This window comes from Heterodontus francisci, chromosome 25 (genome assembly GCF_036365525.1).
Source record: "Heterodontus francisci isolate sHetFra1 chromosome 25, sHetFra1.hap1, whole genome shotgun sequence".
In the NCBI taxonomy this organism is placed as follows: Eukaryota; Metazoa; Chordata; class Chondrichthyes; order Heterodontiformes; family Heterodontidae; genus Heterodontus; species Heterodontus francisci.
This window is the reverse complement of record NC_090395.1, coordinates 64,343,624-64,487,802: the sequence shown is the minus strand read 5'-3', so window position 1 is coordinate 64,487,802 and position 144,179 is coordinate 64,343,624. Positions and strand designations below refer to the sequence as shown.

At 41.4% G+C, this 144,179-nt stretch overlaps 3 protein-coding genes across 5 annotated transcripts in view; all 3 read right to left on the bottom strand.

The window, feature by feature from the left end:
* nucks1a (nuclear casein kinase and cyclin-dependent kinase substrate 1a) overlaps positions 1-36,243 on the bottom strand; it is a 37,155-nt gene extending 912 nt beyond the window's left edge. The window contains exons 1-8 of the mRNA XM_068057362.1: positions 35,859-36,243; positions 34,318-34,361; positions 24,937-25,042; positions 24,311-24,393; positions 22,660-22,803; positions 12,490-12,645; positions 8,642-8,797; positions 1-1,061 (exon numbers count right to left, since the gene is read on the bottom strand). The exon at positions 1-1,061 is cut by the window's left edge and continues 912 nt beyond it. Of these exons, the coding sequence (XP_067913463.1) occupies positions 835-1,061; positions 8,642-8,797; positions 12,490-12,645; positions 22,660-22,803; positions 24,311-24,393; positions 24,937-25,042; positions 34,318-34,361; positions 35,859-35,875 (933 nt within the window). The 5' untranslated portion in view covers positions 35,876-36,243 and the 3' untranslated portion in view covers positions 1-834. The remainder of the gene's footprint in view (positions 1,062-8,641; positions 8,798-12,489; positions 12,646-22,659; positions 22,804-24,310; positions 24,394-24,936; positions 25,043-34,317; positions 34,362-35,858) is intronic.
* A 16,617-nt stretch (positions 36,244-52,860) lies between these two features.
* LOC137384118 (ras-related protein Rab-7L1-like) lies at positions 52,861-65,414 on the bottom strand. Its single transcript, XM_068057731.1, has 5 exons — positions 65,052-65,414; positions 60,178-60,249; positions 58,478-58,659; positions 55,636-55,757; positions 52,861-55,398 (listed from the first exon to the last, which is right to left on the bottom strand). The coding sequence occupies exons 1-5, from the start codon at positions 65,230-65,232 to the stop codon at positions 55,275-55,277; spliced, it is 681 nt and encodes a 226-aa protein (XP_067913832.1). The 5' UTR covers positions 65,233-65,414; the 3' UTR covers positions 52,861-55,274.
* Positions 65,415-78,154: 12,740 nt separating this feature from the next.
* On the bottom strand, positions 78,155-140,339 carry LOC137383939 (solute carrier family 41 member 1-like). Of its 3 annotated transcripts, none has more exons than XM_068057360.1 (11): positions 140,239-140,339; positions 138,774-139,588; positions 109,269-109,376; positions 103,116-103,187; positions 101,252-101,396; positions 99,147-99,293; positions 97,417-97,564; positions 95,170-95,249; positions 93,275-93,409; positions 83,167-83,315; positions 78,155-81,910 (listed from the first exon to the last, which is right to left on the bottom strand). In XM_068057360.1, exons 2-11 carry the CDS (start codon positions 139,269-139,271, stop codon positions 81,725-81,727), a joined length of 1,668 nt encoding a protein of 555 aa, XP_067913461.1. In that variant the 5' UTR covers positions 139,272-139,588; positions 140,239-140,339; the 3' UTR covers positions 78,155-81,724. The 3 variants fall into 3 exon arrangements, with proteins under 3 accessions (XP_067913461.1, XP_067913459.1, XP_067913460.1); XM_068057358.1 differs by lacking the exon at positions 140,239-140,339 and adding an exon at positions 139,908-140,211; XM_068057359.1 differs by lacking the exon at positions 140,239-140,339 and adding an exon at positions 140,070-140,211.
* Between the last annotated feature and the right edge of the window lie 3,840 nt (positions 140,340-144,179).

The window sequence follows — 144,179 nt, the reverse complement described above, 5'->3', positions numbered from 1 at the left end:
TGCTTTTCCTTAAAACACCAGAAACAGTTATTTACTCTGTTACGGTTACTATTCAAAATGGTGGTAAGCAAAATCTACACCTATTTTTTGAAATGAAGCTACATCTAAACTTATAGGTCATTTGGCTACATGTATGTACAGCACCTAAATTTTACAAGGCTGAGATATTTAAGCTGATGTTATATTTACAGGAGTTTTTGATCTTGCCCTGTTTTAAAAAAAAACTTTGTTGTCAAAGATTTCAGACAAAGGAATCCAAGAGGGACAGATAATACAATGGAGACTAAGAAACTGGTCTGCAGTTATATTTTGCTGGTATGCAAAAAATGAATGAAATGCTTGCTATATAAACTGCACTTGTTCATTACAAGTTTGCATCTGGTTTATCCTTTTTGCACACATTTAGATGCTGTCAATGAGAAGATGGTAAAGTTAGTCTCCTAAAACGATGAGATCAAATAGGCTGAAGGGTTTGCCTTCATCCGAACATACCGTGGGAATATTTTTGCTGCTAAACTACTTTTGCAGTGCTGGCCAGATTTTTCATAACTTCACTTGATATTGCCATTACAAAAAAAAAATGAATAGACAAAAATACTAGCAATCCATGCTAGGTTTGCAGCTCCTAATCTTGAAAGGATCAAAGCAACTCCCATAAAATGCCAAGCCAAATTTAAATGATTTGATTTTGTTAGTCGCATCTACAGGACACAAAAAGGGACAGTCTCTTTAAAAAAAAACCACACAAGTCCTGTGTCTAAACCTTGTGAACCAAGCTGTCAGTGAAGTCATATTCTATCCCTACTTATATAAAAAAATATCCCCTTGTATTGTTCAGTCATCACCAGAATTAACTTCTTCCTCCTCTTCCTCCTCCTCCTCCTCTTCCTCCTCCTCATCTTCTGGCTCTTCCTCATTTGTTTCTGGCGGAGGACTCTTCTCCTTCTTTGACTCTTTAGCAGGGCTTTCAGGTGGTTGCCCTTTAGAAGGTGGCGATGCCTTCGTGGCAGCAACCCGTCCCTTTCCTTTGCCTTTCACCGGACTAGGAGTTGCAGGGGTGACTTAAAAAGAAAAATACACAAAAATAGGTAATTATATTAAACATACCTCAGAATTGCACTATGACAAATCTTTTATGATACAGAGAGGACCATTTCAAAACAAGTCAAGATTCGAATACAGTATGAAAACTCAAGTTAATCTTACAAGTACTATTAAAAAGTCAAAAGGCATGAAATATTACAGTATAACTGTAAAAGTTTAGAACATTACATAAAAACAGCACTAGAAATCAAATGTTTTTGAATTTATAAGAAAGCAACTGATAGGTGCAATTACATTGCTCAGTGTAGGCTATAGGCCACCAACTGGTGGTAAGGATGAAGAGGAATATGAAATTAGTGTAGGATTAGTATAAATGGGTGGTTGATGGTCGGCACAGACTCGGTGGGCCGAAGGGCCTGTTTCAGTGCTGTATCTCTAAACTAGGAACAAATTTGCAAGGAAATTACAAAGGTGTGCAAGAATTACAGGGTAGTTATAATGGGGGACTTTAGTTATCTGAATATAGACTGGGATAGTAGTAGTGTAAAGGGCAGAGAGGGGCAAGAGTTCCTAGAGTGTGTCCAGGAAAATGTTCTATAGCAGTATGTTTCCAGGCCAACACGAGAAGCACTGCTGGACCCAGTTCTTGGGAATGGGGTGGGCCAAGTGAATCAAATATCAGAACAACATTTAGAAGACAGTGATCATTGTATCATAAGGTTTAGATTGGCTATGGAAAAGAACAAGGAATCCAGAGTAAGAATAATTTTTAACTGGGGGAAAGCCATCTTTAATGGGGCAAGAATGGATCTGGGCCAAATAAATTGGTATCAGAGATTGGCAGGAAAAACGATAGCAGAACAATGGGCTACCTTCAAAGAAAAGATAGTTTGGGCACAGCCAAGGTATATTTCCCTAGAAAGGGAAAGGTAAAGCTTGCAAATCCAGTGCTCAATGGATGACAAAATACATAGAGATGAAGATGAAGAAGAAAAAGTGCTCTTATGACAGATGCCAAGTAGATAATACAATGGAGAACCAGGCTGAATATAGAAGGCATCACCACCTTCTAAGGGGCAACCACCTGAAAGTCCTGCTAAAGAGTCAAAGAAGGAGAAAAGAGTCCTCTGCCAGAAACAAATGAGTAAGAGCCAGAAGATGAGGAGGAAGACTGGAAAGTTATGGCCAGTGCTTTCACAATTTCCACTCTTATTTCCCTCAGTATCCTTGGATGCATCTCATCCGACCTGGTGCGTTACCAACTTTAAGTATAGACAGCCTATCTAATACCTCCTCTTTATCAATTTTAAATCCTAGTATATTAATTACCTCCTTTTTCACCGTGGCCTGGGCAACATCTTCTTCCTTAATAAATACAGACGCAAGTATTCATTGAATACCATGTGTAATTCCCATTTTTTTGTTCCTAATCGGCCCTACTCCTCTATTCACCACCTTTCTATTTATATGCCTATAGAAGACTTTGGGATTCCCTTTTAAGTTAGCTGCCAGTCTGTTACACTCCCTCTTTGCTTCCCTTATTTGCTTTTTCATTTTCCCACTGAACCTTCTACAACCAGGGGTGGTGCCAGTGGACTGGAGAATTGCAAATTCACCTGTGTTCAAAAAAGGGTGTAAAGAGAAGCCCAGCAATTACAGGCCAGTCAGGTTAAAGTCAGTGGTGGGGAAACTTCGAGAAACAATAATTTGGGACAAATAGTCACATGGACAAATGCAGGTTAATTAAGGAAAGCCAGCATGGGTCTGTCAAGGGAAAATAGTGTTTAACTAACTTGGAGTTTTTTGATGAGGTAACAGAGAGGATTGATGAGGGCAATGCTGTTGGTGGTGTACGTGGACTTCCAGAAGACATTTGATACAGTGCCGCACAACAGAGTTGTGTGCAAAGTTATAGCTCATGGAATAAAAGGGACAATAGCAACTCAAATATGAAATTGGCTGCGTGACAGGAAATAGAGTAGTGGTTAATGGATGTTCTTCAGGTTGGAGGAAAGTTCGTGGTCCCCAGGGGTAAGTTTTGGGACCCTTGCTCTTCCTGAGATATATTAATGACCTCGGCCTTGGTGTACAGGGCAGAATTTCAAAATTTTCAGATAAGATGAAACTTGGAAGCATTGTGAACTGTAAGGAGGATAGTGTAGAAGTTCAAAAGACAGACAGGTTGGTAGAATGGCAGATGAAGTTCAATGCAGAGAAATGTGAAGTGAACCATTTTGGTTTAAAGGGGCGCAAGAACAGAGGGACCTGGGTGCATATGTGCATAAGTCATTGAAAGAGGCAGAATGGGTTGAGAGAGCGGTCAATAAAGCATCCAAGGCTTTATTAATAGTGGCATAGAGTACAAGAGGGTTGTGTTGAACTTGTAAAAGACATTAGTTAGGCCTCAGCTGGAGAATTGCGTCCAGTTCAGGGTGCCGCACATTTGGAAAGATGTGAAAGCTTTGGAAAGAGTGCAGAAAAGATTCACGAGAATGGTTCCATGGATGAGGAACTTCATTAATGAAGACAGATTGAAGAAGGTGGGACTGTTTTCTTGGGAGAAGAGAAGGCCGAGAGGTGATTTACATAGAAACATAGAAAATAGCAGCAGGAGTAGGCCATTCGGCCTTTCGAGCTTGTTCCGCCATTCATTACGATCATGGCTGATCATCCAACTCAGTAACCTGTTCCCGCTTTCGCCCCATATCCTTTGATCCCTTTAAACCCAAGAGCTATATCTAACTCCTTCTTGAAAATATACAATGTTTTGGCCTCAACTGCTGCCAGTGGTAGAGAATTCCACAGGCACACCACTCGCTGGGTGAAGAAATTTCTCCTCATCTCAGTCCTGAATGGTTTACCCCGTATCCTTAGACTATGACCCCTGGTTCTGGACAGCACCACCACCATCAGGAACATCCTTCCTGCATCTACCCTGTCAAGTCCTGTTAGAATTTTATAGATTTCTAGGAGATCCCCCCTCACTCTTCTGAACTCCAGCGAATATAATCCTAACCGACTCAATTGCTCCTCATATGTCAGTCCCACCTTCCCAGGAATCAGTCTGGTAAACCTTCGCTGCACTATCTCTATACCAAGAACATCCTTCCTCAGATAAGGAGACCAAAGCTGCACACACTATTCCAGGTGTGGCCTCCACAAGGCCCTGTATAATTGCAGAAAGACATCCCTGCTCCTGTACTCGAATCCTCTCGCTATGAAGGCCAACATACCATTTGCCTTTTTTACCGCCCGTTGGACCTGCATGCTTACCTTCAGCAACTGGTGTACGAGAACACCCAGGTCTTGTTGCATATTCTCCTCTCTCAGTTTATAGCCGTTCAGCTAATAATCTGCCTTCCTGTTTTTGCTACCAAAGTGGATAACCTCACATTTATCCGCATTATACTGCATCTGCCATGTATTTGCCCACTCACTCAACTTGTACAAAACACCCTGAAGCCTCTCTGCATCCTCCTCACAACTCATCCTCCCATCCAGTTTTGGGTCACCTGCAAATTTGGAAATATTACATTTAGTTCCCTCATCTAAATCATTAATGTATATTGTGAATAGCTAGAGCCCTAGCACCGATCTCTGCGGTACCCCACTAGTAACGGCCTATTTGGAAAAAGACCCACTTATCCCTACTCTTTGTTTCCTGCCTGCCAACCAATTTTCTATCCATTGCAATACACTACCCCCAATCCTATGCGCTTTAATTTTACATGCTAATCTCTTACGTGGGACTTTGTCGAAAGCCTTCTGAAAGCCCAAATAAACCCCATCCACTGGCTCCCCCTCATCAACTCTACTAGTTACATCCTTGAAGAATTCTAGTAGATTTGTCAAGCATGATTTCCCTTTTGTAAATCCATGCTGACTCTGTCAGATTCTACCACTGTTCTCCAAGTGCGCTGCTATAAAATCTTTGATAATGGATTCTAGAATTTTCCCCACTACCGACGTCAGGCTGACTGGTCTATAATTCCTTGCTTTTACTCTACCTCCCTTTTTAGATAGTGGAGTTACGTTAGCTACCCTCCAATCTGTAGGAACTGTTCCAGAGTCTATAGAATCTTGGATGACCACCAATGCATCCACTATTTCTAAGGTCACTTCCTTAAGTACTCTGGGATGCAGACCATCAGGCCCTGGGGATTTATCGGCCTACAATCCCATCAATTTCCCAACACCATTTCTCTACTCATATTGATTTCCTTCAGTTCCTTTCTCTCACTAAACCCTGTGTTCCCCAACATTTCTGGTATGATATTTGTGTCCTCCTTTGTGAAGACAGAACCAAAGTATGCATTTAGTTGGTCAGCCATTTCTTTGTTCCCCATAATAAATTCCCATTTCTGACTGTAAGGGACCTACATTTGTCTTCACTAATCTTTTTCTCTTCACATACCTGTAGAAACTTTGAGTCAGTTTTTATGTTCCCCGCAAGCTTGCCCTCGTACTCTATTTTCCACTTCTTAATCAATCCCTTGGTCCTCCTTTGCTGAATTCTAAACTGCTTCCAATCCTTAGGTCTGTTGTTTTTCCTGGCAAATTTATATCCTCTTCCTTGGATCTATTGCTATCTCTAATTTCCCTTGTAAGCCATGGTTTGGCTACCTTTCCCGTTTTATTTTTGCGCCAGACAGGAACAAACAACTGCTGCAGTTCATCCACGCGCTCTTTGAATGTTTGCCATTGCCTTTCCACCGTCATCCCTTTAAGCAACATTTCCCAATCCATCAGAGCCAACCCGCGCCTCATACCTTCGTAGTTTCCTTTACTAAAATTCAGGACCCTAGTCTCAAAATCAACTACTTCCTTCTTGATGAAGAATTCGATCATATTATGGTCGCTCATCCCCAAGGGGTCTCGCACCACTAGATTGTCAATTATTCCTCTCTCATTACACAATACCCAGACTAGGATGGCCTGTTCTCTAGTTGGTTCCTCAACATATTGGCCCAGAAAACCATCCCATATACATTCCAAGAATTCTTCCTCTACGGTATTGTGACTAATTTGATTTGCCCAATCTATATGCAGATTAAAGTCACCCATAATTACAGATGTTCCTTTATCGCATGCATCTCTAGGTAGGATAGAGTTTTTCAAAATAATAAGAGGTTTGGACAGATAGGCAGATAAGCGACTCTTGTAAGGATCGAAAACGAGAGGGTACAGATTCAAAGTAATTGGCAAAAGAAGCAAAAGCGACAAGAGGAAAAACTTTTTTCACGCAGCGAGTGGTTAAGGTCTGGAATACACTGCCTAAGAGTGCAGTGGAGGCAAGTTCAAATTAACGCATTCAAAAGGGAATTAGACTGTTATCTAAAAAGGAAGAATATGCAGGGTTCCGGGAAGAAGGCGGGGGAATGACACTAGGTAAATAGCTCATTTGGAGAGCCGGTGCAGATACGATGGGCCGAATTGCCTCCTTCTATGCTGTAATGATTCTGTGAGGCGAGATATAGTCAGCAGCATACTGGACACTGAAAGATCATAAAATCAGCACCTGAGCCTTCCTTGACTTGGAAAACATTAGAAATTAAAACATCTACATATGACTCAATAAGTAGTCAAATGAAGGTAACAGTTGGGGGAAAATAACTGGCATTAAATTGCTGATATATGTCACCATGTTGCAGCAGAGACCAAAATACACTGAACAGGAAGCTTCATTTGTGCTAGGTCAGATAGAAGCACGAAGCAGAGACGGAGATTTATACTTGAATGTTGAACTACATTCAAGGAAGCATAATCCTAATTACAGTAAATGATGTATAAAAAAATCTTGCCCATTTGTTAAACCAAATGGAGAAGAACTATGGAAAAACATAACAGAAGTATGAAGTTCGATGATACAAGACTGCTTAGAGCATGGCAATACAAAGGCTTGATCCATCAAATGTCCAGCTGTAGCTATAGAGAAGCACAAAATTCTGAACAAAATGGTACTTCCTCTCTGGAAGGACGAAGTATTTACTTGAAATAACGATAGCATCAGACTCCCCAAGACATTAAGCTCAAACTTTTCAATATAAACTTTATAAGTCGAGCAATTTTAACCCCAACCCAAATATTGGGCACACAAACCCAATGCTTTAATGGCCTGCAGCCTACAAAAGAGCTACGTGACGACTACTTAACATGAATAGACTTTTCTTGCTTTGTTAAAGGAGGACCACAAGGTTTTGTGATAACTTAAAGAAACAGAGTCCTTGACACTTTCCAACCAACTTGATTGGCAGCTGCCAAATTATTTGTATTTGGAAGCTGAAAATGGGAAAGGAAAAGCCAAGAGCATACAATCATTTTTCAAAAACCTGTATGTAAAAATACAGCTAAAATTTGATGCTTGTTGACTTCTTTAATACTGTAGAAATATACAGAGCTGAGTAATATAGCTCGTCAATGTTGAAAGGAACCAAGAATTAGGTCAAGAGAACTTTGCTCAAATTTGGCAAAAGTTCATTAGAAGTGATTCAAAAATCACAATGACAATGTCTCAAATGCTGAGGCGTTACATCAATTCTTGGCAACAGCACAGTTGGACATTACTGGGCACAACTATTTTTCCATAGACTTAAATTCTGTGGCAATCTGGAGAAGTATTACCAAGAAAGACGTTAGTTATTAGTGGATAGACAGACTACTGCAAATCCAACCAAATTTCAATCCAGCAGAATTGAGGAAAGAGAAAAGAAAAAGGCTTCTTGCACGTTAGAACTGTGTTTATTTTGAAGCCGACAAGAATTCGTAATTCATAAAAACTTAGAATCATTAAACACGCTTGAGCACAAACCTCTATAATATACAATATTAGAGATTGTCTCAGAATTCTTTCTACCCCAAATTTAGTTTTTGCAGCTTCACTGCCCCTTCTGAAATATTAAAAAGGATGTTTGAGTAAGTGTTTCTAAAGCTTGGCACTGTAAACTGATGAAAAGTCATAAGAACCAGAAGTAGATTCGGCCCCTCAAGTCTGCTCTGCCATTTAACAAGATCATGGCTGACCTTCCACCTCAACTCCACTTTCTTACCCTAACCCCATATCCCTTGATTCCCTTCGTACCCAAAATGACAAAAATGGTCATAAATGCAAGGAAGACCAGTAAACCACTATTCCAACAAGAAGCAAGTATGGCAAGGAGTAGTTTTAAATCATGAGAATATTTCAATAGTAACCATTCACAATGAGCACCAATGCCCCAGTGCATCTGAATTAACTTCCAACCGCCATATCAGTTGCAAACTTCCTTTTCCATCTCTCGCTGATCAATTTCGCTGAAACTACGGTCATTCAATGCTCTTTTTAGATTACTCCAAGCTCCAAAAATACACCATCTTATATACGTAGAATTGAAAACTCATCTCAGTTCCTGCCTCACCAGTGATTCCTTCTTTCTGGAGCTGTCATTCTTTTTAAAGCTAAGCTTAGAATTACTCAAGTATTTGATTTATCTGCTTTCTTTTTTACAACCATGATGGTGAACTACACTATGGTTCTTTGCCTTTAACCTTGCTTTATCAAAGGAACTTGAAATAATCCTCAGTATGGTAACTTTTCCATCAATACTAGCATGGCACTTACCTGTAGCACTAAGCCTGGGTTTGGGCGTCTTCTTTTCTTTTTTTTCAGGTACTGTTTTAGTCTTCCTTCCCTTTTTGCTTTTCTTCAAAGAGCTCTCGTAGTCGCTGTCATCATCATCTTCCACATAAAAATCCGCATCACTTCCAGAATCCCCTTCTATAATAATATTGAACAATTGTGAAATTCAGCCATACAACCATTACTCATTTCCATGTTGGCCCCACTAAACACTATTCAAGACTTTAACAAAAACATCAAGTTTAGGATTTTAAAAACATTTTGTCCTCTTTCATACACACCAACATGAGATCTGTGCTGATGCTTATTAAGCACGTGCACACACACATGCAAAGGCAAGATATATTACAAGATGGTATAGCAGTTATTAGGGACAGGAAACCTACAGATTGTGAATTCAAGGGCCACCATGACAAGTTGTGAAACTGAATTCCAGTAGCTTACTGACATTACTGGATTCCAGCTCAAATTATCTGGTTGGCTGTTAATGCCATCAAGGCAAGTAGCAACGGGCAACAAATGCAGGCATGCCAATATCACCCTCATCATAAGAACAAATAAAGAAGGTGCCTCAGCTGAGGAGCCTCTACTGATGAAAACTTAATTTAAAAGGTTATTTAACATTTGGATACAAAATGTAGCTAAAGATATCCTACTATTCGCCATTAAATCTGTGAACCGATTGCCCATAACATTTGAAATCAAAAAGGACCATTGGATCACTTCCAACATCAGAGACACAAGTCCTAGGGTATCCTGTTCTTTTATACCTCTACAAAATTCAAATCCCATCACCTTCTCAAGGGCGATTAGGGATGGGCAACAAATGTTGGCCTTGCCAGTGATGCCCACATCCCAAGAATAAAACCCTCCCAACAAACTTCAAGGGGTAGGTATTCACTCATCCAACCAAACAAGTTTGTCAGCCAAAGCCTCGAGAATTGGAAGAGAGGAAGTAGGTTTCCTCGGGTAAAGAGTCTCCTCCCCTGAAAGCTCTTCGGATAAGGGCAAACTCATTACTGATGCTCTGGTTACCAAATCAGCAGGGATCTCTAATCTAGCATAAAAATGCCTCATGTTTAGTCCAGCGCTTGCTGTCATCAAAAGTATGGAGTGAAAGCTGAAGGTTGAGATGAGAATCAGAGCAAGTAGACATTTCTGCATCCTTGTAAATTGGTATAGATTGTTACTAGTGCTTTTATTGAAGAACAATCCTGTGAACAGCTTTACTGATTCTATCTGATTCAGAGTTTTACACAGAGGAATGGATTAAGTAAGCTTCGCTAATGTACATCCCACATGGATGGTAAAACGGTTATCAATGTGATCATATAGGTTTTGTATCCATAGTTAGGGGCAAAATCCTCAAATCAGCACCAAGCCTCTTAAGCTCTTGTTCCATCAATATTTTAATAAAATTGGAAGTTACAATAACCGAACATGCACCTCCCACAACCATACCGAACAAAAATGCCCAATGGAGCCTCCCTCAAAATGCTTTTGATGCAATCACGCATGTCGCTTGATAAATGCCTCAGTGAGACTGAATTGCGACGCAAATCATTTTATGATTCAACCTCTTCCATTAGAAACATTTTTTGGGGGGATTTTAAGCAGTGGTACAACACAGAAACTAGGCCAAATGGCCCACTGAGGCTGTAATAATACTTTTCTTTGAGCCACCTACTCTAATCCTTTCCAGCTTGCTCTCTACTGCCTTCACTTTTCCAGTGCTTCAACAACACTTTTTGGTGGAAAATTTCAATTCTAACTCTTTCAATTCTTTGTGATTATTTCACATCTTTACCCTCCCATTAGTGTCTCTCTGACCTAGTGAAAACAACCTTCATAAGTCTTCATAAATTTGAAGACTTCCATCAGATTACCCCCTTAACATTCTCAAGCGGCACTTCATAACTATAACCTCACATCCTAGTAAATCTATTGTGCAACCTATTCCTTTTATATCTTTCCTATTACAGGGTTCCCAAAACATACTTAACTAAAATAGTCTTCCATGCAGTTCAGACAGAACAAGTAAATTGAGTGATCAGATTCCAAAAAGGTCATGTGCTTCCAACCAGATGCAGTACTTTCAAATAGGAATGCCGTTGCCAGTGAACAAATTGAAGATTTTAGGAATTTAAGTAACAAATAAGCTAAAAGTTAACTTTCCATGAGTGCTTGTAAACAATAAGCTGGCCATTTTTTTGCCTTTGGGAAATTTCCTGAACTTTTGCTTTCAAAGATCAACAGAGTCCAGGTCAAGAATATTCAGCTAACATATATGGCTCTGAAATATTAACCAGCCAGATTCATAAAGAAAGGATAAACCACCACATTTATTTTAGCCACCTCTAACTGTACCCCCAGAACTACTTAAACTGCACAAACGAAGCTATATGGACTTCAGGTAAAAAGTGTTTTCAAATGCTTGTTCTCCAGTATCCAGCAACAAATCTGTACTCTTCCTTACAATCAGGTCCTTTAACCATATAACGGACACAGAAACAAAAATAAATTAATACTTGAAATTATCCTCTGTTCACTTTTCATGATGACCAAGTTTAAAACAAAAATTGTCTCAAGTCAGCTTACATTGACAAACAAGACATATTTAAAACACATGGTTTGATGAACATCTTAAGACTGAAAAAAGATAATCGACATAACACTATGCTCACAGAAAAGCAGCTAAAATTACTGAGCACTTAGACAACAGTTAACACAAATAAGCACACGTTATACCATCCAATTAAACAAGCAACTATTTACCTCACCAGCAGCAAACTGCTGCATATAAAGGCTTAGAAACCCACTACAATAGGTTTGTCATGCAAGTTTTCCCTGGCTGGCTTGTGATACCTTAATCCAATCATTGGGGAATATATAGAAGCAGAAAATAGTGTGCAATATTTCTATTCTCCAGGTACCATGGAAACCACTTCATGTGCAGGACTGGCGGCATAACATTGGGACTCTGGCAGTATCTTGGAACTATTTATTGACTTTGTTTTGCAACATAACTACACAGCATTACTTACATCCAGAATGATTGAGAGTTTCCAAAACAGAATATAGGATTACATACAAATAAAACAGGATTCATTTCTAGTAAAATGGCTCCAACTTAATTTCATATCAAGTAATTTAGACTCTAATTTCCCAACATATTACATAAACACCAGCCTACAATTACATGAACTATTCAGGATTTTGTTCCCACCTCAAAAACATAAAATTACTGTGCTATTGCATTTGACTTCATTCGATTTACCATATCTATGCTGTACAATTTATTAAATGCAACCTTGCCTTCAAAAGAAATATTAATCGTAGTTCTAAATTATAATCCGAATATATGATAGCGAGATATATTCATTTCAATGATGACGCTTAACATTGTAATACATAAGTAAGCCAGAGGGTCAGGTAATTTAATGAAATTTGTTTTCCCTGCTGCTCCCAGTCATCTTCCCTTCTATTGCCTGTTTCAGTCCCACAGGAGTACTCTCTCATCCAAGCATCCATTCTTCATAAGACTAGAAGATCAATAACATTTTTAAACCTATGGAAGGACCAACGGCTAAGCTCAGTCCTACTTTCACACTGACTAATTTTTCCTCCAAGCACCTGACGGCCAATGATCGGCTAACTCAGAGACAAGGGAGTTCCTGGTCTGAGATGCATAGCATCACCCCTCAGATATTATAATAATCACTAGAGGGCAATATTACACTCTTTCCATTCAACTAGCAGGCACAATTACAATCTTACCATGCACAGAAATGCGCTTGAAGCCTTCTAAAGGCACAGATCAAATCACTCACTTTCCTGAATAGCCTCTTCATCTTCTTCATGCTCTTCTTCACTCCCTCCATCATCCAGCAGGATTTCTCTCTGTTTGCTTGCAGCTTTAGACGCAGCTTGCCTTTTCTGACGACCATCTTTGTGGCCCTTTTCATCTTCACTCTCATCATCCCCTGCTAAATGATGCAAAGAGACACTGGATTTAATTTTAAAATCACTTAAATCCACAGTGCTAATACTGGCAGACATTACAGACACTTGTAACGCTTAGTGTATTGACACCTTTCTGAAGTAGTGATGGTAACCTCACTCAAATGCCATAGGGATGGTTGGAGGACATGGAAACAAAAATTACACCAATTCAACTGGGAGCACTACACCGAAGTTGGGTCATATAAGTAAGGCAGAGTAAAAGGACCTTTCCTCTGCAGTTAGCTATGTTCTACATGACCTGATGTTGGCACGGCTGACAACCATCTCTCAGACAGGCAAACTGCGTGTTTTTGCATCATGGTACACACCATGTAGTGATTTCTGCACACCCTATATTTTCTAACAGGTTATGAAGGTCATGCCGCAAGGTTGTGGCGATCAATTGCAGCACATCTACCACCACAGGTAAAGACCAGAAGCATCAGGCAGCTTATATCTTGTGGCTGTTAGGCACATGATTGAAGCACATCACCATAATCCTTTAGTGGCATTGACCATTTGAAGTCATAAATTTCAGCATCATTGGCACTGTAATATAAAGATGTCATCAGCAGTGTAGTTATGGAGAAATGAAACTGGTCGAAATGCAAACAACAAATTTACAAATCTGATACCGTCAGTTTCTCAAGTGGCTGTATCCATCAGATAGCATATTGTATGCGCCAGTGCAAACACTCGTGGGCCAATTGCAAACAAAAATTGATTTTAAATGAGCATGCTGTTTCTGTGGCCAGAATAAATTTTAAAAATTGATTGGAACAAATGAATCACATTTACAGGATTGTTATAATTTGTGATATTGATAGACCTTCATCCCATTTGTCAATCATGGTAATGTTCTGAACTTGGCTATCACAAAAAAGGCAGGCATTGAAAACAGAGGGTCTGTGGGACATTAGGACAATAACATTTAATGCCTAGAGTACTGACATTTAAAAAAATACTTCAAACCATCCACTACAATGTTCTCTTGTACAGCTTTTCCAGACAACTCAACAAGAATCGTTAAAAGAAACCAATGCATCAAGTTGTTCTAGGCTCCACAAAGTCTCCATTCTTGATCATCTCTCAATACATTCTCAGGCACATTATTTACTCATGTGTTCCACCATTTAGTTTCCAAAAGAGTAAAAATCAAACGCAGCATTAAAGGCAGATTTTACAACTGTTTTAAGAAAGTGAGGCATATTTTTCCAGAGATAAATGGGTTTTGATAACTTCTACTTTACAGAGCACTCTTCAAAAGTAGCATCTAGATCTTAGCACCAGCTCCCTCATATCTTTGTACGTTTGCTCAGTTTCAATTTTGAGTTTATCCTCTGCTCAAATCATTTTCCAGAGATAAGCGCTTTGTCACCAGGTGGTTTCACATTGATCGGTCGAGGGAATCTATGAACTCTGTTGAATTAAACCAATTGAGATCTTAAATCCCACAAAAGTTTACTGGTTAAAAGGTTTGAGTTCAGGAAAGAAAACCACACATCTGGTCCTAGCTTCCCAAGTGGTTTAGAAAGGCATGGCAAACACAGGAAATTACCAGACTACAAAATGCTGATTGCTGGAAACCAGATAAAATAAAACTTCAGGATAAAGCTGCCTCATCAGTAAAGGCCACTTAAGTCAGATAATCAAAAGCAAGGAGGGAAAATATCTAGGCAAAGAAGCATTAGGTTTCATGCAGAAACATCAAAGATGGAGAGAGCCAGCCATCACAGTGAACATTAAAAAAAATTACTTGTTGAAATAATCACTAATGCGTCTCACGTGCCACTGAGATAGTTTGAGATATGGAGCATAATCACCATGTTTAGTTGGTGAGGTGGAGCGGTGTTCAACTCAACTTGTCCCTTTAACGCCAGTGCATAGAGGAGCTCTAAACAAGCAGATAATGTGGTAAATTAAAGGCTATTTGCGGAATTAGCTTTAAATTGGCAGCTCTCTTCAATCCCCTTCCCCCCACCCCTTGCACAACCACGCCCAACACCTCCCCGGGGTGGAAACCAGGTCATGGATGTCACGCTGCAATTCCATTGCAACTCTTTGAAACAGACAGACTGAAAACTTGTGTATTTATAAAATCACTGAGATCCTCTAATTAGTAATGTGCGTTAGCAATTGGGACTTATAGATTACATATTGGAAGCAAAAAGAGAAGAAATATCCTAAAAATGGTAAGATTTTAAATAAAGCACAAGTACCTTGGTATACACATATACAGGTCATTTAAAAAAGGTAACAGCGCAAGTAAATAAGGCCATAAAAAGGCAATTATGATATGGCTTTTGCTTGTCAAAAGTGTAAATAGAGGGCACACATTTAAAATAAATCAAAAATATTGAGGCGTTCAAACAACTTTCATTAAACAGAGGATGGTCTGATTGTGGAATTCTTCTTCTTAAACCAGCACTGAAGCTGAATATGCAAATTCTCTATAAAGGAAACTGAAATATTTACTGAACAAGAGGAATATTAAAACTTACAGGGACCAAGCAGCACAGGGGGATTGGACTGGCACGCTCACAATTGGGAAAATATCATCGCAAACACGAAGGATGAAGTTTGTGCTGTTAAAATTGTCAGAAGATAATACACAATCCAAAGTAGTAACAGAAATATCCCCAAAAAAGGCTTTATGCAAATAAAACAAATCAACTGAAAACATTCCCCATACAGGTGAACTTACTGGCCAACAGAAGCAGCAGTGCAGAGACAAGAGTGTGTGCAAAAGCATAAATGATTCTATTCCATTCTGAAAATGAAACCCATTAATATCCTTCAAATCTTCAGCATATTTTGTTCCGGCTGCCAGTCACTTCAATTTCCGACAGAACTGAAGTGCACACGAGTGTGGAAGAAAATGAGAGAACTTACATTTATATAGCACTTTTAATGTAATAAAATGTCACAAGTCGATTTACAGCACACTAGAATAAAATATGACACAGCCACTTAAGGAGATATTAGAGCAGATGGCCAGAGTTAGGATTTAAGGAATGTTTTAAAGGAGGAAATGAGGTAGAGAAATGGAGAGGTGTAAAGAGGGAATTCCAGAGCTGAGGGCCGACACAGCTGAAGGCATAGCCACCAGTGATGGAGTGATTAAAATTGGGGATGCTCAAGAAGCCAGAATTAGTACAGATACCTCAGCGGGCTGTGGGGCTGGAGGAGAATACAGGGATAGTGAGAGGCGAGGCCATGGAGAGTTTTGAAATCAAGATGTGGCTTGACAGGGAGCCAATGTAGATCAGCGACACAGGGGTGATAGGTGAGCAGGATATGGTGCAAGTTTTGACACAGGCAGCAGAGTTTTGAATGGTCTCAAGTTTATGGAAGGTAGAATGTGAGAGACCAGCCAGGAGTGCATGGAATAGTCAAGTCCAGAGGTAACAAAGGCATGTTTCAGGGTTTTAGCAGGGGCAAAATGTTATGGAGATGGAAAAAGGCAATCAGTGACGGCATGAATGTGGTTGGAAACTCATCTCGGCGTCAAATATGACACAAAGGTTGAGAACAGTCTGGTTTAGTGTGTCTCAGATTCCAGGGCAAGGGATGGAGTCGTAGTTAGGGAATGGAGTTTGGCTTCCCAATAGGTAATAGGAGGAAATTTCTGCTCATCTAGTACTAGATGTTGGATAAGCAGTCTGATAATTTAACAACAGTGAAGGAGTCGACAGAGATGGTGGGAAGGTAGAGTTATGTGTCAGCAGCATGCATGTGAAAACAAACACTGTGCTTTTGGATGATGTCACCGAGCAGTAGCATGTATTAAGAAATAGCAGGGGACAAGGCTAGATCCTTGTGTGACAACAGAGTTAACAGTGTGGGAGCAGATAGTGAAGCCACTGCAAGTGATACTCCGACTATGATTAGATAAATAAGAATGGAATTTGTCAAGTGCAGTCCCACCCAGTTGGACGACAGTAGAGAGGCGTTGGAGGAGGATGGTGTGATCAATCCTGTCAAAGGCTGCAGACAAGCCAAGTAAGACGAAGATATCGTTTACCTTTTAACCGTCACATAGGATGTAATTTGTGACTCTGACAAGAGCTATTCTGGTATTGCGGTAGGGGTGGAAACCATATTGGAGAGATTCAAAAAGAGGAGTTATAGAAAAGATGGGCACAGATTTAAGAGACAACACGTTCTAGGACTTTGGATAGGAAAGGTAGATTGAAGATGGAGCAGTAGTTTGCTAGGGCAGTGGAGTGAAAGATGGTTTTTTTGAAAGGGGTGAAGATGGCAGATTTAAAGGAGAGAGGGAAAACACCTTTAGAGAGAGACCGTTAACAGTATCGGTTAACATAGGGAGCCAGAGATGGGTCTTATGGTCAAGATGAGCTTGGAGACGGCATGAGAGAGATACTGGTTAGAGACCCAACCTGCCCCACCATAATTAGAAAGACCAGTGGCCGAAATATGTTTCAAGGAAGCAGCACTTAAGGGGTCAGATGACAACAAATTGTATCAGGCTTGCTCAGTCAATAGCACCACACAACTACTTGACATGTTATTACTTTGTACCATGTTTATAATGAACAAAAATCACCATCGCTGCTGGCCGAAAAATGTCTCCATGCCGTTACACAATTTATCTAAAACTAGGCAGAAGAGCAAGGTGCATGATTTAGCAAAATTAATTCTTAAGAAAACCAGTTTGTGAATAAGTGAAATTATATACACAATTGTCAACAAGGTAAAGAGAATGGATGGGAGAAGCATTTTTAATAAAGGATATATGAAATACATCCATGTGGAGGATATTTGTATTGTTTCACTTTCTTTTCTCTGTAATAAGATCATTTCTAGTCTCCAACCTCTAGAGCCACTCAACCATCAAGTATGGAACCATCAGTGATTTCCTCTTCTTCAGATAATGTACAAGGAATCTCTCTGGTTCTTGATGCTAAGCATCTAAACTCAAAAAAGGTGGGCTTAACATCGAACTTATAAATGGGCCCCACAAATCAAGCATTTACCACCTGCTCCCCAACACTGTTCGCAAGAACGCTTTATATGATTTACTTCCTGGGGTGATAAATAGCAACACACTCTTATACCAGAGGGAGCACAGAGGTTCAATCCTGAATGTTTAAATCATGTTGGAATGCTCCTGTACACCTGCTTTTGTTTTACATCAGCATTTGTGGAAGCTAGGAATGGGTCACCCATCTACCTCTCAGTCACAGATTACCATGAAGAATAGCAACCAACATTTTTCTTATAAACTGTAGCCAGAACAGGAGTAAGAGCACAGCAGCACAACCCCTGGGTTAGGGAAGGAAAAATTTGTCAGGCCCCTGATCCTTAACTTTCTATGTCAATTCCTACTGGAAGAAACCAGGGCAATGCAGGTGAGGGCAACACTAGGCACAGCAGCAATGTCCTCACAGCCAAGTATCCTGCTGCCATTCATTAAGACTCATGCATGAATAAAAGACCACTTGTGTATGACTGACACCTAGTGAGGAAATTAATTCAGCATGACAAATAAAATTGGAGGAAAAAAAAAAGTGAGCAATCCAGATCAGAATTTATTCCCAGTCTGTGCTGAGTTAGCTCATCTCATCTGGGGCAAGATTAGAATGCGACAAGAGGCACTGATACCCAGGATAAGAAGGGTATACAAGATCAGGGTCCCCAAACACTAGCCAGTGATCCCTGCTGGAAGTATGCATCTGGGCATTGGCTAAGGACAGGAAGAGAGACATGAATGAGTGGAGCTATAACCTGGTACAAATGCCAATGCTTTCAGAAGGGGAGAAATGAAAAAGTAATTAGCAGAAATTGGGGTCAGGAGGAAAAAAGAGGTACAAGTGGCTGAAGTGAAAATACAAGCTTTTTTTTTAAATTGCCATTTCTAAAGCTAACAGTGTTCACAGTATATCCCTAATGAAAAGTAAATATTAAAAAAATCACAAGGTAAATAGGAATGAGAAAGTTCATTCTAGCTCATTTGTCCAGAAAGCAGCAAGTCTCCCTCCAATCACACCATCTGTTTCTTAAATACCTGTTTTTATCTCCACCATCTACCCATAAGTCCATTCTAGAGAGAGAGATAGTCATACAGCACTGAAACAGACCCTTCAGCCCACCAAGTCTGTGCCGACCAACAACCACCCATTTATATTAATCCTATATTCCCTACCACATCCCCACCATTCTCCTACCACCTACCTACAACAGGGGCAATTTACAATGGCCAATTTACCTATCAACCTGCAAGTCTTTGGCTGTGGGAGGAAACCGGAGGACCCGGTGGAAACCCACGCAGTCACAGGGAGAACTTGCAAACTCCGCACAGGCAGTACCCAGAACCGAACCCAGATCGCTGGAGCTGTGAGGCTGCGGTGCTAACCACTCCGCCACTCTAAGTGTTGGCAACTATGTGTCAGCAATTGCCTGATGTTAGTCCTAAATTACCCATTCGCTAGATTGAACCCATGGTCTTAGCATTTAATTTAAGTAGTGTTCCAAGTTTACATGTTCCACACCCTACACTGTCATATAAAACCCTGAAGAGTTGTCACCTCCTTTGAAGGTGGAAAATCCCAAGTTTTTCTGGTCTTTCCTCTTAACACAGTTTCCTGCCACAAACAATCAGTCTGGCTGTTCTTCTCACTGACTCCAGGGCCTGAATGACTCTCCTGCGTCTTGATGACTAGAACTAGGCACAACATTGAAAATCTGACCAGAGAACTGTACAGTTTAAACAAGCTCATCTCCTGTGGCATTGCTCAGGCACAAAATCAGAAAGTAGTGTATTTACTTTATTTTATGTATTGTACAATATTCCTACTGTTCGTTGATCATGTGCCGATTTCTAAATTCTATGAAGAATATTGAACAATTCCCTAATTTATATTGATAGTGCAGTGAAGGTTAACAATATATTGTTGCCCAATACCACAGAAATCACAGAGCTTCCTAGGGACCAGAGAGTAGTGATTGTTCAAAGTTGCATTCTCAGCAGTCATAATTACTACTGGCCAATGCTAGTTAGCATTAACATTTAAAACAACATGACGACCACTAGCCAAGAGAGATTGCTCAAAACAGAACACGAATCATTGGAAAAAAAATTTAACAAAGGCTTCTGGATTCACGCCATCAGCAACTCAAAAACCACAAGAGAATTTGCAGCACATTTGCGATGTTTGCCACCATTTTGCCCCAAGCGTTAAAAGAAGCTTCCAAAAAAATCCCTTTGCTTGTTGAGAGCATTTAATTAAAAAGCAGGATCACAAGCATTAAGCTTGTAAGCAGCAGTGTGCTGTACTAGGACATAGGAGTAGTGAGAGATTCCTACAGACTAGCCAAATGAAAACTCAAATTGAAACATTTAGAAAAAAAACTCCACATATGTATATATAAATATAAAAATGGAAGTAGTGCTAGGATCTAGTTACTGGATGATAAATACCACCCCGATGATGTCCCAGGTATACATTTTTAAAAAAAAAACATTTCACAGAAATAAAAACAATTAAAACTCAGTTCTGAAGTGCTCCTTCACACGATGCGTGGGAAGAAAAGCAGATACTATAGCTTAACCACCTCTGCTTCCTAGCACTGGGTCGATTTTCACACACAGTCAACCAAAACGAGTCTTTCTGCAGCTTTTAACATTTATTATAACTGCTTATAATCAAATCTGAACAAATGGAGCCCAGTGCTAGAGTGTGAATGCACTTCTGGAAGGGTGCACTTCTGGAATATTCCAGATTTGATCCTTTGTTTGCGGTGAGTTAATTAATCTCAATCAATAGGAGCATAATAGATTTTGGTGCCAATGGGTTAGGAAGATTGGGATTGAGGGCAAAAAATGAAATCAGAGAGAAACTCCTGTTCAAATCACTATCCATTAACCATTACTAGAGAATGCACACATGGGCACTGGCTGATGACAGCATCAGGCTTCATTGTAATGTCCTTAAATGATCAGTCTGCAACACTCAGTATATGAGCAAATGATTCCTCAGCTAACGTATCGGTACCAGTGGAACCGTACCCAGCACAAGTCATCATCTGCAGAATGGGAGGGCAAGAAAGGACATAAAGTTGAGGGTGTGGTGAGGGGGGAGTGGGGGGAAATGGAGGAAAGAGAAGAACACTGTAAAATTGGAAGATACATACCTGGGACACATCTACAGGTAAGTACTTACCATTCAGGAGTACTTACTATAATTACCTTCTTTAAAATAGAAGCTGTTTGGAGACTGGAGTTATCCTTTAAGCAGCAATTCCAGGAACCCAGAAAGAAGAAAAAAATGCCGCATTGCCAAAAATTATTATACACACACAAAAGTTATGAGTATGAATGATTTTTGTCTTTTGACTAACTTTTTTTGAAAACATTCTATTTAAATACAATTATACTAGGACACCTGTCCTAAAGGACACCCACATGGCCAGCTTCTAATCACCACCTGCAGAAAGTTGATATTCCCACCCAACAGTCACAAAACATTGTCTGAACCAGCAATGTAAAATAAGACCGATAATACAATATAACTCTGGTAAGGTTTTTTCATAAACCAATGAACAGTAAGCTGAATTGACAGCCTGGGACCTGCCCCCAATTACAGCCAACTGTTCCTCTGCATGTTTTCATTACTGTTCAATCACTATGGACTATTACAATTTTGAATAGGAGCTCTGTGCAGCAGTGCAAAGCACAGTAGCACCAGTGTGCACAATTCCAAAACACACAGGATCCCTGCTGAATTATCAAGCCTATATTATATTTTTTATTATATTATATCAAGCCTAGCACTTAAAAGCGTGTGCGCGGGTAAACAAGAAAAAAGTGTTCTTTTGGTTGTTGTCAAGCAGCCCTCTCTAGCAGCTAAAAGTGGCACCGACAAAAACCATGGGAGCTCCACCCTTGCTGTCACTGGTTGATGACCAGGAAATGAAAAGAAAAAGAACTGGACAACACATCAAATTACAGAAACATAATTTTTTTTTTTAAAGTAGCGATCCGTTTTGTTAGTCCTTATGACAGCTTAATGTAGATAACTTTACAGAGTGGAACTGATCTTTCTCCACCACCACCGCTCCCCCCTCCCCCACCAAATTGATAACTCTAGATTTATCTTAAGTTGTTAGAGTGAACCAGAGATAAGAAGGTCCCAGATATTGGATGCGCTGAGGGACAGCTGACAAAAGTTTCACACTCCTAATGAATGCCCAGTGATTCCTGTTATAACTGCACGAGTATGGATGGAGGGCAATGAAAATGTTAAGCTTTGTTGTGGTGAATCCGTGCAGGCTTTTGACCCATGCATGTAGAAGGGAATGGCTAACTAGGCAAAGGTTAAGAGGAACACAAAATTGAACAGTGAAATTGTAGTTCTGATATCAAGTTTTTAAACTGATCCTGATTTTCAGGGTTAAATGTACTGCACCATTGAGTCTTACAGACCACATAGATCCCTTAATTTGTGTGGAGTTTGATGATTTTGGCTAGCATCCTAGGATTAGGTACAGGAATAAAAAGATAAATCAGTGAGGGTTTCTGCTCTTAATAGCTACACGTTAAGCCCCTACTAGAAGGTTCATGTCAAGTGATGGCAAGATTAGGGTTAAAGTCATTCAGGGTAGAGCTTTTGCAATAAACAAATCTGAACCAAGCCTTCAACTAACTAACCTTGCTCTACATACAAGGTTGTATTTTTGTATAATAACCTGTTGCCTGCACAATATAAATAAATTGTACCACAAATCCAGACATTATGGAAAGTGCCTTGTCTTCCACCAAAAGCCTTTGCACACTTTCTTAGCCCAATCTGAACTTCACAAGGACCACAGCACAACCCACCTATGGCCCTTTCCCCAGATTTTTGAGATGTTCTTTTTTGGGCTTTAGTTCCTCCCTCCTGTTGTATTTTCTGGGGAGTTCTCAGTCATCAGCAGCAATACCAATCTCTTTGTTAATACCTATTTCTTGTTCATCTTAAACACAAGATGCAACTTACCTTCAGATACTTTCCTGGGCTTTTTGGGTGTCCTTTTCTCTTTCTTCTCTGCTTTAGTCTTCTTTCCTTTTTTGCCCTTTTTCTTCGAAGCCTCATAATCACTGTCACCATGGTCCAAATCTTCCTCACTCCCCATGTCCTCATCTGAAAGTAAATTACAGAACATTCGTACTAAAGCAAACTGGACTGCTGATCATTTTAGGAACTGCATCTGCAGATGTTTCATGCCAGCCAAGCAGAGAATACTAAATCAGGTAATCTAGCACTGAAACTGAGACAATGTCTTAGCCTTGCTGCTAAATGAGCACAGATTAACGGCGATTATTATTTTTAACAGAAGGTAAAGGAACAGTAAAATTGAAAGCACACTCTCTTCTACATCAATGCTCCGGTCAAAGTTCATAGGCCAGAACAATCCACTACTAGCTGAGCACAATGGCAGGAACAAATCACTTCTAAACTAATCGATCCTAAACTGACAATCCGGCCTGCATCTGTACATCAGCCAATATTCTGTTTCCCCTTGGGCTCTAGGAGGTGCAATACCACTCCCCAATGATACTGCCATTCCAAACCCACCCTTGCTGCAGCCTCTGTCCTATGATGCTAATCTGGAATCAAGGAGGTAGGGAAATTAAAACCCTGCATCTGTTTACCAAGCATTAGTTCATTCCAAGATGTACCACTGTCATTTGTTATTTCAAAATCAGGTTAAGTCATTCAGTACTGTTCGTAATCTGCAAGACCCACGAGGCTTGTAAAATGGTATGAGAAACACACAAAAGGAAAAAAGAACAAATGTGCACCGGCCCACCAATCGTCCACAAAGATAAACTGAAAGACATACAAATATGCACAAAAAATAAAAAGACCGAATGAGGAAAAACATGGAACTTGCATAGAAAACTGCTACTGTAGTGTCCCATTTTGTGACCTTTAACAGTTATAATTCACTTCCATGATTTGCCACTGATCTTAAAACAAAAATAATTGCAGAAACGTGCTGTAAGTTTTACAGTGTTTGAATTTCAAGTTGAGAGGGATGAGAGTTCAGATCTGTAGGTACAAGAAAGCAGTCACCTAGCATAAACTTACCACTAAGTTTTGGCATAGAACGTATTTTGGAAAAAAAGTTATATTCTCTCAATTTCAGATGAAAGTTTTTTTCCCCATTGCTAAATTGTTACAAACTAAAAATTACTACCCACTAGAATTTTGTATTGATGAGGTAAAGCACCCGACAGGAATCATAAAACTGCATTCAGCAATTCGAGTATCAGATGAAAAAGTCGCACTTAATTTTCTCTCTCCTATTGCAAGCTTCTTTAATTTTATTTTTCATTATTTTTCTTCAAATTTCTTCAGTTTTGCTGTTATGAATTATCAGCTAAGGATGACAGACTATCCTAGTTTGGCAATGTTTTTCCGTTGATTGAACACACCTATGTCCCACGATCCAAAGACTTTCTTTCCCCTACAAAAACCCCCATTATCAGCTGATAAAATTCATAACAATGTGTAGGCATATTTGCCTCCAGGAATAATCAAAACCTAGAAATGCAGAGCGATGAGACATACAACTACACTTACATTAGGTTGCTTCCTTCGGTCTGACCTTTAACCTGTACCATACAGTTTAATGTAAACCCACCAGGTGAATGGGATGTCTCCTTCTTGGACAGTGCAATGGCAGCCTTCAGGTCCTTCTCATACAGCTTGTCATCTGATTCCTCACTGTCAAATAAATGAGAGTACACGTCAACATAAAAGATTTATATACACACACTGCACTGATAAATATCAATAGCTGCAACTTTTTCCCAACTTTGACAATGATGCATTGTGCCAACAAAACTGATCTTCAGTTCTGGTAATGAACCCATGATGAATTGGGTTTCTAATTGCCAACACTCAATTAATACTTGTTCATGAAATCCACCAATTCAACTTGAGACAATCTCTTTTGTGGCCATTAAGGTCAAGGATGGACAGCCAACAAGTCAGCCAAGATACTGATACTTTTCATCTGGATTGCTGGAGTCAAATATAAAATGTGCCTCAGAGCACAATCAACATGTTTACCAACAACACTGCTGCCCAATACCAAGAAACCACAAACCAAAGCATACCACTTTCTACTCTTGAAAAGAAATTAAACACAGTCTTCTACACAAAGTCATGCACCCACACAACACAATCCTTCAGAAATGTAACAATTTACGAGATAATCCTTTAAAACCAAAACATGAACACTGAAGGAGTTCCCTTATAGGTTACCTTTCATCGCGTGCATTTTTTGCAGACTTTCGTTTGTTTTTTCCTTCCCTGGGAGATGCTCGTGCTCTCTTAGCTGGAGGGGGTGAATCTCTTCCATAAGCTTCATCTGCAAGTAGAGATTCTAGTTAATTTTGCTATTTTTCCAATTCCTTACATTCACTATAACAGAATGACAGAGTTTACCAAGTTGGGAGAGGAGAAAATCCTATTGATCAAGACATGAAACTGGTAGCCAGTACATTGTAAGCAAGGTCCAGATTCAATTAGTTCCTACCCAAAACGTTATATGACTATGCCATAGAAGCAACCAAATATGGTAATGATATAAAAACAAGAAATGCTGGAAATACTCAGCAGGTCTGGCAGCATCTGTAGAGAGAGAAGCAGAGTTAACATTTCAGGTTAGTGACCCTTCTTCAGAACTGAAGAAGAGTTCTGAAGAAGGGTCACTGACCTGAAACGTTAACTCTGCTTCTCTCTCCAGAGATGCAGCCAGACCTGCTGAGTATTTCCAGCATTTCTTGTTTTTATTTCAGATTTCCAGCATCCACAGTATTTTGCTTTTATTATAATGGTAAAGATGATTGTTGCATTTCTATGCATGTTTCAGAAAGCAGGCTGTGATAACAAACTGCCATTATGAGGCTGCTGGTTGCTTCACTTGCTATCGCAACAACATCCTGGTGTTTAATATTTTTAAAAATAAATGTCTAATGGAGCATGGAGGTGGGAACTGCTACAGATCAGTGTTAGCAGCTGAATTTTATAGAAACTGCTGGTTACACAGAGTTTCAGAAAACACTTCAGAATTATCAGAAAAACAAATAACGGGACTAAGAATGAGAGGTCAGATATGAAGATAAATTAATTTGATGCAGGAGAGAAACAAATGAGAAGAGACAGCGACTGGTACAGAGTTGCAGTCAGTTGCCAGATTAAAGAAGATGAATTGAATCAAACATATGATTCATTTATAGTAATTCATACATGTGAACAAGTTAAACCACAATGAATAGAATCCCAAGATCACTCCAAGGATTATTTTTTTGTGACTGTGCTGCCATTTAATAGAACAGTTTGCAAGCAAGGATTAACAATTACATGCAAATTAGTACATTGTCCCCACACCCTGATCTATTTTCACACTTCAAACCATTCTTCCCTTGATGGCATTGACCCCTGGTTCCACAGGGAGCAAAGCCCTTTGTAACCTCAACAAGTGTTTACACTGGATGTACTAGTCAGGACAGCAAGTACTGGCAGATTATTCAACCACAAGTTATCATAACCATACATGATCCTGTCCTTACAGGACCCACATGCATACACTACCAACGTGTCAGGATAGCAATCAGAATCAAAGATCTGGGCCAATTTTTCACTCCTCACTCATAGATTGGAGGCGAACTGTCCTATTTCAACACAAATCCGGTTGATATCCGCTAACATGGTTAAAAAAAAAATAGGGATTCAACCCGAGAACCTCATGGCTTGTGTGGTCCAATGAGTAATCACGCTAATCCGGATTTTACAATAGGAATAATGGTGAGGCTATCAGCAGTCACCGTTAACATTTATTGCAAATATGCAAACATTAGAACACTGAATTCTGGAAGCTACTGTCTGATTTACCGAGCTCCTTCACAAGCTTCAGAGAGATTTAGTATTAAAATACATGAAGGGTGTGAAGTTGCTGTGCTGTTAGGGTTGGTGCATTCAGGTGTAAATGAATTTATATAATAAGTCATACATACGCACTAGGAGCAGGAGTAGGCCACTCGACCCCTCAAGCCTGCTCCGCCATTCAATAAGATCATGGCTGATCTGATTGTAACCTCAACTCCACATTCCTGCCTACTCCCGACAAGCTTTCACCGCCTTGCTGATCAAGAATCTATCCGCCTTAAAAATATTTAAAGACGCTGCTTCCACTGCCTTTTGAGGAATGGAGTTCCAAAGACTCATAACCCTCAGAAAAAATGTCTTCTCATCTCAGTCTTAAATGGGCAAGCCCTTATTTTTAAATAGCGATCTAGATGCTCTCACAAGTGAAAACATCCTTTCCACATCCACCCTGTCAAGATCCCCCAGGATCTTATGTTTCAATCAAGTCGCCTCTTACGCTTCTAAACTCCAGCAGTTACAAGCCGAGCCTGTCTGACCTTTCCTCATAAGACAACCTGCCAGTTCCAGGTATTAGTCTAGTAAACCTTCTCTGAACTGCTTCCAACACATTTACATCCTTCCTTAAATAAGACCAATAATGTACACAATACTCCAGATGCAGTCTCACCATTGCCCTGCATAACTGAAGCATAACCTCCCTACCTTTGCATTCAATTCCCCTCACAATAAACGATAGCTTTGCTAATTACTTGTTATACCTGCATACTAACCTTTTGTGATTCATGTACTAGGATACCCAGATCCATCTGCATCTCAGAGCTCTGCAATCTCTCACTATTTAAATATGCGTCTTTTTTATTCTTCCTGCCAAAATGGACAATTTCACTTTTTCCCACATTATACACCATTTGCCAGATCTTTGCCCACTCACTTAACCTATTTATATCCCTTTGCAGCCTCCTTATGTCCTCTTCACAACTTACTTTCCTACCTATCTTTGTCTCATCAGCAAATTTAGCAACCATACCTTCAGTCCCTGCCAATACGTTACCCCCTACACCATGAGCTTTTATTTACCTTTGATGTGGCACCCTATCAAATGCCTTCTGGAGATCTAAGTACAGTACTCCTCTTTCTCCACAGCACATGCAACTCCCTCCAAGAACACAAATAAATTGGTTCAACATGATCTTACTTTCACAAAACCATGTTGACTCTGCCTGATTATCTTGAATTTTTCTAAGGCCCTGCTAGAATGTCTTTAATAATAGCTTCTAACATTTTCCCTATGACAGATGTTAAGCGAACAGGCCTCTAGTTTCCTGCTTTCTGTCTTCCTCCCTTTTTGAATAAAGAAGTTACATTCGTCATTTTCCAATCTAATGGAACCTTCCCCAAATCTAGGGAATTTACAAAAATTAAAACCAACACATCAACTATCTCACTAGTCACTTCTTTTAGGACCCTAGGATGAAGTCCATCAGGAGCTGGGGACTTGTCAGCCCCCAGCTCCAACAATTTGCTCTGTATGACTTCCCTGGTGATTGTAATTTTCTTGAGTTCCTCCCTCCCTTCCATTTCCTGATTTATTGCTATTTCTGGGATGTTACTTGTATGTTCTATAGTGAACACCGATGCAAAATACCTGTTCAATTCACCTGCCATCTCCTTACTTTCCCTTATTAATTTCCCAGACCCACTTTCTGAAGGACCAATGCTCACTTTGTCAACTCTTTCCTTTTTTAAAAAAAATATCTATAGAAACTCTTACTCTGTCTTTTTATTACTTATTAGTTTATTAGTCTTAATAACTGCCAAATCACTTTGGATGCTGAAAATGTAATTTTCCAAGTGTGCAGTCTCATTACTTCAAAATTTAATTGTTGATTTTAAATTTTAAAAACTATTTTTTAACCTTTGTCTCTTATCTCCCTCAATTCCATCTTTCTTTCCCTCTATTTCACTTTTTGTACATGATCGTAGTGAATCAAATATTCTAATTTATACCTCCTGGTTTTAATTCTTCACACCTTGGGTGAAGATTCTTTAATCTGATTAGCTGAAGAGACATGCTGCTATTTGCCCTGCTCTCTCTCAGATTACCCTGTAGAGGCACTACGCTGGAAAGGATCTCTAATAACCCCAACTCGTTGCTCAAAAGCTCGCAAGATCTGTGGGCAGCTGTAAGCATAATGAGCGGCACTGCTTCGCCGCTGACTACACAATCCGGGATATTATGTACTACTGTACAGAGCCACTAGTGCGGCTCAAATTAAAAAATCGACACGTAATACAGAACAAAAGTAGTTCAGATGTGAAAACCCATCCAAGTCCGAAGATGTATCGCTGCCTTGAATCACTGCTCTACTTAAAACACTGATCACATGAAAAAAAACTTACCAGAAAAAAAATTTAGATGCATGCACACTAAATCGAACTGTTTAGTAATAAAGTGGATCAAAATAAGCATGCATACGTTTGATCTGTACAGAAGTCTTTAAAACAAAATAGTCGCAACCCAAAACAGCAATGCAGATCAGCACTACAATTCATTTTATATAAATGCACAACCTCAGCTCAGCTCGTATGATATTAAATTGCTGGACAAATGACATACAACTTCTGCATAGAATATTACCAATCCTGTTTTGCCAGTGCCATTTTGAAATCAGGTCTGTCATTAAGCTTCATTCTATTTAGTCTATTTGTACTCCCATTGATGGGAAACCCAGTTAAACTGCATAATTATAATGCAGAAGTTGCTTTATAGACACACATTTGGAATGATGATCGCTTTTGGCTAAACCTGCTAAAAAAATAAGCAGAGTCATATGAATACCACTGGCCAACATAACTTTCTTTTACATCAGTACATAGTTGGATACTACAAGGATCCTTGGTAGTACTCACACCGGTCAGAGGTTTGTGGGTTAAAGTCCAGTAACTTGAGCACATAACCTAGTCTCACATTTCAGTGCAGTCGTGAGGGAGTGCTGCATTGTCACAGGTGATATTTTTCAGATGAAATGGTAAATTACCTGCTCAGGTGTTACATAAATAAAAGCACAAGCCACTGTTCAGAGAAGAGCAGGGGAGGTCTTCAGATATCCTGAAGATTTATTCCTCAACTAAGACTAAAATTTAGATCATTTATCATGTGGCGGTTTCTGGAACTTACTGTATGCAAATTAGCTACCATGTTTGACTACTACAGCTTTTACGCCACTTTAGGGTGTCCAGAGGATATGAAAGGCATTAAATAAAATTAAAAATAAAGTCCTGTTTTCAATAGGTTACATGGGAATTGTATGCTGCAGAGCTTTAGTCTGCTCTTCCATAATTTGTCAAGGTATGTGTGTGGCACCAATGAACAAGTTAACAGGATAAACTAACTTCTTGCCATACAAAGATTGTGGGCACATATTTGCTTTTTAAAAACCCATGTTAATTACTACAAAAGGTCAAGTTCACAGAATCAAGATCAACTTATCGTGGTAGGCATTTGCATTCTTTGATCCTCAGCTTCCAATGGGCAATCTCAGTTACAGTTCTTTTTTTAAAAAACTCAGTCCAGTGAGGGCCGTTTGTATATTCACTGTCTAATGTGAAGTTATGCCATACAAACCAAGATGCTCAGGTTCTACTCCCTGTCTCTATAATTGCAGCAGAAGGGAAGGGTAGTAAAAGCATCATGCATTTGTCATTGGGTTGGGAAGGAGGCAGGGGGAAAAAGAGAAGGGAAAAGGAAAACAAAACAAAATAGTAAGAATCCTGCCCTGGAAAAATGGATAAATAGACGTCAAATGAAAACAGGTCAGTGCTTAGCTGTGACATTTCCCAATTTTATCTTGTCCATGAGACCTTATTCCCAAACTACTAACTACCCAACTTTTCTTTCAAGCCTCCACGTTATCTGAACGTGTTAACTATGCTCTTTCCTCAGGCACTGCCCCTTTGCCTTTGAATCTGCCATCACCCCTCTCCTCAAAAAACCCACTCCTGACTTGTCATTGCAAGCTACCACCCCATCTTCAAACTCTTTGACCCTACCAAAGTTCCAATTTTTAAAGACATTCTTGCATGGGATGTGGGTGTCACTGGCAAGGCCAGCATTTGTTGCCCATCCCAACCGAATGGTTTGCTGGGCCATTTCAGAGGGCAGTTTAAGAGTCAACCACATTGCTGTGGGTCTGCAGCCACATGTAGACCAGACCAGGTAAAAATGGCAGATTTCCTTCCCTAAAAGGATATCAATGAAGTGGATGGGTTTTCCCTCCACCATAAGGTCAGAAGTGGGGATGTTTGCTGATGATTGTACAATGTTTAGCACTGTTCGTGCCTCCTCAGATACTGAAGCAACCAGTGTCCAGATGCAGCAATACCTGGAAAACATCCAGGCTTGGGCTGATAAGAGACAAGTAACATTCACACCAAACAAGTGCCAGACAATGACCATCTCAAACAAGAGAGAATCTAACCATCTCCCCTTGATGTTCAACAGCATTACCATTGTTGAAACCCCACTATCAACATCCTGGGGGTCACCATTGACCAGAAACTGGACCAGCCACATAAATGCTGTGGTTACAAGAACAGGTCAGAGTCTGAGAATTCTGCAGTGAGTAACTCACCTCCTGTCTCCCCAATGCCTGTCCACCATCTACAAGGCACAAGTCAGGAGTGTGATGGAATACTCTCCACTTGCCTGGAATGGTGCAGCTCCGACAACACTCAAGAAGCTTGACACCATCCAGGACAAAGCAGCTTACTTGATTGGCACCCCATCCACTACGTTCAACATTCATTCCCTCCACCAATGCAGTGACAGCAGTGTGTACCATATACAAGACGCAATGCACCAAGGCTCCCTTGACAGACAGTACCTTCCAAACCCACGACCTCTACCACTTACAAGGACAAGGGCAGCAGATGCATGGGAATACTACCACATTCAAGTTCCCCTCCAAGCCACACACCATCCTGACTTGGAACTATATCGCCATTCCTTCACTGTCACCGGGTCGAAATCCTGGAACTCCCTTCCAAACAGCACTGTTGGTGTACCTACACTCCAAGGACTGCAGCAGTTTAAGAAGGCAGCTCACCACTATCTCAAGGGCAATTAGGGATGGGCAATAAATGCTGGCCTAGCCAGCAATGCCCACATCCCCCGAACGAATAAAGAATGACAAGCGACAATGGTTTCATGGTCACCATTACTAAGACATTCCAGATTTATTAACAGAATTTAAATTCCACCAACTGCCACCCGTGTTCCCAGAGCATTAGCCTGGGTCTCTATTGCTAGTCCAATTAAATAAGAAATAGGAGCAGAAATAGGCCATTCAGCCCCTCTAGCCTGCTCGGCCATTTAATAAGATTAAGGCTGATCTGACTGTGGCCTTAACTTCACTTTTCTGCCTGCCCCCATAACCCTTCACTCCCTTGTAGATCAAAAATCTGAATATATTCAAAGCGGAGTTAGACAATGACCCAGCCTCCACTGCTCTCTGGGGAAGAGAATTCCAAATATTAATGACCCTCAGAAAAAATTCCTCCTCATCTTAAATGGGAGACTCCTTACCACTACCTCCCCCATCTTTGTGTCCATCTTTCCCATAATTCCATGTTTGAATCCCTCTAATCAGATTTCCAACCCTGTCACAGTGCCGAATTGGCCTAATCAAAGTCACAAATGTGTTCCTATGACTGTGACTACCCCTCCTCATCATTCTCAACCTATCTGCAGCCACTGACACAGTTGACCAAACCATCCTCCTGTAACACCTCTCCTCCATCAACTAGATAGGTAGGGCTGCCCTCGCCCGATTCCATTCTTATTCCTCCAGTCATAGCTATAGAATCACCTGCAATGGCTTCTCTTCCCACTCCCGCACCATTACCTCTGGAGTCTTCCAATGATCTGTCTTTTACCCAATCCTATTTCTCACTTACATGCTGCCCCTTGACAGCATCATCTGAAAACAGATCAGGTTTCGCATATGCGCTGACGACAGCCACCTCTACTTCTTCACCATCAGTCCGACTCCTCTATTGTCTTTTTAATTATTTGTTCATGGGATTTGGGCGTCGCTGGCTAAGCCAGCATTTATTGCCCATCACTAATTGCCCTTGAGGTGATGGTGCTGAGCTGCCTTCTTGAACCACTGCAGTTCTTGGGGTGTAGGTACACCAAAGGTGCGGTTAGGAAGGGAGTTCTAGGATTTTGACCCAGCGACACTGGAGGAACGGCGATATAGTTCCAAGTCAGGATGGTGTGTGGCTTGGAGGGGATCTTGAAGGTGGTGGTGTTCCGATGCATCTGCTGCCCTTGTCCTTCTAGGTGGGAGAGGTTGTGGGTTTGGAAGGTGCTGTCTAAGGAGCCTTGGTGAGTTGCTGCAGTGCATCTTGTACATGGTACTCATTGCTGCCACTGTGCGTCAATGGTGAAGGGAATGAACGTTGAAGATAGTGAATAGGGTGTCAATCAAGCGGGCTGCTTTGTCCTGGATGGTGTCGAGCTTCTTGAGTGCTGCTGGAGCTGATCCAGGCAAATGGAGAGTATTCCGTCATACTCCTGACTTGTGCCTTGTAGATGATGGACAGGCATTAGGGTGTCAGGTGAGTTACATACCGTAGAATTCCAAGCCTCTGACCTGCTCAGTATTTATGTGGCTGCTCCAGTTCAGTTTTTGGTCAATGGTAACCCCCAGAGTGTTGCCACATTTTTTGTATGACTTCAAGTACTGCATGAGCAGAAATATGCACCTCACTAAATATTGGGGAAACCAAAGGCATGGTCTTCAGTCCCCACCTCAAACTATGTTCCATAGCGAATTCCAAACCTTCTCCCTGGCCACAGTCTGAGACCAAACCAAACCACTTGCAACCTTGGTGTCGTCTTTGACCAAGAGATGCATATCCAACCACATAACCACTTCATCACCAAGAATGCCTACTTCCACCTCCGTAGCATTGCCCATCTCAGCTCCTGCCTCCACTCATCTGCTGAAACCCACATCCACGCTGTTGTAACTTGACTATACCACCGCTCTCCTGGTCGGCCTCCCCCCTTCCATAAACTCGAGTTCATCCAAAACACTGCTGCCCATAGTCAGTACCATGAAAACATACAATATGAATTAGTGGCTTCAAGAAATTAGGAGTGATTCTTTTTAAAAATTCACATGATACCCCTGTTCACCCATCACCCCTGTGCTCAATGACTTACATTGGATTCCTGTCTGGCAACACCTCAATTTTAAAATTCTCAGCCTTGTTTTAAAATCCCTCATGGCTTCATCCTCCCTATCTTGGTAACCCTTTCCCAGAATTCCACGCCTCCAATTCAGACCTCCAGCACATTCCCCGATTTATTCGTTCCATCATTGGCAGCAGTGCCCTCAGCAGCCCAATCCCTATGCTCTGCAATTACCTACCTAAACCACTCCATCTCTCTCCAGTGCTCCGTCTTCCATTAAGATACTCCTTAAAACCTACCTCTTTGACCAAGCTTTTGGTCATTTGTCCTAATATCAACTTATGTGGTTCGGTATCAAATTTTGTTTGATAATGCTCCTGTGAAACTTCCTTGATCTAACTACATTAAAAAGTACTACATAAATGCAAGTGCGGTTTTTGAGTAGATGGTGCCATGGAAGTATACATTATGAATTTGCGGCCTCAAGGAATTGTTTTCTTTTAATTCACAAGACAAGCTACTTCAAATTACCTGATGTCATGCATAGTACATACCATCAGAGTCTTCAAACTGTGAGTAGTCAATGACCTTCCTATTCCTAAGAAAAATAATGGAAAATAGTTAATTGTGCTTTATAATGCTCGTGAAGCGCTGTGGGATGTTTTATCACATTAAAGATGCTAGATAAATACAAGTTGTTGTTGTAGTTACTGTAAATCCACTTACTACCAGGCTAGAATTGTGGAGAAATTTTAAGATTAAAGTTACATTTTGAAATTACCTTAATAATTGCCCAAACTGCCACTAATTCAAAGAAAACAATAACTATAGATTTTTGCAAAGATCCAGTTCTGGTACTCTCATACCACCTAGCTCTCTGTTGCACAATATTTATGTAGATTGTGTGCTCCTTGGATCTTTACTGGCATGCTGAATTATAACAATTCTAGCCATTTGGAATGTCCAAAAATATGACCTGACAGATAAATGCAAAAGCAAAAACCTGCAGATGCTGGAAATCTGAAATAACTGAAAAGTCCCAGTTCAGATGAAAGATCATCAACCTGAAACATTAACTCCGTTTCTCTCTCCACAGATGCTGACTGACCTGTTGAGTGTTTCCCGCACTGTTATTATTACCTAAAAAGATTATCCTGTCAAAAATAGAAACGATACTGGTAGATTTAAAGTAACACTGATGGCTCCTTTTTGAGGGGGGAAAAGTGTTTTCCGTCTGTATTCTGAACCATCTTGAAAATGAATACATCTGGAACTATGGCTGCACATTCTATCCTTTCTCTCCAAACACACCCTTTGCTCATTTCCAGTCAGCCATAGAACTCAAGCCCAAAGAGGCAGACTACAGGTAGAAATTTAATTTACTTTAAATAAAACAAAAATCTGCCACGATACTCCTCAGGTGCCTTTAGTGCCATCACTGGACTTAAAAGTCTTAAGTTTCCTATTTACTTCACAAGGAATTCAGAACAGTATTTGGAATGCAGTCACAGCATGAGCCCATTTGTTCCTCCAACTTCCCAGAAACCACATGTCTTTTATAAAGACACAATTCAAAATGGAGACCCAGATGCTGACTCTGCTTAATAAATCTTACTGGAATCAAATTGTCAAAAAAACCCCACAAATGTTATTTCAATTATACACTGCCATGCATATGCAAGGTTTAGATCAACTTGGAATAAAACATAGAATGGGATCAAATCCCTTAATTGAACCTAAACGATTGAATCCAAATGCAATTTAAAATTGGATTTCATTAGGTTTAGCATTCTGGTCAATTGAGAGCACAAACGGTTGCATAATACCAATCAAAATAGTGGGAAGAGGGCTTGATGATTTTAATCCAGGGATGAAAATGAACACTGCAAAAATATATTTTGGCCAAAAGAAAACACACACATACACCAACACGCATTTTAAGGAAATTATTACATCGCGCAAACAAAAAAAAGAGGGGAGGCGTTCGCCTTTTGAGGCGCAGACCCGCTTTAAGAAACAAATACCTGGGAGAAATTAAAGAAATTCGCACGGTATCTCCCACTCAAACATCAATTAAAATGCTGCACATACGAACCTGACAGGTCTCGACATCTCTTCGGCGGGAACGCGAGGATTTTCGAAGAATGAAACCAGAGAATATATTTCCCCCCGTTTTCTTTTTTTTAAAAAAAATCGTTAAATAAAAAAAAACACCCCAAAAAAATTCGCAGGCCTCAGGCTTCAACGCACGGACGGGCACCCAATGGCAACCCCCCTTTTTCTAATATATCATATATAAAAGAAAATAAAAACGGAAATAAGGGAAACTAAATCCCGCGTTTGTAAAGTCGCACGTCCGAACCTGATTTTTTTTTATATGTATATTAAAACACTAGGAGTAAATGTGATTGAATTCCCTCAGTAATGGCAATGGGCAACTGGAGATAAAAGAGCAAAATACTTCCAGGGCAATCTAACTCGCTGGCCCCCACAGCTGCCCCTCCCCCACTCCCCTCCACAGCACCGCCCCTTTACCACCGGATTGGACGACGCGGCACCATCTGCCTTCCAGTTGGCGCGTTTGAAAAACAACCTGCCCCCTCATTGGTCCGCCTCCCTGTCCATCACCCCTCCTCCGGGGGAGGGGCGGGGTATAGGCAAGCACGTTCGGTTGCGCCCTGACGTCGCGCAACCGACCAAAAAAACCCGCCCTCGCCAGCGAAGCGCCATTTCGGATCGGCTGATTCTGTGTGTGCGTGATTTTGGGAAGATGTGAACAACCAGCAGCCTGAAGCGGCAGGAAGCTGGGTGACTCACTCGGATTATCGTTTTTAACGCTCTGTGATCTTTTATTTTCTCGAATAACAGCGTTTCAAACGTGAATCTGTAATTTCTCAGCGGCAGATTCGCCACGCGCCCTTATGTTGTGATTTACAATCAAACATTCAATCGGATCGCAAATTGCATGATTTCTCTTCGCAAATCGTGCAAATGAAAATTTAAATTCTTGCAGTTTTTTTCATCGCAGCCCCAGCAGAATCATCAAAATTTGGCGGCAAAACCCTGCCACCACCATCTTGCTGTGCAAAGGACAGGAAGGGTTCCTGCCCCTGAAATTTAAAGCGTGTCTGCCTACCCTCCAGCCATGTTATAAACCATGCAGTTTTACCTAAAATACATCCAGACTTTGCCACATTTTGCCTTTTTTTTTTAAACTTTGTACTATTCAATTTAAAATAATCCAACCATTTGCACTGCCCAATTTGGCTGGCTCATTGCCATTACCGCCGTTGCCAATCTGTTCCATCTATGACAGGTGGTTTCGCGATCTGACTGCAGATTGCACCGAGTCAGTACTTGGTTGGGCTGCCAGGGCAATCCTGGAGGGTTGGCAACCCCAGTAGTTTGGGGGTAGAGTCAGTTATGGCTCAGTAGTGGCACTCTTCAGTCAGAAGGTTGTGGGTTCAAGTTCATAAACTAAAAGACTCAAAAAAAAATCAAAGCTGGCATTACTGAGGGAATGCTGCACCATAGGAGGTGCTGTCTTTTGGATGAGATGTTAAACTGAGGCCCCGACTGCCCTCTCAGGTGGATGTGAAGATCCCATGGCACCATGCCAAAGTAGAGCAGGGGTATTTTAACTTTTATTTCTCAATCAACATCAATAAAAAAAAATTATCTGGTCATTATCACATTAAGCTTGCTGTGCTCAAGTTTGCTGCCACCTTTCCAACAATACAACAGTGACTATGTTTCAAAAGTACTGCATTAGGTGTAAAGCGCTACATAATTCAAAGAACTAAAATGTTAACTCAATGTTTCGCTCTCCACAGATGCTGCCATACCTGCCGTGTATTTCCAGCACTTTCTGTTTTTATTTCAAATTTCCAGCATCGGCAGTATATTGCTTTTATCTTTATTTCTTGATATTGGTAACTGGGTTATGGGAGTTTTTGTTCACAATTTTGGCCAGTCCATGTTCCTCATTTATCTAGGGTTATCTTCTTTTACCAAGTCAAAAACCTGATGGAGGCAGAATAGGAGTAGCGCAAGGGATAAGATTAATGCCTTTAATTTTGATTGCTTTAACCCCTTTTTAAATGAAATTTCTGAACACCACTCAAATACTAAATTCAGTATTCTTGACTTTTGCAGAAAGCTTAGTGCATTTGCTAGTCAAAAAAAGAGAAAGTATATACACAAAGGGATTTCTGCAAATTCCAGGGTGTTATAATTAAGATGATGCATTAAAACTTTTAAAATTAACTATTTAAGGATTTGAATACAAGATTTGGCTTTCAGATCAGATTGTCAAAGTGAGAAAATCTCATCAGGAATCTCTAATTTTCCACGTAAGCATTAACATTTCATTATGTGGATATGCCAACATATATTTGGTGCACACAGACAGATGCCATATGATCCCTAGTCAGTCACACAACTCTAACCATTCCTCGCATTCTGAACTTAAGTGTATTTTAAATGTGTGTTGCAAACTATTAAACCTCAGGTTGACCACAGACCAAAAGTTTTCAGGTCATCCACAATTTAAAATTAAGAAAACAAAGTCACTGTAATAAAATCTTACAAGACAGTTTCAAATCAGATGTGGGTTCAAATGTTAATGTATATATACTGATCTGGTTTACAGTTATACAGCAGTTGGTATCAGTATGCAACCTGACAAATCTTCTATATTAGCACCCGCGCATTGAAAAAAATCTAAAATTACATTACCTCTAAAACCTAAACGGGTGGCACAATGGTTAGCACCGCAGCCTCACAGCTCCAGCGACCCGGGTTCGGTTCTGGGTACTGCCTCTGTGGAGTTTGCACGTTCTCCCTGTGACTGTGGGTTTCCGCCGGTGCTCCGGTTTCCTCCCACAGCCAAAGACTTGCAGGTTGATAGGTAAATTGGCCATTGTAAATTGCCCCGAGTGTAGGTAGATGGTAGGAGAATTGAGGGAAGGTGGGGATGTGGTAGGGAACATGGGATTAATGTAGGATTAGCATAAATGGGTGGTTGATCGTCAGCACAGACTCGGTGGGCCGAAGGGCCTGTTTCAGTGCTGTATCTCTCTATGACTCTAAACATTTTCTGTTAAAGCACATCAAGATATGCAAAATACTAAAATGATGTGCTGCACACATTACGATTTGAAATCCAGGAATCAAAGTTGCACTCAAGTGTAAAAATATGGAGGAATAGTAGCTTACATAAACTGTTTACATTTTCATAAAAGTACCAAGTGAACTGCATTTCACTCCCTAAATCTTCATACTTGGATGTAAATCAAAAACCTGAACCATAGGACTTCATATAAAATTGCTCCATAAATTAAGTTAATTAACCTCCCAGTCTAACTGGTAGAGGGGGGATTGCAAAATGTAATTTCCACCCCCTTTGAGTACAATTATAAACTGGCTGGTATACTAAGAAGTGTAAAATAAACTGCAGGGATTGCACACATTAGTCACTGTATTGTATTGCACTTTGAGATATTCGCAACCAAGACCTCGGTCTTACCATATATACAGCATAGCATCTTTAATGCTTCTCCTATTTAGTGATTTTGATGGGGTGGGAAGGAGGTTTGCAGTTTATTCTGTCAACTGAGGAAGATGGGAACAAAAAAGTGGCCAAAGTAAAAGATGAAAATTGATATAAAGCTAGATGAGAATGTAAAAAAATTAAAAATTTTGAGACAGTGTTTTCTTTCCTTTTTTCATTTTCATGTAACTTAAAACAAAAACATAGGAGAAATGATTTTCTTTTTTTCTCTTCCCCTGCCATTGCAGCATACAGGATCCTTCAGCTGGCTGGATGACCTACTCGCATTATGTAGCTTTGAAAGCCCCAATAAAAGATGCATGTGAGTTATTCAGAAAATGCAGTGAACCTTTTTGGGGAACTGCCCAGCCAATATTATTGGCTCATCTTAGTGATGTGGCTGAGCAGAGTGAAGGATCAGATCTAGGCTTTGGCTGTGAACAGCTGCCTCTGCCATTTCCTCCCACTCACCTTTATGGGAATGCCTGAAATTCATCATTGCTTGTCTTGTGGCACAGTTAAGATCAGCGTAGCACAGCTGCAAATTTGTATTATCCCACACTATAACACTATGGTACCATTCTGCTGCAATTTAAAATTGTTTGCCAATATTTCCATCATTCAGAGCTAATGTTACAGTTTAAAATATAAGCAGCAACTATAAAATTCCTCATTGAAATAAATCACACGGTCAGGCTGATGTATCTACATATCCTTAACGGCAACAAATTGTCTTTATAAAGGAGCCTTTAAATGAGTAAAACATCCCAAGGTGAATATAGGAGATATGATCAGTAAGTTTGCAGATGACACGAAAACAGCTGGTGTCATAAATAGTGAGGAGGAAAGCCGTAGATTACAGGACGATATAGATGGGCTGGTAAGATGGGCCGAGCAGTGGCAAATGGAATTGAATCCTGAGAAGTGTGAGGTGATACATTTTGGGAGGACTAACAAGGTAAGGGAATATACAATGGATGGTAGGACCCTTGGAAGTACAGAGGGACCTTGGTGTACTTCTCCATAGATCACTGAAGGCAGCAGCACAGGTAGATAAGGTTGGTTAGGAAGGCATATGGGATACTTGCTTTTATTAGCAGAGGCACAGAATATAAGAACAGGGAGGTTATGATGGAGCTGTATAAAACACTAGTTAGGCCACAGCTGGAGTACTGTGTACACTTCTGGGCACCACACTATAGGAAGAATGTGATTGCGCTGGAGAGGGTGCAGAGGAGGCTCCAGCCTGGGCTGGAGCATCTCAGCTATAAAGAGAGACTGGATAGGTTAGGGTTGTCTTGCTTAGAGCAGAGAAGGCTGAGGGGGGACCTGATTGAGGTATATAAAATTATGAGCGGCATTGATAGGATAGATAGGAAGAAACTTTTTCCCTTTGCGGAGGGGTCAATAACCAGGTGGCATAGATTTAAGGTAAGGGGCAGGAGGTTTAGAGGGGATTTGAGGAAACAAATTTCACCCAGAGGGTGGTTGGAATCTGGAACACACTGCCTGAAGGGCTGGTAGAGGCAGGAACCCTCACAACATTTAAGAAGTATTTAGATGAGCACTGGAAACGCCATTGCATACAAGACTACAGGCCAAGTGCTGGAAAATGGGATTAGAATAGATAGGTGCTTGGCCTGCACAGACATGATGGGCCGAAGGGCCTGTTTCTGTGCTGTATAACTATGACTCTAGGTGCTTCACAGGACTGCAATCATAAAAAAATGACACTAAGCCAAAGGAGAACACATTAGGGCAGGTGACCAAAAGCTTGGTAAAAGAAGTAGGTTTTAAAAACAGCATTAAAAGGACAGAGATCAAGAGGTTTAGGGAAGTAATTCCAGAGCATTGAGCCTTGACAGCTGAAGGCACAGCACCTAATGGTTATTTGAAAAAGGGTGGACGTAGAGTGGTGGGGTGCGTGGAGACAGACAAGTCAGAGTTGGAGGAATGCAAAATTCTGAGAGGGTTATAGGGTTGGAGCAGGTTATAGAGATAGGGAAGGGCGAGGCCATGGAGGGATTTGAACAAAAGGAAGATCATTTTAAAATGGAGATGTTCAGGTAGGTCAGAGAGCACGTCTGATGGGTGAATGGAACTTGTGCGAGTTCGGATTTGGGCAGTGAGTTTTGGAGGAGTTTAGGTTTATGAAATGTGGAAGGTGGGAGGTTGGCCAAGAGAGTCCTGAGGTCACAAAAGCCAGGATGAGGGTTTCAGCAACTTAAGAGCTGAGGCAAAGGTGGAGAAGGGCGGCATTAGGAGTTGGAGCTGCAGACCACACATAACATCACTGTTGATGTAAAGGCTATGAGTACATCTGAGCTTCACCATAAAACCCAATATCCAAAAATATTTTGACCAGTTTAGCAGCATCAATCCCACAAAGTAATTCTGAATCTCCTTAAAAGGCACTTCCATTTCATTGCTGAGCATTTTTCAGAAAAAACCCATCTTTCTTCTATAATCCTTAAATTTTAGCAATTTTTTTAAACATCCTTACCAATTATTGCCCTTCTGTTGAAGATCATCTTATTATACTCACCCCATTTCATGCTTCAGTACACAGCTTCAAGCACCTTAGGCAGTTTGGATTCAGCAGCTGTCTCAATCATGCTGTTGTCAGAAGAGTCACCACATTTCTGGTGTCAGATGTGGAGTCTTTCTTCACTTTTGACAAACAATAAAAACTTAAATGTTCATGTAGTTACGCACTAGAAATTATATTGCAAGGTAGAGAGGAAGTCAACTTATCCTCATACATTATTCCATTCCCTGATATTATGGTAGAGACAGACGTATGGAGTTTTGAGGAAGAGTTGGGTAGCATTTTGACCTGGGGAATTATCAAGTGAACTTCTCTAACCCTTTATTATATTTTTCACAATCTTAATTGTGTCCTATGAATCTTTCCAAATTCAACTCACCCAAATCTTTGTTTTCCCAACTTTCTGCTTGTATTTGGCACAAACTGCTCCCTATATTGATGTACAAAGGCATCATTCCTCAACAAGTTGAGAAAAAGATACTATATACACAAGACTTATCACAAACTAAACGTTAAGTTCAAGATTAATGTCATAGGTGCTTTCTACAACAATAGCATGCTCCAGTATCAAAGGATTACTTAACACTGATACTGTAAACGAGGCTCGTACTAAGTTGAGTTTCACATCATGGAGTTTACACAAAATGGATCTGACATGGTCTCTTTGTATAAAAACATAACAAAAATCTCATCCAGCAGTTTTATACAGATATGGCCTGCACAAGACACAAGAATCCATTATTGAAATCTACCATATATCTGCAAACAGTACTTGTGAGCTGAATATCCTGTTAAATTCCATTTGAAATTTGGATCGATAGCCATGCAGAACAGGTATGGTGAGCCAAATAGCCTACCCACAATACAATATTTCCACCCAATGCTGCTGGTCAATCTAGCTTATTACAATATTGTATTGCAACTAAAATAAATAATAAAGAAAATAATTGAAGCAATATAGAAACCTCAGGTGCAGAACTACATGTGTCGAACTCATTCACTTTAAAAAGAAATAAACCCTGTTGGGGTCAAACAGGGAGAGGGGAGCCCTTCGACCCCTCCTTCATAAATTGGGAGTGATACCAACTCAGACATTCAAGTTCATACTCATTACAGCACAGGCAAATTTACATTTTCAAAAGTAGAATTTATGATAAAAGGAAATAAGATCATAACTTAATTAGTAGAACTTACTATTGCAGCACAACCAGAAACTGAATCTGGAACAAAATCGAAGTTACTTCATCTTTTTCTGTAACCAATTGTTACGATCAGACGAGAAGGGGTCCCCTCTTCCCTCTCTTTGTTTGACCGCAACAGGGTTTATTTCTTTTTTAAAGTGAATGTGCTTGCCAAATCAGAGTGTTTAACTATTTACGTGCTATGATCATAAAACCAATCGGACAGGTTTTCTTGAGTTTAACAAAGAAAGAATTTTAGCTTTATTGTACTTAAACCAAACTAAGTAAAATGATAAACTATGCTCCAACTTTCTCACACACACACACAAATGGGTTACAGAGTGGGAAAGGATAGCTTAGCCGGATTAGAGTCTGGAGCAATAAAAAGGGGTATATGGTCTGCGGAGTTTGGTGACTCCGTTGGCTTCCGGCTGAACTTGAGGGGTGAAAGATATAGGACAGATGTCAGAGGTAGTTTCTTTACGCAGAGAGTAGTAGGGGCGTGGAACGCCCTGCCTGCAACAGTAGTAGACTCGCCAACTTTAAGGGCATTTAAGTGGTCATTGGATAGACATATGGATGTAAATGGAATAGTGTAGGTCAGATGATCGGCGCAACATCGAGGGCCGAAGGGCCTGTACTGCGCTGTAATATTCTAATTCTAATTCTAACTCGGTGGTCCTGAGGCTTCCGACTTGTAGATATGGATAGCAGATTTGGTGGTCTTCCTGGAAAGAGCAATGTGGATGAGTTCCTTCACGGGGTCTCTGTCTGCCACCGTGGTAGACCTAGGTGGTTACAGACAGCAGGCAGGGTTTGAAATTTGCAAGGTGGACTGGAGAGAGAGAGGGACCCCACTTGGGTCTCCTCTGATCAGTGTCCAGTTGCTTGTCTGGCTGCAGAGAGAGAGAAAAAACAGTTTAAAACACATATGGTGGGCCTGTCACTCAGTGTATTTCCTCTTACAACTTAATTAGTTCATGTCTAGAAATTCCCTTCTCGCAATCAGAGTCCATTGTTCAAGTAATTGCCTTTGAGTTGTTCATCTCCACCAGTTTAATGTACCAAGTGATTGCCTTTGAAGTCTTATTAATGGGGATTGGCCAGGTGATTCACTCAAAATAGTTCTGGAGGGGACTGGCCAGATAATTCAATTCCACCTCAATGCATTGGAATGTAGGACATTTTAATGCAAATTTCAGTGGCTATTTTAGCTGCTAGCAGTCACCTTATGTCTGTTCCTTTTTTCGAACTTAATTCAGCTTTCCAGCTGATGGATTACAACATCATCGTTTAGTTGTACAGAATTTGAGTATTGCTGAAAATGTCTCTATTTTCAGCAATAAAAAAAATCATCATTCGGCATAGCATGTGTTCATGACACAATGATCATCCAAGAATCAACAATGTTTGTGCCCTATTTAATAAGCAGTCCTACCCATTTTGATATGCTTAAGCACACAATCTTTTTCCAAAATAAGATTTTTATTTTATATCCATCCAATATCAGCCTGACAACAATTTAAAGAGTATAGACTCCCAGTACCCAAGTGAATGGTCAGGACTTGAACAAGCTCAACACTTCAATCACTTAACTTACTTTAAAATGAGCATCAATGCTCTACTTGTGCTGTGTAGTGTCTTTCATAAAAGACATCCCCGCTCATTTTCTGGTTAGTGATCATTTATACTAAAGACACCAAGAATAAAACTCTTCAAATTGAAACAAAACAGATGAGCGCAAATAGAAATAAATAAGTACGATCTGATAGCCATTACAGAGACATGGCTGCAGGACGACATAGATTGGGTCCTGAATGGTGAAGGATACGTGGCATTTAGGAATGCAGGAAGCTAGGAAAAGGTGGAGGGGTAGCCCTGTTAATTAGTGATGGTATTAGTGCAATCGAGAGGGATGACCTAAGTTCAGGAGACCAGGATGTAACAGCAGTTTGGGTAGAGATGAGAAATCATAAAGGCAAGAAGTCATTTGTGAGAGTGGTGTACAGGCCACCTAACATTAACCACACTGTGGGACGGGGTCTAAAGGAAGAAATAATAGCAGCTTGTCAGAAAGGTACAGCAATAATTATGGGGGATTTTAACCTACATATAGACTGGAAAAATCAGATGGGCAGAGGTAGCCTCGATGAGGAGTACATAGAATGTTTTTGGGATAATTTCTTGGAACAATACGTTCTGGAGCCAACCAGACAGCAGGCTATACTAGACCTGGTATTGTGCAACGAGATAGGATTAATTAATGACCTCATAGTTAAGGCACCCCGAGGTAGCAGCGATCATAATATGATTGAATTTTACATTCAGTTTGAGGGAGAGAAGAGTGGGTCAAGACTAGTATTTTAAACTTAAATAAGGGCGTTTATGAGGGCATGAAAGCAGAGCTAGCTAAAGTGAACTGGAAAATCAGGTTAAGGGATAGGTCAATAGAGGTGCAGTGGCAGACATTTAAGGGGATATTTCAGAATACACAGAATAGATACATTTCAATGAGAAAAAAAATTCCAAGGTTGGGACCCACCATCTGTGGTTAACTAAAACAGTTAAAGATAGTATCAAACTTAAAGAAAAAGCCTATAATTGCACAAAGTTGGGAGGCAGGTCAGAAGATTGAACAATATAAAAAACAGCAAAGAAGGACTAAAAGATTGATAAGGAAGGTAAAATTAGAATACGAGAGAAAGCTAGCTAGAAATATAAAGACAGATAGTAAGAGTTTCTATAGATATTTTAAAAGAGTTAACAAAATGGGCGTTGGTCCTATAAAAAGTGAGTCTGGAGAATTAATAATGGATAATAAGGAGATGGCAGATGAACTGAACAGATATTTTGCATTGGTCTTCACTATTGAGGATACAAGTATTAGCTGTAGGTCAGGAAATGGAAGGGAGCAACTCAAGAAAATTACAATCATCAGGGAAGTGGCACGGAACAAATTGTTGGAGCTGCAGGTTGACAAGTCCCCGGGTCCTGAATGACTTCATCCTAGGGTGTTAAAAGAAGTGGCTAGTGACATAGTTGATGTGTCAGTTTTCATTTCCCAAAATTCCCTAGATTCAGGGAGGTTCCTTTAGATTGGAAAGTAGCGAATTTAACTCCTTTATTCAAAAAGGGAGAGAGACAGAAAGCAGGAAATTGCAGGCCAGTTAGCTTAACATTTGTCTTAGGAAAAATGTTAGAAGCTATTATGAAAGATGTTATAGCAGGGCATTTAGAAAAATTCAAGGTAATCAGGCAGAGTCAACATGGTTTTGTGAAAGGAAAATTATGTTTAACCAATTTATTGGAGATCTTTGAGAGAGTTACATGTGCTGTGGATAAAGGGAAACCAGTGGATGTATTGTACTTAGATTTCCAGAAGGCATTTGATAAGGTGCCACATCAAAGGTTATTGCAGAAAATAAAAGCTCATGGTGTAGGGGGTAACATATTGGCACGGATGGAAGATTGGTTAGCAAACAGGAAACAGAGAGTAGGCATAGATGGGTCATTTTCTGGTTGGCAAGATGTAACGAGTGGTGTGCCACAGGGATCAATGCTGTGGCCTCAACTTTTTACAATTTATATAAATGATTTAGATGAAGGGACCAAAGGTATGGTTGATAAATTTGCTGATGACACATAGATAGGTTAAGTGGGCAAAGACCTGGCAAATGGAATATAATATGGGATAGTGTGAAATTGTCCACTTTGGCAGGAAGAATAAAAAAAAAGCATATTATCTAAATGGTGAGAGATTGCAGAGCTCTGAGATGCAGAGGGATCTGGGCGTCCTAGTGCATGAATCGCAAAAGGTTAGTATGCAGGTACAGCATGTAATTAAGAAGGCTAATAGAATGTTATCATTTATCACGAGGGGAATTGAATACAAAAGTAGGGAGGTTATGCTTCAGCTATACAGGGCATTGGTGAGACTGCATCTGGAGTATTCTGTACAGTACTGGTCTCCTTATTTAAGGAAGGATGTAAATGCACTGGAGGCAGTACAGAGAAGGTTTACTAGACTAATACCTGGAATGGGTGGGCTGTCTTATGAGGAAAGATTGGACAGGCTAGACATGTATCCGCTGGAATTTAGAAGAGTAAGAGGCGACTTGCTTGAAACATATAAGATCATGAGGCATCTTGACAGGGTGAATGTGGAAAGGCTGTTTCCCCTTGTGGGAGAATCTTGAACTGGTGTCACTGTTTGAAAATAAGGGGTGGCTCATTTACGAGAGATGAGAGATTTTTTCTCTCAGAGGGTCGTGAGTCTTTGGAATTCTCTTCCTCAAAAGGCGGTGAAAGCAGAGTCTTTGAATATTTTTAAGGCAGAGGCAGACAGATTCTTGATAAGAAAGGGGGTGGAAGGTTATCGGGGGTAGGCGGAAACGTGGAGTAATCAGTTCAGCCATGAACTTATTGAATGGCAGAGCAGGCTTGAGGGGTCAAGTGGCCTACTCCTGCTTCTAATTCGTATGTAAATCAAGAGTACAGCACCAAACCAAATTCCAGTGCACATGACGTGTTTAACTCTTGGCACAATGCAAGGCTCACAGTGCTGTTTCAGTGTTTTTTCCCATCCAAACTCATACTTATTTAATCACGATTTAGTGTCCAACACTCAGGGCAATTGGACTTAATGTTAATTAGACCATATTTAGTAATCAGTTAAACAGACTCTCTTTGGGGCTGAGCTGGCTCCAAGATGACATGCCTGGTATGGGAATTTGGAACCAAATCAGCCTTCTGCAGCAAAGTATCAAATACCTGCACTAGGAGGTCTGCAGTACTCCAGAGCACTATTGATTTTGCAGCTTGGCTCACTAATGGAATGTAAAGGTAGACTGCCACTGGGAGTTAGTACTCTTCCCACTCAGTTCCAGATCAATGCTTTAACATACAAGGCCATCCAAGCTTCCCAGAGGGAAGCTTATGAGTGCTCTGCTGGTTAGCTGTGCAGCTTTAGCTGGTTATACTCCAGCAGGATCCCTGTACACTTTTGGGTGTCCTGTTGCCCAAGTTTTCTAGACTTGGGTAAATGGTATAATCCTTAACAGTAAGTGGGCGCATGTACTGCCTAATGAGGAGAAACTCAACGTGCATGTATTTCTCAGGAGCTTGGATTAAAACATCAAACATTGTATTGCACCAGTGGAAAACAATCACATTCAGCTAACATGCCAATACAGTAACTGTGATAGTGAGACCAATGGTCATCATTTCATAGCTGCCACCCTAACTTACTACCAAACCCCAGAGAAGAAAGGGGCGAGACTAGCTAACTCAGAACACACCCAATGGCAGTGAATTGAGCATGGGAAGCTGCTTCGCTCGGCCCGTATAGCTCATTATATTTACTTTGAATCATCGGCAGGGCCAATTTTCATTATTTTAAATACAAAATTTGAATTTGTCCAAACGTATTTCTTCTAGAGGTAGTTTTAACAAATAACCTGAATCAGTGCAAAGGTGTTGCATACCACCCAATCTCTGCACACAGGGCATACTATGGGCATTAACCATACTAAGTTAATGCATACATAGAAAAAAAATAGGAGTAGGCCATTCAGCCCTTTGGGCCTGCTCCACCCAAAAACACAAATGCAATGGAAATCAGTATTAATTTCAGATTTAAAATTTTAACTGACTTTTTTTTTTGTATGAGTCCAAATTATATTTCAGCCTGTAAAAGTGTTTTAATTAGGTAACATACTGAAAAACCAAATCAATAATGGGTAGACAACTCAGGGATATAGTTTGATTCTTTATTCTCTTTCTCCCAATCTCCACAGCCACATATTTCAATAACTTTTATTTATACAGCGCCTTTAATGTAGGAAAACATCACACAATGTTTCACAGAAAATAGAATTTGAGGAGATATTATGGTAGACGACAAAGTTGGGTTAAAGATGTTGGTTTTTAAAGGAGCAAAGGTTTAGAGAGGAAATTCCTGAGCTTAGGGCCTAGGTAACTGAAGGCACGGCCAATGTTGGAGCAATGGAATTCAGGGATGTGCGAAGAGGCCAGAATTAGAGAAGCTCAGAGATCTTGAGGAGTTGTGGGGCTGGACGAGGTTACAGAGAAATAGGGAGGGGGTAAGGCTATGGCGGAAAACAAGTATGAGAATTTAAAAATCAAAGCACTGCTGGACTCACGACCAAAGTTCAGCAGGCATGGGGGTGATGCTGTTAGAATACAGGCAGAATCGTTTTGAATGAGCTCAAGTTTACGGAGAATGTGAAGTGAAAAGCTGGCCAGAAGAGCATTAGAATAGTCAACTCTAGAGGTAACTAAGACACATGGCTATCAACAGCAGATGAACAGAAGCAGGCTCAAGGTTATGGTGATGGAGAGGATACAGGGTTGGAAACTCAGGTCAGGATCAAATAAGGTGGCAAAGTTGCAACCAGTCTAATTCCACCTCAGGACTGCAGACAATGGCTTCGGTCTCCCAATGTTTAATAGGAGCAAATTTCTGCTCATATAACACTGGATTTCAAACAAACAGCGTGCCAAACCAGATGTAGTAAAGGGGGAAGAGAGGGATAGGTGGTGAAACAGAGTTGGGACTTCCAGGCTAGCTTAGCAAATATTTAGCAGGCCTGCAAGTAAAGCCATTGTAACTAAGTGCAGAATTCTGGCACATTTGCCTTTAGTTTCCATCTCTACATTCACTTGTACACATATTTCAGGGGTCTTCATAAACAGAAATTAAGCAAAAATTTACTGCTTCTATTAGATAGACAAGGACAGGTAAAGAAACATGTTCAAAAATCTTCAGATTAAAGCTAACTACTTGTCAGTAAAAACTTAAGCCTTTTTATAATTTTTATTTTCTCTCTCGATTTGCCTATGCTACGGCCTTTATTGGAAGTACAGCACAATATCGTACATTTACTTTTGAATCAGAGCAGAGCCATTTTGTTACTTTAATACAAAATTTATTGCAAAGTGAGATTGGGAAATGTCACTGTTGGAAATCCTGTTACTCCACAGCTGTTATCCATAATTAAAAAGTCTAATTTTTCTCTGTTACACCGTTAATGGTCTGTGGATGTCTAGTAACTCAAGTGATTCTCCCCACATGAAGAAAAAGAGGATGCTATCATTGCCCTGGAGTCATTTTTTCAGGTTTGTTTCAGTTAACATCAAACTTTGTGAATGTCAAGAAAAATGTGGAACTAAAACCCAAGTTTGTCTACAGAAAGTTGGGCTTCCTCACACCCGCAGCGCCACCACCATGGAATCAGGTGTCACGCTAGGCCCTCACCTAGCGAGAATGAGGCACATTAATGAATCATGACATTGATTTTAAACTGTTACTGGAGTGAAGAAAGGACTTGTTAAACAGATCAGCTGTGGCTAGAAAAGATATTTACATATTAACAGACTGTGATTGGAAGGACAAAGGACCATTCCCCAACACATTCAACCCACAATGGACCTTGATCACCAGGTATTGTGTGGAAGAGGATTCAAGATGTAGTCAGACCAGTTAGTCACATGGCTAACCTGCTTGGCAACCTGGGTTTTTTTCTGAATTGTACAAACATTTTGAACAGTGTGTCTGTTTGCTCGTAGACTGGGACGATCTCTTTCTCACTAGCCTGAATCTACATGAACCCCAAGAGAGAAAAAAGTTTCCTACAGCAAAGAATACTGGGCCCCAACAAAAAGCAAGAGCTACCTGCATTCAAGGATTCTACAGTGAGCTTGAAGACCCATAACAAAGACTATTCAGATATTACCTCAAACCTTTCCACTTTATTTCTTCTGCTCTTTTCTGTCTCTATTTGCACGTTTGTATCGCATATGCAGGCTAGCGTGGACGTGTCGTGTATCCGTAGGCGTCAACCGAATTAGAGTTTAAGTTTAATAAATTTCAACCTTTCTTCTTTAAACCCAAGCAAACTTGTTTGTGCTAGTTTCGCCTTATAATTGGAAAGCAATGAACAAGGATTCACCAAGAGGGAGCTAAAAACAGTGTTTAAAATTAAACCCTGTTACAGTAAGACCAGGTGAAGGCTGAAAGGGAACCCTGGACTTCTCTCACCTGGTCGTGCTTCTCCTCAAATGGCACCATTTGTGCTTTTACATCACCCACCATCTCGAGTAGACATAGTATCTTCATTGGATATATCCAATCTGAAAGATGGCACCTCCAAGTGAGAATGTTCACTGATGATTGTAGAGTTTTCAGTTCCATCCGCAACTCCTCAGATAATGAAGTAGTCTGTGCCCGCATGCAGCAAGACCTGGACCACATTCAGGCTTAGGTTGATGTGTGACATGAATGTTACTTACCACTTAAGTGGCAGGCAATGACCATTTCCAACAAGAGAAAGTCTAACCAATTGCCCATGACATTCAATCGCATTACCATCACTGAAGCCCCGTCAACATCCTGGGGTGGGTGGGGTTGGTTACCATTGCCTAGCCACAAATACTGTGGCCAGACACTGGATATTCTAGTCATTAACTCACCTCCCGACTCCCCAAAGCTTCTCCACCATCTATTAGGCACAAGGCAGGAGTGTGATGGAATACTCTCCACTTGCCTGGATGAGTGCAGCTCAAGCAATACTCAATGACATCATCCAAGACAAAAGGAGTCCACTTGATTGGCACCCATCCACCACCTTATTCACTCCCTCCACAGCACACAGTGGCAGCAGTGTGTACGATCTACAACATGCACTGCAGCAACTCACCAAGGCTTCTTCGACAGCACCTCCTAAACCCCTTAATCTCTACTGGCTAGACGGACAAGAGCAGCAGGCACCATCTTCAAGTTCCACTTCAATTTACACACCATCCTGACTTGGAAATATATAGTCGTTCCTTCATCGTCACTGGGTCAAAATCCTGGAACTCCCTAAAACTGTGGGTGTACCTAAAAATAAAACAATTGCATTTATATGGCATCTTTCACAACCACAGGAGATCTCAAAGCACTTTAGAGCCAATGAGCTACTTTTGAAATGTAGTCACTGTTGTACTGAAGGAAACGGAGCAGCCAATTTGTGCACAGCAAGCTCCCACAAACATGATAATAACAAGGTGTTGATTGAGGGATAAATATTGGCCAAGACACCAGGGATAATGCCCCTACTCTTAAAAAAAAAATGCCATGGGATTTTTATGTCCATCCGAGGCCTCGCTTTAAATGTCTCATCTGAAAGATCGATATCTAGAAAAGTAGGATACCTACACCGCACAGACTACAGCATTTCAAGAAGATGGCTCATCACCACCTTCTCAAGGGTAATTAGGAATGGACAATAAATGATGGCCTTGCTAGAGCCACCCACATCCCATGAATGAATAGTATGTAGCACTCTATGACTCCCGTAGTGCTGCACTGAAGTGGCAGCCTAGATACTGGGCTTGAATCCTCAAACTTGTAAAATCAGGGGCAGAAGTGCTACCAACTGAGACAAGTTTATATTTGCTTGATTAGTCAACCATAAGAGCTACTAAAAAAGTAGACAGGGTAGGCATTTAAGTAACCATTACAGATAATAAACCATATGAAATACAGCTGAACTCTATTCATCCACCATCCTTTGCACACTGCAAAAACAAAAATCATGTGGTAGTATTGTCCCAATTTGCTTTGCGCACATCACTTTTTGCACAGTTGCTTTCACTTTTAACACAATTTAATTGGTTTAATCATGGCATGTTGGACTTGGGTTTGTGCATTGCAAAATCCAACCCTCCCCAAAAAGTCCAGTTACTAGTGTTAGAGCATGGTTTTTGAAAAACAATAAATTCTTTATTTATATATTACATATATTTCACATAAAAAAAGGATGCAAAAAAAAAAACTATTGCACAAGTGTTTGACCACTTGAAACTTGACAAGAAGTTCTAATGCTATCAAAATATAGGAAGTCAATAGGATTGTATTCTTATTCACAAATACAAGCATGCAGTTTGAAGTTGAGATGGCAACATAAACTGCGGAAGTTGAAGCATTTTATCAAGCTCACCTCAGTCCTGAGTTGAGTTATTTTAGAACCCCAACTCGCATTATTCTTTACAATATGTATACACATGGATAATGTTCATGGTGAGAGCAGGAAGCTCAATTCAAATTTTATCCACAATTTGTTCGAACTGGAGGAAGGGGCTTTCTAATTATGGTAAAATCATGGAGGTGGTAAGCAGCAATGCTAGAATTTTAGTAGAACAAGGAGTAACATAGCCTACATTACAAATATGAAAAGGGGCATACATTAGGTTTCGTTTTGGTGTGCCAACAACTACTTCAGACTGCACGCTATGAGGGAAGTACTATGCTGGATGCTATACATATCATAACGGCATTAAAAAAATTACATTGACCAGATCAGTCCTCCCCTTATTTTACAGACTACAGATTAACTAATTTGATACATACAGTCTCACAGAAGAAACTTCTATACAGGAATTCACCATTCACATGAATTAATGCCCAAAGTGAACCTGTAATTTATTACCCGTGAACTACAAGGAATTCATATTTAATCACCCAAATCACTTCTAAAAGCTGCCATAAAATGTTGATTATTCAAAACTATTTCAGACGACTTTCCACAGCAATTGTTTACTAATAAGTTGCAAATAATCCTACAAGTGATTAAAAGTTCCTGTCATTCCTAAGAAATTTCCCAAAAAGTCACCACTTACACACAACCAAACTAGGTGTAGAGGTTTCTGGACAGGCAGAAGCACAATATATAACTCCAATTGATTTCTCAGTAATAACTCTTAGCCCCGACTTTCAGAGTGAGTGTCATTTGGCAAAAGGCCTGGAAGGCAATCTTATGTCCATCTTGGCAGAAGTATTGTTTAAGGAAGGAGGGAATTTAAACATCACAAAGCAATTAATAATCCTTTTTGTAGTGCAGCTGCAGTTTTGCAATGAAGGTTATTCAAAAAGGACTACGAAGAAAATAGAAAAAAAAATATTCAAAAGGCATTAAGTTGGTGAAATAATGGCAACAGCAACAAAAGTCAGCAGTAACAGAATTTCCTGATTCATTAAATTCTCAGATGAAATTACATTTTTGAAATAATTAAACTCAGAATCAAGGCTTTGCAGATTTTTCAAAATTCCCAAAACTGTATCTATCCATAATTATAGTGCGCAAAAGAATTTAAGAATGGTTTATACAGATAATAGATACCAAAAAAAAAATCACTAATTGTACAATGTGGTGCAATTCTCTTGCAAAACTGAAAGCTGCATTTAGGCGTTAGGACTAATTAAATAAAAATTATTAAAAAAAAGAATATATCTGCCATCAACACTGGACAGAGCAGCTTCTTGGTTGAAGCAAAACTAATTAGTCTTACAGAAATTAAATCACTGCAGCAAACAAATACATTTAATTAAAAAAACATTTGAAAAAACTCCCCACAGCATTACGTGCCTTATGTTGCCATATTAACCCACAAAACTAAAGACACTGGTTACCCAACTACTAATTTGATGCTTTGCAAAAGTGAGCTGAATAAAATGATTGACTGCCTCATTAGATTATGGTAATAAAAGCTAGCAATAACACGCTTTAATCAAGTGGCTTGTAAGCTCCCTTAAGATTTGTCAATCACCATTCCCTGTGGATATACGTCTGCAATATCTCAGATTACACTTTTTCATGCAAAAGTCTCATCACAAAATACAATATGTACAACAGTTAAGTATAGTACAGAATATTCATCATTTGGTTTGTACAATGTTCCAGAGACACTGGCACAGGTGTATAAAGTGAACAGTTCAACACCATTGAAACGAAAATCCTGAGAAATTTATTTTTTTCTCCTTGACCCTGGATCAAACTCCAAAGTTAGCATAGGAGTTCAAACTGCAATTTAAAAATAAACTTAATTTGCAAATTTCAAATACTGAAGACCAAGCTTACTTGATTTTGTAGGTCAAGTTTGTCGAAGTCCATAGTGAAGCTAGAATAAAATTAGGTTCTACTTCTAACCCTACATCAATCAGGAGTCTAGAACTCAATTTCTCGTAGAATTAACCCACTAACCAATTTAAAACTTTGATCAAAGATCCCAACAATTCAATAATCAAAAAAATTGACATCAACTTACACGGCTGCGAAGCATACAATATTTCTAAGTGCAGAAGTCCTCCAGAACTAGTCTGGTGAATTTAATGCATTAGAAGACTTGGAGGTCATACAAATTTCCTTGACATATGTAGTGTATTATGATTTTTCAACAGCATGCTGAATTCCGATGACTTTCACTTGTTGGCACATCCCTTAGTTGAATATAATCTCCTTGGTTTTGGGTCGGAGATCCCAAACTAGGCTTTGACATCAAACACTCTACTAATACTCTGAAAAACAAAGCAAATGGAATTTTAAGTTAACGTTAAAATGCTCATCTATAAAACAAGCTTAATGTCCAGAATTTGAAGACATTTGAATTTTAAACTATGCAGTTTTCACTTCCAAGCGTATATAATTTCAGGAAGAGGCAAAAAAAGCAATGTCTTTCAAATTTCCTGCAAGTTATATTATTACATTAACAAGTTCAAACAGAGCGATTCCTTTGGAGCAGTTCCACAACATACCTCATGGCTTGAGCAATATTCTTGTTTTCTTTCACAGAAGTTTCAATCCAACCAACAAAATGGTTTTCCTTACTGAACATATCAATCTCACTTCTGCTGAGTGCCCATTCTGACAAGTCACACTATTGGGGTGGGGGAGAAAGAGAAAAAAATGCTAAGTAAAAAACAAAAAGGAGCATTTTTCTATCAAAGTACAAAGCATTATGCAAATAAAATTCCAGGTTAGGGAGCCAAGGCAAAAAGTAGCCTTTTCTAAACACTTTTAAAATGACTATGTACTGAACAACTGCAGCCATCGATGGGATTTTAAAAAAAAAGCTTTCAGGGACCTTCTGAAATTTTCAACTTTTGAATATTTTTCACTGCAGTTGGTAAAGGAAAGATGTGGCAGTTAAAGATGGTTCTGAAAATTTAAGTTATAAAACCAGTATCTCATTTATCTCTTCCTTCCAATCCAAATTATGTTAGCAAAAATCAGTAAATGTTCATGGTCACAGCTTTACTGCATATTTGAAAAAGATATCCAAGAATATTTAATAACGTTGCAAACTTTTCTTACAGCCCACATGTGTGGTATTTAAAACACTGTTCCACAGTGCTACACAGTTTATCCCAATAATTTTACCACCATCTAGTGGTCAATGTATTTTTTAGTATGAACTTTATTTTAACAATTCATTATTCCTTTCTCCTCTAATTCAAATTCCCATGGATCACATACCTACATGACTGAGAGGTTAGAGATCTGCTCCCAAACTCCTGTTAAGACCGCTACACTGTTGACAACTAGAAGGTGCTCAAGAGGAACAAGAGCTCCTTTTTCTTTTGAAAAAAGGATTTGTTTGTGGGATGTGGGCGTCACTGGCTAGGCCAGCATTTATCGCCCATCCCTAATTACCCTTGAACGGAGTGGCTTGCTAGGCCATTTTCAGAGGGCTTTTAAGAGTCAACCACACTGCTGTGGGTCTGGAGTCACTTGTAGGCCAGACCAGGCAAGGACGGCAGATTTCCTTCCCTAAAGTACATTAGGGAACCAGATGGGTTTTTACAACAATCGACATGCTTTTATGGTCACCTTTAGACTAGCATTTTTTTTTTTTAAATTCCAGATTAATTGAATTCAAATTTCACCATCAGCCATGGTGGGATTCAAACCCTTGTTCCCACAGCACTAGTCTGAGCCTCTGGATTACTAGTCTTGATTTATCATCCATTTGTTGAGGGCGATGCCAGCTTTCCATCTGCCACCTTTGCTTGGGATCAGGAAGTCACGAACTTGAATCCTGTCAGTATTGAGCACACAGGGGAGCTCCAATATGGTGTATATATTAATAAGCTTGACTACACAAGGGGCCAGAGAAAAACTGCATGATGCACAAAACACAGTAAAATACCAAAAATAAATATCAGTTGAATAAAGCAACCCAACAACCTAAAGACCGAGCAGAATTATTTTCAAGAACTAAAAAGGTAACACCAAGTTACATACCCACACTAAATTGGCATGGGAAAATAAATAGGAGTCAAGTTTGCATATTGGGTACTGACTAGTGGAGATTTGCAGCAGTCTGTTCTGGGACATTTACTGTTTCCATTGCTCAAAAACCCAATTCAGAAGCAATTTGCAAATAAAAAGAAAATTTGCTACAAAGAACTATACAAGCAGATTAAATCGCATTCAAGTGAATCTGAACAAATTGAACAGCTGGGTTAAAGAATGGCAGATGAAATTTAATGTGGAACAACATAAGTAATATATATGAGAAACAAACTATTGGTTTGTGTACAATGAAAAAGATGCAAATGAAAGAATTTCAACATGGATCTTGTTTTGGGTATAGCCAGTGAAACATTGCTACAAAAGAACTAATGGGATAGAGGGTGAATCTTAAAAAAAAAAATCAAAACAGTTTTTTTTTCCAAAAAAGAAAAGCCTTCACTATATTGGTAGAGACATTTGGAAGTCAGTTTTCATTATTCTTACTTTCAAAAAAGAGATATCAAAGCATTAGAGAGTTCAAAGAAAGGTCCTATGGGTGATTCAAGTTATAAGGTTGGCAGTTTACTTCTCATTTGAAGAAAGCATCAAGAGGGAACATGATTAAGGCTGTTCAGCAAAAATGCACATACAAGCAGGTTATTCACATTTAACCCCAACTAAAGTACTAGAGAACAAGTAGATAAATCAGCAAGCAGGAACAGATGTTCTTCCCTCACCAAAGGTAGTAGATATGTGGAATACACTCTCAAGTGCTAATGCTTAATCTTAAAACAGATGTATAAATATTTGGTTTAAAGCAGGATTAAAAGTTCTAACAGTAAATGTCAAACAATCACTCAAGAGAAAGCTAATTTTCCTTGTTATCTGACAGAATTTCAGCATATCTTGGAACCTTCTAACCTTGCTCATTTGTTTTTGTCAGCAAAATTAAGTGAATTGGGGAGGTTTCCAGGTAGAAAAAAAAAAGTGGAAGGACACGTTGGTTCAATAACATTTTCTCATGCCTTATTTAAAGTTTCATGATACTTATATGCAAGTAAAGCAATTGCTGCAATTTGCTTGCAAGCCAACTCATCATCAAAAACTTTAAGTCAAAAAGTCCAAACTTTCATCAGGCAACATCTTCTTTGGAAGCAAATAACACTCAAAAATCACATCAGATTTCTGTATTTTCAAGTTCTAATTACAAAATTTTTTAAAAGTTTGACAAATTATATTTTGCTCTAAATTAGTCCAAGTGTGCCTGGTTAGTTTAGAGTTGAGAAACTTTCCTTCACAAATGGAAAAGCCAATATAAATCTTGAGACATACAAGTGCTGCATCAAATCTACTTCAATTCACCTTGTTTGCTAGCAGGATACATGGCACAGGGCTTCCATCCACCAAAGCAACTTTGCTGTCCAAATCATGCTTCCACTTGAGGCAATTCCGGAACGTTGCTGTACTTGTCACATCAAACATAACTATGCACGCTCCTGCATCTCTATAGTATAGTCTGGTCATGGAGGTGAAGCGCTCTTGGCCTAGGAGTACAAGTTAATCAATCAATCATTCATTCACTGAGCAGGGTGCTGACTTACAATACAGTCCTTCCACGTCCTGTGAAATGATGGAAGTTTTTTTCTGGTAAGATTCAAGTGACAAAAATTATCAGGGGCGGGGGAAGAGGAGAGGCCAAGAGAAAAAAAGTACCAATTTATTATGCAGCAAAGTTCGCACGACAAAAATTGCAAACAAATTTGGTATCTCACTCCTGTTACAAAAGATAGAAATTTTAGATTAAAAAAACATGCCCAAGTGAGTTACTTTAACATAATACTGGGAAGCTCAGTGAGTGATCCATGCTGTAACACGTCCTTAGAGTACACCAAAGTGGAACATTCTGTCAAATACCAATCCCTTACCCAAGTACACAAAAGAAAGTGAAGTCCCCTCATTCAGGGGAAAAGCATGTTTTCCTTTTTTTAATTAGTAAAAGAATTGTAACATTAGCACTCAACTTTACAATTCATATTTTGCAAACAGCGAAGCAGAAGCAGCATTTGATTACACCATAAAGTAAATGACACTACAATGCATAAAATTGGGATGAATTTAATTAGGGATCTCATTTTAAAAGCAGAATATTTTGGAAACGAAACAAACCTTAATTCCTCCCCACCCTCAGTATTAAAAAAAATTGGGGCTAAAATTGAGAAAACACTGATGTTCTCCAGTTACCAGTCAGTAATGGATTGTGTGTTATCAAGGACTGCCCCCTCACCTAGTTCTAGAATTAAATCTTACAAATGGAGATAAAAGTTATGATATTTATAATTCCATCTAAATTGGTCAATCTCTGTTACAAGGCTAGCAGTTTACATTATATTTTCTACCACAAGGGCATTTCTGTGATTCAAACCAATCCCTACCTCCTTTAATCAAATTCACATATGCGCCCCAAGCCAGAAGCATCATAAACATATTGAAGGAAGCCAAGTGCAAGCAGCAGGTAAGGCTGAGATGTGAACCAGCCCTCACTTTGGAAATCAAACATCCTACCACTATATTTAGTGATCCACCTAAAAATGGTTAATTTGATGACAGTTGTGCAATGAAGCACTGCCATTATTTTATCTTTTGGAATGTGTGAAAAATGCTTAAGATTGCATGTAGAATTGTAATTTAATCTAACAAGAATGTCAAACAACAAACCAGAGTGATTTCTTTGTTTAGCACATCTCCCTTCCTATATGCTATATGGCTGTCAAACAATTATTGCCTCGCAAACTCAATCTCGTTTCTGAATATTTCAACTCGGGCCGTTGTTTCTATCCTGACTGCGACAACCTCAAGAAGCTGATCTTGGGGGACTGTTACTGCAATTTTAAAAACGGCATTGAATACTTCTATACTTGAGAGATCAGAAGGGGCTGACATAACATTAGGTGTTCTTCCATTCTTTTCAATGTGGTCCATTTCATTTATTTGTGTACTAATATTGGAATCTGGAAATTACCTCGGTTTTAAATGTTTCTGGTCAAACTAATACAGACACTTACCGGCTATATCCCAAAGCTGGAGTCGAACAGTCTCAGTGTCAGACCATTGTACAATCTTCAGTGCAAAGTCCACTGAAAGTAATAAGAAAATATAGCTGTAATTTATGAATAGGAAAAAAAAAACTTTAAAACATGTTCAATTTAGCAAAGATTCAATTAACAAAGGACAGCATTTGACACTGGCCTGGATTTTGCAGTGGTCATGATGGCAAACGGTCAGCGTTCATCATCATTACTCCACTGAAACTGACAGCAACTGCAGAAGCCTGCTCATGCACAGCATAACGCAGAACTTCAGAAGCTGCTGTTGGTGATTCTACGTTCCTTAAGGGTGCACTGTTCAGGCCCCAGATTGCAATCCCTAAGCAGTAAAGTGATGGAAACTTCCTAAAAATTTCACAATTTTTTAAAAAAAGGTTTGATATTTTATCTTAATCCCATGTCTTTGTCCCATTTATTTTGTTCTGCAAAAATTTAAAATTAAAAGCGAAGGGATTCAGTGTTTTTTTTTTCCTGGTTTGCGACCTGTGAGAATACTTCAATATGATTGGGTATTTTCCCTTCTTGCTGATATCACATGCTGGACGCCTAGAGATCCCCTTGACTTGGCCCCAGATTTAAACTGCCATCGGGAGAGGGGAAATCTGCGCCACAGAGATCACTAGATAATTTGTGGGTAGTTTTTTTTGAAGTCAGCGACAAAAACTATCGCTTTGCCATTGATCGCAAAATCCAACCCATTTCTCCCCCCCGCCAAAAAAAAAAAGACCCAGCCAAGAGAACTCTGCTTCAGGTCTGCCAATAAATAGCCTTCCTGAGTATAACACGGGGGATAAAGCATGATTATAACTGTAGTTCCACAGAAGTAAAATGGACCACTTCAGTTTTCCCATGATGGGATAGCACCTCCCTTGAAACAGCCCATGTAGAATTATATGAAATTACAAAAGCTTTTCATTATAACTAGAGAGCCAGCAGTATTGTATTTGTAAATCAGTTAAAAATTGAGGAATTATGTAGTAATGAAATGAATGGAGACAGTAAAGTCCCAGTCTATTATTGTATATTTGACTCATTTTATTGCACCACTGTTAATTTTTGTCGTGCAAGCCAACACTTAAGACTATGCCTGTGAACAGAATTTTTTTTTTAAAAAAGAGGAAGAATCCCACTGCACACATCTTGCAGTCATCATGTAGGCCTCTTCATCCTTTACATTTGATTACATTTTGATCAGTTATCAGGAAAGGTAAGGTTTCAAACTTACCATCTTTGGCTAAATGTTCATTAAAATCCTATCAAAGGGGTGCATTACCAGTGTCAAAGACTCAAATTCTGGGTTTTCTTTTTTTTTTTAAAAAAGAAACTATACAAAAGGATAACGTCCACTGAAGAGGACTTCATTTTCATAAGGTATTAATTACACTAAAATGCAGAAGATGAAATTATAAAGTTTTTTCAATATTCACAGTTAGTTGCTACCAACCAGCATGGAACCTGTAAATAAAATACAATGAAAGTACAAAGAGGGACGTTCCAAAGCATTTTACAGTTAATGAATTGCTTTTGAAGTGTAGTCACTGCATTGTAGGCAAACGAGGCAGCCAATTTGCACACTGCAAGGCCCCATAAACAGTAAAGAGATGAATGAGGGGTTAATCTGTGGTGGGACGAGTTACAGCCAAGAAAATTCCCTACTCTGGTAAAGTACCTTGGGACCCTTTACACATTTAGGTAGGGCCTTAGTTTAAAGACATAATTGGAAAGACGGCACCTCCTACAGCAACATTTCTTCAGTGATGCACTGAAGTGTCAGTCTAGATTATTTGCTCAATTCACAGAGTGGCACTTGACCCTCAATCATCTGGCTCAGCGCCAAGAGGTATCAGTTAGCCAAGCTGACGCTGAAATGAACAAATAAATCTGGTAGGAAAGTCCCATTTTGTTTTGGACTAATACCATCAACCGTGCTTTGATAAATTTAGATCAAATAAAATTGCAGTTTGACAAATATTGAGGTAGACTGTTTATGTCCAGGTGCTGTAAATAAAAATCACCTGGTCACAGCACAGCTAAATGGGACAGGGCAGGTCACATGCATATCAGGAAACCTGCATAATTCTCTTTCCATTAAGGGTATGCAAGCTTTCCCACCTAATTTCGTCTAAAGCGCCCGTGCTTTACACAGGAATATAAACTAGGTGGAAGAATCCATTGGGTATATTTATCTCAGTCTTGTACCCTGTGAACATTAAGTGCTATACAGGGTGCAAAACTGCTGAAAGAGAGAGATTGGATTGTTTTAAAATACTGCATGTGCAGAAAGTTTTCAAAAATTAAGCAGTAGCAGTTACATTACATATTGCAGAATTCTTGCTATAGATCACACAATATTACGCTACCAAACATTAAGTTACAGGATAACCTAAAACTTGTGGTGAGCATTTATTCAGTTTTAAACTTACTTTAAGTTGCTATTCTGCTTCTGGTACAACTAGAACCATTCTCGGTTTAAAAGAGAGCCGGCATGGACTCAATGGGCCAAATGGCCTCTCTCTCTGCCGTAAATGACTCCAAGACTATTACTGAGCTATGAGAGATGTCCACATAAGAGTGAGATCTAAAGTATATCACAGGTCTGCCAGCAGAACAAAAGCTTGCAACTCATTTGTACTTTACATACATATACTGGTGTTTGTTGGAGGCAGTATAAAGATTACAAAATAGACTTACTCCATTGTTATGGAATTACTAACAACTTATGATTTGGCAGCACATATGCTTTCAAAATGAACCCACTGGTTTTCAATCCATTTGACTTCTTTCCCAAATTGCAAAGTTCACCCTTTATTACCAGTCCCTCATGTAATATTGTGAAACTGACTATCAACTTCACCACATCCTCAAAAGCAACACAGTAATTTGATATAGTTTCACTCCCCTTTCCAATTTTCATTAAGCAGATTTCTTTTTATACCTGTTGATTTATGTCCCTTATAACTAGAAAGTCAAAACAATTACAATCTCATATGGGCTTGTTAATATTCCTCAATACTTCCTGTAAGCCTTTCCTTTTCCTATTTCTTCCTGCTTGAGAAAGAAAAATGGCTAAACCTAATTGTGTCTTCAAAAACATTTTTTCATGCACAGCTCTGCCCACACATCATTGTGTAAAAAATGTAATGCTAGTCATTAACAACTTAAATTGGATCACACACACCCAGCTGATACACAGCTCATGTTCCGACACGAAGCCTTCAACTTGATAATTCATCATAGACAAGACATTCCCATCTCAACACAGTTGCATATCGGCTTATTTTACTTATATTGCAGAGCAATCTACAATTTCATTTACTCCTAGTCCCATCAAACTAATTGATAATGCCAAGGTTCATTGTGCAGTTCTTTCTTCAATCTGCAGTGCTGCTAAGTAAAAAAAGTTTAATATTCTAATATGGGTTAAAGTAGTAGAGAAGTTAGAAAAGTTTCCTTTTACAATACTATAAAGACAGACAGCTTTCACAGCAGAAATCTACATGTTAGGTACTCTGATCATGAACCCACATTCATTATTTACTTCTGATGAAAATCACACATACAGGTCTTAAAATTAAGGATTTTTCTATAAATAAGATGACAAAGCATAAGGAAATAAAGTTAAGAAAGTTTACCAGGTGGAGACTCATACACAACTTTTTTTTTTAAAGAAATAGGACACGAGACATTAAATCATATTCATAGACTTTTCACTTCAGGAATATCCCTAGAATATTTCAGTGCAACTAAACTCACAGTTTAAAATTGTGAATCCTTACAATAAAAATCTCATTGTTCCAGTCCTATCGACACAGAATTTGGATCAGCATGAGAAACCGTAATAAAGAGGGGGAAATCATGGAAAGATTGGCACCATTTACCAAATCCCAAGGGAGAAGTACAGGATAATTGGGTGGAATATTTTCTTGAATTCTTAGTTTCACTGCTGATACAGTTGAATTTTAAAAAAAATAAGCTTTAATGCTTCATGCTTGCACATTAGGGGAAAAAGCTATTTGAAAGATTTGGTGCCCTATTAGCACTTTAAACACTGTTAAAAGTGACAACACTTAATTATAAAAATTAATTAATATCACATGATTACTCAAGTTTAAAAAAAGTCACAAATGAGCAGTTTTGATAAATAAGGGAAAACTGTTTGCACTGACAGGAGAGTCAATAAACTGAGGACACAGATGCAAAATAATTGGCAAAAGAACCAGGGGAGAGATTAGGAAATTTAAAAAAAGAGCAAGTTATAATGATCTGAAACACACTGAGCTAAAGGGCAATGGAAACAGATTTAATTGTAACATTTAAAAGGGAATTAGATATATACTTGAAAAGGAAAAATGTATAGGGCTATGGGGAAAGAGAAGCATGGGACTAATTAGAAAGCATTCAAAGAGCAGGCATAGGCAAAATGGGCTGAATGGCTTCCATCTATGTTGTATTTTAGAATTTTGCTAACACTGAAAGATACCAAGCCTCAGAAATAAAAGCAACAAGTTGCACTTATATAGTACCTTCAACGTGGAAAAACTCCAAAACACTGAAGGGGGAAAAAAAACAAGACATCAAACCAGGAGAGATTAGGAAGAGTGAATACTTGGAACGCTAATTACCAATTTCCAAAACGAAAAAGTTATGAAGCAAGCAAATTTTGTTCTTTACTTCACAAAAACCTCAGTTGAAAAAAAATCCACACCCCCCCCCCAAAAAAATTGCTTAGTCTCCAAGTTTTGCTCGCACAACTGCAATTGTTATGTCACATCAGTAACTAAATAATCTTGCCTACAACAATGTTGTAAATCAGAGCAATAAATGTCTCTTACCTCCCACAGTGGACTTGTAGTTCTTGCTGAAGCTGTCATTAGCATAACGCTGCACCAGAGAGGTTTTGCCCACCGTGCAGTCACCAATGACCAGCACCTTGAACAGATAGTCGTTTGCCATAGTGTGGCCCAGTTGGGTCCAGAATGAGGGAGGAGCAGCATCAACGCGCCTCATAAACATCCCCTTCAGGCCCTGCAGCCATCATCACCCCCACAGCCTTCACCTCACCAGCTTCCTTGTGACTACCAACAACCGGAAAAAAACACTTAACTTTTAATTAAAAAAATTAAACGATTTTCTTTTTGATTTCGATTCCGCCGAGCTTTCACACTGTATATTTTCCACCCGCCCGCTCTGGTCACGTGACGCCGGCTGCGTGCGGTGCACCCTGGGAGCTGTAGTTCGCCACTGGGGACAGAAAGTGGGAGGGTCCAGGATTAGAACTACGGATCCCGGCAGGCACCGCGTCTCGGCGGGCGACAGCCCCGCCGCTGGCCATCCTGGGAATTGCTGCAGAACACAGGTTCTGGCTGAGTGAATGCTGCAGAAGATTGGCTGTATTTCCATTGGCATTTTCCTTTGCACCTGCTTCTTTTTCATTCTCTACTTAAGATAATTGCATAAATATATGTTGCTATATACTTTAGGGAAGGAAATCTGCCATCTTTACCTGGTCTGGCCTACATGTGACTCCAGACCCACAGCAATATGGTTGACTCTTAACTGCCCTCTGAAATGGCCTAGCAAGCTACTCAGTTGTCAAGCGCAACTCAGGATGGGCAACAAATGCTGGCGTTGCCAGTGATGCCCACATCCCATAAATAAAATGCCAGTGTAGGGAAGAGACATCTGGCAAATGACCTGACTAAGAAACTCCAGTACTTTACCTAACCATTAGACTGGTTGGAAGGAAGCATGATTTACCCGAGAAAAATCCCAGTCTGTAGTTTCATCCTTGCAGGTATTTCTAGGATGGATGGCTAAGTTACTAACTGGCTGGGAATAAAAAGCAATCCTCTGACTTTTTTGTCAGCTCATTATCTGTTTAATTATTACATTTTTCTATGAGTAACCATTTAATTTTAGTGAATATCGCTACTGGTGCAGAACAAAGAGCACAGAATAGCTTTGTTTCCTGTCTGCACAGTTACCATTCCATAAACTACACCCTACCACTCTTCATTAGGGTGGAGGAACCTCAGCAACAAGTTATGCAGCCTTGGGCGTCATTGAATTTGTGGCAACATTTCTGTTTCCTTTTATCCCTTCTGCATTTGCCATTCCGATACTGATCAATTTGCGACTCATTTCCCCCAACCTTGTTTTCAAATCCTTCCATGGCCTTACCCCACCCTAACTCTTTAACCTCCTCCACCCCTCCAACCCTCCGAGATCTCGGCATTCCTCCAATTCTGGCCTATTACATATCCCTGATTTTAAACTCTCCATCCTCTGCGATGTGCCTTCAGCTACTGAAGACCTATGCTCTGAGATTACCCCCTAAACCTCTCTGCCGCTCTCTTCTTTAAGGCACTCCCTAAAACCTAATCACAAAAAGTTAGCAAGCAGGTACAGAAAGTAATGCAGAAGGCAAGTGGAATGTTGGCATTTATTACAAGGGGGATGGAGTATAAAAGTAGGGACATCTTGCTACAACTGTATAGGACATTGGCGAGACACAGTTTGGTCACCTTATTTAAGGAGGGATATACTTGCATTAGAGACAATTCAGAGAAGGTTCACTGGGTTGATTCCTGGGATGAAGGGGTTGTCTTAATTATCTTATGAGGAAAGGTTGAGCAGGTTAGGCCTATACTCATTGCAGTTTAGGAAAATGAGAGGTGATCTTATTGAAACATATAAGATACCGAGGGGGCTTGGCAGGGTAGATGCTGAGAGGGTAGAGGATGTTTCTCCTCATGGGGGAATCTAGAACAAGGCAGCACTGTTTAAAAATAAGGGTCCCCCATTTAATACGGAGCTGAGGAGGAAGTTCTTCTCACAGGGGGTTGATAATCTTTGGAATTCTCTACCCCAGAGAGCAGTGGAGGCTGGGTCTTTGAATAGACAGACTTTTGATCTACAAGAGAGTCAAGGATTATGGAGGATAGGCCACAATCAGATCGACCATGAACTTATTGAATGGTGGAGCAGGCTCAAGGGGCCAAATAGTCTTTTCCTGCTCCTATTTCTTACGTTCAACCTCATATTTGCCCAACCCTAATTGCCCTTGAGATGCTGGTGGTGAGCTGTCTTCTTGAACTGTTGCAGTCCATGTGGTGTAAGTACATCTACAATGCTGTTTGGTAGGGTGTTCCAATAGTTTGTCCCAGTGACGATGAAGGAACAGCAATATACTCCCAAGTCAGGATATGACTTGGAGGGGAACTTGCAGATGGTGTTCCCATGTGCCTGCTGTTCTTGTTCTTCCAGGTGGTAGAGGTTGTGGGTTTGGAAGGTCCTGTCAAAGGAACCTTGGCAAGTTGCTGTTTTGCATCTTGCAAATGGTTCACAATGCAGCCACATACTCACTGATGCATTGGGACATTAATTTGTCTTATATCTTTCTCTCCAATGCATCCTCTTTATTACTTTAGATCTTAGTAACAAGAATTCTCATTCCTACTGTTTATTACAAGTGAAAATGGTGTTGCAGCTGTACCACGCAGTTTCACTTACAGCAGTATGGCAAAGAACATTATACAATAAAGAGACAGACAAGTAGGGAAAAAGGTAAAACAAATAATATAGATTTCAACTCAAATTATCCAAATTAAGATCACCAGTCACCAAAAGAATTGGACGGGTGAATAAAAGGGGTTAAAATGTAAAACGTCTCAAACCTCTGTGGAATAGTTTTTAATAAACAAACACACATACAAAATAGCAAGCCTGGTAATTTTCTGCAAACCAAATAATTCTATACTAACTGCTTAATGGCAAATCCAGTTCCTCAAAAACACACCTTTCAACACTTCTTTCCATGCTACCTACCACTCCATGTCCAACATTCTTTCTTCTCCAAGGTCTTTGAATGTATTCTTACTTCCCAGATGCATGCATATCTTTTTTTGCACAACATCTGTTTTAATTCCTCCAATAGTTTTCCTCTCCTCCTGTAGCACTGAAATGGCCCTAACCCCTCACAAGTATCACTATGATTGTAACCATGGTGCATTATCCCTCTGTGCAACCTCCAATATAGTAAGTGATATTACCCTTCAACGCATCTCCTCTACTGTCCAGCTCAGTGGAACTCCCTATTCTCATTGTCTACTCCATTCCCCTCCCTGGCCACTGCCTCAGGTTGAACCAAACTTTTCATAACCTCAGCATCCTGTTCACCGTGGTTTCAATCTTATATTCTCTCCATCGCAAAGATTGCCGATGACCACTGTTATGAAAGTGCCTCCATTTTAAAAAATATTTTTTGAGGACTCATATTTAAATTGTGGAAATGGATTCATTATGGAAGGCTGAAGATTTCATAGATGCTGGACTTTGTTTTTGTTGAAAGTTCACTGAAAGGACACTGAGAGGTCTTGTTTGAAAACAAACCTTTACTGGATGACACATGCCTTAAGCTCAATAAACAACAGAAACCTTGGTGACTTGGGGAAGATGTTTACAGAGAAGGGACATGTCAAGATTTATGAGGGTCAGGAATTGGTTTCACTTCTGAGATATTGTTTTGGTTCAGTTAGGGTGTGGACAGTGTTTAAAAGTCATTGGTTTAGTAGCCTGCTGAAAAAGAAACTCCCAGCTCATCTTTCCTGCACCTCTCTAAGAGACCCAGAGAAATCTAGTGTGTCAGCTCCTCTTTCTCTACATCTTTGAAAAAACCCTGCAAATCCAGAGTGTGATAACTGAAATTTCTGATGCCACATTTCTCCTGGAAAGCCTACCAGACTAATTCTCGACATCTCCAGAACGAACTGCTTCTGAAAAGATCCCAGTGACCATCTCCATGTATCTGGATGCCAGACCAAAGGGGACAACTGACATCCTTACATATCTTCCCTGTTTTTCTTCACAAATTAGTAAGTATTTGGCCAGAGTATTCTTTTTTGTCTTTTTTTTTTGTAAAATGCCTCTGCAGAGAGAATTTCTTTATTTTTTCAAAATAATCATGTGAATTTGTGTGTGGGGTATTTAAAAAGGGAACTTTCATATTTCAATCTGTGTGTTAATGCTTTGCTTTGTTACTGTTTTATAATAAACTGATAATTTTGTTGTTTATTAAAGAAACCTGGTTGGTGTATTTTATTCTGGGATAAAGAGTATAAGATTGACTGTATCGGTGACTGGGTAAATTTTTAAATATATGTTGTGACCTGTGAGAAATGGAACTAGAAAAGACAGTGCACACCTCCCATCTCGGTTGTAACATATAACTGGGGGCTCTGTGCGGGATAACTCAAAGCTGACGGTGTGTAAGTAGGGTAATAACAATTGAAAAGGGGAGAAGGAAAAAACAGGTTTCTTGTGCTTTCGAGTAAATGTTACATTAACAGGATGGATTTATCAGCGGCTATGACATTTTTGGAGAAGGACGACTTATTCCTGAGTGATTTGAGAAACTTAACCAAGGTTAGGCTAATAGCATTGGCAGCAAAATTGGGGTTAGAGTTAAAACCCGGAGCTTAGAAAGCAGAAATAATTGAAGTAATAGCACAACATTTATAATTGAAAGAAGAAGAAGGCAATCTAGATGGTAGTTCTGTGGAATTAGCTAGGATTCCGTTACAGATGAAGCAGCTTGAGCTTGAACAGGAAAAGACATGAAAAAGCTTGAGCTTGAGCATGAAAGAAAATTGACAATGAAGACACTTGAACTTGAAACAGAGGAAAGGGCAAAAGAAAGAGGAAGAGAAGGAAGGGAATTCGAATTTAAAAAAAAAACTGGAACTAAGACAAAGGGGTGGCCTTGATTCCAGTGGAACTTTTGGTAAAGGAAGAAGTGATTCTAGCCCACGGGAGCTTTTCAAATTTGTGCAAACCCTCCTGAAGTTTGAGGAAAGGGACGTAGAGGCATTTTTCATTTCTTTTGAAAAGATAGCCAGACAGATGAAGTGGCCAAAGGAAAGCTGGACACTACTTATGCAAAGCAGGTTGATGGGCAGAGCTCATTAAGTTTATGCTATGCTTTCTGAGGAGGCCTCTGCAGATTATGAGATGGCAAAAAAGGCTATTCTGGCTGCGTATGAGTTAGTCCCTGAAGTCTTTAGGCAGAAATTTCGGAACCTCCGGAGACAGCCTGGGCAGACTTATATAGAATCTGAGAGGGTAAAGCAAATTCATTTTGATCATTGGATGCGGGCATTAAAGGTAGAGACCACGTATGAGAACCTTAGGGAAATAATTCTCTTGGAAGAACTTAAAAATTCTCTCCCTTCATTAGTAAGAACCCATGTAGAGAACCAGAAGGTTCCAACAGCCAGCCAGACAGGCAGCTGAGATCACTGATGATTATGAGCTTGTTTACAAGCCGAAACTCTTTGTCCGTCATCCCTACAAACCCACAAAGGATAGAGGCTAAAAGGAAGGCAAGTAGCTGGGGACAAGAAGGGACGCCTGAGAACGCCCCGGGATGTCCTCCTCAGGCCACAAAGGATGATGCTGAGGGTGCAAGTGAGGTCTTCAAGCCTAAGTGTTACCATTGCCACAAGGTGGGACACATTTGTGCAGAATGCTGGAAGTTGCGGTGTAAACCCATAAGACTTATTGGGTTACACAAGGCCAATGTACAGAAAGGGGCCCTGACCGACAGTACAACAGATCAATCTGTAGCTCTGACTGCAGCTGTAAGGCCAAGTACAAAAACCGCTCTGAGTGTGGGGGATGTGAACGAGATACCTGAGAGTTATAGGGAATTCATGTCTGAAGGAAAAGTAACTCTTTATCTCTCAAGTGAGGCAGGTAAACCGATAGTTATACTTAGGGATACAGGAGCCACCCAAACTCTTTTGCTAGGGAAAGGCATAACTTTTCCACCAGTGAGCGCATTGAATGCCAAGGTTTTAGTGAATGGTATCAGCAAGGAATATATACCAGTACGTTTGTATCAGGTGCACTTGGAGTGTGACCTAATGTCTGGAACAGTAACTGTAGGAGTTGTCCATAGTTCGCCTGTAGATAGAGTTGACCTACTCCTGGGGAATGATTTGGCTGGAGTGTAGGTAGTAGCTTCTCCAGTTGTCACTGAAAGACCAAGTGAAGTCAAAGCGACAGAACAGATGCAGGAAAAGGTTCCAGGAATTTTTCCTTCGTGTGTAGTGACCTGAGCAATGGCTGAACAAGTTCCATTGTCGGAGGTCAGATTGGCACCACAGACAGATAACCGAATATCTGAAACTTTCTTTGGGGATATGGAAAATCTGAAGGAAATGTTCAGTAAATCTTCTCTGATCAAGGCTCAGCAAGCTGATCCAGAGTTAAGTAAAGTAGCACAATTGACTCTAACTGAAGCTGAAGCAAAGGGAGTCCCGGAAGGCTATTATATTAAAAATGGGATTCTGATGAGGAAGTGGAGACCTCTTCAGACCTGCGGACAAAGAACGGACAGTTGTTCACAAGATAATGGTACTGCCCAAGTATTGTCGGGAAATATTAAGGATAGCGTATGGAATTCATATGGCGGGACATGTGGAGATCTGGAAGACCCAATCACGTATATGTTGGCATTTTTACTGGCCAGGTCTTTCCAAGGACGTGGTGCAGTTTTGTAAAACGTGCCATATGTGCCATGTTGTGGGAAAACCAAACTGCTGTAAAACCGGCACCTCTAAATCTCACACCAGTTTTTGAGGATTTTTTTTAGAGGATTTGGATAATGCGGCAACACATCTTTTTATGCACTTTATTTTCAATGGGAAATGCCTGTATAGTTTTCATGGTTCAAATAGCTGGCACAGGCATGATGGGCAGAATGGCCTTCTTCTGTGCTGTCCAACAAAAGTGGGACACCAATATATACTCACTATCATGAGTATGGCTACGTGGTTTCCAGAGGCCATTCCCTAGAGAACAATTTATGCTAAGGTAGTAGTAGAGAAGTTAACCTAGTTCTTCACTATATATGGAATACCGATTGAGATTCAGTCGGGTCAAGGTTCCAATTTTATGTCTAAAATTTTCCAGGAAGTTATGAATAATCTGGGTATAACACAGTTAAAGTCTTCAGCATACCACCCAAAGTCACAAGGTGCTTTAGAACGGTACCATCAGACCTTCAAAACGATGATCAGGGCATACTGTCATAGATATCGCAATGATTCCGATAAAGGGCTCGGATTTCTTTTGTTTGCCCCTAGGGATTCACGTAATGAGTCTACCAGTTTTAGTCCTTTTGAATTAGTTTATGCACGTGAGATAAGAGGTCCTCTAAACTAATCAAAGAAAGGTTTTTAGAACAGAGGGACAAATCTTCTGTGTTAGATTATGTATCCGTGTTCCGGGAGCAGCTCACGAGAACCTGCAAAGTGGCTCAGGAACACCTAAAAGCTTCCCAAACAACCATGAAGAAATGGACAGACAAGCATGCCAAGACCTGAAGGTTTCAACCAGGGGATGAGGTGTTCGTATTTACAGGGTGAACTGCTGAAAGCATGTTTCAGTGGTCCGTATAAAGTGGTCAAAAGAATTGGTAGAGCAAATTATTTGATTGACACCCCAAATCGCCGGAGAAAGAATCGGCTGTGTCATATCAATATGTTGAAACAATATCATTGCTGGTAGGAGGATAAGCAAGCACAGATATGTCAGGTAGTAGGGACAGTGAATGATGAAAGGGATAGTGAGGATGAAGCAGAAGGAGGCCTAGACAATTCTCAAATTGAACCTCCTATTATCTGGTTAGCTAATACTGAATTGTTAGGGAGATTAGACACTATACTTTCATACTTAGATGTTGAATGAGAAGAGCTAACAAGGCTACTCACAGCATGTAAATGAGTCTGTAGGGACAAACCAGGATGTACAAACTTAGCCATACATGATGTAGATGTAAGGGAACCCTTTCCTATAAAACAGCATCCTTATTGCTTAAGTCCAGAGAAACAGGCCTAGGTAAAAGCAGAAATCCCATACTTGTTGGAAAACCATCTAATTGAACCCAGTCAAAGCAGCTGGAGTTCCCCAGTCATGTTAGCACCTAAACCTGATGGTTCAACTGGATTCGGCATAGACTATAGAAAGGTTAATGCAGTAACAAAAGCAAACTCCTACCCAATTCCTCGCTTGGAAGATTGTATTGACAGAGTGAGAAGTGCCACGTTTCTTACAAAAATAGATTTGTTAAAGGAATACTGGCAAGTTCCTTTAACACTCCGAGCTAAAGAAATATCAGTCTTTGTCACACCAGATGGTCTTTTCTCATGCCGAGTGATGCCATTTGGGCTAAAAAATGCCCCAGCCACTTTTCAGAGACTAATGAACCAAGAGGTAGCCAGTGTTCCTAACTGTGTGGTTTACCTTGATGATGTGCTGGCATTCAGTGACACTTGGAAGGACAGCTTGGAATAACTAGAAGCTCTGTTTAGAAAATTACAATTAGCTGATTTAGTGATAAACCTTGCCAAAAGTGAATTTGCAAAAGCACGGGTAACCTACTTCAGACATATAGTAGGGCAAGGACAACAATTGCCAAGAACAGCAAACGTGCAGGCATTGGTGGAGTTCCCTACCCCAGGACTAAGCAAGAAATCATGAGGTTTTTGGGGATGTGTGGTTTCTCTCGCAAGTTTGTACCAAATTTCTGTGCTATAGCTGCTCCACTGTTGGATTTTCTTCAAAGAAAGAAAACCAAGGTAGTGTGGTCAGGGGAGTGCCAAACATCTTTTGAGAGGCTGAAAGCCATTTTGATTACTGAACCAGTGTTGGCTGCCCCAAATTTCACTAAGCCCTTCAAGGTAGCAATTGATGCTAGTGACCTGGGGGTTGGTGCAGTCCTTTTACAAGATGATGAATTAGGCATAGAAAGGCCAGTGGATACTTTTCCAAAAAGCTAAATTGACATCAAAAGAGATACTCAACAGTGGAAAAAGGGCTGGGTTTATTACAAGCTTTTAAGCATTTTGAAGTATATGTCCACCACGACTACAGAGAGACACTGGTATATACTGATCATAACCCCCTAGCCTTTGTGAAAAAATTTAAAAACCAGAATGCCAGACTATTTCAATGGCATTTACTACAGCAACATTATCACTGATGGATTATTCACATTGCGGGGCAATATAATGTAATTGCAGATGCTTTGTCTGGGATTTAACTTTTCTTTGAGTTATCCGAATGCAAAGAATTGTATTAGCAACAGGTAAAGAGTGAATGAGAATGAGTGTGTAAATGTGTTTTAGTATTCTTTTTCATGTTGTTTTTCCATACTTTGTAATGAAACACATTTAAAAATGGCATTTCATTCCTCCAAGGATGGAAAAGTTATGAAAGTACCTCCATTTTTGTTAAATATTTTTTGAGGACTCATATTTAAATTGTGGAAATGGATTCATTATGGAAGGCTGAAGATATCACAGATGCTGGACTTTGTTTAGTGTTGAAATTTCACTGAAAGGTCTTGTTTGAAAACAAACCTTTACTGGATATCACATGCCTTAAGGCCAATAAACAACAGAAACTTTGGTGACTTGGGGAAGATATTTACAGAGAAGTAACATGTCAAGATTTATGAGGGTCAGGAATTGGTTTCGCTTCTGAGATATTGTTTTGGTTCAGTTAGGGTGTGGTCAGTGTTGCAAAGCAGTTGGTTTGATAGCCTGCTGAAAATGAAACTCCCAGTTCATCTTTCCTGCACCTCTCTCAGAGACCCGGAGAAAATGCCAACTCCTTTCTCTACCTCTTTGAAAAAACCCTGCAAATCCAGAGTGATAACTGAACCCCCTAACGCCATATTCCTCCTGGAAAGCCTACCAGACTAATTCTCGACATCTCCAGAATGAACTGTTTCTGAAAAGATCCCAGTGACCGTCTCCATATTCCCTGACGTCAGACCAAATGGGACAACTGACATCGTACATATCTTCTCTGTTTTTCTTCAAGAATTAGCAAGTATTTGGCCAAAGTATTCTTTTTTTTGGTCTTTCTTTTGTAAAAGGCCTCTGCAGAGAGAATTTCTTTATTTTTTTTTAGTGTGTGTGAGAATTTTTGTGTGGTGTTTTTAAAAGGGGAACTTTCAATATTTCAATCTGTGTTAATGCTTTGCTTCATTACTGGATAAGTCTTGTTTTATAATAAACTGATAATTTTGTTGTTTATTAAAGAAACCTGGTTGGTGTATTTTATTCTGTGATAAAGAGTAGAGTATATGATCGACCATATCAGTAACTGGGTAAATATTTAAACATATGTTGTGACCTGTGGAGAAGTGGAACTAGAAGACAGCGCACTCCTCCCATCTCAGTCGTAACACCACCCCATCCTTATCATTACCTACGTCAGCCAATCTGCCTTTGAAATAGTCATTCTTGCCTTGGCCCCAAACTCTGAAATTCCCTCCCTAAATTTTTTCACCTTTTCACTTTCTGCCCCCTTCAAGACTCACATCTGGCCAAGCTTTTTGTCAACCTTCCTAATCTTTCTTTCTTTGGCTCAGCAGCTGATTTTCCTTATGCCACTGTGAAGCGGGAGGGGTAAATTTTGTTTTTACAGAGGCTACATAATTGCAAGTTGATGTCAGTGAGAAAAAGAAATAAAAAAGATATGCCTTTTCTAAATAAACCAATAGACACTGGGTTTCCCCAGTATGAAACCAAACCCAAAGTGTCTCCTTTTTTAGATGGGCAAAACTAATAAAGAACTAAACCATATAAGTAAAACAAGGAAAAACTTATGAAATTAGCATTGTTACTGGTGGCTGCACTGCACTCCAGTCCCCACTGGTGTGGAAGGCCCCTAGCATACCAACCTGCATGCTCCATCTCCAGGGTCTCTAGGCCATGGAGAAGACCCCAGAAGAGAGGCAGGCAGGCAGCCAACCACCCCATGAGCTGCATCCAACCTGCTGTGGATGGCCAACTTACCCTGGCCTAGGGGCAAACCGATGAGGAGGTCCTCCGATTTGTCCACTCCCCTCTGCACTGGGTGACCACTGAGTTGTCAGCTATGCATGTGTCATAAGTGCAGGGATCTGAAGCAGCAAAGGAGAAAGCTACACCAGTAGCAGCTCCATGATCGCACTGCAAGAGCAGCTGGATCTGAATATAAAATTTAAGCATTAAAACCTCATGAATGCTGGAAATCTCAAATGAAAGCATGAAACAGAGCAGGGCTGTTATCACCAGCCTGTGAACTAACTCGCACCAAGTCCCATTCACTCACCCTCACTGACTTGGATTGGTGCCCAATTAAGCAGCAAAATGGTTTTTAAAATTGGCACCCTTGTTTTCAAGTCCCTCCATGGCCACACCCTTCCCATCTCTAATCTCCTCCAGCCCCATAACCCACTGAGATACCCACACTCCTCTAATTCTGGCCTCGAGGACTCCCAATTTGAATACCTCCACCATTGACAGCTATGCCTTTAGCTGCCAAGGCCCTAAGCTTTGAAACTCCCTCCTGAAACATCTTTGCTTATTTTTCCTCCTTTAAGAAGGTTCTTAAAACATAACTCTGACCAAGTTTTTGGTTATCTGCCCTGATGTCTCCTTATGTGGCTCGGTGTCAAATTTTGCTTTACAATGCTACTGTGAAGTGCCTGGGGACATTTTTTGTTAAAGGCACTATACAATCAAAAGTTTGACCTGGTTATAAAGACAAGTTAGCATTTAGAAGCTCTGCTTCTTCCTTTTTCAATTCGCATAAAAGAACTCAACCAAAAGTGTTAACTTCTGCTTTCAGATGCCAACAGATCTGCCTTATTTCCAGGTCTTTGTCTCTTTATGTTAGAATATCTACAAAAATTACCTAGACACAGAAATTAAATTAGACATTCCAGCTATATGGTGCTACAGCACTTTGGGGCCGCACTGCATACCATTAAGATGTGGTGGAATGTACTTTCAAACCTTTTAATTGCTGAGTAGCAACAAGAGCTACTCCAATCAGAACTCATTAATCACGATTTGCGTTTTTGTAAATTATTCACTGTGCCCATCCGTTCAGTGAGACAGGGCGAAATGAGCAACTCAGATATGCAGAACTGCTCTCTAAAACAGATCTGTTCTATCAGTTTTACTTGCTTGCTGTCAATATTTCACCCTCCTTGAAGGGTATTATCAGCAATGAGGAGAGAACAGTAGGCATTGGCTGCTTTGTACCCACCTTAAACTTGAATTCCTACCAATATTGCAACCAATGTTTGTTTTTCCAGTACTGAGTGCGGAAGTTTCTCCAGGTCTTCACAAGCTGTTCAACAGCATAGCTGGTATACTTGCTGCCCAGTGCAGCATTAAGCTAATTTAAACCAGAAAGCCCCATGTTTACTGTCTGCTACTATGCTAGCAGTAAGACTGCTACAACTGGCATTGCTGTGGATAGGGCTGAAAATGATTCAGCCGGTTTCCTATTACCAGATACTATCCCTTGGGTCTTGCTGGAAGATCCATATGTGTGGATTTGGCTTTGTTGGTGGATATATTCTAACATTAGGAACAGGAGTAGGCCATTCAGCTCCTCAACCTGTTCTGTCATTCAGATAGATCATGGCTGATAAGCACCTCAACTCCATGCTCCTGCCTTTGCTCTGTATTCCTTGGTACTCTTACCTAACAAAAAATCAATCAATTTCATTTTGAAGGCTCCACTTCCAGTAGCATAGCTTGGTCACACTCGCTGTCCATCTTCACACATGAAAAATGTCCACCTGGGCAGTGTTTTTGGCATTAGTTGAACCTTATTCTACTGGAAGACATCTTCAAGAAAAGAGGGACGGAATTGCAAGGAAGAAGTGACTACACAAATTCCAATGTGCATCTCTATCAGAATCCTAGCAACCTAAAACAAGTTATGCTTGGACTTCCTAGTAATGATACAAAATGCATGGTTGACACATTGGAATTTCCATTGCCAGAAGGTATAATAATTGTTTAATGCAACAATCTTAAAAGCGACAAAGGGGGGAAAAAAAGGCAAAAATAAAATAAAGGCATTTCATCATTGTATGACATTTTATTTTAGCAAATACAGACTCCCAGGATGTTCACATCTTGGCAATTTAGAATATAAATATTAATTTTGGACATACTGTGCAGGAAACTGGATCAGAACACTGAGCACAACAGAGCCGGATCTGGAAGAAATTCCATTCAGAGTACAAGAATGAAGTTAGGACTAAACAAATGCAGCTTGCTCTTGGTACAAACATTATGATTAGGCCATACTTTTTTTTGCATTTTATAGATCACATTCCACAGAAAAAACAACAAGTGCATACAAAACAAAAGACAAATGCTACAGTTAAAAAACCGATAACGAAATGTGACCTTTTCTTCTGAGGGGAGTTAGTCTTAAAACCTACTCAACAATTGCACTGAATACATTTTCTATTTGAGCATGTCAACAATGGTGAACTAGCAGATTCAGTGCCGTTGTCCTGATTTTCTTCACCTTGGGTTGATCGGCTGTCACCAACGAACCGAAGAATCACAGAATTATGTTGGCAATTTTCTCTCTTTTAATACAGCAGTCAAAAAGCCAAGGAGAGCACATGGCCTTAAACAATTTTAAAATATATTCTGGTCTTGCAAAATAAAATAATTAAACACTTCATCTGATCATTTTGTATCGAGTGTGCAATCATTCATTACATAGATTCAAATCTTTCATAAAGAGTTAACGACCGGTCAAAATATTTACATACTGTTACAGAGTGCTCCTCAGTACAGTTTGAGAGTCGCATTGTTTGTCGGAAAGACGCTCAGGGACATTTTTTTGTAGCTGTTTTTAAAATATCAAAGTGAAACTGAATTTTTTAGTATAAATATAGCTTTGTTCAGAAAATGGGAAAAGAGCCATCATGGCATGATTATTTCAGAATTTTTAAACAAAGCGTCTAGGTCAATCAGGAACTGGGAATAAAGTGACTAATTCACTATGTGCGGACATCGTAGATTCTTACAGTCCAAATCTTTGTGCACTGCAGAAATTAAGAGTCACCTGACATATTGCTACAAAGATGAGGTGCAGCAGGAATCACATCCAAAGGTGCTTTCAACTATGAATGAGTTGAGGTTGCCAGGAAGGTTGAGATAATCTTGGACTGACTGGATCAAAGCAGCACACTGCTCCATGACCCGTCATAACAACATCCATCACAGGTGGCTCCAGCTTATGATAACCTGTAATGTGCATACGCACATTACACTATTCACAGTGAAGATTTTAGTGACATTATATTTAGTGTTCAACTGATTTACAAAAATTGGATTCCTTTCAATAGGAATTTCTCTTTTTAAGAGAAGTCACGGTACGATAGAAATAATTACATGTAATTTTTGGTGTGACTTTTGGTAAAGCTTTTCATGTCTTTAAGAGCTTAAACTATTTAAAGTTAACTAAATATTTTGGAAGTAGCCTTCTGATTTCAGATCGAGACCAGGAGAGGAGGCTCTAGTCACAAAAGTGACTAAAGGGGAGAAAAAAAATCCTTCGCTGCACAATTGAAATGCACTTCCTGGCACATTAACAGAGGACAGAGAAACTGATGGAGTCATTGGCGATATTAGAGCTAAACTATGATACTATCTTGTCCAAAGTATTGAAACAAACACCTACAAACAACACCGTAAATCAGTTGGGACAAGAAAATGAGGAAAAGTTGTAAAACTTGCAGACTACATTTGAAGCTCCAAGCACTATTCTCATCTTGTGCTTTTCACTACATGATAAAATAAGGAAAAAGTGCAATATTAAAAAAAGGGATATGTAATGGGTTCACTGTGACAGATCCCTTAAACAATGATAGTATAGCAGAGACTGAGAGATACATGTTTTCCAGATTTTTATTTAATCTTTGTTAAAACATATTTTTTAAAAATCAATTCTAGATTTACCAAAATCAGTTGCACTACTGGCTCAACTACCAACAGACCACTGTGCACAGTCATTGGGTCAGGATATACTTAATTGAGGATTTCAGTTCCTACTGAAAGCAACAGTAATTTTGTGGTACAATTTTGGTCATGTGACCAATATGCCTTTCTCAAGGGACTAACTTGGTCTGCTGAATGATTTCAGTGTTTTGTCAGTTTTTTTAAAAAAGTGAAGTCCAATTTAGAAATACCTCACAGTTGGGCCGTGTGACAAGAAGTCACAGATAGCTCCAAGACAGCTAAGCATTCAAACTAGTTTGTTGAGCAAGTAATATTGCCTGGGTTACCATTAATTTTCTTTTGTTTAAAATCAAGAGGCTTCAAGGACAATTCTGAACTCTGTGCACATGAGAAATCAAATAACTTAATTTAGGTCAATAGAGAAGTTGTATGGCATAAGTTGACAGTCATTAGAAGTAGCTACTGAGAGCAGCACAAATCTCTTCCACAGGCAGCCAGTAGTGACAACTCTGGCTCCAAACAAATAGACGTTAACATTTTGCTGGGCACTTATTGGTTAAATGCTATAACGCTCAGTCATTTCACAATATAAATGAAACCTATTGTCCTAAAATTCTACATCTAGACCAGAGCCTAGAGTCCAGCCCAAGGAGGGTATTAAACTATCTTAATGACAAAAGAAATCAAATCATTTTGCAGCTGTACAACCGCTAATTTGAGTCGGGCCTGCTCTCTGTACCCACGCTCGGCCGGCTGCAGCTGATTACTTTCTACTTTAGCATGGATCAGTTGGATGCGTTTCAAGAGAGGTAAAGGCCCAGGTTTAATTGTGCAAAGGTGGAACAAAAGCAGTTACAAGCATTCAGGGGAGCTTCTCCATCTACTCCAAGACCAGGTCTATGTTGGACAACCAATCAGATGTGGACAGGGGATAAATAATTCATTCGGAGCATAGACATGATTGTAAGCGTTGCCTACTTCAGATCTGGTAGTTTATAACAAACAGGCAATGAAAATGTATATTTACATATACATTATATATATTATATATAGCTTATATATAATATACTATATTGTATATAACATATGTTATATATATTATATATATATTATATATAAATAAATAAGCTAGATACATTATAGGCTCTTCTTCCACATCCAGCAATGTAGATGAAGCACACTTGCACAATGCACCTGTGACACTGACCATGCTCAGTGAATTGTCCCTTTTTAAAAAAAAAAGTGTAAAATATACAACCCACCCTGTTATTCCAGAATATCCCCTCAGACGACCAACTGAGACAACAGAATATCTCAGGAAGATTGTTCTTTGCATTTGAGAAAAAAAAAACGATATAGTTCTCAAAGTCCAAATAACAGGTCGCATCTCCTTGTACAAAAAAAATTAACCACTTTTAAATCAAATTAGCAGCTTTCAGTTCTGAAGTCAGTATCCAGTTTACCATGTGTTTCCCTGCTGCAGAATTCAGTTTTAGCACACAGCAGAGATTCCATTGCGACCTCTCCTGATTAAGCAGTATCTTCATTGGGTGCTGCACCTGGGCTGCATACGAAACACAGTCTCCATTGTGTAAAGCTTCATTAAAGTCACCTTCATTGCATTGCACTTGTTGATTTTACTCCCCATTGTATGAGGAACCTTCATTTTAGTCACCAACATCCGTGTCTCGATCGCCAATCAACCAGAGAATGTGGAAGCTGAGTGCCAGGAACCCTGTCCCCAGCAGGTCGCCCAGTGCTGTCAGATAGGGAATTGAGAAATTATCCGGATCCATGCCCCGTCCCCACATCCAGTGAATCATCCAATCAGCAACATAGAGCAGGATCAGCACCTGTATTACAATAATGAGCAAAATCACAAATCCTGTTTCATCAGAGCATGATTTATCAGAATTCCTTCAAAAACATTTTTTTTTAATACTTATTCATGGAACGTGGCCGTCACTGGCTAGGCCAGCATTTATCACCCACCCCTAATTGCTCTCGAGAAGGTGGCGGTGAGCAACCTCCTTGAATTTAACTCAGCAGGTTGCTCTATCAATTCAGAGGGCAGGTAAGAGTCAATCAAATGGCTTTGGGCATGGAGTCACATAGCCAAGACGAGGTAGGAACTGCAGATTTCCGTCTCCAAAGGGCATTAGTGGGCAGGTTGGGTTTTTAAATGACAATCCAATGGTTTCATGGTAATTTAAGTAATCGAATTTGAATTTCCCAGCTGCCATGGTGGGATTTGAACTCTTGTCTCCAGGTCATTAGTCCAGGCCTCTGGATTACTAGTCCAGTAACATAACCACTATGCTGCCCTGCCCCTATTCCAGATGTCACGTCTACATCACATTTGACCAGAAGTTATATATATTTAGAGAAGCCAGTCACAAAGGTGGTGATTGTTTCTTTTTTTTTTTGAGGGAAAGTTTTTCCTCTGGATTATTTACCTGAGCTATAAATCCACCCAGTTTGGGGACGGGACAAATATTTAGTGAAAATTCTAAATCTCTAGGACAAATCTACTGCAAGAATTTTCTTTGGCATTTCCTTAACCGGAGATGGCAGAATGCACTACACCTGACTCTATACAAATTAGATCATTTTTAAAGTAATAAATTTTATATTGAGACATTCTCACTAGAACCTCCTGAGCTCATCTACTTTAATGCACATTGTTTTACTGTTATTTCTAATATTCTCAAGTCCTTAATTTTTTTTATTGAAGTCTAGTAACTTCTTTAATTTCCTCCCTTTCCCCTCATGTGTAATCCAAGTAGCCACCAATTCTCTTCCTCCGCTTTAGACTTTAGACTTAGAATATCATGCACTAAAAGAGTAAACAGGTAGCACTCGATGCTAAAAGATCCCAGAATACACCTCAGGTGGACTCTTGTCTTTGATGAAGCTCTTTGCCTTTACTTGCACCGCGCTCAAACAGCTTGGCTAAAACTGAGAACTCGTAAATGGAAGACTCCACATTTTGATGCTTAGTAACTCTTAACTGGGTCACCAGTTAGAATAACATTCCAAAACAGTACTTTGCAAAAATCCATAATCAAGAAAACCATAAACATATTTTCAACTTTAAAAAGGAACATACTTGCAGTAAAGCAGCCATCATGTAGAATGCTATAAATATTGGCGTAAGTGTTGTGTGTCCCCCTTGCATGGAGTTAATGGTGTACAGAAAGACTAGGTGTCCAGGGACAACTAGAAGGAACAAGACCCGAGCTGATCTCGAATTCAAATCTGCATAAGAAAAAACAGACACACACATAAATAGTTACTTTCTTTACAGGCACCGTATATGATTAAATACAAAAGTTGGTAATTCTGAACTGAAAAAGCAAATAGAACTCCGGGAGACAAAGATCACAAAAATAAGCAAGGATAAGGAAGGCCATTCAACTCATCTTTGCTCCTGCCTTTAACAAGGAAGGTGATGCTACTCAGGCCACACAGTGAAAGAGGAGATAATTAATACACTAGAATGTGATACAAAGGAGGTATCAGAAAGGCTGTCTATACTTAAAAGTGGATATAGCACCAGGACCAGATGAGATGCATCCAAGGATACTGAGGGAAGTGAGAGTGGAAATTTCAGAGGCACTGGCCATAATTTTCCAGTTTTCCTTAGCCTCAAGGGTGGTGCCCGAGGACTGAAGAATTGCAAATGTTACACCTTTGTTCAAAAAGGGATGTAAATATAAGCCCAGCCAACTACAGGCCAGTCAGTTTAACTTCTGTGGTGGGGAAACTTCTAGAAATAATAATTTGGGACAAAATTAATAGTCACATGGACTAATGCAGGTTAATTAAGGAAAGCCAGCATGGATTTGTCAAGGGAAAATCGTGTTTAACTAACTTGCTGGAGTTTTTGATGAGGTAACAGAGGTTTGATGAGGGCAATGCTGTTGATGTGGTGTACATGGACTTCCAAAAGACATTTGATAGAGTGCTAGACAACAGACATGTGAGCAAAATTATAGCTCATGGAATAAAACAGACAGGAGCAACATGGATACAAAATTGGCTGAGTGACAGGAAACAAAAAGTCATGGATGTTTTTTGGGCTGGAGGAAGGTATGTGGTGGAGTTCCACAGGGGTCAGTGTTGGGACCCTTGCTCTTCCTGAGATATATTAATGACTTAGATTTTGGTGTACAGGGCACAATTTCAAAATTCGTGGATGATTTGATTGAAACTTGGAACAATTGTGAAAATGAGGAGGATAGTGTCAAACTTCAACAGGACGTAGTTAAGTTGGTGGAATGGGCGGACAGGTGGTAGATGAAGTTCAATGCGGAAAAATGTGAAGTTATTCATTTTGGTAGGAAGAACATGGAGAGACGATATAAAGTAAAGGGTACACGTATAAAGAGGTGCAGGAACAGAGGGACCTGGGTGTATATGTGCATAAGTCATTGAAGGTGGCAAGACAGGTTGAGAGAGCGGTCAATAAAGCATATAGTATCCTAGTCTTTATTAATACGGGCATAGAGTACAAGAGCAAGGAGGTCATGTTGAACTGGTTACGAGATCCTAGGGACAGCTGTCTATATGCATTTGGGATGCCAAACCAAAACAAAGGACATCTTTCCATATCTTCTCTTTCTTCAAGAATGAGCAAGTATTCAGCCAAAGTGTTTTTTCTCTCTTTTTTTGGTAATAGAGCTCTAAAACGAAAATCCCTTTACTTTTCCGGTTAACCGAGGGGTGTGTGTGTGTGTGTGTGTGTGTATGAGGGGCTAAGGTAAAAGGGAACTTTTATATTCTAATCTGTGTGTTTATTAAAGAAACCTGGTGTGTTTTTTCTGGGAAAAATAGAGTATATGATTGACCGTATTGGTAAGTGGGAAAATTTAAATATATGTTGTGATCTGTGGAGAAGTGGAACTAGAATAAACAGTGCACTCCTCCCACCTCGGTTGTAACAAACTTGTGTAAGGTACTAGTTCGGCCTCAGCTGGAGTATTGCATCCAGTTCTGGGAGCCGCAGTTAAGGAAAGATGTGAAGGCATTGGAGGGAGTGCAGAAAAAGTTCACGAGATTGGTTCCAGGGATGAGGAACTTAATTTACAAAGATAGACTGGAGAAGTTGGGACTGATTTCCTTGAAGAGAACGCTGAGAGGAGATTTGATAGTGATATTTAAAATCATGAGGGGTCTCAACAGAGCAGATAGGAAGAAACTTCCCATTCATGAAAGGATCAAGAATGAGAGGACACTGATTTAAGGTAATTGGCAAAAGAAGCAAAAGCGACATGAGGAAAAACTTTTTCACGCAGCGAGTGGTTAGGATCTGGAATGCACTGCCTGAGAGTGTGGTGGAGGCAGGTTCAATCTAGGCATTCAAGAGGGAATTAGATAGTTAACCTGAAAATGAAGAATGTACATGGTTATGGGGAGAAGATGGGGGAATGGCACTAAGTGAATTGCTCACTCGGATAGACGGTGCAAACACAATGGGCTGAATGGCCTCCTTCTGCGCTGTAGCAATTCTGCGATCCCCACAGTCTAACTGACACTTAAATGACTTTGAAATTGTCCCTGAATTTCTTGACCCAAGAGATCATCCCCATTACAGGTCCGATGTCCTAAATCCGGCAACCTTGGGACTGAGACTGCCGGATTCTGGACACTAGACTGTCAAAACTAAGCTCCTCTAACCTTGCCTCTGAATTAATCCCCCTTTGTACTTGGAATCATCCTTGTTGCTGCTCGCTCCTCAATGCGCAAACATCCCTTTTGAAGTGTTAACCAGAACTGCACAGTGTTGCGGTGGAAGTTTGACCAGTACATTATACAGCCTCAGCATAATCTCGAGAGACTTATACTGTAGGGTGCTGGTTGTGTAATCATTTTAGCTTTAGTCTTGCTTTAGTTAATCTTCATAAAAATAATGCTACATTTTAGTCTTATAATAACAATTTCCTCCACAAATCAACCCTTATATATACACTCTACGAAATGTTTAAAAATAAGAATTTATCTGAGCAAAATGGGTTTTGACTATTTTCAATCATGTCCAGTTTTCGGACAGCCGAATTTTGGATGTCAGACTTGTATTAATAATTCTCTCTAAAGAAGTTTTACCCGGCATCAGTCCTGAATTTGTCTTCTAAGAGTTACTATCTACGTCCTCAAGACCTCCAGTTCCGATTTTGACTTAAAATTGTGCTTGGGATTAACCTTTCCTATTTCACTTAGTATATTATCTAGCCTCTAAGGCCTGCTCTCATTGGTCTCCTTTAAAAAGGGTGAGAAGTGCAAGTTTTTCTATTGTACAAGCAAAATATAACGCATGCTGAAAATGTAAAATAATAATGGAAAGTGCTGGAAATACTCAGCAGGTCTGGCAGCATCTGCGGAGAGAGAAACAGAGTTAACATTTCAAGTTGGATATGACTCTTTTCTAGCACTTTCTGTTTTTCTATTGTCAGTTTGCTTTGCAGGTCATAATTCACTTAACATTACAGTAGTGACCCTCGCTCACAGACACATCGAGTTCACTGAAGCAGCAGCAATGTGCTAACAGTGCTAACCTGTGTCTGAAATGCTAAATGAGGTTCGCTGAGGAGGTACATGAGGAACAGTTTCCGCCATTACCTGCTAATGTACGGGAGTAACATCTGGTGTCTATCACCATAAAAGATCAGTTAGAATCTGCCCCAAATTGCTAAATGCATTGAAAGTGCTTTAAGCCTTTTCTGCAACATTTATATATTGCATTTAAAGGAAGAAAGCATCCCACAAATATGTTACCGAACAACATTTGGCACCAATTTCAGTTCAAAAGGACTTGGGTGACACAGGGACAGAGAACACTATCTTTAACCTTTGGGATGTTAACCAGATTAACTGATGAGTTTCTTGTGGCTGGAATTGAAACAAGTTTGGTTAATTCCAATTAAGCACGAGTCCACAGCACTGAATTACCCACTGTTCAGCACCAATTGCCAGTCTGATTCACAAGGATGGCAAATGAGAGAAAGGTCACTGGTACAGCAGGAAAAGCAGTTTGGAGGGAGTTTTACTCTACCTCTGACCAGTGATATCTTCAACTTGGGAGTCCTTGATTTAAACTGAACTTAAATGAGCAATGAAATATTCTATTGTCAATAGTTAGCCTTTACTTCAACAGAAAAACAAATCAAAGAACAAATTACCATACAAAATAGGGTTTTAAGGAATAATTTGTCCAGACATAACCACAAGAACAAAGCTTTTCATATCATTTGAACCACAGGATGAGATTATACTCTTGAAATAACAATGTTCTTTTTTTACACAAGCTTAGTACATCTCCCATGCCCTCGTTCATGATAATGTAGGACAGAAGTACAGTTTCTGAATTTTACTGTAGTTCTGCTACAGACCAAATATGCCAGTAGCTCGCCAATCACTGTGATACATCATATGACTGACTGGCAGTAAAGGCTTTGCATACTTGACTGATATTGAAAGATACAGGGTTTAGATATATCTGTAATGCAATTTACCTACCACTATACAAACTTGCTTAGGATGCAAGTAATTGTATTCCTCTCCCCACAAAACCTCTCATTTCTAGTTATTTACATTGCAACATAACTTCTATTTATATAGCGCCTTTAATGTAATAGAATGCACTTCACAGGAGCATTATAAAGCAAGTATGACACCGAGCCACAAAAGCAGATATTAGGTCAGATGACCAAAAGCTTGGTTAAAGAGGTAGCTTTTAAAGGAGTGTCTGGAAGGAGGAAAGTGAGGTGGAGAGGTGTAGGGAGGGAATTCCAGAGCTTCGGGCCTAGGCATCTGCAGGTGCGGCCACCAATGATGGAGCGATTAAAACCAGGAACGTTCAAAAGGCCAGAATTAGAGCACAGGTATCTCAGAGGGTTGTGGGGATGGAGGAGATTACAGAGATAGGGAGGAGCGAGGCTATGGAGGGATTTGTAAACAAGGATGAGAACTTTAAAATCAAGACGTTGCTTGAGCCATTGTAGGTCAGCGAGCACAGGGGTGATAGGTGAATGGGACTTGCTACAAGTTAAGACATGGTCAGCAGAGTTTTGGATGAACTCAAGTTTACGGTAGAACGTACGGTAAGGTAGAATGTGGGAGACCAGCCAGGAGTGTGTTGCAATAGTCAAGTCTAGAGGTTACAATGGCATGAAAGAGTTTCAGCAGCAGATGAGCTGAGACAGGGCAAAGTTGGACCATGTTACGGAGTTGGAAATAGGCAGTCTTAGTGATGGTGTGAATATGTGGTTGGAAGCTCAACTTGGGGTCGAATATAACACCAAGGTTGCGAACAGACTGGCTTAATCCCAGAATGTTGCCAGGGGGAGGGATGGAGTAGGTAGCTAGGGAATGGAGTTTGGACCGAAACCAATGGCTTCAGTCTTCCCAATATTTAACCGGAGAAATTTCTGCTCATCCAGTACTGGATGTAAAATAAGTAGTCTGAGAATTTAACAACAGCGGAGGAGTCGAGAGAGGTGGTCGTGAAGCAGAGTTGAGTGTCGGCATCATACATGTGAAAACTAATGTTGTACTTTCAGATGACATAACTGAGGGCTAGCATGTCGATGAGAAGTAGGAGGGGGCTAAGGTTAGATCCTTGAGGGACAGCAGATGTAACAGTGTGGGCGCAGGAAGAGAAGCCATTGCAAGTGATACTCTGGATATGATTAGATAGATAAGAATGGAACCAGGTGAGAGCAGTCCCACCCAGCTGGATGACAGTTGAGAGGCGTTGGAGGAGGAGGATGAGATCAACCATGTCAAGGCCTGCAGACAGGTCGAGAAGGGAAAGTTTACCTTTGTCAGTCAAATTGGATGCGATTTATAGAATATATATTTGCAATATTTGTTGGGTCTTGGGGATGGTTGGGGAAGCGGGGCGGCTCTCCATCGAGCACCCTGCGCCCAATGAGCAGGCCCCCCACCCCTGGAACACAGAGAAGCTGCCAGCTTTTCCCAGCTCCAGGTCGCCCGATGGCATGCATAAAATCCGTGTGGAGGTGGGCGAAGGCCCTTAAGTGGCCACTTAAGGGCCTTGATTGGCCTGGGGCGGGCAGGCCGTTTCTCATCCCCTCCGCCCTACGCAAAGTGGGGAGGAGACGGGAGCAGGTCGGGAAGGCCGCCCGGAGCATCCCGTTCCATTTTATGCCACTCCACCCCCCCCATCCGGCTCATTGGGGTGGCATAAGATTTCGGCCCATGAGTCAGAAACACAGAGAGCGAGAGGGGCCGAGAGCGAGAGGGGCCGAGAGCGAGAGGGGCCGAGAGCGAGAGGGGCCGAGAGCGAGAGGGGCCGAGAGCGAGAGGGGCCGAGAGCGAGAGGGGCCGAGAGCGAGAGGGGCCGAGAGCGAGAGGGGCCGAGAGCGAGAGGGGCCGAGAGCGAGAGGGGCCGAGAGCGAGAGGGGCCGAGAGCGAGAGGGGCCGAGAGCGAGAGGGGCCGAGAGCGAGAGGGGCCGAGAGCGAGAGGGGCCGAGAGCGAGAGGGGCCGAGAGCGAGAGGGGCCGAGAGCGAGAGGGGCCGAGAGCGAGAGGGGCCGAGAGCGAGAGGGGCCGAGAGGTTAAAAAAAAAAGAAGTTAAAACCCAACTTGACCGCAACCAACTTGAACCCTTTAATTTTTTTCGCACCTGACCCGACCCGACACGAATCTCCTTCATTCGTTCTGGCAGCAGGCTATTCCTGCAGCTGAAGTTGTGGGCAATCATGGGTCAGCCTGATCCCATGACTTCCCCGAAGCAGCGTCCAGCTGACCTGATCCGACCCGAACCCAACACATGCAGTCGGGTCGGGTAGCCAGGTTTAGCCAGAGCCACAGACAGACAATAAATTTACCAACAGTATTTGAAAGTTCCAACAGCAAGCCAAAAGGTGAAATTTCCAACTCAAGCTCGAGACAGAAGGGTTGGGATATCAGACAGCAATGTATCACAGGCAATTTTAATACATATTAGCATTTTTATGGACTATTTGAGTGTATTTTAGCTTTATGTACATTTTCTGTGTGTTTAATGATACATCTAGTGGTACAGACTCACTTCAGAAGAGGAAAACTGGCAGACAAAAACTCAGAGGAAACTATTTGCACAATTTGGTTGGTAGGTGGTACTTGCTGTTTAGTGAAAAATGGTTTTGTTTAAAAAAAACCTGACCAATTTATTTCATCCATTCTCTGCCGCTTACTCATTCCTCTTGGTAGCCATGGACTGAATTGAATTTTTTTTATTTTATTTGTTCACCTTTTATCAACTGCATATTTTAAGGGCCCATCTCACCTCAGAGTCAGAAGGCTGTGGGTTCAAGTCCTGCTCCAGAGACTTGAGCACGTTATCTAGGCTAACACCAGTGCAGTACTGAGGGAATGCTGTACTGTCAGAGGTGCTGCCTTTCAAATGAGAAATGAAACTGAGGCCCTGTCAGCTCTCAGGTGGCTGTAAAAGATCCCATGGTTCTATTCGAAGTAAAGCCTGGCTCGAGTATAAAATTAAAACTCGACCCAGGCCCGACCTGACCACAGCCAACCCGAACCCTCGAGTTTTTTTTTTCCACGCCCGACCTGACCGACACGAATCTCCTTCATTTGCTCCGGCAGCAGGCTATTCCTGCAGCTGGAGTTGTGGGGAATCACGGGTAAGCCTGATCCCGTGACTTCCCGGAAGCAGTGTCCAGTCGACCCGACCCGAGCCTGAATGCTGGACTCGGAATTTCGACCTGACCCGACACATGCAGTTGGGTCTAGTCGGGTTCGGGTCGGGTAGCCAGGCTTTAATTCGAAGAAGTGTTGTTCCCAGTGACCTGGCCAATATTTATCCCTCAACCAACATCACTAAAAAAAAAATTATCTCGTCATTACCTCATTGCTGTTTTGTGGGGAGCTTGCTGTGCACAAATTGCCCACCAAATTTCCCAACAAGACAACAGTAGCTATACTTCAAATGTATTTTCTTGGCTCTAAAGCGCTTTGGGATGTCTTGAGGGCATAAACATGGCAATATAAAATAAGTCGTCTTTTCTTGCATGTTTGGTAATTTAGCAGATAATCTGTCATATCCAATTCACGTGTCATGCTGAAGAATGACAGTTGTAGGGCTGAATTTTACCAGCCTGTCGACGCCGCGGATCGCGGTGGCCGGTAAAATGCAGCGGGGAGACCCCCACTTCGACCCGTGACGTCGAGAAGGGCCCGCCGCATATTACCGACGGCGGTGAGACCTCGGTGCGGCCCCCCCGCCCCCAGTCGGCGGGCCCTTCATCTCCAATTTAAAATGAGCCCTGATGACATTCACATTAATTTACCCACAGGCAGCGGCCATCCCACTCCGATATTACGGCCGTCGTTTGTACTTCGCACGCCTTCGGAATTCCACACGGCCTTCCAGGCAAGAACCTGGTGGGGAGGCGGTGGGGGGGGGAGCAATAGAATTTTCAGGGCGGGAGGGGTGGAGGCGCTGGGAAATCAATTTTAATTGGATGTGGAGATGGTGGGAAGGGGTTAAATGGCAAAAGATTGAAGGTTGGGGTGGGGGTGAAAAAGAGAGTTTGGGCTTTTGTAAAATCAATGGATGGTCACTTTGGGCAATGAAATGACCATTTGGGGGGGTTGGGGAAGGGCCTCCACCTCCTAATTATTTATTAAAAACATATTAAGTGCAATCTAACTTTGAAAATTTAAATGTGTTAAGGGCTTAAAGCCCTTTAAAAATGGTGCCGGTGCCCGCACGTAATATCGCGGGGGCTCAGGGACGGTGCATCCGTGTGGGATGCACGCCATTTTTAAGAATGCATCACCGCGAACTGCGGCACACTCATAAAATTTAGCCCCTAAAGTGTAACGTGATAGACTGGCACTAGATACAACACTTAATTACCAGAGATGGACAATTTATAATCGTTAGTTTTCAAATGTCTTTGGTTAGTAACTATAAACAGTGCAGGACAGTAGCGCAGGAGGATATCATAGACATTACTGTACTTTTGAAAACAGTCTACTGTTAATTACAAATACATGTTAAGGCAAATCTAGCTTCTGGTTAGGCTTCAGAGTGAACAGAAGTTAAGGCTGTTGTTACTACCCTACAATAATGTCACAGTTCTCAAGGTCCACTGCTGCAGATCTGGAGTTTCTTTTCATTGCCTCTAGCAGTCAATATTGCTCATAGTTTTACTCATTACATCATACTTGGGAGTGCTGTTAAATATCGTATTTTGATGGAGGGAAGTCTCAAAATAATCTGTCTCACACTGCTACCCAAAATGCACAGCAACACTTCGAAGATAAGACAAACAGAAGTCCGTCATTGTCCAGGAAACAATATGGAGGGGGAAAGGAATGGTGCCCCCTTCTGGTACAAAGTAAATACTACTGTTAACGAGCCAGGTTTCTCCACAGCACACAACCAACTGGTTAAAATATGTCATAGGTGATTGCGTTGGACGGGTTAGCTGGGAGGCTACCACTTTCTAAAAATCAATCAAGCTCTCAAATTAATCACGCCATAAAAAAATGTAATACTTAATTAGCACTACACATTTTACAGCAATTGATTTCCTTGCCAACCAGAAGTGAGGTGGAAGAACTGTAACATGCTGTGCCACCGAGAGACTGGATGTGGGGTTTATATTTACAGCTCCCCATATGGCAATTTACTAACTGTATGCATGAGGAGAGGCCAGGAGTTTAATTCACCAGTAAATGGAGGTTTCCCAGGGTGCTCCTTAGAGCTGATATTCTATATGTCCTATCTCAATAACGAGGAAAAATTGGTAGGCAACAACTGACTGAGAAATTACTTGAACAATTTATTTAGTTTTGTGGTACTTGTTGCTCAGTGAAAAAAAATGACCAACTTGACTGTTCAGTTTCTCCTGCTTATTCACTCCTTATTGGTGCGAAAGATTGTTTTTTTTCATCACTGTACATTCAAAACTCCTTACTACATTTTCTTCTCAAAACTGTGACAATCCAGCCTCTCTCCTTCAACAGTCTAATAAAACCCAAGCTTGCCACTAGCTGATCAAGTTACATTATCATTCCTTTCCAACTTTAGCGATGTCCTTCACAAGGGCCTTGGCCCTTCACCGGAGCTTCTCAAAGAACACAAACACACAGCACTGGGTGAGCTCAGCGTGATGAACCTCCGTTCGCTTGAGGTCTAATGTTGGCACTTTAATTGCTTTTTGAACACTTAAGAGGGGCACTCACCTGAACTACAGAAAGTGCGACAAGGGCTCGGGCAGGTCTTGTGCATGTTTTCCGGTGCTGCACCAGGCATACTGCAGAGGTGGAGGTAGGTAGAAATTCTACTGGCCTGCACTGCCACTAGGTTGCCACCAACACCTGAGGAAGGAGAATAAGATCACACAGATCAAAGGACTGCAAAGCACATCTCATTTTTCAGAGAACTCTTATCCTGTTTAAAATTTCTGAAAGATCACATTTATTTTTAAAAACACTGCTTTTTCAAACGTTCCCTCAACATAACGGTCTAACTTTCATCCTTATGCTCGCTCATCACCTGTGGCACTGCTTGTTTGTGTCTACTACGTTCTGTTAATGGATGTTAAATACCTAGCAGTCAAAGGCAATAGGGTGAACAGGTGTTGGGTATAGATTAGTTAATTGTACTCAGATGTACATATAAAGAACAGCCAGGCAGCACTGGCTTGGTGTTGTTAGCAGTAGTGAACTCTGTAGCAAGTAATAAACAGTCTCCACCAAAGCATCCTAGTCTCAGTGTCTTCTTCACACACAAGCTTGGAAGTTTCTCCAACACTGCTCGCCGTGAGTTGGAGGATTTGCCATTTTCTAATAGTAGAAGTATCAACAAAATGTGGTGGGTAAAATACGACAGGGCAAGTGTTGCAGGAAGTTACCTCTCTAATCCTTAAAACCTACCCCTTTGGCCAAGCTTTTGGTCACCTGTCCTAATATCTCCCCCCCGCCCCCCCACACCATGTGGCTCGATGTCAAACTTGGTTTGATAATCGCTCCTGTGAAGTGCCTTGAGGTATTTTACTACATTAATTAATTCAAGCTGTTATTGCCGTTAAGTGGAAAATTTAAGCTTTGTATATACAAAGAATTTAATGCATGATGAGTCAACCTCCGACAGCTTTGCTCAGAGGCAGACAGGGCCAAGTGTAGGTTTCAGGTGAAGACGGGGTTAGAGGCTGAGGCTAATTGGACTATGTGCTCAGGTCTAATTCAGTTCTCATTTGAAAAGTCTTGCATACTGCTTATTTCTTTTATATACGCTTTCAGTTTATTATTTATAATTAAACAGCAAAATCTATGGCAATTTGAGAAGCAAGGAAGTACAGAGTTGTTTGGAGCACAGGAGTTTCCCTGCAGCCCAGGGGAAGAAGCTCGAGATGTGTAACAGGGATGTTACACGACCACTGGTGGGAGTGTGAAATTACAGCCCTCCTAGTTCACATAGGCAATTAATGGACCAAATGGTGCCCAAGATCATGACTCTGGGAGTTTGCAACTTTTGCACAATACCAGGGTCCAGGTAATGCCTTCCCTTCACTCTATCAGCCAAACGTCCCAAGGCCCGTTTGTCTCAATCCTCAACAGGACAAGAGCAGACCTGCTGGTGCCGAAAAATCTGAAGCCCAAACAGGTTCCCCAAATCGTGCAAAAAACGTGTGCAGGTAATTGAAAATGTAGCTAGACAGATGGGAGGATAATCAAGGGGCCACAATGTTTACTGTGGATCTGTCTGATGCCAGAGTACACACTGGAAAAAAAACCTTGTGATTTTCAGCCTTCAGTGCTGCCGCTCATTTACCAAGCATCTGTTTACTGAAGCTCTGAAATGTCTAGTTTGTCAAATCCACATCGTTAAAATGTTTCCAACATACTGACTGAACACAATGTTTTTCTTTTCCCTTCTAGTCTGTATAAGCAGCATATGACACAGCGGTTGTACACAACCCGGCCAACATACTATTCTGTAACCTGTGCCTGTACCTTCTCTTGCAATTTGTTTTTTTTTTCCCCACCAGAAGTTAAAACTGATTTCTGTCCATTCATATACTTTTTCTGAGCCTCACAATGACAAAAATTCACAGTAGATAAATAAGTGTACTTACCGTTGATAACGGGAGTGAAAACAGCGATCCCTGCAAAATTTGGATCCGATACGGTTTTATCCAAAATCAATCCACCAACACTGAAATACAATCATATTACATAATTACAACACAGCACAAATAAAAAAGTCTTGTAATATGCTTAAAAACTAATTGTTAAATTATTGTAAACAATAATGGCAGTCCAGATTAAGATCCCAGCAAATTTATGAAAATAGACAAGAAAAGCTCTGAAAGTTCAAACTGAAGAGTCTTTACGATGAACAATGCAGTAAACTGGTTTAGTAAGAACATAGTAAGACCTAAGAAATAGCAACAGTATTATGCCATGCGGTCGTTCAAACCTGTTCCACAATTCAATAAGATCATGACTAATCTCGCACCTCAATTCCACATTCCTGCCCTGTCCCCATATCCCTCAATTCCCTTTGTGTCTAAAAATCTATCGATCTCAGTCTTTAATATACTCAACAACGTGCATCCAAAGCTCTCTGGGGTAGAGAATTCCAAAGATTCACAACCCTCCGAGCAAAGAGATTCCTCATCTCAGTCCAAATAGCCAACCACTCATCCCGAGACTGTGACCCCCTAGTTCCAGCCAGGACCTACCCTACCCGGTCAAGCCCTTTATGAATTTTATACGTTTCACTGAGATCACCTCTCATCCTTCTAAAATCCAGAGAATATAGCAGGCCCATTCTACTCAATAGAAATATAGATAATGTTTTATAAATATCCCCTGGACATGCTCTTGTTGCTAAATATTACAAGCTTGACATTTCATTAAATTCCTCCAACCTGCTCCTTGGTACAAAAGGGCGTTTTACTGGAAAATTAGCTTCAGGAAAAGATTAAAAGCATTTTTGATCTTTTGATTTTAAAATGTCTGTAGTGGTGAACGGTTGTTTTTTCGGACTGCGCAGGAAGGCATACAATGGGGTGTCTCAGGGTCAGTACAAGGACCACGGCTTTTCTCGATCTAGAATAATGGCCTAGACTTGGGTGTGCGGGACAGAATTTCAAAATTCGCAGATGAAACAAAACTTGGAAACATTGTAAACTGTGAGGAGGATAGTGATGGACTTCAAGAAGACATATGCTGCTGGACTGGGCAGACAAGTAGCAGATGAAAGTTAATGTAGAAAGGTGTGAAGTGATTCATTTTGGGAGGAAGAATGAGGAGAGGCAATAAATTAAAGGGTACAATTCTAAAGGAGGTGCAGGAACAGAGGGACCTGGGAGTATATGTGCACAATTCGTTGAAGGTGGCAGGCAAGTTGAGAATGTGGTTAAAAAGGCGTACAGGATCCTGGGATTTATAAATAGAGGTATAGAGTACAAAAGCAAGAAAGGTATGATGAAACTTTATAAAACACTGGTTCTGCCACAACTGGAGTATTGTGTCCAATCCTGGGCACCACACTTTGGGAAGGAAGTGAAGACATTTGAGAGGATGCAGAAAAGATTCATGAGAATGGTTTCAGGGAGGAGGGACTTCAGTTACATGGATAGATTGGGGCTGTTCTCCTTAGACGTTTTGATAGAGGTGTTCAAAACCATGAGGGGTGTGGACAGAGTAGAAAGGTGAGAAACTGTTCCCATTGGCAGAAGGGTCGAGAATCGGAGGAGACCAATTTAAGGTGATTGGCAAAAGAAGCAACAGCAACATGAGGAAATACTTTTTTTACGCCGCGTGCGTTTAGGATCTGGAATGTACTGCCCGATAGTGTGGTGGAGGCAGATTCAATCGTGGCTTTCAAAAGGGAATTGGATAATTATGCGAAGACAAAAGATTTGCAGGACTACATGGAAAGGCCGTGGGAGTGGGACTAGCTGAGGTGCTCTTACAGAAAGCCAGCATGGACACAAAAGGTCGAATGGCCTCCTTCTGCACTATAACCATTCTATGATTTCCAAAAAAAAAACGTATGGGTGAAAAACATGAAAACCTAGCGCTGGTCACAACAGGGAGTGCTACTGTTATACCCACTCCCCAGGAAGGCTGTCAGACAAGTCGGTATAGGGCGTCAACCCCATCAAGGCAAGATCCGCATGCCACTTAAGGGAGCCACTGATGCCTCTACAGCCAAGAAGTTACTTACGGAAAACCCAAATTGTAATAGCCATTGCACATGAAAAAGGTAGAACCTCCCAAGTAAAATTCTAAGCATAACTTGTGTGCACTAGAATTTGCAAGTGAATTAATTGTGAAGTAAACTAGGATGGTAAAGCTTTACTAGTCAGTACCTGCTAATAGTCATGGCAATAATAACAGGCTCCCAGCCAGAGTACAACACCTCTCGTGTGGCTGGGTTCTTTTTTGAGATAATGATCCACAGAGGAGTTAGGGCCACAAAGAAAGCACACACTAGTGGGTTGATGTAAGGATGTGCCTCTGTAATTACAAAAAAATAGTTGCAGCATTTAAACAAAAACATGACATTTCCAGCAATACCTACAATCGCTCTCAAACTTTCAGCTTGAATTCAAGTAAAAGCTTTTGTTCAAGATGAAGCTAAATGCCAGATCCATTATTTTGGTAAAAGACTAAATGCTTTTATTGTTCACCGACTACACCCAAGGTTCAGCTGTGTCTGGTTAATCCTGCAGTACATCAGCAACACAACAGCAATCCCCAGATAGACCACACGTGCAAGTGTGTAAAAAAAAAAAACACTACTCACAAAATCAGATCTCCCTGACAGGGCTGAGAATCGGTCTGTCGGTTTACTGGGAAAATGCACCACCCAGTGTGCTGCTGAGTTACACGCACTGGGGAGATCCCAATCCAATCAGTGGTCCCTGCGGAACGCTGCATAGGTTTCCCAAAATAAAACTAATGCAGCTGACAATCATGCAGGTGGTATCAACCAACTATCCAGATGGATGGAATGATGGGGTGCATGTCGCATACAAAAAAACCCCAACACCTCATCATTGACCGAAGAGCAGAGGCTTTGACCCCCCTCGAGGACAGTGGACAGCACTCCAGCGAATCCGCACAGGGCATGGACGATGCAGACACCTGCTCGATAAGAGGAAGATGAGGGACCCGAAGTGCGATGAGTTCCAGACAACGGAACACATCACATTAACCTGCCCACTAAGATCAATTTTGGGAGGCACCTTATTCATTCACTTGGCATCTCAGGAAGCCATCAAATGGATAGACAAACTAGACATCCCATTAACTGCTAGGAGAGGGTAAGACTGTACTTGGCTGTGAAGTCCCCACAGTTGAATTGCCAGCCCAGCAGTCGTAAAACCAGCCCCCAGGATAAGCTTCAGAATAGGTGGGAGAAAAAGGAGATAATATTGAAAGGGGTGAGGAAAATCTGACTCACAATCAAGGCTATATTCCACCAAAAGATGTCGATTGGAACTTTCTCCATAACATTTAAGATTGCCTACAAGGTGTGACAGCAATCTAGAATTTTTTCAGCTTTTACAAATACTTGCACATGGCAAGACTATTTATGCGGGTGCACCTACCCCACATGAACTGCAGTGGTTCAAGAAGGCAGCTCAAGGGCAATTAGGGATGGGCAATAAATGCTGGCTTAGCCAGCGACACCCACATCCCATAAACGAATAAAAAAAACTGAAATGACATCAAGCCCTTGGCTCCCAACATTCTTCAGAGGATGTTGTAGGACACCTCCTCTAGAATGGATGGCATTACAGTGTAAACAGTTTCGAGGTTATATGCTGATGTATAAATTCTGCTTCTTTGGGCGGGGAGGGCAAGGAGCAGTACACTGATCTATTGAAACACCCAACCGACATCCAGCTTACTCCACTAGTTTTTACTCTGTACAGCTGGTCCCATCAATCCCAATCTTAATTATTTCTGGCAGACCGAGCTGAATATCTGTATCTGCTGAATACCACCCATTTGGAAAACAAAGTTACCACTGTGGTAGATGGGAACAAAGTAAAACCCAATAGCGATCGCTGCACTTGTCAATATCACTTACCTAGCTGTATGTAGAGACCCCAGCTGATTCCAGACAGCAGTGCCAATGTGATGAGGTCCCCAAGGCTGGCAGCAATGGGTGTGGCCACGTTATCAGGGTTTATTCCAATCTTCCTTGAGCCAATAATTACACCAACCATGATTACCCCTGGGTGGGAAAGCACAATAAAATTAGTAACTTTCCTGCACAAACTACAAGATGACCAACATTTCACTGCAAAAGTCAGGAATTTATAGGATTTTCCTAAACACACACGCATGTTCGCATATGAATCCGCCCACCTCTGAGCCACTTTAGTCATTTTTTGCAGAGTCTCTTGAACAGGAATATAACTGCTGGACACACTTGAATTGTAGTCCTCACCACTTGGTGTTGATGTGATTACCCACAATATTGTTTCTTAAATCTCTACAGCAGTTACGGATTACTCAGCCACAGGTGGGATTCTAATTCATAACTTGTGACCATTATCAATGAGAGAGATTGTAGGCTCAAAACAGGCACAGAATGATTCATGGAAGGATTTAAAAGCAAGTGCGATAATGAGGTGTTAAGAATTTAGGGACTCATTTTCTTCTCATCCTGACTGCAGGTTTTGTGATGGAAGAGGCCGGAGAATCAGGGCAGAATCACCCGCCACGAAACCTGATGCTGGGATTCCAGGTTCAGATTCTCCCAGGGGTGGGATAAGCTGATGACCACCTTCCTGCCCAGCAGCCAAATAAGGGCCTCTTCCAGCTGCTGCTGGGATCTTACCGGCGGCAGCGGGGGGAGGGGCGGGGGAGGGGGCCTCGGAAAACGAGGTGCCCTTCCTGCAGGCTTGGGGGGGGGGGGGGGGGGGTGAAAGAGAGGAGTTCCTCCTTCGTGGGCAATTTGTGGCCCATGGAGGACACCCACCGGGAATGAATGTATCTCCCTAACCCCCTCCCCCTGGACCGAATACCCATTCCCCCCACCCAGGGGGTTCAAGACTGGCCCCGGCGAGCCCGCCTCACCTACCTCTTCTCCGGGGTCCCAGCACTGGACCTGGGTCTGAGGCTTCTGCAATACCGGCAGTGGCCACTGTTCCCAGTGATTGATCAGCAGCTCTTGGGGGCGGGAGCCCTGTCCCGATTAAGTCTTTTGAGGGACGGGGATCCCGTCTCAAACTCTGACCGCCGAAGATCAGAGGATCGCTCCGAGGGTCTGAAAAAAATGTAGAGGCGGGGTTCCCTCAACTTTTTGGCCTGGCGCTGGGCTCCCCACCTCCTGCACAAAATCCAGCTCTTATTGTCTGAAATAGCCAGCTCACTTAACTTCTTATAAGTGCAGCCTTAGTTAGTGACTCCTATGGTGATGGTGAATTGTTAGCAATGGTTAGCACCATATAGGCAGCTTCCCATGGTATTAAGTGGTGGGGACTGTTTATGCACTTTTTCCACACACTGTCATAAAAAACACTAGTGAGTAGAAGGTATGGTTGAGTGGGGGAAATGATCCAAAATGACATTCCTTGGTCCATACTTTGTTTACGCTTCTTCCACAAGACACTCTCGTCTACACTATTCCAATTGCCTGAGATTCATAATTTATATTGCATTACATAGAATTTACAGCACACAAACTCAACCTATTCAGCCCACTGCTCCATGTTTATGCTCCATGAGCCTCCTCCCACTTTATTTACTTCATCTCACCCCATCAACATAATATTCTATCCCTTTCACCTCTCATTTATCTAGCTTCCCTTTAAATGCATCTATGCTATTCCCTTCAACTACTTCACGTGGGAGTGAGTTTCTACTCACTGAGTAAACAGGTTTCTCCTGAGTTATTTATTGGATTTATGAGTGACTATCCTATACTTATGGCCCCTAATTTTGGACAATATTGATAATCTTATCAGTTTGATATGTTCTTCATACAGTCAAAGAAACAAAATTAGCTGCACCAAAAGCTGAAATAGGTCCATGAGATTGGTGCTCTGCTGTAACCCAGTTATAGTTTGCTGCTCACAGGGGAAACATTAGCAGCCCTGTAGCTGAAAGGACATCCAAGCAAAAGACACTCTTGGTTACAGGGTAATGCAACTCTTGGTACAGGGTAATGCAAAGTGTCCATCGTACCCAATATGAGGGAAGCTATAAATGCTGTTGCCATGCTGCTGGCACATAAGAGGACAGCGTGATCCAGTCGGAAGTGGCCCTCAGGAATCCAACCAAACACCACAGCAGCCACGGATGCCAGGAAACCAACCACAGTGGCCTGGACCTAAGAGGGAAAGAACAGAACCAGACTTAACGTTGAGGAGTCGTTTTCACAAGGAAGCTTTTTTTTTTTTGGAGTTGTGACAAGCTGTACAAATTTACAAAGAAGGGTTTTCTAGGTCTCTGACCCAGACAGCGCTACTTGGGCATTTTTTTTGTTCTTGACCAAAGGGACGTACTGTAAAATTCTATGGATCTGAAATTCCGTTTTAAACAAAGCAGTGAAATTGCCAATTTTCTCTAATTAACTAACCAACAAAATTGCATTCTTAGAAATTGCACATCTCAAAATTACACATTTCAAAAACAGGCATTCTTCTGGTGTCTTTGCGAAAGAGTAATTATGGACTCCAATCACTGAAAATTGAAGTGTGTACATGTGAATTGACTGCCTCCGAAATCATTCTTCAGCTCCAGATTCCCTTAATTCATCGTCCTCCATGCATTTACAGATGGTTGCTCCTTACTTTAAACTAACCCCCCCCCCAACCCCATGCACGATATGTGGGCTCTAATAACACCCCCCGTACACAACACCCATCTTTACTATGAAAACCCGAAGCTTCTTTTTTGATTATATTAAAATTGCTAAAACCTATTACAACTACTATATACAACAGTCTATACATTTAAGCTCCCAGTAAATCAACTGCAAAGAAGGGTCACTGACCCGAAACGTTAACTCTGCTTCTCTTTCCACAGATGCTGCCAGACCTGCTGAGTGGTTCCAGCATTTCTTGCAAACTATTTCTCGCTAAACTACATTGAAGGCTCCATTCCACATTGTGGGCAGTGTTAAGCCAATATTCATCGTTAAAAAATAAAATACACTGGTATCGAAGCAGTTGATGTTGACTTGGTAAGTAAACATGCCACCTCGTGTAATACAACAAACAAACTCAACCTTTGATCTGTGTGCATGTGTCTCATTTTAGCCTGAATTGTAGTGGGCCACTACTCTGGGCTTAGCATCTTCAGCTCCTGTCAGAGAGAATGGGGTGGGTGGGAGAGGATTTGGAAAGCAGTTACTACTCCCATACCAATGTAAACCAGTGACCCTTGCTGGAATGACTGCATATCCTAGTGAGAGCCGGGTAGTTTGCCCTTCATATCTGAATAGCTTGTACATTATCTGAACTCATACAAAGATTGGCCACTTGCTATAGATACTGCAGCAAAGTCACTGCCCACGAAAACATAACCTGAGCATCAGGGAGAAGAGTATAAAATAAAACGGAATAGGGAAAAAAAATAATCACAAATGCTGGAAAATAAGGATGCCTTGGAGTGACTGCAACACAGTAATTAATTCTAGGATTCAGACAGTATTTATGGGGCTCAAATTCAGTAACTACAGATGAAGAGTTCATAATCCTCTCAATAGATTCATGACTTCCAATCGATCACATGTATCCACTGTGTAGAGGAGTGTTTATGCAATAAAATATCACACTGGTGGAGTAGAGAGAGCACTTGAGAGGCCAGGCTGAGGCACGTTGTTGGGGCAGAGTAGAGAGAGCTCAATATTTCTTTAAGAAGTGTTAGACATCACATACATGTAAACAAGAGCTGTAGAATTTTTTTTCTTCACAGCAAAAAAAGGTTTAAACCATATTGGGGGGGGGGGGGGGGGGGGGGGCGGGTTTACCATGCCTTTGCAATATTTACCAGTAAAGTCAACCTATCCATGTACTAAAGGTTATACGCTCCATTGCACACTCACCTGAATTAGAGCCAGATTCCCTGTGATCATCTTCCATTGCTCCGCAGCTGAATCCATCTGCCCAATGTTGGCCTGTCAAAGAGCAAACAGCAGAACACAAACATGTAAACAGGTCAAAAGATAGAGCGACGAGGTCTCATTTCAGTATCTTTCAGCACTGTGTCCGAACACAATAAATAGATTGGTTGGCTAATAAACTAAACCCTTCTCTAGCACTGCGGGGAAATACCAAACAAAATTTTATAGAGTCCTTAGCATTTTCTATGACAACGTTTTTTTCCTTCCATTTTTTGGCACAAATACAAAGTAGGAGAAGACACACGTAACTTGTATTCAATTTTCCTGTTTTAAAAAACAATATACTTTAATTCTTCCACCATTCTCATGTAATTTTCAAGGGAGATGAAACTGTCTAAATTTTTTTTTCGAATATCAGAATTTACAACAAGGAAAGGACCAAATGACCGACCTTCAGAAATACTCAAGACAGGAACTTCTTTTTGTTCCTCTGGAGGTGAATCTAGAAATGCCATTTAACAAAGGATCTACCCCAAAACAATCTGCAGTTATAGAAGTGCCTTTAATGCAGTAGAACATCCCAAAGCATTTCACAGGAATGTTATCAAACAAAATTTGACACCGAACCTCATGGGGAGCTATTGGAGTAGGTGAGAAAAAGCTTGGACAAAGAGGAAGGTTTTAAGGAGCATCTTAAAGAGGTGGAGGGGTAGAGGGGCTGAGAAGTTTAGGGAGGGAACTGCAGAACTTAGGACCTACACAGCGGAAGGCACAGCCACAAATCGGGGATGTGCAAGAGGCCAGTATTGGAGGAGCACAGAGATCGCCAAGGTTTGTAGGGTTGCAGAAGGTTACAGAGATAGGGAATGTTTGAAGGCATATAGGGAATTTTAAACAAGGATGAGAATTTTAAACTCGAGGCATTTTTGGACCAGGATTTCCCCTCTACCCAAACTATGGTCAGGACAATTATTGGAAGCAGCAAAAGTACCAGCAAAAGAAAATCCATGGAGGAAAGGGGTGGTGTTAGGCTAGAAGAGAATGAAGTTCTGCAGTGTTAATGCAGTTTCAAACACGAGTCATTTTCAAAACAAAAATTAAGGAATCCACATTGTGTGTTTTGGTTACAAAAAAAGTTTCCATTTTGAAATATCAAGGCATATATGCAAATGATGAGGGAAGACAAAATTAACATTTTGCTTGAATTTCATAGCAGATGCTTTGATCACAGGTTCATTATTAATTCAGGAAGATTATCCAACAATGGAAGGCTTGCATTAATTTCAGCAGCATTCAGGTTACAAGAAGTGACAATGCTCTCTGCAAAATGTGGAAATATTACATTGAATGATGTGAATCAGGAGTGAACAGAACCATAACATTGATCAAAAAGCCAGCAGTCCCAGAAGTGGCTGGTTAAGTATAGTTGCTCCAGGTGTAGTTGCTACATGTCTTCCCAGCCTAATGAGCAACATAGATTACACATGTATTCATTGAAATATGTAGAAGTTAATATATGGAAACAGGCATTCGGGCCTAATTAATTCATGTCAATGTTTACCCTTCACAGAAGCAAACAGCCCCAATCACGTTGTTTGAAGTGGGTTCATGGCCATGTACCAAACTACTAGTGATGTCTCAAGTATGTCCAAAGTAAAAAGCCAAGAGCACATGGTGCTTTCTGCCCCAAATCTGTATAGCAATATTTTTGCACATCAAAAAGCTAACATGTATGGCCAAGGGTCATACGGCAAGGTTGAAAGATGCAAGCAAAGATGCTGTAACAGCCAAAAGGACTGAAGCTGCAACGAGTCGAGCTGCTTTTACATTGCACTGTGTCTTGGTACAGCTGACTGTACAGTTCTCCCTTCTACCTTAGTAATATGCAGCCAGCCTTCCTATGAACTGCTAGCACTGCGGGGGCTCCACATGTGCATGTGTAGATGTGACCAATAGAAAATAGGTTTTCCTGACCACCGGTCTTAAAAAAAAATATAGTTTGGCATGACTCCCGGTTACTTGAGAACAGTATTACAGGAGCCAGCAGCCAAAAACTAACACAAAGGAAGTTTCAGATTGTTAATGAGAACATGTGTGCACAACATCCCATTTCTTTAAAAAAAAACTGGTGCATTTAGAAAGAGATTCTCAGATGTTTCATGCCAAAGCAGCAAGTTTCCTAAAAATGCATTGAGTGAATTTTTTTCGACCAGATTTCCTCTCCTGTTAACACATTCTATTTCACAGCATTATTCTTTAGTCGACATTTTTAAACTTTTCTGGGTGCAGGATCCTACAAATACAGACAATCGTCTCAAGCCCCTTTGCCTGCAATTCCAAAAGGTGACCTCAGTTACCCACAGAAAATTCTACAATTGCAGAAAATGTTGAATGACCCAAGTTCACAAATGTACAAAGCCAATTATAGTGATCCATTCACTTCTCGGATCTGTGGACCCCAGTTTGAAAAGCTACGGTGTAATGTATATCGGAGTGACTCCTGACAATGCAGAGCATGCGCAGAGATATCATGAACACCATGTGTGAACGGTTGCCAGCATGAATGCGCGCAAGCGCGTGCTGACATCACCACACAATGATGTCCTCACCCCTCAATAGCCGCGATCACTGCCTCTATTCCCCCAACAGTACCCCGCTCCTTCCCACCATTTCCGTTGCAATTGTTGCTTTCAATTTCTCGCTCCCAACTACTCACCGTTCACTCTCTGCTTCCCCCACCCCACCGTTTCTCCGGGTGGCAAGGTGGGGAGCAAGTGACCGAGGGAAGGAGGCGAGGAGCGAGCAGACGTGCGCGGGAGGCAGCAGCGAAGAGAAATGGAGATGGTGGGAGGGAGCGATCACAGCCATTGAGGGGGTATGGGTTTAATGTTTTTTTTGTGTTAAATTGAGCAGCGCCATCTTTATTACTGGCAGCTACCTGCGACTTCACAGACAGTGACATTTCAGTGGCAGAGGCTGCATTTATGCTAGTACTGCGCCACCTAGTGGTTGCGTTGTCAGCAAACACAACCAAAGTCTATACATCAGGAAGTAGTGACTACACTTCAAAAGTTCTTCATTGACTGTAAAATGCTTTGGGGCATTGTGAGGTCATGAAAGGCGCTATATGAATGCAAGTATATCAACTATCAACATCCTGCAGGTTACCATTGACCAGAAACTTAATTGGACCAGCCATATAAAAACTGTGGCTATAAGAGGAGGTCAGAAACAGGGAATTCTGCAGTGAGTAACTCACCTCCTGATTCCCCAAAGCCTGTCCATCATGTACAAGACACAAGTCAGGAGTGTGATGGAACACTCTCCACTTGCCTGAATAAGTGCAGCTCCAAAACACTCAGGAAGCTCAATACCATCCATGACAAAGCAGCCCACTTGATCTCCACCCCATTCACCACCTTAAGTATTCACTCCCTCCACCACCCTGCACAGTGGCAGTACCGTGCATCATATAAATGATGCACTGCAGCAACTTGCCATGGCTCCTTCGACAGCACCTTCCAAACCCACGGCACTCTATCACCTAGAGGGACAAGGGGCAGCAGACGCATGGGAACACCACCACTTGCAAGTTCCCCTCCAAGCCACACACCATCCGTACTAGGAACTGCAATGCCATTCCTTCCCTATCGCTGGGTCAAACTCCCTCCGCTAACAGCACTGTGGGTGCACCTGCACCACATGGATGGCAGGAGTTCAAGGCATCACCATCTTCTCAAGGACAATCAGGACGCAATAAATGCTGGCCTAGCCAGCAACGCTCAAATCCCATGAACAAGTAAAAAACAAATTATTTCTTTACGGTGTATGACTTGCAAAGCTCGTGTCGAATTAACGTAGGTCTGGTGACTTTACAACAAATCAGTAATGTTAAAAGAATGATGACTCCACCAAATCAACATGACTGCATTTATATCCACAATGAGCAAGCCTGATTTGGATTTTCAGGTCATCTTGACATAAAACAAAGCCAGACACTGAGCCAAGGCCACCAATACAGATTAGATCTTGGCTTAATTCAGAATTTTTAATCAGATTGTGTGCTAGACAATGCACCAACCAATCTGTTACTAGATGTGAGAACACTTGTTTTTTTTCCTGCGGCAATGCTAAACTCATTACTACATATGCATTCTCCAGGAATTTATTTTGTATGGGGGGGGGGGGGGGGGGCGGGCGGGGGTTGTTGGCGGCGGTCCAGTTTGAGGATTATAAAGACAAAGCAACTCAGCAAATTTTATGATGTCTATTGGAAGGTGTCCAGGAAATCAGCACGTTAAATACAAAAGCTTCTGTTCGGTCATGTAAAGTCTCTCCAACCTGCACAATAAATCCCTCCAGTAAATACTACTTCTGCGCATCTTAAAAGTTTGAAAACTTTAAAAATATAAGACATTACATACTGCACAAGAAAAATTGAGTGATTGCCGATCAGGTAAATGCATTGCTGTCTGTGGCATGAAGGTCTCAGATTTGACCCCCACAAGTTTGTCCTGAGTTAATGAATTTTAGTCAGGGTGGCATTTAAATGCAGCATCGCTGGGTTAAGATGGAGGAAGAAATGGGGCAGTTTAGAGGGTTAGTCAGGCAGGGTTGGCAGTCCTGGACAATGTTCATTAACCCACACTGGAATTAGTGTGTGCAAATGTTATGTGCATGTGTGCATCGGACGAGGACAATTTTTGGTTGTACAGGTGGTAACACTGGTCATCATGTCCCACATATTGAGAGAGGGTACTTGCGTTATTAAGAGGGCTGCTTTTACCCCTGGAACTGTTCCATAGGACAAATCAGCCTTTTCAGGGAAGAGGACAAGAAAAATTGGAAAGAAATATTTGTTTTGACTCCTGTAGAAATTAACACTTAACTGGTTAACTGAAACAGAAAAAATATGGAGACTTAAATCCCATTAACAGGCATAGATTTATCCCACTACAGCTGACAAGGCAAAATGGTTTGAAAGTTACCCATGCATATAAAACTACACTGATCTGTTTAATTGGATGATGTGAAAAAACCAAGTCCCTTTGAGGATTACGACAAGTTCAGAAACAATAATCATTGCAAAATGCATGCAAAACGCTTCTATTTTACAGTTTATGAGCATTCTGGAAGATTACATGCTTTAATTAGTATAACATTTTTACAAAAGGAATAAAAATTGTGTTTTGTTTCCAAAAAGTGGCTCTGAATTGATCTGTGGCAGAGTATTAGATTCCCTTTGAAACTCCTGTTACATACCTGAAGTGTGGTGTGGAGGAAGGCAGACAAGCTGGAGGACCTCCTGCGTCTGACCAAGTGATCAGCTACAGTTCCAGGTTGGATGCAAACTATGGAGCGGTTGCTCTGGCTGCCTGCCTCTCTTCTTATCTGTGCCCAGGTGGCCCTGAAGAGGGAGCACACAGTGTCTGCCAGCAAGCTTGTGGCCTTCGATCACCAGTGGGCACCGCAGGGACTGGAGTATGCAGTGGACACCAGTAATATCATTTAAGTTTGTGGTTCCTTTGTTTTGTGGTGATGTTCTTTATCAGCTGCGACCCTTTAAAATGGGGCCACTTTTCTTTGGTTTTAGATTTAGATACTGTAACAATCAACCCATTGTTTCCTTATTAGTTATTTCAGAAAAGGCATACCTGAAGTGCAAAAGGCAGAAACATACTTTGCAAATGATGAATCCATATTCTAAACTTAAGTATGAAACCAGCCCGCTGTCAATTGCAGTGCACTCTTTATTAAATTTAAATGATAAACTTGATCTACATTTCAGTTAGGATGAGAGGGGAATGAGAATAAATTCAAATTATTTTGAGAACATGGTTGAATTTCAAGTACACCTCAGCAGTGCCTGAATCACACCAGGTACAAACAACCTGGCATCTTGACCAGCTTTGTGGCACGAAACTCCCCATCCCCACCACCTCAGCCTGAGGAACCTGGCAAAACATTTGACAAATTCCACAAACGTGAACAGCTGGCACTACAAAGGGGAATGAATCAATATCTATAAAGTAGATCAGAAACGACTGAACTACCTTTCCTCCAGTAAAAGGCTAAAGCCATGCAGCTCGCTGGAGACGAGCAAGAACAGGTTGCTTTTAATATCAATTTACTCACCGCAGTAGAAAGTCTGGAGGCGAGGGTCATTTCCAAGTTACCCTTGAGACCAAGCAAAGCAGGGACGAGAATGAAAACCTCTGTCACCTCTTTGAACACATTCCAGTGCTGGAAGAGAAAAAGAAATAAGCGTATGTGAGAGGATGTTAGAAGAAAGGGTCAATGCTGATATTATGGTAACCCCTTCACGAGGTCAACTTAGGTCATCCTGTTGTCTTACATAGAAAATGCCATTCCACTCAAGCAGTCCATACCAGCATTTATGCTCCACTTGAGAGTCCTCCCATCCTTCCTCATCTAACTCGAACAGCATAAGCCTCAATTTCCTCCTCCTCCTCCATATGCTTATCTTGCCTCCTCTTAACTGCATCTCTACTAATTGTCTCAACCACTCTCTGTGGTAGCGAGTTCCACATTCTCACTGCTCTGTGTAGACAAGTTTTTTCTGAATTCCTGAGTTGTTTTCTTGGTGACGATGTAATATTGATGCCCTCTTGTTTTGCTCTTTCCCACAAGAGGATGTATATAATATATTCCATCCCCTCATCAGATGCCCATCATTAAGTTTCTACTTCAAGTCAGGAGAAAATAACAAGCCACACAAAATGCAGTTGAGGCTGCAATCAATACCACTAACTGACAGCAAGATCTGAGCATTAAACAATATATGGTATAAGCTGGAGTCATTCAAGAAGCCAAGGAATGCTGCAACATGTGTCATTTTAGGGTCATTTTGGATGAATGAGCCGAGATGGGCCAAATGGCCCTCCTCATCTGCAACAATAGTTTCCATTGTTCTCTCACCTAAATACTCCCTCCAGCCCATTCACTTCTGGTGCTCAATATGGCAACCTAGACATGCCAAATAGTGGTCAGCTGTTTGAGTTAATAGTCAACCATGGAATCTGCACTCATGAAGGAGTTGCAAAAAAAAAAAATTGCATTGATATAGCACTTTTCACAACCACCAGATGTCTCAAAGCACTTTGCAGCCAATGAAGTACTTTGTTGAAGTGTAGTCATGGTTGCAATGTAGAAAATGCGGCTGCCAATTTGCGCACAGCAAGCTCCTACAAACAGCATCAATACACTCCCTAATAACAAAAGATTTTCAGGGATTTGGAACCAAATCCATTATTTTTTGTTCTACAGGTAGATGTTGAACTAAACATTTTTAAATGAGCATTGACAAAATAATGTAAATAATTTGTATGAGCCAATGGAGCCAATAGTACGACAGAACTGTAACATACCCTATTGAATATGATTACGTCAGTAGCTTTAAAGCATCTTGGCCGAAGGTTGGATTGCTAGTGGTGTTAATGCAGTTTGTCGAGATCTTATTAACTCCCCAGCCAGTTGCAAGTAGGTCAACAGCAATGTTCCAATGATCCTATATATCCAAGGGCTGATTGGACAGGAGAGCTGAGCTTGTAATTTGTTCTACACAGCGACAAACCCCTCCTCGCCATTGGCTCTCTTTCTCCACACCATTCCTTCTCTTCCTCTGTGGCGCAGGTCAGCCCTCTTCAGAGGCAGATGCCAGCAACTCAACTTGGGAACAATGAACTGTGCCTGATTCAGAAGGCCAGGATTCATCTCCCCATACAAAGTGACTCAACAACTAGCCAAGAATCAGAATTCGTTATTCAGCAAAATAACACCAAAAGTTCAAGTTCCCACATTTTAGGTTGCTTGTGATTTTTGCCTATTTTAAAATTTGAAGAAATCTGATGAAGCCATCTAGGCTAACGAACCTTATCCTGAATTGTCGCTCACTCAATACCACTCTCATCAAAATGTTAAATAAAAAGCTGATGCTTAAAATTGGCAGGTATTATTTAGAAAGCTCCTGGACCGTCATAGCAAAGAGTTGGACATCAAACATCAAACTAAGGCCCTTGAGCTTTGACAATTCAGCAGAAGGGACAACTCAGTTCTACCTGGCCTTGAAAATCCTAAATCTGACCATGAGGATCTGCTAATATCAGTAGTTTGAAATAAAAACACATTAACAGGAACATAGATTCGGACTGTGTGTGGTCCACAAGGCTTCTTAGTATAAACCCAAGTGGCCCACAGAGACTGGAGGCTTGGACACTCCTGATGCCAGATACTCACCAACAGTGTTCAATCTGCTTTTTAACCTCCTCAATGGAATAAAATACAAATTACTCTCAAATCACATCAAATGCTTGGGAATGGTTCATTGCATGATGAGTGCGTGCATTCCCCCAAAACACACAGTCGCCAATTAACAGCCAACCATTTAATTACTGAAATATCGAAGACCAACCAGAGCCAAACAACGATTATGTATCTAAGAGCACACGGTACTGGGTTCCAGTTCCAACAGCTTCTTGGTATCTTTGCACCTAATTTCCTATGTAAGCAGGGTGAAACTGGATGCTTTGGAATGTTACCCTGCATCAGTGGAACAGAAAACATACCATACAGAGCGGTACATCCTATTTAAAGGATAAACCAGAATGCAAGTAATTTGACAGCTGTTCGGAAAGATCCATATGAGGTATCCACGTGCATCTCATTACGTTCCACTGACTATAAATCAAATGCAGCCAAGTGTAGTGTTACAGAGTTTTCAGTTAAAGATCCGGTCATCAGCTCAATAAATAAGACTACAGAGTGCATGTTTCAATGGTCCTTCTGCACACGTGCGTGTACACACACAGACTGCCACTGACAGCTGGTTTCAACTCCACTGCAGGGCATCTGTAATTGACATCTTGATAATAGTTATGCAGAGCAAGGGGAGGAAGCCAAAGGCTGCTCATGTATAGTGTCACCCAAATTAAGACTCTCAATGTAGTTAGAAGTGTCCTGTAATCTGCAATGCTTGCGGGCTCTCAAGTTGGTAAATAGGAACATAATCTGGCTGTTCAACCCCTCGAGCTTATTCAATGAGGTCATGCCTGATCTGTGCAAACTGTGCACAATTTAATAAAAAGATCCATTAAAAATGATAGCCGGCGTCAGCTCCTTCAAACCTTCCTCTACCCTCTCTATCTCTGTAATCTCCTCCCGCCCCACAACTCTCCAAGATATCTGCACTCATCTAATTCTGGACTCTTGAGCAGCCCCGATTTTAATTGCTCCATCATTGGTGGCGGTGCCTTCAAGTGCCCAGGTCCTAAGCTCTGGAATTCTCTCGCTTTCCTCCTTTAAGATATTCCCGAAAACCTACCTCTCTGACCAAGCTTTTGGTCACCTGACATATCATCTCCTTATGTGGCTCAGTGTCATATTTTGTTTTATAATACTCCAGTGAAATGCCTTGGGATGTTTTAGTAAAGTGTTACAAGGATTTTGTTTTTGTATTAAGAACTTAGGATTCTGTGTTTTTAAGAACTAGAAAAGGATTTTCAGCGGGCACTGAGACACCTGCAAAATAGCTGAACTTTGTGCATATTTTGAAAGGAAGTTCAACAGAGGAGCTGAACTTGTACACCAGGACAGGAAAGCCGGTAATTTCAAGGAAACCAGCAAGAGGTTTAACCTCCTCAGAGCTACTCTTTGAGTGACAAGAGATACTTTATACCTGAACATGTGACCAGTTTCAGGAAGGCTTTTTTGCTTTCAGTTTGGAACTTAAAAAGCCGGTGAGTTTGGATGAAAAGCAGACATTCTGAAATAGAGTTCAGAAGACAAACCAGAACAAACATTACTTCTCTGTAAAGAATCCTTGCTCTCAAAAAAAAAGCAAAAGCTTGCATGAAGTGGTGCTGTAGCCTTCTGCATTTTCAGAAACCCTGAATGCTCGCAAAAATCTTGTCTCTCTTTGCAAAAGTTTTGCATCAAATGTGTAACAGAGAACTGACACCTGTTGCTACATCCCTGATGGAAGACCTATGTGAAGCCTGCTGCAGTTGAATTGCTTTGAACGCTTACCCATCACAGACTGTTCATCAACCTCGCCTGGAAAGACATCGAGTGGCATCCAACTATTCAACTTTGGGGCAGCTCGAACTGAAAAACTTCCTCCCAGATCATGACAAACTAAATTTTTTTTTATTCCTTTCATTCCTACGAAACAGCTGTAAACCAGAATCCATTTTTTTCCCAGTTATCCAGTTTTTGGATGTGTGCATGAGGGCTAGGGAAAATAAGGAGCTTTAATATCTCAATTCGTATATAGATTTACTTTATTATTCAGACTTGGTTTAATAAATAAATAATTAATTTTGCTGTTGATTAAAGAAACCTGGTTGGTGTGCTTTATTCTGGGGACAAATAGAGTATCTAATTGGCTGTTTTCAGAAGTGGGAAAATTTATTGATGTGCTGTGACCCGTGGAGAAGTGAGACTGAATTAACAGTGCACTCCTCCTGCCTTCGTTGTAACAAAAGGCACTAGATCAATATAAGCTGTTATTGTTATGTTTTCTATTTTACTTGTTCTGGCATCTGTTTGGATTTCTGATATTATCAACACAAACAGAAACCCTGAAGAGCCATTTTTTGAATTGTTCTTGCAAAAATTTAAAAATGTTAGAAAATTATAAGAAGTGCTTTTGCAGGACTAACTCGCGACAGTTCAGGATTTCTACCATGGAATGATCTCTGATTATCATATATAAAAAAAAAGAAAAATGTTACTGTCAAGGGATTACAATTATTTCAGCAGCCTGAGGGTTGTTTTGCAGGGTGGGGGGGGGGGGGGGGGAGTGTAACAGAAATGTGGATTACAGCTATACAAGACCAGTTTGTGAGATGTTATGATCACTTTGAAACTGAAGGCAAGAAAGATCCAACTTCCTGTCGGGCAGGAAATGAGAAAACAAAGACCGATATGTGGGGTGGTTAGGAAGGTGCTCTTTTTAAAAGAAGTTGAGAAAGTTAGCCCAGGCTTAGACAGCTGACCAGATTCCAGGAGGGGGAAAAAAATGTTCAAGAAAAATGAATGATTTTTAGCCCATTAACGGTTCAGCGTGGCACATTTTTATTATTTTTGTTGTTCACAAGGGCAAGGTGAGACTCAGCCCGAGCTATGCTATCAGATTAAATATTAGGCGCACCCCTGAACATAAGATGCAGGGGTCACTTGTGAGAGTGACCAGCACTACAAGTGAATATCTAAGGCAGAATGGAAATTTGTAACACTCCCCTTCCTAAATGTGCTGAACCCTCATGAAAATAACAGTTATGGATAGCTCATTATAAATCTGACTAGTGATCTAGTGTGGATAAAAATTAAAACCCATTCTACACCCGCTTTATTTATTTCCATTAGATGAAGCAAGTTCTGCTCTACTCAACACTGACTGCACAATTACACTATGTTCATCGTCCAAGTCACGTTATTATCTATTGCATGACTTAGTCATTCAGATAAATTATAAGAGCAGAATTTTTTTTATTCATTCATGGGATGTGGGCGTCACTGGCCAGACCAGCATTTACTGCCCATCCCTAACTGCCCTTGAGAAGGTTCTGGTGAGCTGCCTCCTTGAACCGCTGCAGTCGAAGGGGGGTAGGTACACCCACAGTGCTGTTCAGAAAGGAGTTCCAGGATTTTGACCCAGCAATAGTGAAGGAACGGCGATATAGTTCCAAGTCAGGATGGCGTGTGACTTGGACGGGAACCTGCAGGTGGTGATGTTCCCATGCATCTGCTGCTCTTGTCCTTCGAGGTGGTAGAGGTCGCAGGTTTGGAAGGTGCTGTCTAAGGAGCCTTGGTGCGTTGCTGCAGTGCATCTTGTAGATGGTACACACTGCTGCCACTATGCATCGGTGGTGGGGGGCATGAATGTTTGTAGATGGGGTGCCAATCAAGTGGGCTGCTTTGTCCTGGATGGTGTCGAGATTCTTGAGTGTTGTCGGAGCTGCACCCATCCAGGCAAGGGGAGAGTATTCCATCACGCTCCTGACTTGCGCCTTGCAGATGGTGGACAGGCTTTGGGGAGTTAGGTGGCGAGTTACTCGCCACAGGATTCCTAGCCTCTGACTTGGTCTTGTAGCCATGGTATTTAGATGGTTACTCCAGTTCAGTTTTTTTTATTTTTTATTTAGAGATACAGCACTGAAACAGGCCCTTCGGCCCACCGAGTCTGTGCCGACCATCAACCACCCGTTTATACTAACCCTGTAGTAACCCCATATTCCCTACCACCTACTTACACTAGGGGCAATTTACATTGACCAATTTACCTATCAACCTGCAAGTCTTTGGCTGTGGGAGGAAACCAGAGCACCCGGCGAAAACCCACGCAGTCACAGGGAGAACTTGCAAACTCCGCACAGGCAGTACCCAGAATCGAACCTGGGTCCCTGGAGCTGTGAGGCTGCGGTGCAAACCACTGCGCCGCCCAATGGCAGCCCCTAGGATGTTGACAGTGGGAGATTCAGCGATGGTAATGCCATTGAATGTCAAGGGGAGATGGTTAGATTCTCTCTTGTTGGAGATGGTCACTGCCTGGCACTTAAGTGGCAAGTAACATTCGGGCCACACATCAGCCCAAGCCTGGATATTGTCCAGGTCTTGCTGCATTTCTACACAGACTGCTTCAGTATCTGAGGAGTCACGAATGGTGCTGAACATTGTGCAATCATCAGCAAACATCCCCACTTCTGACCTTATGATTGAAGGAAGGTCATTGATGAAGCAGCTGAAGATGGTTGGCCTAGGACACTACCCTGAGGTACTCCTGCAGTGATGCCCTGGAGCTCAGATGATGGACCTCCAACAACCACAGCCATCTTCCTTTGCACTAGGTATGACTCCAACCAGCAGAGAGTTTGCCCTGATTCCCATTGACAGTTTTGCTAGGGCTCCTTGATGCCATACTCGGTCAAATGCTGCCTTGATGTCAAGGGCAGTCACTCTCACCACACCTCGAGTTTAGCTCTTTCGTCCATGTTTGAACCAAGGCTGTAATGAGGTCAGTTGCTAAGTGGACCTGTCGGAACCCAAACTGAGCGTCACTGAGCAGGTTATTCTAAGCAAATGCTGCTTGATGGCACTGTTGATGACACCTTCCATCACTTTGCTGATGATTGAGAGTAGGCTGATGGGGCGGTAATTGGCCGGGTTGGACTTGTCCTGCTTTTTGCGTCTAGGACACACCTGGGCAATTTTCTACATTGCCGGGTAGATGCCAGTGTTGTAGCTATACTGGAGCTTGGCTACGGGTGCGGCAAGTTCTGGAGCACAGGCCTTCTGTACTATTGCTGGAATATTGTCAGGACCCATAGCCTTTGTAGCATCCAGTGCCTTCAGTCGTTTCTTGAGATCACGCGGAGTGAATTGAATTGGCTCAAGTCTGGCATCTGTAATGCTGGGGGCTTCAGGAGGGGGCCGAGATGGATCATCAACTCGGCACTTCTGGCTGAAGATTGTTGCAAATGCTTCTGCCTTATCTCTCACACTGATGTGCTGGGCTCCCCCGTCATTGAGGATGGGAATATTTGTGGAGCCACCTCCTCCAGTTAGTTGTTTAATTGTCCACCGCCATTCACGGCTGGATGTGGCAGGACTGCAGAGCTTAGGTCTGATCCGTTGGTTATGGGATCGCTTAGCTCTGTCTATCGCATGCTGCTTATGCAGTTTGGCATGCAAGTAGTCCTGTGTTGTAGCTTCACCAGGTTGACACCTCATTTTGAGGTAGGCCTGGTGCTGCTCCTGGCATGCCCTCCTGCACTCTTCATTGAACCAGGGTTGGTCTCCTGGCTTGATGGTAATGGTAGAGTGAGGGATATGCTGGGCCATGTGGTTACAGATTGTGGTTGAGTACAGTTCTGCTGCTGCTGATGGCCCACAGCGCCTCATGGATGCCCAGTTTTGCATTGCTATATCTGTTCAAAATCTATCCCATTTAGCACGGTGATAGTGCCACACAACACGATGGATGGTATCCTCAATGTGAAGGCGGGACTTTGTCTCCACAAGGACTGTGCAATGGTCACTCCTACCAATACAGTCATGGACAGAAGCATCTGCGGCAGGCAGATTGGTGAGAACAAGGTCAAGTATGTTTTTCCCTCTTGTTGGTTCTCTCACCACCTGCCGCAGACCTAGTCCAGCAGCTATGTACATTTTGTGCCCTTGCCACCCTCAGTGCTTCCTCCAAGTGGTGTTCAACATGGAAGAGTACTAACTCATCAGCTGAGGAAGGGTGGTAGGTTGTAATCAGTAGGAAGTTACCTTGCCCATGTTTGACCTGATGTCATGAGACTTCATGGGGTCCAGAGTCGATGTTGAGGACTCCCAGGGCAACTCCCTCCCTACTGTAGACCACTGTGCCGCCACCTCTGGTGGGTCTGTCCTGCCGGTGGGACAGGACATACCCACGGATAGTGATTACAGTGTATGATACATTATCTGTTAGGTATGATTCCATGAGTATGACTATGTCAGGCTGTTGCTTGACTAGTCTGTGCGACAGCTCTCCCAACTTTGGCACAAGCCCCCGCGTTAGTAAGGAGGACTTTGCAGGGTCGACAGGGCTGAGTTTGCTGTTGTCGTTTCCGGTGCCTAGGTTGATGCCGGGTGGTCCGTCCGGTTTCATTCCTTTTTATTGGCTTCGTATCGGTTTGGTACAACTGAGTGGCTTGCTAGGCCATTTCAGAGGGCATGTAAGAGTTAACCACATTGCTGTGGGTCTGGAGTCATATGTAGGCCAGACCAGGTAAGGACAGCAGATTTCCTTCCCTAAAGGACATTAGTGAACCTGATGGGTTTTTACAACAATCAACAATGGTTTCATGGCCATCATCAGACTAGCTTTTAATTCCAGATTTATTAAATAAATTCAAATTCCACCTTCTGCTGTGGTGGGATTCGAACCCAGATCAATACCCTGGGTCTCTGGGTTACTAGTCCAGTGATAATACCACTACGCCACCGCCTCCCCAGATTGTGCTGTCACGCACTTTACCAATCTTTTGGTAGGCTGACTTTAATTTTATTGAGTCAAGGCCAGACCTGAATCGTTAAGGTGCTTTCTTGTACAGACAGGAAGTGTCCACGCAGAGTAACTGTCCAATTAATTTCAGTTCCTTCCTAGTGAACAACAAAAATAATAAAAATGTGCCACACTGAACGACTTAGTGGGCTAAAAATCCACTATGGCCTGGTACTCAGTGTGGTTCTCTGTAAGAGATTGGTGGCCTACAGGAGGGAAGACTCAGCGGCACATGGCTGTGGCACCCGATCACAGCAAAGATATGGAAAATCCCAGTGATGCAAAAACATTCGTAAGATCAAAAGACCAGGAGGGGGGAAAAACCCAAAAGGATATTATTTATTTTTGTAACAGTTTGATTTTTTTTTTTTTTAAACAGGCCCTGATAAGCAAGCTGTCTAATTGATTAGGAATTGGCATCACGAGTGTCCCAAGGGTTTGAAAAGCCCGGAGCCTGTTAATTACTCCACGCCCAAAGTTATTTCTGTAGCTCAAAAGGTTTTTTGTTATAGACCAAAAACTAGAGTCAATATTGGTTCTGTTTCCCTTTGGACTCCAGCTCAATTTAATGTAACTGGTGCTGTTGGAATGCCATTCCCAGGCTGGGATGAAGTGAAGAATTTCAACAACGTGAGATGATAAACCAAGGCCCTGTCTGCCCTCTCAGGTGCACACAAGAAATCCCACAGCTTGGTTACAAGAACACGGGAGTTCCCCAGTGGCCTAGCCGACATTTAATCCTCAACCAACACTATGCTATCTGTGGGATCTTGCTGTTTGAAAACTGTTACCTTGTTTGCCTGCAAACAAGTGGCTACACTGGTTCTAAACCACCCCACAATGTCCAGAGGATGTAAGAAGCGCTATACAAATGCAACTTCTTTCATATGTTATCACTCATATGTTCTTTTGTGGTCATACCAGTAATTCTCAATTGCTCTGCATTTATCATTTATCATTACTCACTGCTAACTACATGACAACAGTGACTACACTTCAAAGGTACTTAATTGGCTGTAAATCACTGCTTGCTGAGGTCACGAAAGGCGCTATATAAATGCAAACCCTTCTATCTATACAGACTTCTAGTGCATTATGAAGAAGACTTCAGTGTCAAGATTCCAAATCCATGTTGAAGCCGTGCAGCTACTTCCCAATGTTCACAGAAGTCCATTACATTCTTTGGACGTGTAGCTCAAGTAACAAAATAGTTAGATATAAAATTTAGCTCCATTGGATATAAACACTAGCTTAATTTATTTTTAGTCTGGTAAACCGTTTCCCAGTGTGCTGCACATTCTGACTAAAGACAGGAAAGGCAAGGGGGTGGTTGGGGGCGGGGAAGAGGCGGGGTGAGGGAGGGGTTAGGAGAGGATATCCTCATGAAATTAATTCTGGTCAAAATGTATGCATGTAATTGCCAAAACCTATTTTGGATGTTACTGGTTGAATGTCAAACTCACAAAATGTACTTAGACACAGGAACATTGCTCTGTTTTCATTTAAGTCACATCTAAAATTAACACTGAAGTCCAGTTGTGCTCGCTTCATATTTCCAGTTCCAAAGCAGAGGGGAAAAAAAAATCAACTAGGCTCACCCCACTGTGCCTCAGTGGATGAACGCACTGTATGGTGTGGTACTGAGGTATACAGGCAGGACCAACCCAGGATCATCCTGTACTAGCAGTCAGTGCAGGGCAGCAATTAGACACAGTGTCCCCGCGTTGGGGCAGGGAAGAGGAACGAGGAAAAATAAACAGCTCTCTCTCTTGCTCATGACCACTACTGGAAAGCACATGTGTGTCAGCACTGGGTGACGATAGGTTTCGCGTCGACTGTAATATCCCTGTGATTGAATATCCTAACTGCTACGCTCTCGATTTAATCATACAATCTAGGCTGGCACTCTGTGTATTGTCGAGGGAATGATATACTGTCTTACAGCTGAAACATTAAACCGAGACTGCATCTGTCTCCTCAGGTGCAGTGAAAAGATCCTATGGCACTATTTGAAGAGGAGCAGTAGAGGCGCTCTCAGTGGTGTCCTCACCAACATTTATCCCTCAATCAACATCATTATCTGGTCATCACCTCATGGCTGTTTATGGGATCTTACTGTGTGCAAATTGGCTGCCATACTTTCTTACAGTACAATAGTGACTACACTTTGAAAGTGCGTTATTGGCTGTAAAGCACTTTGGGAGGTTGTGAAGGGCGCTATATAAATACAAGTTGTTTCTCTTCCTTTTGGTTTACTTTTAGAGACTAGCCATTTGGGCGAAAGTCATGTAGGGCTGCCACCACCTGTTGAACCAGATCACAATGAGAATCACTATGAACAACGGGGTGGGGGGTGGTGGGAAACGTAGGAAGAAAAAGTTTTTTAAAAAAAGCTGATCATCTCTAGACTCTGACCTGCAGCAGATCAAAACGATGGCATCTGATATTTCACTTACAGCTTGCATGGTAACTCAATACTGAACCTCAGCCAAGATGTGTATCCTCGGAAGGGATGTTTCAGATCTGTAAATCTGTATGGATGTCACCTCAGCTGGTCTTTTGGAAGTTCCAAGCATTTAAATTGGATACCAACTGAATCCTGTGACAGTTACATCAAATAACTTTTTAAAAAAAGGTAACAGCGCCAAACTTTTTTTCTCTGGCCACTTAGAAAAGGGGCATTCAAAGACTTTCCGCCAAAATAAGGGGCAAACATAGCAATAATTTTGACTTTTCAACTGGTGTAATTTACAACCGATAATTAAATCAAGTTTTGTTGGGACTTTAACCTCCACTTGGGAATTAAAAACACAAACCAGTTAATAATCTAATATCAGAGAACATTATAAAGAATTATAAACTCGTACCAAAATGTTAACAACTTCCTTGCCCCCACCCCACAAAAATAAAGCACCCTGCACTCTCAAAGTTAATGCAATTTAACTACAGGTTTCAATTTCTTAAGATGTTTTTTCTCAAAAGGCTACAAGTTTGTAAAAACATCACTCAGGTTTTAGCAATTGAGGGGCCTTCCAATCAAACCTGAAAGGTATATGATGGAAGCGGCACTTAAGAATATAGAGACCTAATGTGCTCGGCAATGGAGCAGTAAAATGCTTATTCATGTAACTCATGGTACATTGTCAGAGAACAAGCTCTCTGCCAGCAGGTAATAAGCAACACAAATGTTCCTCACAAATACAATAAATCTAGCAATTTATACACATTCCAACAGAAGGGTTCAAGCTGAGAGGCACCCAGGAGGCTTCGGTCAACAGATAACCATTCCACGAAAGTTTTGATACTCATGTCTACATCAACTCAGCAATGTTAATGTGACAACACAGTCACTGAATGCCCTGAAATTTGAGAACCACAAAGAGGATCACTGAAAGAGGAAAAGAGTAATATTTGTTTTCAAGTCACATTCAAAATAGCCAACTGGAGAGTACTGCTGTATAAAGAAGCTGCTTTCCTCATCTAAAATATATTAATTTGCCTGCAAAATTATATTCCTATTGTCAGACATTTGTGTCAAGCTGACACATTATAAATAACCATGTCCACCTTTACACTAGAAACTGCTCATGTAATCTTGTCACATTGTAATTGCACCCTCCCGCCAGTACTGGCACTATAGTGCTTCAGTTCCAAGTCTCCCACCTTCTCGGAAAATTACAGAGAAAATCCTATGCTCCAATCAACTACACTTCACAACATTCCGAATTCCTGCAAGAAGGGGCGGCACAGTGGCTAGCACTGCAGCCTCACAGCTCCAGCGACCTGGGATCAATTCTGGGTACTGCCTGTGTGGAGTTTGCAAGTTCTCCCTGTGTCTGCGTGAGTTTCCTCCGGGTGCTCCGGTTTCCTCCCACAAGCCAAAAGACTTGCAGGTTGGTAGGTAAATTGGCCATTAACAATTGCCCCTAGTATAGGTAGGTGATAGGGAAATATAGGGACAGGTGGGGATGTGGTAGGAATATGGGATTAGTGTAGGATTAGTATAAATGGGTGGTTGATGGTCGGCACAGACTCGGTGGGCCGAAGGGCCTGTTTCAGTGCTGTATCTCTAAACTAAATTTGCTATTAAACTACAATTAATAACATAAAAAGTATCATATAGAAATAAGGATTGAATTATATCTGCATGCTCTGGTCCAATTATCTTTAATCTTCTGACCTGACTTCACTTGAAGACTACACTCAGTCTCAGTTCCCTCAGTGTAATTACACAGAGGTTGACTAATTAATGAAAATTGTGGAATTTAGGGTAGGTAAGGATTGGAAGGTATATTTTGCATCTCTATACTTGATCTGTCTGTTATGAGAGCAGGTTGAAATTCGGAAGACTGGAGAAGACAAGCCACAGCACAAGAGTTAACAGAAAGCTCTGCATGTGATGGAGTCTTGAACCGAGATGTGAGATTCAGCTGTCTGGAGGGTATGCTTTTCAACTGGGAGTGGAAAGTCCCTATGAGTAACATACAGTAGCATTCAGCATTTAGAAATGGTGAAATGTAGAAAGCTGAAAGACGAGATGAGGCTACCGAGGAACCAGGAGGAGCAAATCAAAATGGTGAAGCTGAAGGTAAAGGACACAAAGTTAAAGCCAGAACAGAAGTCACAAGGCAAAGACTGAAGAGAGCAAGACGATAGCGAAAGGAAAATTAATGCAAGAAAGAATGAACACGAACGAAGTACAAGTTTCAGTTATGAGAGAATTACAAGGTTCAGTTTGACTCAATTTGTAGCACTCTGCCCAAATCCGAATGTTGTGGTTCAAGGACTTGAGCATATAAATAAAAGCAAAATACTGCAGATGCTGGAAATCTGAAATAAAAACAAGAAATGCTGGAAATACTCAGCAGGTCTGGCAGCATCTGTGGAGAGAGAAGCAGAGTTAACGTTTCGGGTCAGTGACCCTTCTTGGGAACTGTTCCCAAGAAGGGTCACTGACCCAAAACGTTAACTCTGCTTCTCTCTCCACAGATGCTGCCAGACCTGAGTATTTCCAGCATTTCTTGTTTTTATTACTTGAGCATATAATCTAGGTGGACACATCAATGCAGTACTGAGAGTTGCACTACCACATCCAAGGGAGTCCTCCCTCAACCAATGTTATAAAAAAAAAATCAAGATGATCTCGTCATTTATTTGTGCTATGCGCCAATTGTCTTCCGATTCCCCTCTAACACAACATTGACTACATTTCAAAAGTACATAATTGGTCATGAAGCCCTATGGGATGTCTGTAGGACCTTTAAGGCATTATATAAATGCAAATTCTTTTTGTTGGCGGTGCCATCTTTTCAGGCGGGATGTTAAATTGAGGTGCTGTCTACCCTGTTCAGGTGGATATAGAAGTTCCCATGGCACTAATTAAATAGGAGTATGGAGCACTCTGCCTATCCTGGTCAACATTTCTCTCTCAACCACCAAAAAAAAAGGTAATTCTTTTCATTTACTGTTGATGGAATCTTGGTGCATCTGTCAGAATAGAGCCTTGGTGAGACCGCACCTGGAGTATTGTGTACCGTTTTTGTCTCCTTATCTAAGGAAGGATATACTTGCCATAGAGGGAGTACAATGAAGGCTCACTAGACTAATCCCTGGGATGGCAGGATTGTCTTACGAGGAGATTGAGGAAACTGGGCCTGTATTCTCCAGAGTTTCGAAGAATGAGAGGTGATCTCATTGAAACTTAGAACATTTTTACAGGGCATGATAGGGTGGATGTAGATAGGATGTTTCCCCTGCCTGGTGAGTCTAGAACCAGGGGACATAGTCTCAGAATAAGGGCTATGCCATTTAAGACTGAGATGAGGAGCAATTTGTTTACTGAGAGGGTGGTGAATCTTTGGAATTCTCTACCCGAGAGGGCTGCGAAAGCTCAATCATCGAGCATGTTAAAACCAGAAAGCGATAGATATCTGGATACTAATGACATCAAGGGATATGGGAATAGTGTGGGAAAATGATGCTGAGGTAGATGATCAGCCAGGATCTAATCGAATGGCGGAGCACGCTTGACGGGCTGAATAGCCTATTCCTGCTCCTATGTTCCCTGTTATAAAAGGTGCTAAATAAATTGTGGGTGGCACAGTGGCGCAGTGGTTAGCACCGCAGCCTCACAGCTCCAGCAACCCGGGTTCAGTTCTGGGTACTGCCTGTGCAGAGTTTGCAAGTTCTCCCTGTGACCGCGTGGGTTTCCGCCGGGTGCTCCAGTTTCCTCCCACAGCCAAAGACTTGCAGGTTGATAGGTAAATTGGCCATTATAAATTGCCCGTAGTGTAGGTAGGTGGTAGGAGAATGGTGGGGACGTGGTAGGGAATATAGGATTAGTACAAATGGGTGGTTGTTGGTCGGCACAGACTCGGTGGGCCGAAGGGCCTGTTTCAGTGCTGTATCTCTCTATGAGGATTAAATTCAAGTTGTTTCTTCAACAGCAAGCAGAGAGGAACATACGAGGGCTTGATGCAAATATAACCAGGAAGAAGTCTGAGTGTAACAAGAAAGGTAAATAAAATGCATTAAGGAGCAGGGAGGGAGCAGCAGAATTGAAAATTAAGCACCAGAAAGACAATTACAGAAGGTGAGGATAATTATCAGATCAGAAGTAATTACATAGGAACTACACTGTTTTTACTGAAGAACACAACGGAGTATAATATTTTCCTTAGTTGGCAATTATTTGTGAAATTAAGCAAGATAATGACAGTTTAATTAATATACACTGTGCAGAGTGTGAATCAACTGAGTGGGTTGTAACAATCTGAGGAACTTCCTCATATCTTGTTGATCCAATCGGGATTTCACTATAAATTGAACTGAGGGCCTGTGCAAGTTTAACATATTTGTTGCATCACCTAGATACAATGATATGAAGAGCTTGCCTCAGGATCAAACCAAAATCAAGGTCTTTATCTATGAACGAAGAGTTATACAGCTCAAAAACAGGCCCTTCCGCCCATCGTGTCCGTGCCGGCCATCAAGCACCTATCTATTCTAATCCCATTTTCCAGCACTTGGCCCGTTGCCTTGTATGCTATGGTGTTTCAAGTGCTCATCTAAATACTTCTTAAATGTTGTGAGGGTTCCTGCCTCTACCACATCTTCAGGCAGTGTATTCCAGATTTCAACCACCCTCTGGGTGAAAAACTGTTTCCTCAAATCCTCTCTAAACCTCCTCCCCCTTACCTTAAACCTGTGCCCCCTGGTTACTGATACCTCCGCTAAGGGAAAAAGTTTCTTCCTATCCATCCCCCTCATAATTTTGTATACCTCAATCAGGTCCTCCCTCAGCCTTCTCTGCTCTAAGGAAAACAACTCTAGCCTATCCAGTCTCTCTTCATAGCTGAAATGCTCCAGCCCAGGCAACATCCTGGTGAATCTCCTCTGCACCCTCTCCAGTGCAATCACATACTTCATATAGTGTGGTGCCCAGACCTGTACACAGTACTCCAGCTGTGGCCTAACTAGCGTTTTATACAACTCCATCATAACCTCCCTGTTCTTATATTCTATGCCTCAGCTAACAAAGGCAAGTATCCCCTATGCCTTCCTGACCAACCTTATCTAGCTGTGCTGCTGTCTTCAGTGATCTATGGACAAGTACACCAAGGTATTTTGACCCTCTGCACTTCCAAGAGTCCTACCATCCACTGTATATTCCCTTGCCTTGTTAGTCCTCACAAAATGCATCACCTCACACTTCTCAGGATTAAATTCCATTTACCGCTGCTCCGCCCATCTTCCCAGCCCACCTGTATCGTCCTGTAATCTAAGGCTTTCCTCCTATTTACGACACCACCAATTTTCGTGTCATTTGTGAACTTACTGATCATACCTCCTGTATTGACATCTAAATCATTAATGTATGCTACAAACAGCAAGGGTCCCAGCACCCATGCCTGCGGGTACACCACTGGTCAAAGGCTTCCAATTGCAAAAACAACCCTCGACCATCACCCTCTGCCTCCTGCCACTAAGCCAATTTTGGATCCAATTTGCCAAATTGCCCTGGATCCCATGGGCTCTTACCTTCTTGACCAGTCTCCCATGCGGGAACTTATCAAAAGCCTTACTGAAGTCCATGTAGACGACATCAACTGCTTTACCCTCATTTACACACCTAGTCACCTCCTCAAAAAATTAAATTAAATTTGTTAGACATGATCTCTCCCTGACAAAGCCAGGCTGACTATCCCTGATTAATCCCTGCCTCTCCAAGTGAAGATTAATCCTGTCCCCCAGAATTTTTTCCAGTAGTTTCCCAACTACTGATGTTCGACTCACTGGCCTGTAATTACCTGGTTTATCCTTGCTACCCTTCTTGAATAATGGTACCACATTCGCTGTCCTCCAGTCCTCTGGCATCTCTCCTGTGGCCAGAGTGGTTTTGAAAATTTGTGTCAGAGCCCCCTATCTCCTCCCTTGCCTCACATAGCAGCCTGGGATACATCTCCTCTGGGCCTGGGGATTTATCCACCTTTAAGCCCACTAAAACCTCCAATACCTCCTCCCTTTCAATCCTAATTTGTTCAAGTATATCACAATCCCCCTCCCTGATCTCTACACCTATATCGTCCTTCTCCAAAGTGAACACCGATGAAAAGTAATCATTTAAAACCTCACCGACCTCCTCTGGCTCCACACACAGATTGCCACTTTGGTTCATAATGGGCCCTATTCTTTCCCTGGTTATCCTCTTGCCCTTAATATACTTATAAAATGCCTTGGGATTTTCCTTTCTCTTGCCCAGTGTTTTTTCATGTCCCTCTTAGCGCTCCTAATTACTCTTAAGTACCCCCCTACAGTTTCTATACTCCTCTAGGGCCTCCGCTATTTTCAGCCCTCTGAATCTGCCATAAGCCTCCTTTTATTTCCTTATCCAATACTCTATTCCTCAATATCTAGGGTTCCCTGGACTTGTTGGTCCTACCCTTCACCTTTATGGGAACATGCTGGCCCTGAACTCTCTATTTCCTTTTTGAATGACTCCCACTGGCCTGATGTAGACTTTCCTACAAAATAGCTGCTCCCAGTCCATTTTGACCAGATCCTGTTTTATCATATTGAAATCAGCCTTTCTCCAATTCAGTACCTTTATTTCCAGTCCATCTTTGTCCTTTTCCATAACTACCTTAAATCTGAGAGTTATGGTCACTATCCCCGAAATGCTCCCCCACTGACACTTCTACCACTTGCCCAGCTTCATTCCCCAGGATTAGGTCCAGTACCCTCCCTTCTCTTATAGAACTTCTACGTGCTGGCTCAAAAAGCTCTCCTGCATGCATTTTCAGAATTCCGCCCCCTTTATGCCTTTTGCACTAAGACTATCCCAGTTAATATGGGGGAATTTAAATTCCCTACTATTATCACCCTATTATTTTTACACCTCAGCTGAGATTGTTGCAGAAGCGTGGTTCAATCAAGTATTTGCAGCTACCAACATACAATCAATGAGAAGGCAGCCCTAATTAAAAGAACTCTTAACAACTGCATGCCATATAACATTGTTACCAGAATTATATTGAATATAAATTTCAAGTGACTCAATGTATCAACACAGCTGGGATAAATTTAATTGATTGCACATTTTAGCTTGAACTCTACCTACGAGACTTGTTACACCATACCAGCACTGCTGAAGAGGAACAGGAGGGGAAAGGAGTGGTAATGGATATGGTGGTGGAAGGACAGAGGAAAAAGCAAGTCCATCAAATTTGTGTTTTCTGGCTTTTTATTTGAAAATTCTAGCTTTTTGCCCTTTTGCTATGCCCTTTAAAACAATCGTCATTTTCCAACTGAGTATTTATCACTCAAATACCTCAACTGATTCTGTACCATTGGTATTTCTGTGACCATGCATTCTACATTTCATGTCCCCACAAACTTTTAGTTTCAGTTTCTGTTTTAATTTGTCATCCGTTTAATTCAGATTATAATGTGTCCCCTTGTTTTAGACTGTCTGACCAGTGAGAAGTTATTTCCTATCTACTAGCCTATTCCCCATCAGGTCCTGCAATCTTCTGGGTTAAAGAATTGCCTAAAATTGGTAAATGATAAGGTGATGAACTTGTCAAGGACATTCCCCATACATCATTAAAACAACCTTCGGAGCCCCAGCCTGCTGTTATTGACGGTGGCAAGCTCTTCATATAACTCGGACAGGAAACCCAGATGAACATGACCCACTCACCACTGTGTCCATAGGCTATTCAGAGAGCAACATGGCCGAGCTCAAGCTTGTCCTAATCACAAAACCACACTGAGCAAAAGGAACAGGAAGCCTGGCTAATTGGCCCTATCTCAAGCAAATGGCACTGAGGCCAAATGTAGAGGTCCTGTCATCACTGCAATGAAATCATCTAACATAGACCAGGGACAAAGGTGGGGCTTTCTTGATCTGTAGGACACTGTTCCATAGTAGACAGAAATTCTGTTAGTTGTTGCTACCAGGATTATGAATCTTACCCCACAACAATTACAGTTGTAGAGATTGGGGTTCCAATATACAGGGAGAAGAAAAATGCAGAGCCACTTTTACTTTAAGCGTTTCCATGAAAGTAAAAAGGGCCATAAATAAGTGAGCAGAGGAATAAGAGACAACACTATGAACACTGCAATCGGACGATCAATTGGTACAGTATCCGCATGGCAAAATTGCTCCGTATCCTTGGCCACTTCAGATGAACAACATCACAGCTCAGCTTATGGTTTAATTTCACAACAGTAAAACTTGACCAAGATGCAAGAGTGGAATCTGCACCTCATGCACAGAGCCACAAGATATTCTATATTTGGAACCTTTTTAGGCCAGCAACATGCAAGCTACAGAAACAAAAACTATGCTGTCTAATTTGCATGAAGCTCTCTGCAGGCCCACATCTTGCCCCTGCGTAGACTGAAGCACTGAGTGCTGCCAACATTCATACAATGCAAATTCTCAACAGCTGTCAAGTCAGTGCATTTAATACCACATTAGCCTATTCAAGCTGGGAAAATTATTGAAGCATTGCAGGTAGAAATACAATAAGTCAGTTTCCAGTTTCTCTATTTTGTTTTTATTCAGTATCCATGATTTGTCATGACATAAACAGCATTCATAGAATTGTACAGCTCATTTTGGCTGTGCCAGTTCTTTGAAAGAGCTATCCAATTAGTCCCAAGCCCCTGCGCTTTCCCCTTACCCTTGCAAATCTTATTTTCAAGTATTTGTCCAATGCCCTTTTGAAAGTTATTATTGAATCTGCTTCCACTGCCTTTGCAGGCAGTGTATTCTGAATCACAGCTTGCTGCGTAAAACATTCCTAGCACAGGAGGAGGCCATTCGGCCTGTCATGTCGGTGCCAGCTCTCTGCAAGAGCAACTCACCTAGTCCCACTCCCTGGCCTGTTCCCTGTAGCCTTGCAAATTTTCTCTTCAAATAATTGCCCAATTCTGTTTTGAAGGCCTCAATTGAATCTGCCTCTGCCACACTTTCAGGCAGAACATTCCAGATCCTAACCACTCACTGTAAAAGAAAAAAACATTTTTCGTCATGTCACCAATCACCTTAAACCGGTGTCCTCTGATTCTGGATCCTTTGGCTGATGGGAACAGTTTCTCCCTATCTATTCCGTCCAGACCCTTCATGATTTTAACACCTCTATCAAATCTCCTGTTAATCTTCTCTCCTCCAAGGAGAACAGTCCCAGGTTCTCCAGCTTATCCATGGAACTGAAGTTCCTCATCCTTGGAAACATTCTCGAATTTTTCTACACCCTTTCTAATGCCTGAACATCCTCCTGAAAGTGTGGTGCCCAGAACTGGACACAATATTCCAGTTGAGGCTGAGCCAGTGTTGTGTACAGGTTTATCATATCTTCCTTGTTCTTGTACTCTATGCTCCTATTTATAAATCCCAGGACCCTGTATGCTTTATTAATTGCTTTCCAACCTGCCGTGCCACATTCAATGATTCGTCCACATGCCCCCACACCCCTCTGCTCCTACACCTCCTTTAGAATTGTACCCTTTAATTGACAATGCCTCTCATGTTCTTCCTACCAAAATTAATCACTACACACTTTTCTGCATTCTCTCATCTCCCCTCCGGTTCTTCTGCCAACTGCCTTAAATCAGTGTCCTTTGATTACTGGCCCTCCTGCCAGTGGAAACAGTTTCTCCCTATCAAAACCCCGTTTAATTTTTTAGCATCGCTATTAAAATCTCCCCATAATCTTCTCTGCTCTAAAGGAGAATAATCATAGTTTCTCTAAACTCTCTAGTATTCTCAGCAATACATTTACTACTTCTTCACAGTTCAAATCAGTAGACTATGCTGTACTGGTTTTTAATGATGCATTACATATAATGTATTTATAAAAAAATCTAAAATATTCAGAGAAACTGCTGGAAAGCAGTCAGTATGTGAGGAGAGAGCATCAGTTGTAACAGAACGGCGGCACAGTGGCTAGCACCGCAGCCTCACAGTTCCAGCGACTCGGGTTCAATTCTGGGTGCTGCCTGTGTGGAGTTTGCAAGTTCTCCCTGTGTCTGCGTGGGTTTCCTCCGGGTGCTCCAGTTTCCTCCCACAGCCAAAGACTTGCAGGTTGATAGGTAAATTGGCCATTATAAATTGCCCCTAGTATAGGTAGGTGGTAGGGGAATATAGGGACAGGTGGGGATGTGGTAGGAATATGGGATTAGTGTAGGATTAGTATAAATGGGTGGTTGATGGTCGGCACAGACTCGGTGGGCCGAAGGGCCTGTTTCAGTGCTGTATAAATAAATAAAACAGCTGAGGGGTAGGATGTGAGCCTGGTGAAGAGGTTCATGCAAACAGAAACTTTAAAACCACATGTGAGAGGTCTAACCATCTTTTGATGCGCTGATGATGAAGAGTCAATACCGGAAACATTAACTTATCTATACTCTCCACAGTGGGATGTGTTTTTGACATTTTGTGTTTTTGTTTAAAACTTTGAGCATCTGCAGTTTTTTTTTTGAAGTAACATTTACATAGAAGCTGATCTCTGACTGTGATTTGCTTTACTGTCAGCACATAGCGTCACTGAGCAAAGAAATAAGTTTTGCCCCATTTGTTGACAAGATACAGAAATGCCACACAAACAGATTTATCATTTATAAACAAATTACTTCCTTTGGTCTTCCTTTCCACCTACAAGTGCTTAAAACTCAAGTTTGATACCACTTCTCCACAGACCTAGCACTTTCCCCCTGCTCTCCACTGTTGGTGAGGCTTTGTACTGTGGACCTTGGCTCTGCATCTAGGCTTCTCGATAAACTACGCACTATTTGTGGAAAGAGAATTCATGCCAGATTCTCCTGCTTTCAATCATGTGCTTCCAAAACATTGCCAAGAATAAAAACGCAGGCCTCAAAAAAAAATTAAACAAAGTACTTGTCGTTTTTATCAACTGGACACAAAAGGCATGCAGGCCTGGCCAATGAGTAATACATCAGCTCACCCAAAATTACTTACTTTGTAACAAAACCCTTTTCTCTTCTGACTGAGCTGGTGAGAATGGAATTGGTTGTCCACAAATATAATTGCAGTAACAATGCACAAAATGACTGTGGGGGTGAAATTAAATGGGTCTCAAAAACTGTTAGCATTAGCCTCCCAATTGTGTTATTTCCACTGTGCACATCTGTCCTATCTATAAAATGTGCAGTTCAGCTATTGAAATTCAAAGAGGCTGTACCAGGATATCGAGTGACTATAGGGGAAACCGCAAGGCCTGTGATATTTCTCATTTGGCACTCAAGTCCACACTATGTGATCAACTGTGTCTATTTTTCCCCCCACTCTCCTCTCCTACAACAGAAGCTATCCTCTCCTCCAATACCATTCTAGAATTGGTATGGGCACATGAAACCCATATGGAGAAATACTGCATGTATTACATAGTTGAGGTGCCAAATTCACAAGAGGAATCATGGACTCAAACATATATACAAACAAACCAACGCACACAAAACACGATGGGTTGAATGGCTTACTTTTGTGCTGTCAACTTCTATAACTCATTAAAAGGAAAATTCTGTAATTAAAAAGACCAGATTTTGCAGAGAGACAAAGAAGAAAATAGCACAACAAGTGAACAAGAACTTTTGCACCATCCACTCAAAATTTTGGAAATCATCAATCTTGGACAGTATGTTGGAGAAATCAATCTGATACAATATTATACGGTATTAGTGGTTATAGACCTGCCACTAGAGATGTGGTAATGAATCCGGAACGTCACAAATGCACATTAGGAAGAGCAAAGGTAAACAAACCCAATGATAATATTGGATTAGGAATTGCAAATAAAACCTCATCTCTTATTTGGGCAGAATATTTGCACTAGATGGGCTCATTTCTACAGCTTAGAGATATAATTTTCCACTATTTATTTTTAAACTAAATCATCAGCGTCCTTCCCAACCATGTACTGTAATGAAGGGTGGAGGAGGAAAGAGAAGGGGAAAGATGAAGGCAGAGAGCAAAAATACTAGAAATTACTGTGAATGGAGCAGTATATCAGTGTCATAAGCTTCCCTGTTGTGACAACTGCCCAAAAATCTTAAAGACCCTCTGCAGACAGAATTGGATTTGAAAATTAATGCATTATGTTTTATGGTGACAAGGAAACAGATATTCTGAGAGTGTAGACAGGGTCAGTGGCTGAGGCAGGAGCCACATCAACATTCAGGATTAGCTTGGACATGCAGATGAGGGAAAGGGGATGAAGCGATAAGGGAAGAGGGTGGGTAAATGTGATTAGGACTATTTGCTCATAATTGGGCTGAATGGCCGGTGTCCGTGTTTTAACTTCCATGTATATCTCCCGATTGGCTCATAGCTCTGCTGCAGGAGCAAGCACAGAAACTGTGATTGCATGCTGCCAGGATGTGGTTTTTGTGATACCTTACAAAGAGAAAGGAAGCAACTACATTGTTTAACAGAGAGTTTTGATAAACATTTGCTTTTAAAGCAAAGGGGATCCAAGTGGGTTAAATCTTATCCAGGGGGGAGGCTAAAGGTTCACCCTAACCATCCAGCTATCAGTTCCTGAACCACTATTGTGGCCATCTCAGACTTTAGAAGTAAAATTACAGATCTTTAACCCAAGGCAAAGAACTTGTCTTATCATTTTGTGTCATCCGTGGCTCAGTTGGCAACACTCTCCAAGACAGAAGGCTGTGAGTTCAAGTCACTCTCAAGAGACCCGAGTACATAATCTAAGCTGACACTCCAGTGCAGTACTGAGCAAGCACTGCACCATTGGAGGCACTATTTTTTGGGTGAGATGTTAAACTGAGACTCCAACTGTGCTGAGGTGGATATAAAAGATCCCATAGCACTATTTCGAAGAACAGCAGGGGAGTTCCCACCCCCACCTCCCAGTGTTCTGGCTAATATTTCTCCTTCAGTCAACATCATTAACACAGATTATCTGGTCACTATCGCAATGCTGTTTGTGCAGCCTTGCTGTGACTGCTGCATTTCTTACATTACAATAGTGCCTACACATCAGAAGCACTTCATTGGCTGTAAAGCGCTTTGGGACATCCTGAGGTTGTGAATGGTGCTATAGAAATGCAATTTTTTTTTTTGCAATTTTCTATTCTCTGAACTGTTTGTCACTGCAGGCCGACTGATAGAATACAGATTTAAAAACAAACTAAATCTTGTTACATGCACAATCAGGCCAGACCAAAAGCCTACATATGATTACAAACATATACAATGATTAATTAGTCAAGACGGAGAATCACTATAGAACTGTAAGCAAATAAAACTTACAGATTTCCATATTACATAGATGGTTTTAACCACACAGTGAGGCGTCCAAGAGCAGCATTTAACAAACCAATTTATTTGGAGCTTGAAACTTGTCATTTTCTGAGGGAGTGGGAAGTACCTATTGGATGGTTAGAGATTACTAAAAATTAGGAGATATTTTAATGTTTATGGTTCTGGGATCATTTATACTCAACCTGAGCAATGTCAGTAATTCGGATTTTTTTTTATTTCCCGGTCTCTCAGAGCTGCAGATTCATTCAGGCAACACTAACTAAGCAGTTCCATTTGAAACAGCTTCAGATCAGTTTACCCGCACTCCCTTCTTTGAGCCGATCAAGAGATGCCTGGGCATGGGTCATTCAGTACAGGATTCATTTGTGCTCTATGGCAATCAGACAGTTTCTAAAAGAAGCAGATTCATTGACCACATTCAATTGGACCTGGAAACGGTTCCATTTCTACTCTCACCACAGGTCTTGTGAAAAGTCAGACTACAGGGACACTGGAAGTACCAGTGAAAAGTGAATTGCAGAGGAAGGGGTAGATGAGGTGGGGAGGTGGCTGCAAGAGGCAATTTTTGGCATTCTGGCAAATCACAAGCAGCGACATTAAACCTTTAAATCCTCATTATTTTGGATCACTGCTGCTTTGAAAAGTTAAGGCATTCATCTGGCACACACCAAGATTGTACCAGAAAAAAGGTTACACAAGCATCTGAAAACAGATTTGTGTGGCTTCGCATCTCAAGCTGCTGAGTTTTAATGCCCAAACCAGATGGGTGAGTCTCGAGTCCCTGCTTTAAGTCAGGCTGCTACCTCCTGTAGGAAGACTTGCATTTCATTGCGGGAATAGAAGGAAACTAGAAACAGTCTAAGAGAATGATTAAGACTACACCCTGTGAGATCAGCAGCACACAAATGTTCCATTGAGTCTACCCTCAGACCAACCGCCCTGCCCTCAAGAAGAAAACGGCACTAAGATGCAGGAATCCCCCAGGGTAGAACACCTGCAACAAATCTCACCAATATTTGTGTCATACACATTTGTTAAGAAAACCCTCAGGCAGGACACCACCTCGGATGCTACAACTGGAATCTGTTTCCCTGGACTTGGGGAGGGAGAAGAAAAGCTGAGACAGGGTTCCCATTCCTGGAATGAGTCTTGCTTGCTGGAAAGTGGGCGAGGACAGGACGAAGTTCACCGCTCTGCAGTTGACTATCAAATCAGCACTCACTATCCGAGCTCGCGTACAAAGAGAAACTTGGTATCAGCATTTCTGGAACAAGTGGAATTGAAGCCCAGCCCAAGACATCAGGAAAGGAGCAGAAATTCCGGAGGAATTAATTTTGCAATTCATGTCGACAGGATACTGATTGTGCAGCTTTCTTTTTGAGCAAGATCCTTATTTATCTTCAACGATTGTACATCAGAGGGTAGGTCATTACAATTCTGCTTCATTGGAAGAGTTATTGCAAATTTATCAAAAATCAGAGATCATTAGAATGAGAGAGGGTGAAAGCAGGTATAACACTGGGATCTCAATGAGGGGGAGCAGATTTCAGGTAACTCAACAAGAAGCTGGGACAAAAGCACAAAGAGTATTCATCGTCCCTCAAGGATGTCTCATGAATTGAGCAGTTAAGGTGGCAGGAATGTGTCCAATTCAAGATATTCTGAGAGTCTGACAAAAGCAAACTTTACAAAGGCTTCACTATCCACCTCGATCTGCCAATCCTCGATTCACCAACTCATCAGCCAATGGGAATAGGTTTCCCTGACTTACATCATCAAAACCTCTGATAATCTTGAATTTCTGTTACCAGATCTCTTCTCAATTTGCTCTACTGAAAGAAAAACTGGTTTCTCCAGTCACTCCCCATAATAGTTATACCACTGGAAAATGCTTCTACATATGCTCCATGTCCTTAACATCCTTCTTAAGTTAGAGTACTTCAAACTAAACAATATTCTAACTGCAGGCTAACCAATTATTTTGTGCAGGTAGTCACTTTCCACTGTGGTTGAAGGCAAAGTGTGAACAGAATCTGGTGGTGGTCCATGGATGTTGAGGGGCACCATTGTGTCCTGCTTACAGCCAGTGGAGCTCTCGCGCTGCCCTTACATGTCCAACTTGTGATTTTGGGGATGGGGGCGGGAAAGCAGGGTGTGAAATCTGTAGCCAGAAATTTGAAAAGCTGTGAACCTGACATACAGACAACTGAAAATATAAAAAGGGTGAGTAAAAGGAGCAGTTTAACCACACAATGGGAACACCTAATTGATGTTAGCATTTTCCACTGCATAGTGAAACCACCTCTGGGCTTAAGTCGCTGCAATGGCAAATTTCGTGGTGAAATTAATTTATTTGACTTTTAAGCTCATCATTAACGTCGCACTATATTTACTCTGCAAATTGATGGATTTTTAAAATGAATAATAGCGTATGACGTTAATGTATTATTATGGTATGACTTTACGGCCCTTCGTTTATATTCAAGCACACTGCCCAAGCTAGGGTTCCAAGATTAACGCAGCAATGAATAGGACAGAAGAACAGAACTGGGTACATTCTCGGTCTATAGGCAACAAGCATTTGGGAATGCCAATACAGAATTAATCTCAACCAATACTTTGTATTAATTCTTCCTTTATTCACTAAGGTGAAATTGGACAAAGAAATGCCAAGGAAAATATTAGTCTAGGTTATTGTATTTATTAACATACAGAAAATAAGTAACCTCTTGCCTCTGAAGTAATTCTTCAACTTATTTATAAATGGCAAACTGGCAAAAGGCAGCTCCTTCAGAGCTCTGCTAAACAAACAAAGGTTATATATCCACGCCATCACTAACACTACTCATTTCCACCTCCATAACATCGCCTGACTGTGTTCCTACTGCATCTCATCTGCTGATGAAACCCGCATCCAAGCGCCTTTGTTAACTCTAGACTTGACTCCTGGCCAGCCTCCCACATTCTACTCTCCATAAACTTGACATCATCCAAAACTCTGTTGTCCATGTCCCAACTCACACCATGACCTGCTCACCCACCAACCCTGCGCTCGCTGACCTACACTGGCGTCCAGTAACGCATCGCCTCAATTTTAAAATCTCATCCTTTTCAAATCCCTTCATGGCCTTGCCCCTCCCTATCGCTGCAATCTCCTCCAGCCCCACAACCCTTCTCTAAAGCTGGTCTCAAGCATCTCTGATTTTAATCGCTCCACCATTGGTGGCTGTGCCTTCAGATACCAAGGCCCTAAACACTGGAATTCAATCCCTAAACCTCTCTGCTGCTCTTTCTTCCTTTTAAGACGCTCCTTAAAACCTATCTCTCTGACCAAGTTTTTGGCCATCAGACCCAACATCTCCCTATGTAGCTTGGTGTCAAATTTTTTCTGTTAACACTTCTGTAAAGTGCCTTGGGATGTTTTATTACGTTAAAGGTGTTCTATAAATACAAATTTGTTGCTAGAAGATAATGAATGACATTTTCTCCCAACAAGCCCAGGCTCTAGGCCTCAATTAATAGTCGTCTCTAATTTCAAATGATAATGCAGCATTCTGTTGTTTTGTAAGTTGTTTCACATTCAACACAAACTGGAGAACACAGGAGGGCAATTCTTGACAAGTGGCGTGGCATCTCTCTGTGATGTTGTATTCAAATTGCAATATGTGCCAATCCAACGAGAGAATCCCTTCAGTTGTAGAGTCAAGACACCTGGGTAACATACTCAACAGTGAGTGTGCCACTACTAAATTATGCCCACGGTGATTTTCCAGACTGCTGCTGAAGTAATTTTTCCCCACCAGGATTTCTGCTTATGACAGAATGCCAATACTTAGACAAGATCTTTTCCACATTACAAAAAGGAACAAACTGTACTGGAGTCTAAGGAGAACAACATTTTAAACAGCACATTTAAATCATTATTTTAAAGAGAACACCAACAAGAAGCCAGCTTCAAAAACATTTGTACCTATACTAATTAATTCAAAATTGAATTAAACAGGAGGAGGGGAGGAAAACAGTAAAATTTCTGACAAATTCCTCTGCAAGAGTGGATCTAATGCTACAGATCATTTTTGGAACTGAATTAAGTGGTACAGTAAAATGTCAAACAAATATTACACAGCAAATATCAAAACACTGAACTGAGAGCTTTAACAAATCATTTATCGCATCAGAAAGATGCAGAAACTTGCCACCGAACAGCTTCTTCCTTACAAAAAGGAACAAACGATATTTCACAGTTGCTACTGAGTATAACATGTCCATAATGGTTACATTTAGCGTTACTGGTGGATTACTGCAAGTACAAGTCACATAAGGGAGCTTTTTTCCCTCTGTTCAAGGGGGTTTAGACATTGCACAAGTAAATTTGGAGCCATTTTTATGCAAGCCATGTACGCCCTGCTCATTTCAATTTTCACAAATCAGTTTCAAAGCTATAGTCATTCTTTTGGACATGCAAATCAGACTTTAAAGAAGAAATTACAACATTTTCTTCAGGGAAAAAACATTAACTGAGCACTGCAGTGCTCCAAATTATGTCTACTGCCAAGATTTCACACACTGCCAAGCTGTAGGTTCCAAGTAGAGGACCTTTACATCCCTCTCAGGGAGAAGGCAGTGAGAAGAATGAAAGGGAGTCCTGCTATTTGGCTGTTTCAGAAATGGTTTGTTTGAAGACCTGGGTCCCCTACCTACAATTATTGGTCTGGAGGAATTGTTTGGTGGCACTGGTGGCAGAGCCACACAAAAACATACACACACTTACCTGTACAATATCTAAGACCATTCCAGCTGCCACTGTCCCAAAGCCTGCCAGCAGGAAAGGGAACACAACCTGCAGTCCAATGGAGAAAGAGGTCTCTTTAAAGGAATCATGGCCCCGACTTGGATCGTTGCTGATATCATCGCTGTCGATACTCTGACTGCCATTCTCCAGAAGGGCGTCTTCCTCCCTCAAACCCTTGGCATTTGCACGGGAGTCTCTCACTACAGCCTCCACCCTTTCACCCTGTTCTCTCTCCTCTGTTAAATAGTCCGAGCTCTCTGTCTCCACAAGCTCCTTGGAGGAACTAGGAGTTATAGAAATGGCAAATTCATCAGCGCCGGCAACTACAGGGTAGACATTTCCATTGGCATGGTAAAGTGGGACAAGCTCTTTCTGTTCCGTGGAGTTAGACATTGCGTATTCACAATCTTTGGGATACCATAATGTGTCGCCTTGTTTTCTTTCCTCCTGATGGGTTTCAAATGTTAACAAGTTCATAAATGTTTGTTCCCCCTCCCCCCAAAAAATAAAGGTAAGCTAAGCTCTGTAGTTTTTAAAAAAAAACAGGTCAGAAAACTGAACTGTAAAATTGAGGTTATAAAATCCTTTTCAGCTTCTAGCTCCCAAATGGAATTGGCAGAACTGCATTTCCGTCAGAATCCAATCCCCAAGAGCCGCTTCATGATGGAAATGTGGCACCTTTACAACACGTGGCAGAAAAATCTTCCAGTGGAGCAACGAGAAACAGTGAGGGCGAGCGGACTGTTCCAGTGGACAGAGACAGTCTGACTTGAGAAATGGTTACAAGCTCGCTTCTGTGAATAGAAAAAAAAATATTAAAATCTCATTAAAACCACATCTTTGGGGAGAGGAAGGGGGGGGGGGAGGCAAGAGAGTTAATTTACGTTTTGCTTCAATCCAGTCGATCATTCTCTCTGGGAGTCAAGTCAGGAAATGACTGTTGCAGAAAAATAAAAAGGCGGTCAGCATTTTGACCACATTTACCCTCCGTCCGCTCCAATAATAATAATAAAAAAATTGGGACAAAAGATTGGATGAATAGACAAAAATAAATTCTCTACTGACACAACTGGGCAAAAAGAAAAAAAAAGGAAATCAACTTCCAATTGTTACCTGAACGGTCAGTTCACCCTTTTTAAAGAAAATGTTTCCTCAGGATCAAATCTAGAGAATCAAACATTTTCTTAAGGCTTCCTCCAGTTGGCAAACACTTTGTAAAGTTCCCTCCTGCCTGTGACAGGAAAACAGAAAAGCACCGATTGTGCTGCGCTTTACCCTGTCAGCTTCAAGCCGGCTGCCTGGTTTGAGTGAAGCCTCCCACAGTCTCCGCTTACTGTGCCTCTCTTGCTCCTTCCTTTTGGGTTTTCTCTCCTGGCCCCCACCCACGCCCAGAGAGGGGGAGGGAGAGAGACACCTCGTTCCCCTTTGCGGGTTAAAGTGTTACCTGGTGGAGGATGGGCGGTGCTGGCAGCCGTAACTCATTAACCGGCGGTTAAGTCAGCAGCTGTGTGAGCGAGACAGGGGGGCCGCCCCGGCAGCTTCTTCCTCTCTCTCTTTCCCCCCCACCCACCACCTGTCCTCAGTCCGCTCCGTGCCGCCCGCCCGCGCATCCCAGCGGCATAACCTCCTCGCACCGCACGGCGGAAGCGCCGCCGCCAATGACATCATCGGCCGCCAGTCAGAACGCCCGGCCGCCGCTGGGCGGAACCGCTTGCGTCATTGAAGGACAGGCCGCTGGACCAGTCAGAGCGGCAGATCCGGGAATAAACGCTACCCTGCCTCCTACGTCATAGAGGATTGGAACTCCATGTATCCGCGAATGTCGCAAATTGGTTCAAGTTCCTCTCTTGGCAGCAAGGCAGAGGGACTGCGAGGATTGGGATTCATGATTGTAAACCCCATTTAAAATATTACTTTTAGAACAATTTTTTTTAATGGTTGGCAATTTTAATAATGAGCTGAGTGGCTCTCACTCTAAATGACTGAGGACGAGTCTGGTTGGTATCTGCACCATACAAACATTTAGGGCACAGAAGAAGACCATTTGGCCCATCGTGTCTGTGCCAGGTCCGGAAAAAGGAGCTATCCAGTCTAAGATAAAAGGAAAATACTGCAGATTGAGCAAGAGAACAAAAGGGAAGGTGTGTGATAGGGCAGAGGGCAGGAGAGATTAAATAACAAAGCTGTCCTGGGACAAAGGCGAAGTGTGTGTTCATGCTTGTGGTGAAATACAAAGCATTAGTCCAGAGAGAGAGCGTTAATCTCCCATGGAATAATGAGCAGCTCTGTCGACATGAAAGACAGGCACCTGGGTGGCGCAGTGGTTAGCACCGCAGCCTCACAGCTCCAGCGACCCGGATTCGGTTCTGGGTACTGCCTGTGCGGAGTTCGCGAGTTCTGTCGTGTGGGTTTTCGCTGGGTTTCCTGTTTCCAGTTTCCTGCCACAGACTTGCATGTTAATAGGTAAATTGGCCATTGTAAATTGCCCCTAGTGTAGGTAGGAGAATTGAGGGGACGTGGTAGGGGACATGGGATTAATGTAGGATTAGTATAAATGGGTGGTTGATGGTTGGCACAGACTCGGTGGGCTGAAGGGCCTGTTTCAGTGCTGTATCTCTCTATGACATGGTTAAAAAATAAAATCCAGTCTAATCCCACCTTCCAGCTCTTGGTTCTTAGTCCTGTAGGTTATGGTGCCTCATGTTTATATCCAATTTTAAGGTTACATTGCTGGATCTGCATCTGTGCTGGGTTCAAGTCTCTCCAGGAGCTGAGGATAAAAATTAAGGCTGACAATCCGGTGCAGTACTGAGGGAGTAGTACACTGTTTGAGGTGCTGTCTTTCAGATGAGGTCAGACTGAGGCCTCATCTGCCCTCTCAAGTGGACATAAAAGATCCCATGGCACTATTTCAAAGAATAGCTGGAGTGTTATCCCTGGACTCCGGGCCAACACTTATCCTTCTATCAACATCACAAAAACAAATTATCTGGTCATTATCATATTCTGACACTACAACAATAACTACACTTCAAAAGTACTTCATTGGTTGTAAAGTGCTTTGAGGTTGTGAAAAGTTCAATATAAATGCAAGACTTTCTTTCCTGATATTAAAGATATCAAGGAATATGGGGATAGTGTCAGAAGATGGCATTGAAGTAGATGATCAGCCATGATCTAGTTGAATGGCAGAGCAGGCTTGAGGGGCCGAATGGCCTACTCCTGCTCCTATTTCCTCTATTCCAATATTTATTTATTTCTGTCTCCCCTTGCCTGTAAGAAGCATGTAGAAAACAAAATTAGACAAAGGTAATATTGAATTAACAAAAAAAGCAAATACTTGTGGAAATGAATATATTAAAGAGTTGGCACAAAGCTTATTTATTTATTTTTTATTTTATTTAGCGATACAGCACTGAAACAGGCCCTTCGTTCCACCGAGTCTGTGCTGACCAACAACCACCCATTTTATACTAATCCTACATTAACCCCATATTCTCTACCACATCCCCACCATTCTCCAACCACCTACCTACACTAGGGGCAATTTACAATGGCCAATTTACCTATCAACGTGCAAGTCTTTGGCTGTGGGAGGAAACCGGAGCACCCAGCGGAAACCCACGCAGACACAGAGAGAACTTGCAAACTCCGCATAGGCAGTACCCAGAACTGAACCCGGGTCGCTGGAGCTGTGAGGCTGCGGTGCTAACCACTGCGCCACTGTGCTGCAAACATACAATACTGTAAACTTGCCATATAATCTTGCATACTTGATTAGAAATACAGATGCACTCTCCTCTCTGCAGTTTGGTGGAATATTCCATTACCAAACTGAAAAGGACCAGGACACTCCGGTACAAGATGATCAAAGATTAGGTGCCCGAATCGTACTTCAAAATAAAATGGCTATCATTTTTTTTCATTCATTCATCGGATGTAGGCGTCACTGGCCAGGCCAGCATTTATTGCCCATCCCTAATTGCCCTTGAGAAGGTGATGGTGAGCTGCCTTCTTGAACCGCTGCAGTCAATTTGGGGTAGGTATACCCACAGTGCTGTTAGGAAGGGAGTTCCAGGATTTTGACCCAGCAATAGTGAAGGAATGGCGATATAGTTCCAAGTCAGGATGGTGTGTGACTTGGAGGGGAACTTGCAGGTGGTTGTTGTCCCATGTATTTGCTGCCCTTGTCCTTCTAGTTGGTAGAGGTCGCAGGTTTGGAAGGTGCTGTCTCAGGAGCCTTGGTGCATTGCTGCAGTGCATCTTGTAAATGGTACACACTGCTGCCACTGTGCATCGGTGGTGGAGGGAGTGAATGTTTGTAGATGGGGTGCCAATCAAGCGGGCTGCTTTGTCCTGGATGGTGTTGAGCTTCTTGACTGTTGTTGGAGCTGCACCCATCCAGGCAAGTGGAGAGTATTCCATCACATTCCTGACTTGTGGCTTGTAGATGGGGAAAGGCTTTGGGGAGTCAGGAGGTGAGTTACTCGCCACAGGATTCCTAGCCTCTGACCTGCTCTTGTAGCCACGGTATTTATATGGCTACTCCAGTTCAGTTTCTGGTCAATGGTAGCCCCTAGGATGTTGATAGTGGAGGATTCAGCGATGGTAATGCCTTTGAATGTCAAGGGGAGATGGTTAGATTCTCTCTTGTTGGAGATGGTCATTGCCTGGCACTTGTGTGGCGCGAATGTTACTTACCACTTATCAGCCCAAGCCTGGATATTGTCCAAGTCTTGCTGCATTTCTACACCGACGGCTTCAGTATCTGTGGAGTCACAAATGGTGCTGAACATTGTGCAATCATCAGCAACCATCCCCACTTCCGACCTTATGATTGAAGGAAGGTCATTGATGAAGCAGCTGAAGATGGTTGGGCCTAGGACACTGCCCTGAAGAACTCCTGCACTGATGTCCTGGAGCTCAGATGATTGACCTCCAACAACCACAACTATCTTCCTTTGCACTAGGTATGACTCCAGCCAGCGGAAGGTTTTCCCCTTGATTCCCATTGACCTCAGTTTTGCTAGGGCTCCTTGATGCCATACTCGGTCAAATGCTGCCTTGATGTCAAGGGCAGTCACTCTCACCTCACCTCTTGAGTTCAGCTCTTTTGTCCATGTTTGAACCAAGGCTGTAATGAGGTCAGGAGCTGAGTGGCCCTGGCGGAACCCAAACTGAGCGTCACTGAGCAGGTTATTGCTTAGCAAGTGCCGCTTGATGGCACTGTTGATGACACTTTCCATCACTTTACTGATGATTGAGAGTAGGCTGATGGGGCGGTAATTGGCCGGGTTGGACTTGTCCTGCTTTTTATGTACAGGACATACCTGGGCAATTTTCCACATTGCAGGGTAGATGCCAGTGTTGTAGCTGTACTGGAAC

Excerpts from the sequence above, each read along its gene's own strand:
- LOC137384118 (XM_068057731.1), bottom strand. The coding sequence starts at position 65,232 with ATGTTTATGAGGCGCGTTGATGCTGCTCCTCCCTCATTCTGGACCCAA. Across the intron at positions 60,250-65,051 it reads CTACAAGTCCACTGTGGGAG|TGGACTTTGCACTGAAGATT; the intron begins GTAAGAGACATT and ends TATTACTTTCAG. Across the intron at positions 58,660-60,177 it reads CCAGCTTTGGGATATAGCCG|GCCAAGAGCGCTTCACCTCC; the intron begins GTAAGTGTCTGT and ends TTGTACTCCTAG.
- LOC137383939 (XM_068057360.1), bottom strand. The coding sequence starts at position 139,271 with ATGAACTTGTTAACATTTGAAACCCATCAGGAGGAAAGAAAACAAGGC. Across the intron at positions 99,294-101,251 it reads TATAGCTTCCCTCATATTGG|GGGTAATCATGGTTGGTGTA; the intron begins GTACGATGGACA and ends TTTCCCACCCAG. Across the intron at positions 93,410-95,169 it reads TTTCACTCCCGTTATCAACG|GTGTTGGTGGCAACCTAGTG; the intron begins GTAAGTACACTT and ends CTCCTTCCTCAG.